This window comes from Thunnus maccoyii, chromosome 22 (genome assembly GCF_910596095.1).
Source record: "Thunnus maccoyii chromosome 22, fThuMac1.1, whole genome shotgun sequence".
In the NCBI taxonomy this organism is placed as follows: Eukaryota; Metazoa; Chordata; class Actinopteri; order Scombriformes; family Scombridae; genus Thunnus; species Thunnus maccoyii.
This window is the reverse complement of record NC_056554.1, coordinates 21,723,573-21,867,751: the sequence shown is the minus strand read 5'-3', so window position 1 is coordinate 21,867,751 and position 144,179 is coordinate 21,723,573. Positions and strand designations below refer to the sequence as shown.

The window sequence follows — 144,179 nt, the reverse complement described above, 5'->3', positions numbered from 1 at the left end:
GTGATGTTGATACAGAATGACAAAGTCCACAGAGTTAGCAGGTCGCAGTAGATGGTTGAGTCAACAAAACAAGTGACCTTCATGGTTAAATAATATGCAACCATGAAGATGAAGGTCTTCTAACTGTAACAAAGTGGTAATTTTAACCCAGCTCATGATCTTTCCCTGAACCTAACCAGGTAGTTTAGTGGTTAAACTTGACCAAACCTTAATAGAACAGAGCCATTGTTAATGTTATTAGTAACACCTGTGCTTTTCCTACTATCACAATTTTAACCCATCATGGAAATAACACAGGTTGAGTCATACATTGCTTGGGTTTTTTGCACTTGCACAAATATCCACCAACAACCCTGTCTCCTAGAAATTAAGTTTCTATGCTATTAATTTGCCACAGCAGGAAGGAATGTAATATCATGAACTTTTGCCTCATAACATGTTTGGCAAGACAAATTATTGGTATATAAACTTAATTTCTAGAGTTACCCCTAAACTACCAGGTTGGATGTGAGGAGAATGATGCACAGAGAGAGCAGGCAGGTGTTCTGACCTACATGACACTCATTCATTTGAATATGCAACAGTATTTGTTGACATTGATTATTCAAATCCTGTCTGATGTCCATTTAAATAAAGAGTTCAACTGAAGTATAGCCAAGGCTTCTTGTATTGATTAGACTTCTCAGTTTCAATGTGATGTCTATGATTCTTGTAATTTTAGTGTGTTGGGTTCTTTTTTTTGTTTTTTTATGATACTTTTAACTTATGCAAAGCATCTTTGGGTACCTTGAAAAGTGCTACATAAATAAAATGTATTATTATAATCATTATCATTATTAAGTAAAGATTAATGATGATGTTTAATTATATTTTTTCAGGACAGTCAAGATGACTGACACGTTTTTTCTGTTTCTTTTCATTCTAAAACACTTTGTAGTCTCTGGTTTTGATAAGTGATAAATAAATAAATGACATTATTATTGCAATAAAAAAAAAATCTTAATGGTGATCATGGCACAGATTGTTCCCAAATTTAATGCATTTAAGGACTGGACAAAAGTCTGGTTTCAGATTGTTCAGGTATGAAAATAACTATGAAAATAAGTGACACACTCAGACAGACAGGTGTTCTGGTATCAGTGATATTTTTGATTTGAATAAGCACCAGTTTTAAGTTACAGCTCATTTAAATCTTTTCAAACATCCACTTTAATGGACAAATGTGAGGGATAGTTGAGAGTCTGTACATTTCTAAACAATCTAATTCAGTGTAGAATTAATTCAAATGAAACTTGGTTGATTTTCCCACAGTGTATATATTTCATGAAGACTGTCTGCAGTGGTGAAACTTCTAGAAATCTCTCTTTTTGCATTATTTCTGAAGTGCAGTCTGCCTGATGAAAACCATGTTTCTCCAAAATGTCAATTTTTGAGGAAAACTGCCCTGTATTAAACTTGGTGACAATAAAAACTGCAATTGTGTACTGTGTTTTCCTTGTGCTTGCCCTCTGATGGCAGGAAAGTTATACAATATAGTAAAGTATAAACATAACATTAATGTCATTTATGTTCACTAATCAATTATCAAGTATAATTAAAGCTGCAAGCAGCGTTGAACGGGCCCTCACGCCGCCGCGCATGTCGGGCCATGGCACAGTCGAAGGGCTTCTGTCATGGGCATGTAGACGTGTTCAGGCCAGACGTCTTATCAAACTTGTAAAGTTCGGTGCAGACTGGAGCATGTACAATAAAGTTATAGCAATTTCCTCTGTCATGGCGAAACATCAAATCTCAACGGTGAGAGGATGAGAATTTTTTGCAGGGTGAGACATGTCTGTCTTGCTCACACCTGTGTCATCAAAAGACACGCACGCACTCATCCACCAGGATTTACATATAGCTATATGTTTGACACGCCAGTTCACACTCCAGACACACAGTGGACAGAAGACCAGAGAGATCGGAAATAAACACCACTGATAAGGTGAGTGTATTTTAATGACTTTATGATAAATTTAATATTTTTAGTGACTAAACACTCTTATTATGACAGTGATCTTTATTACCATTTAAAAGACTTATATTCTTGAAAAACGTTAGAAGTTAAAAAGGTTTTTGAAAGTAATTTCATATATAAAGGCAGGATGTTGTCCAAGGTGACTCCCAAGTGATTTCAGTTAAAAGTGTAGTGTTTGTATGGCATTTGTAAGGTTTTGTAGGTGTTTATGCTCATATTCTGTACTGTGTGTCTCTTTACTGGATAAATATTATCATCTCATGTTTCATGTTTTCTAGCATCATTTTTTCATATAAGAAAATAACAAATCATCAGTGCAATTTTCATCAATAAAACTACCTTACATTATCTTAAGTGATGCGACTCAAATGTTAATGTATGTAATGTTATGTATTTTATTTAACAAATATAGCTGCAGCTCTCCCATTTCCTTTGTGGGTAGTGTTTCATAATGCAGATTCTTAAATTTCAAACTAATTTTGTGGAAATTTTCTGAGTAATCTGCAGATATTTAACAGTTAATTTTACAACATTTTACAGACAGGGTGCTGCAACTTGGTACAAATTATAAGAGAAAAACTGAAAAAAGTGTTAAGTAGGTTAGTTGGCCTAATCATTGTATCAATGCGCAATCATTATATTTGGGCACATACGTAGTTTCAAAACTTCTCAATGATTAGACTCTTATTATTTAACTGACAGAAAATATTCAGTCTTCAGTGCGTAGTTTTGTGTGTCAAACTACATTCTAGCATTTTAGATTGGTTCTTATTAAACAATTTAAAAAATAATGAGTAGATTTCCTATATACTACTAAATTACATAACCCTCTCAAAGAAATGTCCTAAGAATTAACAGTTACTGCAGCTTATTTTAGGAAATTATTGAGAAAATGTCAGTATATCATTTGACACACAAAGCTACACACTGATAAACCAAACACTGTAAAATCCAGTAAACTGAAGGATGTACGCATTTTCTGTCAGTTGGAATAAAAAATTCTAAAGAAATTAGAATTTTTGCAAATTAACAACTACATATGAACCAAAATATATTACAACTAAACCAATTTAACACTTCATTCTTTTTTTTTCTTATGATTTGTACTAAATTGTACCACCCTCTCTTTAAAATGTCCTAAAAGTTAACCATTAAATACCTTCAAACTACTCAAAAAATGTCCAGAAATTTTGTATGTAATTAAAGGACCTGTAAGATAAAACGTTTTTGTGCCCCTTTGTGTAATATATTATGTGAGGATTGTGTATATCAATAGTACATAAAACCGGTTTAGACTTAGTTTGTAGTATGGATTTGGGACATGGCTTTAGCAATTCTTAGTCACAACAAGTCAGTAATTCCTCGTCTTGTTGATCTAATTTTGATTTTGTTTTCTTTCTCTCTTTTTCACTCTATCCCTTCCCCTTGGCTGTAGTCATGTCAGTCAACTCCACTAATTCCTCTCATCCTGCTCATCCTCGTCCTTCATCCCTCAGCCTCTATAATCTCCTATGCAAATGCTTCAACTCCACAGCTGGCTCTTTAAATAACACCACCTTCATGATCACCACCATCCTTTTCCTCCTCCCTCTCTGCATCTTTGTCCTCTACCTGGGTCACCAGCAATGGCGGAAACAGCGCTCCGGTGCAGCAATAAGCCACTCAGACCTCTTCACCTACCACATGGTCATCAATGAGCTGATGAATATTTTAGGGTCCATCCTGTCCTGTTGTGCTGTCTTCACTGATATCCCTGAAATGATGATGCCAGGTCTCTACCTTTTCAATATCAACATATCTGGACACATGTTCTTTCACATCCTGACCTGCATGGAGCGCTATCTGGCTGTTGTTCACCCCGTCACCTACCTGGGCCTGAGGAAGGCACGTGGGATCAGAATCAGAAACATCACCATTGGCTGTGTTTGGCTGCTGTGCTTTGTAACAACAGGTTTAATGTTCATAGAAGACAGCGTGTCCATCGGCATCCTCTTTTTTTGTATCACAGTCTTTGCTTTAATTATCATCTGTTTTTGCAGCTTTTCAGTTCTCTGCATTCTGATTCGTCCAGGGCCAGGGGAAGGGGGTGGGTCCAGACAGCAGGTTCACCAGTCAAAACTAAGGGCATTCTATACCATCACGGCCATACTAGGAGTGTTGTTGTTGAGGTTTGGGCAGACTGTACTCACCACTGCATTGTATAACTCACCACAACTTGGAGAGACTGGGATATGTGCTGTATGGTTGTCTACACCCTGGTTCTCTCTGCCCAGCAGTCTGGTGTTACCTCTGCTGTTTCTACACAGAGCAGGAAAACTACCATGTTGTAAGAACAACACTGAACCAGGACAAGGATCACAGTAGATTAAAGTATCTAAAAGATCAGAGAACAGTTACTGACTAAAAATACTGAGTAAAACTCTGGATTGTGCTTGGTGACATTGGGAGCCAATAATTTGACCCATTAAAGTTGTTTTTTGTGGCATTGAAAGTTCAGCAAGTGTCAAGTAAAAGAAAAGTGTTTTATGATTTTGGAGAGCTATTTGTGGGTGCACAAATAGCCAAAGAAATCAACAAAAATAGCCCTTTTCACTTGCGTTTGCGATTAGAAGTTGTCAGAGCAGGTGGGACTACTAGGTCATATCAAAATGCACAAAATTTGGAAACAGGAAATTACCATAAAAATGCAAGCTCAGAAAAATAGACTACATTGCAGCTGTGTCTACATTAGCAATGGCTATGCTTCAGCACTTTAAAAAATGGCCCTGTAAAAAAATCTTTTTCCTGGGATTTTGACATATCATGTTAGGAAAAGCAGCTTACATAAGGAAATGACCGATGGCCGAATTCCATATAAGTGCTTCAGTTTCAGGATCCTGGTTTTGCAACAAAGTCCTCTGGCCGCTGTGGGAGTTATGATTATGACTGATGTCAGAAAGGAGCAAGAAAGAAAGTCATGTGATGATAATACAAAATGACGAAGTCCGCAGAGCTAGCAGGTCGCAGTAGATCGTTGGGTCAAAACACATCAAAGTATAACATGGAAGATTGCTGTTTGTTTCCCGTTTCCTACAAACAGTCACTGGTTTCTTTGAGCCACAACTATTATGGTTCTGTAGCCATAAAGCAGCTATAATCAATATTTTTCAAATGTCACTGTGTAATGTGTTGTAATGAAATATAGTCAAGCCTTTGTGTATCTATTAGACTTCTCAATTTCAATGTGATGCCTATGAAGTAATGATTAATGATGATGTTTTATTACATTTTATTTGGACTATACAGGATCATTTGTAAATGTTGCACATCATGTATCTTTGCTGTTTAGGTGTACTTTAAATATCTTGTACAAAGTAGAACGATAAAAACATTTTAAAAAAAATTTAACTTCTTTGCTCTTAAAATGTATTCATCTGGATGTCTTGTCCTTGTTTAAACTGGAAGTTGTATTTTGGGATGGCAGGTTGGTGCTTGTTTGGTGTTTTTAGGGCTAGAAGACACTGGATCCCTACTCTGTTGTGCAGCTGACCCTGCATGCGCTCAAGAACATTTGCCTACTGCAATTAACAGTATAATATGGCATTATGTATTTTGCAACATGCAAAAAACTCTCATTTCCCTTTCACTTACATGTAAAGTCAGTTGATGGCCTGGTGACTGATTACATTTCAGTTTCAGAGGAGTTACTCTCCTCCAACCAACCAGAGCCTGAGCTCCTTAGACAGGAAGCTACTGACTGAGATGACCTGAGACAAAAAATTGTCTCTGCTGAGACAGGTTTTGAACTGTTTTTAAGAATATATACCTAAAGCCATCCGATTTCCAAATCTTTTTAAATTTCTTATGACATGTTCTAATTTGATTCCTGTATTTTGTCAACTGTACACACAACATTTCTTTTGGCAATACAAAATTTCTATACAAAACTATTATTTTTGTTGATTAAAACATGGCAAGTTGGTTTGATATGCCAAAAACCACAAATTAATACTACAAGATTATGTTTGTGCCGTGTAGTCTACTTCACATCCAAGATGCCTTTAAATGCACATCACAGACAGCACCAGTGAAAATGAATTATTTTGTTGTAATCTGAATTACAACCAACACCATTTGTTTTGGGACACCACACGTACAAATATGCTGCAGAGTATGTCACGTCAGCCGGCTGGCATGAGCTGTGTGTTTTCTCTCATGAAAGGCCTCTAAGACATTGAAAATCTCAAACATCAGTGGAACAAAATCTAAAAATAACATCTGTGCCAAAACATCCTTAGTTATAGATAAAATAACTATTTAACACTCAAAACCTCAGTTTATCTTCTACATGAGAAGTGTGTGGGTGTGATTTGATCAGATTTAATTGCGTCTCTTTGGCAACACAAGTAACCCAATAACTGTCATGAGCTCTGGATTTGATTCTCGTATTGTTCAGTTCTGGTTAGTTTGTGGAAATACCTTTTTCCAACACGATCCTGTCAACTCTAAACCATGAGAAGAACAGGGATTGCAAGTTGTTTTGTTTTAAGGGGTCACTGCCAAGAAAGGTTTGGAACCACTAACTTAGATCTAGATGATTGAGAAAAGTTAATTGAGGGCCTTTAAAGGGGACATATGCACATTTTCAGATTTATTTTGAAATTCTGGGGTTCTACTGGAATATCTGTGTATGATTATTATCTGGCTATTTTATACTGGCTATTTATGCAGCCCCTCAGTTCAGCCTCTGTCTGAAACAGGCCGTTTTAGCTCCTGTCTCTCTAAGGCCCCCCTCCAGGAGAGCCCACACTGTTCTGATTGGTTAGCTCCCGGAAGCTTATCCTCTATAGTCACAATTTGGTTGGTAAGGTTTTTATCTAATATTAAGTAAAGCATGTTCATACAAGTTAATTGCTTTAGCAAACGAGTCAAGATGATGGCAAACTGCAGCCTTAAAGGTCAATAAAAATACAAAAATTACAGATTGTGACTTGATGAATGTCTGATTTACAAATTTGACTACTCACTGAGTGGTAATATACTGTACATGTTAGTATGTAAGTGTAGATAAAACTGTAAATAAAACTGATGTCATTATATCCAACATTCTCAGAAATGTTTGTCAGTTCATCCCAAAATCCCAAAGTCCAATTTATCACAACCAATAACAGCTCTGCTGAGCACTAATTGACTTTTCTAAATTTGCCTTTTGTCACACTCATAAATACAGTTCACTAATCTTGTTTACGTAGTGTTGTTTTTTTTTTTTTTGTTATTGCTGTTTGAACGACCAATATCAGACGATTACTGAAACATAAAGTGTCAGGATTAACAAAATTAGCAATATTAACAAGACAGTCAAGATGACTGATATATTTTGCTGTTTCTTTTCATTTTAAAGCTCTTTGTAATCTCTGGTTCTGATAAGTGATACATAAATAAATGACATTATTATTGCAGGGAAAAAACAAATTCTTAATGGTTATCAGGGGCCAAATTGCTCCCAAATTTAACATATTTAAAGACTGAACATAAGTCTGGTTTACAGACTGTTCAGGTATGAAAATAACAAGTAACACACTCAGACAGACAGGTGCTCTGGTCTTAGTGATATTTTTGATGACAATAAAAACTGTAATTGTGTACTGTGTTTTCCTTGTGCTTGCCCTCTGTTGGCAGAAAAGTATATATATACATAACATTAATGCCATTTATGTTCACTAATCAATCAATTATCCAGTATAATAATATATAAAATGCCTAAAAAATGAAGAAACTGGCAAATTGTCAGGATAATGACCCTTAGATGTATTTATATGTATGTCTTTGTGTGTGTAGTCTATGTGTATATTAATCACACATGTTTGCAATGTATGCACACATGACAAATACATTTTTGATTACAGTGAGGCGTCCTTATTGAGCCCCCAATAGTTCCTGTTTTGAAACCTGTCAGTGCCAAATTTAAAGGAGGAAAGTGATATAAAATGAAAAGCAATGCAAAGTGAAAAGAGCGCTGTTTACTGGTTATATAACATGCAAAAACAGAAATCATTAATCAAAAACATCCCTACAAATCATTCAAAAGGCACGCACATACTCATTCGCCAGGATTTACATATGTTTGACATGCCAGTTCTTACTCTAGACACACAGTGGACAGAAGATCAGAGAGATCAGAAATAAACACCATTGATAAGGTGAGTCTATTTTAATGATAGATTTAATATTTTAGTGACTAAACACTCTTCTTATGACAGTGAACTTTAGTCTATCTGTTTTTCAGTTGTTTTATTGTTTAAAATAAGTTTGAAAGACTTCTACTCTTGAAAAATGTTAGCAGGTAAAAAGGCTTTGGAAAGTAATTTCATGTGTAAAGGCAAAACTGTTGTCCAGGGGGACTCCCAAGTGATTTCAGTTAAAAATATAGTGTTTGTATAGTATTTGTCAGGTTTTGTAGGTGTTTTTATTACTCATATTCTGTACTGTGTGTCTCTTTACTGGAGAAATGTTATAATCTCATGCATTCATGTTTTCTAGCATTTGCAGATATTTAACAGTTAATTTTATGGCATTTTACAGACAGGGTGCAGACAAGTAAGCTTTTAAGGTATTAAGCTTATATAATTTGGTACAAATTATAATAAAAAAACAGAAAAAAGTGTTAAGTAGGTTAGTTGGTAAGTGCCCAAACAATGTTCTTCATGATTAGACTCATTATTTAATAAAAAACTATTTAACTGACAGAAAATGTTCACTTTTCAGTGTATAGTTTTGTGTGTCAAACTACATACAAACAATTTAGGTTGTTTCTTAAAAACTCTATATTAAGCACATTTCCTATATACTACCAAATGACATAACCCTCTCAAAGAAATGTCCTAAGAACTAACAGTTACTGCAGCTAATTTTAGGAAATTATTGAGAAAACCTAATATGTTAATATATCGTTTGACACACAAAACTGCACACTGTAATAAACCACACACTGTAAAATACATTAGACTGGGGGATGTGAGGGTTTTCTGTCAGTTGGAGTAAAAAATTCAAAATAAATTAGAATTTTTGCAAATTAACAACTATGTATGAACCCAAATATATTACAACTTAACACTTTATTCTGTTTTTCCTTATAATTTGTGCTAAATTGCACCACCCTCTCTTTAAAATGTGATAAAAGTTAAAGTCACAAAATTTCCAGGAAATTGGTATATGCTTAAAGGATCTGTAACATAAAGCATTTTTGTGCCCCTTCTTGTGCAATATATCATGGGAGGATTGTGTACATCAAATATGTTTATTGAGTCAGCATAGTAACTTTATTTTGTCACTTTTTTCAGTATGAACACACTACAGACTCAAAACCAGTGTAGAATTAGTTTGTAGTATGGATTTGGGACATGGCTTTAGCAATTCTTAGTCATAATAAGTCACTATTTCCTCTTGTCTTATTGATTTAGTTTTGTTATATTTGTCTCTTTTTCACTCTATCCCTGCCCCTTGCCCATAGTCATGTCAGTCAACTCCTCTAATTCCTCTATTCTTCCTCATCCTGCTCCTTTATCCCTCAACTTCGATAATCTCCTGCTCAAGTGCCTCAGGTCCACAGCTGGCTCTTTCAGCATCATCGCCTTCACTATCATCAGCATCCTCTTTGTCCTCCCTCTCTGCATCCTCGTCCTCTACCTGGGTCACCAGAGATGGAGGCAACAGCGCTCCAGCACAGCAATTAGCCACTCAGACCTCTTCACCTACCACATGGTCATCACCGAGCTGATGAATATCTTAGGGTTCACCCTGTCCTGTTGTGCTGTCCTCACTGATATCCCAGAAATGATGATGGCAGATTTCTATATTTACCACATCAGCCTAAATGCACAGATGTCCTTTCACATCCTGACCTGTGTGGAACGTTACCTGGCTGTTGTTCATCCCGTCACCTACCTGGGCCTGAGGAAGGAACGTGGGATCAGAATTAGAAATATCACCATTGGCTGTGTTTGGCTGCTGAGCTTTGCAGCAACAGGTTTGATGTTCATAGAAGACACAATTCCCAAAACCATCATCTCTTTTTGTATCGCAGCCCTCACTTTAATTATCATCTGTTTTTGCAGCTTTTCAGTTCTCTGCGTTCTGATTCGTCCAGGGCCAGGGGAAGGGGGTGGGGACCGGTCCAGACAGCAGGTTCACCAGTCAAAGCTAAGGGCTTTCTATACCATCATGGCCATACTGGGAGTGCTGTTGTTGAGGTTTGGGCTTGATTTACTCACCACTGTCCTGTTCACCTCACTGGAGGAGACTAGGATGTGTGCTCTATGGTTGTCTACACCCTGGTTCTCTCTGCCCAGCCGTCTGGTGTTACCTGTGCTGTTTCTACACAGAGCAGGAAAACTACCATGTTGTAAGAGCAACACTGACTCAGGACAAGGATCACAGTAGATTAAAGTATCTTAAAGTTCAGAGAACAATTACTGATGAAAATTACTGAGTAAAACTGTGGATTGTGTTTGGTGACATTGGGAGCCAATAATTTGACCCATTAAAGTTGTTTTTTGTGGTGTTGAAAGTTCAGCAAGTGTCAAGTAAAAGAAAAGTGTTTTATGATTTTGGAGAGCTATTTGTGGGTGCACAAATAGCCAAAGAAATCGACAAAAATAGCCCTTTTCACTTGCATTTGCAATTAGAAATTGTCGGAGCAGGCAGGAATGCTAGGTCATATCAAAATGCACCAAATTTGGAAACAGGAAATTACAAGTGCAAGTTCAAAAAAATAGACTACATTGCACCTGCATCTGCACTAGCAATGGCTTTGCTTCAGCATTTTAAAAGATGGCCCTGTAAGAAGGCACTTTTCCTGGGATTTTGAAATATCATGTTAGGAAAGGCAGCTTACATAAGGAAATGACCGATGGCTGAATTCCATATAGCTGCTTCAGTTTCAGGATCCTGGTTTTGCAACAAAGTCCTCTGGCTGCTGTGGGAGTTATGATTATGACTGATGTCAGTCAGGAGCAAGAAAGAAAGTCATGTGATGTTAATATAGACTGACAAAGTCCGCAGAGCTAGCAGGTTGCGGTAGATGGTTGGGTCAAAAAACATCACAGCCTTTTGGGCTCGGTCCCTAATAAAGAGTGAATATTGGACTTACATTCAAAAGATGGACAGAAACACAACTCCCAATGAATGATGATGTTGCTCTGGCACTCACAGTACTTAAGCTTAAGGAAATATTTCAGTCTTGTTTAAATATCAAAAAGGACAGTGTGTGATTTGAAGTATGAGGCAGGATATGTTTATTAACCAAAAGCCCAAAATCAGACAGGAGCCTCAATCAAAGCCTATGTTAGACAAACATAATCCATCCAGAACTTACATTTACCTCAGAACATATTTGTAATTATTGTTATATAAACTTAATTTCTAGAGTTGCCACCAAATTACCAAGTTGGAGGTGATGAGAATGATTTACAGAGAGAGCAGGCAGGTGTTCTGACCTACAGAACACACATTGAATATGCAACAGTCTTTGTTGACATTGATTATTCAAATCCTGTCTGGTGTTCATTTAAGTGGAGAGTTCAAATGAAGTGTAGTCAAGGCTTTGTGTATCGATTAGACTTCTGAATTTCAATGTGATGATTCCTGTAATTTTAATGTGTTTAGTGAGTTGTTTTTGAAGTTTTTTGTTGTTGTTTTTTATGATCCTTTTAACTCATGCAAAGCATCTTTGGGTGCCTTGAAAAATACTCCATAAACAAAATGTCTTTATTAAGTAATGATAAATGATGATGTTAAATACATTTTTTCAAGACTATGCAGGATCATTTGTAAATGTTGGACATCGTGTATCTTTGCTGTTTAAGTGTGCTTTAAATAACTTTTTGTCTAAAGTAGAAACATTAAAACATAAAAAAGATGATTTTCTACGCTTCATATGATCAGTTTTTAACTTTTTGGTCCTTAAAATGTCTTCATCTGCATGTCTTGTCCTTGTTTAAACTGGATGTTGTATTTTGGGATGGTAGAGTGGTGCTTGTTTGGTGTTTTGGGGGCTTGAAGACGCTGGATCCCTACTTTGTCATGCAGCTGTGCTTGAGAACATTTGCCTACTGCAATTAACAGTATAATATAGCTTTATGTATTTTGCATGTAAACATGCAAAAAACTCTCACCTCTCTTTCACTTACATATAAATACACAAGACCATACATAAACACACACAAACACCTGCATTTATTTTAACAAAAACAGTCAAGATGACTGACATATTTTGCTTTTTCTTTTTGTTGCAAAGCACTTTGTAATCTCTGGTTTTGATAAGTGATACATAAATAAATGACATTATTATTACAGGGAAAAAACAAATTCTTAATGGTTATCAGGGGCCAAATTGTTCTCAAATTTAACATATTAAAAGACTGAACAGAAGTCTGGTTTCAGATTGTTCAGGTATGAAAATAACTATGACAATACGTGACACACTAGGACAGACAGGCGTTCTGGTATCAGTGATATTTTTGATTTGAATAAGCACCAGTTTTAAGTTTCAGCTCATTTAAATCCTTTCATACATCCACTTTAATGGACAGATGTGAGGGATAGTTGAGAGTCTGTACATTTCTAAACAACAAAATTCAATGTAGAAATGATTCAAATGAAACTTGGTTGATTTTCCCACAGTGTATATCTTTCATTAAGACTGTCGGCACTGGTAAAACTTCTAGAAATCTCTCATCTTGCATGATTTCTGAAGTGCAGCCTGTCTGATGAAAACCATGTTTCTCCAAGATGTCAATTTTTGAGGAAAACTGCCCTGTATTAAATTTGGTGACGATAAAAACTGTAATTGTGTACTGTGTTTTCCTTGTGCTTGCCCTCTGTTGACAGAAAAGTTAAAAAAATAGAGTATATACATAACATTAATGTCATTTATGCTCACTAATCAATCAATTATCCAGTATAATAATATATAAAATGCCTAAAAAATGGACAAACTGGCAAATTGTCAGGATAATGACCCTTAGATGTGTTTGTGTGTATGTGTTTGTATGTGTAGTCTATGCATATATTAATCACACATGTTTGCAATGTATGCACACATGACAAATACATTTTTGATTACAGTGATGCGTCCGTATTGAGGCCCCAATAGTTCCTGTTTTGAAACCTGTCAGTGCCAAATTTAAAGGAGGAAAGTGATATAAAATGAAAAGCAATGCAAAGTGAAAAGAGTAATGTTTACTGATTATACAACATGCAAAAACAGGTATGAACAATCAAAAACACTCCCACAAATAATTCAAAAGACATGCACACTCTCATCCACCAGGATTTACATATAGCTATATGTTTGACACGCCAGTTCACACTCCAGACACAGTGGACAGAAGATCAGAGAGATCAGAAATAAACACGATTGATAAGGTGAGTCTATTTTAATGACTTTACGATAAATGTGATATTTTTAGTGACTAAACACTCTTGTCATGACAGTGAACTTTTTTCTGTTTTTCAGTTGTTTTATTGTTTAAAATATGGTTTAAAAGACTTATATTCTTGAAAAATTTTAGAGGTTAAAAAGGCTTTGGAAAGTAATTTCATGTGTAAAGGCAAAACAGTTGTCCAGGGGGACTCCCAAATCATTTCAGATAAAAATATAGTGTTTGTTTGTATTTTTCAGGTTTTGTAGGTGTTTTTACTACTTATATTCTGTACTGCATGTCTCTTTACTGGAGAAATGTTATCTGATGCATTCATGTTTTCTAGCATTTTCCGAGTAATTTGCAGATATTTAAAAGTTAATTTTATGACATCTTACAGACAGGGTGCAGGCAATTAACCTTTTCAGACCATAATGTTTTACAAACAATTTGGTACAAATTATAATTTTAAAAAAATTAAGGTTAAGTAGGTTAATTGGTAAGTGCCAAATCAAGGTTCTTCAGTTTTCAGTGTGTAGTTTTGTGTGTCAAACTACATACAAGCATTTTAGGTTGCTTCCTAAAAACTCTATATTAAGCACATTTTCTATATACTACCAAATTACATAACCCTCTCAAAGAAATGTCCAAAGAATTAACAGTTACTGCAGCTAATTTTAGGAAATTATTGATATAACCTAATATGTTAATACATCGTTTGACACACAGGACTACACAATGTAATAAAACACACACTGTAAAATCCATTAAACTGGAAGATTTAAGGGTTTTGTCAGTTAGAGTAAAAAATTCTAAACAAATTAGAATTTTTGCAAATTAACAATTGCATCTGAACCCAAAGATATTATAACTAAACCAACTTAACACGTTACTCTGTTTTTCCCTATAATTTGTACTAAACTGAACCACCTTTTCTGTAAAATGTCCTAAAAGTTAAGTGTTAAATACCTGCAAATTACTCACAAAATTTCTGGGAAATTTGTATGTAATTTAAGGACCAGTAGGATAAACTTTTTTTGTGCCCCTTTTGGTGAAATTTACTATGAGAGGATTGCGTACATCAATGGTACACATGAAAATCTGAGTTTTTTTAGTCAGCATAGTAACTTTATTTTGTCACTTTTTTCAGTATGAACACACTACAGACTCAAAACCAGTGTAGAATTAGTTTGTAGAGTGGATTTGGGACATGGCTTTAGCAATTCTTAGTCACAATAAGTCACTATTTCTTCTTGTCATATTGATTTACTTTTGATTTTGTTATCTCTCTCTCTTTTTCACTCTATTCCTTCCCCTTGGCCGTAGTCATGTCAGTCAACTCCTCTAATTCCTCTATTCTTCCTCATCCTGCTCCTTTATCCCTCAACTTCCATAATCTCCTGCTCAAGTGCCTCAGGTCCACAGCTGGCTCTTTCACCATCATCGCCTTCACTATCATCAGCATCCTCTTCGTCCTCCCTCTCTGTATCCTCGTCCTCTACCTGGGTCACCAGCGATGGAGGCAACAGCGCTCCGGCGCAGCGATTAGCCACTCGGACCTCTTCACCTACCACATGGTCATCACCGAGCTGATGAATATCTTAGGGTCCATCCTGTCCTGTTGTGCTGTCTTCACTGATCTCCCAGAAATTATGATGGCAAATGTCTTTATTTACTTTATCAACGTACGTGCACAGATGTCCTTTCACATCCTGACCTGCATTGAACGCTACCTGGCTGTTGTTCATCCCGTCACCTACCTGGGCCTGAAGAAGGCGCGTGGGATCAGAATCAGAAATATCACCATTGGCTGTGTTTGGCTGCTGTGTTTTGCAGCAACAGGTTTGATGTTCATAGAAGACAAAATACTCGACTCCATCATCTCTTTTTGTATCACAGCCCTCAGTTTAATTATCATCTGTTTTTGCAGCCTTTCGGTTCTCTATGTTCTGATTCGTCCAGGGCCAGGGGAAGGGGGTGGGTCCAGACAGCAGGTTCACCAGTCAAAGCTAAGGGCTTTCTATACCATCATGGCCATACTGGGAGTGCTGTTGTTGAGGTTTGGCCACAATATACTCACCACTGTCCTGTTCACCTCACTGGAGGAGACTAGGAGGTGTGCTTTATGGTTGTCTACATTCTGGTTCTCTCTGCCCAGCAGTCTGGTGTTACCTGTGCTGTTTCTACACAGAGCAGGAAAACTACCATGTTGTAAGAGCAACACTGACTCAGGACAAGGATCACAGTAGATTAAAGTATCTTAAAGTTCAGAGAACAATTACTGATGAAAATTACTGAGTAAAACTGTGGATTGTGTTTGGTGACATTGGGAGCCAATAATTTGACCCATTAAAGTTGTTTTTTGTGGTGTTGAAAGTTCAGCAAGTGTCAAGTAAAAGAAAAGTGTTTTATGATTTTGGAGAGCTATTTGTGGGTGCACAAATAGCCAAAGAAATCGACAAAAATAGCCCTTTGCAATTAGAAATTGTCGGAGCAGGCAGGAATGCTAGGTCATATCAAAATGCACCAAATTTGGAAACAGGAAATTACAAGTGCAAGTTCAAAAAAATAGACTACATTGCACCTGCATCTGCACTAGCAATGGCTTTGCTTCAGCATTTTAAAAGATGGCCCTGTAAGAAGGCACTTTTCCTGGGATTTTGAAATATCATGTTAGGAAAGGCAGCTTACATAAGGAAATGACCGATGGCTGAATTCCATATAGCTGCTTCAGTTTCAGGATCCTGGTTTTGCAACAAAGTCCTCTGGCTGCTGTGGGAGTTATGATTATGACTGATGTCAGTCAGGAGCAAGAAAGAAAGTCATGTGATGTTAATATAGACTAACAAAGTCCGCAGAGCTAGCAGGTTGCGGTAGATGGTTGGGTCAAAAAACATCACAGCCTTTTGGGCTCGGTCCCTAATAAAGAGTGAATATTGGACTTACATTCAAAAGATGGACAGAAACACGACTCCCAATGAATGATGATGTTGCTCTGGCACTCACAGTACTTAAGCTTAAGGAAATATTTCAGTCTTGTTTAAATATCAAAAAGGACAGTGTGTGATTTGAAGTATGAGGCAGGATATGTTTATTAACCAAAAGCCCAAAATCAGACAGGAACCTCAATCAAAGCCTGTGTTAGACAAACATAATCCATCCAGAACTTACATTTACCTCAGAACATATTTGTAATTATTGTTATATAAACTTAATTTCTAGAGTTGCCACCAAATTACCAAGTTGGAGGTGATGAGAATGATTTACAGAGAGAGCAGGCAGGTGTTCTGACCTACAGAACACACATTGAATATGCAACAGTCTTTGTTGACATTGATTATTCAAATCTTGTCTGGTGTTCATGTAAGTGGAGAGTTCAAATGAAGTGTAGTCAAGGCTTTGTGTATCGATTAGACTTCTGAATTTCAATGTGATGATTCCTGTAATTTTAATGTGTTTAGTGAGTTGTTTTTGAAGTTTTTTGTTGTTGTTTTTTATGATCCTTTTAACTCATGCAAAGCATCTTTGGGTGCCTTGAAAAATACTCCATAAACAAAATGTCTTTATTAAGTAATGATAAATGATGTTAAATACATTTTTTCAAGACTATGCAGGATCATTTGTAAATGTTGGACATCGTGTATCTTTGCTGTTTAAGTGTGCTTTAAATAACTTTTTGTCTAAAGTAGAAACATTAAAACATAAAAAAGATGATTTTCTACGCTTCATATGATCAGTTTTTAACTTTTTGGTCCTTAAAATGTCTTCATCTGCATGTCTTGTCCTTGTTTAAACTGGATGTTGTATTTTGGGATGGTAGAGTGGTGCTTGCTTGGTGTTTTTGGGGCTTGAAGACGCTGGATCCCTACTTTGTCATGCAGCTGTGCTTGAGAACATTTGCCTACTGCAATTAACAGTATAATATAGCTTTATGTATTTTGCATGTAAACATGCAAAAAACTCTCACCTCTCTTTCACTTACATATAAATACACAAGACCATACATAAACACACACAAACACCTGCATTTATTTTAACAAAAACAGTCAAGGTGACTGACATATTTTGCTGTTTCTTTTTGTTGCAAAGCACTTTGTAATCTCTGGTTTTGATAAGTGATACATAAATAAATGACATTATTATTACAGGGAAAAAACAAATTCTTAATGGTTATCAGGGGCCAAATTGTTCTCAAATTTAACATATTAAAAGACTGAACAGAAGTCTGGTTTCAGATTGTTCAGGTATGAAAATAACTATGAAAATACGTGACACACTCAGACAGACAGGCGTTCTGGTATCAGTGATATTTTTGATTTGAATAAGCACAAGTTTTAAGTTTCAGCTCATTTAAATCCTTTCATACATCCACTTTAATGGACAGATGTGAGGGATAGTTGAGAGTCTGTACATTTCTAAACAACAAAATTCAATGTAGAAATGATTCAAATGAAACTTGGTTGATTTTCCCACAGTGTATATCTTTCATTAAGACTGTCGGCACTGGTAAAACTTCTAGAAATCTCTCATCTTGCATGATTTCTGAAGTGCAGCCTGTCTGATGAAAACCATGTTTCTCCAAGATGTCAATTTTTGAGGAAAACTGCCCTGTATTAAATTTGGTGACGATAAAAACTGTAATTGTGTATTGTGTTTTCCTTGTGCTTGCCCTCTGTTGGCAGAAAAGTTAAAAAAATAGAGTATATACATAACATTAATGTCATTTATGCTCACTAATCAATCAATTATCCAGTATAATAATATATAAAATGCCTAAAAAATGGACAAACTGGCAAATTGTCAGGATAATGACCCTTAGATGTGTTTGTGTGTATGTGTTTGTATGTGTAGTCTATGCATATATTAATCACACATGTCTGCAATGTCTGCACACATGACAAATACATTTTTGATTACAGTGATGCGTCCTTATTGAGGCCCCAATAGTTCCTGTTTTGAAACCTGTCAGTGCCAAATTTAAAGGAGGAAAGTGATATAAAATGAAAAGCAATGCAAAGTGAAAAGAGTAATGTTTACTGATTATACAACATGCAAAAACAGAAATCATCAATCAAAGACATACCCACAAATCATTCAAAAGGCACGTACATACTCATCCACCAGGATTTACATACAGCTATATGTTTGACACGCCAGTTCACACTCCCGACACACAGTGGACAGAAGATCAGAGAGATCGGAAATAAACACCATTGATAAGGTGAGTCTATTTTAATGACTTTATGATAAATGTGATATTTTTAGTGACTAAACACTCTTGTCATGACAGTGAACTTTTTTCTGTTTTTCAGTTGTTTTATTGTTTAAAATATGGTTTAAAAGACTTATATTCTTGAAAAATTTTAGAGGTTAAAAAGGCTTTTGAAAGTAATTTCATGTGTAAAGGCAAAACAGTTGTCTAAGGGGACTCCCAAATCATTTCAGATAAAAATATAGTGTTTGTTTGTATTTTTCAGGTTTTGTAGGTGTTTTTACTACTTATATTCTGTACTGCATGTCTCTTTACTGGAGAAATATTATCTGATGCATTCATGTTTTCTAGCATTTTCCGAGTAATTTGCAGATATTTAAAAGTTAATTTTATGACATTTTACAGACAGGGTGCAGGCAATTAACCTTTTCAGACCATAATGTTTTACAAACAATTTGGTACAAATTATATTTTTAAAAAAATTAAGGTTAAGTAGGTTAATTGGTAAGTGCCAAATCAAGGTTCTTCAGTTTTCAGTGTGTAGTTTTGTGTGTCAAACTACATACAAGCATTTTAGGTTGCTTCCTAAAAACTCTATATTAAGCACATTTTCTATATACTACCAAATTACATAACCCTCTCAAAGAAATATCCAAAGAATTAACAGTTACTGCAGCTAATTTTAGGAAATTATTGATATAACCTAATATGTTAATACATCGTTTGACACACAGGACTACACAATGTAATAAAACACACACTGTAAAATCCATTAAACTGGAAGATTTAAGGGTTTTGTCAGTTAGAGTAAAAAATTCTAAACAAATTAGAATTTTTGCAAATTAACAATTGCATCTGAACCCAAAGATATTATAACTAAACCAACTTAACACGTTACTCTGTTTTTCCCTATAATTTGTACTAAACTGAACCACCTTTTCTGTAAAATGTCCTAAAAGTTAAGTGTTAAATACCTGCAAATTACTCACAAAATTTCTGGGAAATTTGTATGTAATTAAAGGACCAGTAGGATAAACTTTTTTTGTGCCCCTTTTGGTGAAATTTACTATGAGAGGATTGCGTACATCAATGGTACACATGAAAATCTGAGTTTTTTTAGTCAGCATAGTAACTTTATTTTGTCACTTTTTTCAGTATGAACACACTACAGACTCAAAACCAGTGTAGAATTAGTTTGTAGAGTGGATTTGGGACATGGCTTTAGCAATTCTTAGTCACAATAAGTCACTATTTCTTCTTGTCATATTGATTTACTTTTGATTTTGTTATCTCTCTCTCTTTTTCACTCTATTCCTTCCCCTTGGCCGAAGTCATGTCAGTCAACTCCTCTAATTCCTCTCTTCATCCTCATCCTGGTCCGTCATCCATCAACTTCCATACTCTCCTGCTCAAGTGCTTCAGGTACACAGCTGGCTCTATCAGCATCATCACCTTCACCATCACCAGCATCCTCTTCGTCCTCCCTCTCTGCATCCTCGTCCTCTACCTGGGTCAACAGCGATGGAGGCAACAGCGCTCCGGCGCAGCGATTAGCCACTCAGACCTCTTCACCTACCACATGGTCATCACCGAGCTGACAAATATCTTAGGGTCCATCCTGACCTGTTGTGCTGTCTTCACTGATCTCCCAGAAATTATGATGGTAAATGTCTATATTTACTTCATCAACGTATGTGCACAGATATCCTTTCACATCCTGACCTGCGTTGAACGTTACCTGGCTGTTGTTCACCCCGTCACCTACCTGGGCCTGAGGAAGGCGCGTGGAATCAGAATCAGAAATATCACCATTGGCTGTGTTTGGCTGCTGTGTTTTGCAGCAACAGGTTTGATGTTCATAGAAGACAAAAAACTCAACTCCATCATCTCTTTTTGTATCATAGCCCTCAGTTTAATTATCATCTGTTTTTGTAGCCTTTCAATTCTCTATGTTCTAATTCGTCCAGGGCCAGCAGAAGGGGGTGGGTCCAGACAGCAGGTTCACCAGTCAAAGCTAAGGGCTTTCTATACCATCATGGCCATACTAGGAGTGCTGTTGTTGAGGTTTGGGCTTGATTTACTCACCACTGTCCTGCTCACCTCACTGGAGGAGACTGGGAGGTGTGCTTTATGGTTGTCTGCACCATGGTTCTCTCTGCCCAGCAGTCTGGTGTTACCTGTGCTGTTTCTACACAGAGCAGGAAAACTACCATGTTGTAAGAGCAACACTGAATCAGGACAAAGACCACAATAGATTAAAGTATCTCAAAAGATCAGAGAACAGTTAGTTATTGGGAGCCAATAATCTAACCCCTCAAAGTTGTTTTTTGTGGCACTGAAAGTTCAGCTAGTGTCAAGTAAAAGAAAAGTGTTTTATAATTTATGAGAGCTTTTAATTTGCATTTGTGATTAGAAATTTTCAAAACAGGTGGGAATGCTAGATCAAGTCAAAATGCACCATATTTAGAAACAGAAAATTACCATTAATGTGTGAGTCCAGAAAAATAGACTACATTGCAGCAGACCGTTCAGAGACTGTTCAGAGAACAGTTACTGACTAAAACTATGGAGTAAAAGCCTGGATTGTGTTCAGTGACATTGGAGTGATTTGAATGTTTTTTGTGGCAGTGAAAGTTCAGCTGGTGTCAAGTAAAAGAAAAGTGTTCTACGATTTGTGAGAAGCATTTGTGGGCACATTAGCCAAAGAAATTCACAAAAATAGCCCTTTCCACTTGCATGTGCGATTAGAAGTTGTAAAAACAGGCAGAAATTCTAGGTCAAGTCGAAATGCACCATATGGACACAGAAAATTACCATAAAAGTGTGAGTTCAGAAAAAAAGACTACATTGCAGCAGACTTTTTTCCTGTGATTTTGACATGTCACATTAGGAAAAGTAAAGCTCACATAAGGAAATGAATTATGTCTGAATTCCATTTAGCTGCTTCAGTTTCAGGATCTTGGTTTTGTATTGGCCCACTAGCACACTATCAGGGAGAGACTGTCATAAGAAAAACGACAGAATCAGTCATTATAGCAAGTGCCCTAAAACAGCAAATATTTAATATTAATTATTTAATATTTAAGCAACAAAGCCCTCTAGAAGTTGTGGGAGTTATGACTATGACTAATATCAGTCGGGAGCAAAGAAGTAAGTCATGTGATATTAATATAGAATGACAAAGTCTGCAGAGCTAGCAGGTCATGATAGATGGTTTAGTCAACAAAACAAGTGACCTTCATGGTTAAATAATATGTAACCATGAAGATGAAGGTCCTGTACCTGTGACAAAGTGGTAATTTTAACCCAAACCACAATCTTTGCCTGGATTAAACCAAGTAGTTCAGTGGTTAAATCTAACCAAACCTTAATAGAACAGAGCCATTGTTAATGTTGTTAGTAACACTTGTGCTTTTCCTACTATCACAATTTTAACCCGTCATGGAAATAACACATGTTGAGTTATACATTGCTTGGTTTTTGGCACTCACACAAATATCCACCAACAACCCTGTCTCCTAGAAATTAAGTTTCTATGCCACTAATTTGCCACAGCAAGAAGAAAATGTAACGCCACATGAATTAAGTTTTTCTATCAACATAATGAGGAAACATTTTGTTTCCTCATTATGTTGCAAAATGTTCATACTGAAGCTATCAGTAAAATGGAATGAACTGTATTTTATTTGCTATTCAGTTGTAGTACATTATCCACAACCTATAGGAACTAAAACATGATTAACAGTTTTCTTTATTGTCATGTGTTGGCACTTACAGGACTAAAGCTTAAGGAAATATTGCAGTCTTGGTGAAATATCAAAAAATTCAACAGTGACTTGAGGCATGAGGCAGGATATGTTTATTAACCAAAAGCCCAAAATCAGACAGGAAACTCAATCAAAGCCTATGTTAGACAAACATAATCCATCCAGAACTTACATTTACCTCAGAACATATTTGTTATTATTGGTGTATAAACTTAATTTCTAGAGTTGCCACCAAATTACCAGTTTGGATGTGATGAGAATGATGTACAGAGAGAGCAGGCAGGTGTTCTGACCTACATAACACACATTCATTTGAATATGCAACAGTCTTTGTTGACATTGATTATTCAAATCCTGTCTGATGTTGATTTAAATGGTGTTATCAATGGTGTGATGATTCCTGTAATTTTAATGTGTTTAGTGAGTTGTTTTTGAAGTTTTTTGTTGTTGTTTTTTATGATCCTTTTAACTCATGCAAAACATCTTTGGGTACCTTGAAAAGTGCTCCATAAACAAAATGTATCATTATCACCAGTATATTTATTAAGTAATGCTTAATGATGATATTAATTACATTTTTCAGGACTATGCAGGATCATTTGTAAATGTTGAACATCGTGTATCTTTGCTGTTTAAGTGTGCTTTAAATAACTTTTTGTCTAAAGTAGAAACATTAAAACATAAAAAAGATGATTTTCTACGCTTCGTATGATCAGTTTTTAACTTTTTGGTCCTTAAAATGGTGGTGTGGTGCTTGTTTGGTGTTTTTGGGGCTAGAAGACACTGGATCCCTACTTCGTCATGCAGCTGTGCGTGAGAATATTTGCCTACTGCAATTAACAGAATAATATAGCATTATGTATTTTGCCAGCAAACATACAAAAAACTCTCATCTCTCTTTCACTTACGTATAAATACACAAGACCATACATAAACACACACAAACACCTGCATTTATTTGAACAAAAACAGTCAAGATGACTGATATATTTTGCTGTTTCTTTTTGTTGCAAAGCACTTTGTAATCTCTGGTTTTGATAAGTGATACATAAATAAATGACATTATTATTACAGGGAAAAAACAAATTCTTAATGGTTATCAGGGGCCACATTCTTCCCAAATTTAACATATTTAAAGACTGAACAGAAGTCTGGTTTCAGATTGTTCAGGTATGAAAATAACTATGAAAATAAGCGATGATTACTGGTTATACAACATGCAAAAACAGAAATCATCAATCAAAGACATCCCCACAAATCATTCAAAAGACACGCGCATACCCATCCACCAGGATTTACATACAGCTATATGTTTGACACACCAATTCACACTCCAGACACACAGTGGACAGAAGATCAGAGAGATCAGAAATAAACACCACTGATGAGGTGAGTCTATTTTAATTTTTAATTTAAAAAAATATATATTTTTAGTGACTTAACACTCTTCTTTTGACAGTGAACTTTATTCTATCTGTTTTTCAGTTGTTTTATTGTTTAAAATATGGTTTAACATACTTGTATTCTTTGAAAAATGTTAGAAGTTAAAAAGGCTTTGGAAAGTAATTTCATGTGTAAAGGCAAAACAGTTGTCCAGGGGGACTCCCAAGTGATTTCAGTTAAAAATATAGTGTTTGTATAGTATTTGTCAGGTTTTGTAGGTTTTTTATTACTCATATTCTGTACTGTATGTCTCTTTACTGGAGAAATGTTATCATCTCATGCATTCATGTTTTCTAGCATTTGCAGATATTTAACAGTTAATTTTATGACATTTTACAGACAGGGTGCAGACAATTTAGGTTTTAAGATATTAAGCTTATACAATTTGGTACAAATTATGATAAAAAAAAACAGAAAAAAGTGTTAAGCAGGTTAGTTGGTAAGTGCCCAATCAAGGTTCTTCATGATTAGACTCATTATTTAATAAAAACTATTTAACTGACAGAAAATGTTCAGTTTTCAGTGTGTAGTTTTGTGTGTCATACTACATACAAACAATTTAGGTTGTTTCTTAAAAACTCTATAATGAGCAGATTTCCTATATACTACCAAATTGCATAACCATTTCAAAGAAATGTCCAAAGAATTAACAGTTACTGCAGCTAATTTTAGGAAATTGTTGAGAAAAGCTAATATGTTAATATATCGTTCATTTGACACACAAAACAACAAACTGTAATAAACCACACACTGTAAAATACATTAGACTGGGGGATGTGAGGGTTTTATGTCAGTTGGAGTAAAAAATTCAAAATAAATTAGAATTTTTGCAAATTAACAACTATTTATGAACCCAAATATATTACAACTAAACCAACTTAACACTTTATTTGTGCTGAATTGCATCACCCTCTCTGTAAAATGTCCTAAAAGTTAACTGTTAAATACCTGCAAATTACTCACAAAATCTGTATGTAATTAAAGGACCTGTAGGATAAAACGTCTTTGTGCCCCTTTGTGCAATATATTATGGGAGTATTGTGTACATTAATAGTACACATGAAAATCTGAGTTCTTTTATTCAGCATAGTAAATTTATTTTGTCACTTTTTTTAGTATGAACACACTACAGACTTAGTTTGTAGAGTGGATTTGGGACATGGCTTTAGCAATGCTTAGTCACAATAAGTCACTATTTCCTCTTGTCTTGTTGATTTAGTTTTCATTTTGTTATCCTTCTCTCTTTAATTCCTCTCTTCATCCCCATCCTCATCCTTCATCTCTCAGCCTCCATAATATACTGCTCAAGTGCTTCAGGCTTACAGCTGGCTCTTTAAATAACACCACCTTCACTATCACCAGCATCCTCTACGTCCTCCCTCTCTGCATCCTCGTCCTCTACCTGAGTCACCAGCGATGGAAGCAACAGCGCTCTGGTGCAGCGATTAGCCACTCAGACCTCTTCACCTACCACATGGTCACCAGCCAGCTGATGAATATCTTAGGGTTCAGTTGTGCTTAGTGTTGTGCTGTCCTCACTAATCTCCCAGAGTGATGCCAGGTATCTCCCTTGAGTTAAGTTTAGGTATAGGCTCAATTATTTTTGTGTTTGTTATTATGTGTTTGTGTATGTAGTCTATGTATATATTAATCACATATGTTTGCAAAGTCTGCACACATGACAAATAATTTTTTGATTACAGTGATGTGTCCTTATTGAGACCCCAATAGTTCCTGTTTCGAACCCCGTCAGTGCCGAATTCAAAGGACAAAAAGTGATAGAAAATGAAAAGCAATGCAAAAGGAAAGAGCAATATTTGCTGCTTATACAACATGCAAAAACAAAAATAAACAATCAAAAACATCCCCACAAATAATTCAAAAGACACGCACACACTCATCCACCAGGATTTACATATAGCTATGTGTTTGATACACCAGTTCACACTCCAGACACACAGTGGACAGAAGATCAGAGACATCAGAAATTAACACCACTGATAAGGTGAGTGTATTTTGATGACTTTATAATAAATTTAATATTTTTAGTGACTAAACACTCTTCTTATGATCGTGATCTTTATCTGGTTTTCAGTTGTTTTATTGATTGAAATACGGTTTAAAAGACTTATATTCTTGAAAAATATTAGAAGTTAAAAACGTATAAAGGCAAAACCGTTGTCCAGGGGGACTCCCAAGTGATTTCTCTTAGAAAATATAGTGTTTGTATAGTATTGTTAAGGTTTTGTAGGTGTTTTTAATACTCATATTCTGTACTGTATGTCTCTTTAATGGAGAAATGTTGTCACATCATGCTTTCATGTTTTCTAGTATGATTTTATTTCTCATAGGAAAATGACAAAATTATCAATGTAATTTTCATCAATAAAACTACCTTACATTATTTTAAATGATGTGCCTCACATGTTAATTTATGTAATGCGTAAGTATTTTATTTGACTAATATAGCTGCAGCTCTCCCATTTCCGTTTCATATTGGAGATCCTTCAATTTCATACTAATTTCATGGAAATTTTCTGAGTAATTTGCAGATATTTAACAGTTAACTTTACAACATTTTACAGACAGGGTGCCGCAAATTGCCACAAATGAGAGAGACAGAAAAAAAACCCAAAAAAGGGTTAACAATTTAAGAATTAACAGTTAAAGCAGCTACTTTTAGGAAATAATTGAAAAAACAAAAATTGCACCACCCTCTCTGTAAAATGTCCTAAAAGTTAAGTGTTAAATACCTGCAAATTACTCACAAAAATTCCAGGAAATCTGTATGTAATTAAAGGACCTGTGTGATAAAGCCTCTTTGTGCCCCTTTGTGCAATATATTATGGGAGTATTGTGTACATCAATAGTACACATTTTCATATTCAGCATAGTAACTTTATTTTGTCACTTTTTTCAGTATGAACACACCACAGACTCAAAAACGGTTTAGAATAACTTTGTTTTATGGATTTGGGACATGGCTTTAGCAATGCTTAGTCACAATAAGTCACTATTTCCTCTTGTCTTGTTGATTTAGTTTTCATTTTGTTATCCTTCTCTCTTTTTCACTCTATCCCTGCCCCTTGCCCATAGTCATGTCAGTCAACTCCTCTAATTCCTCTCATCCTCCCCATCCTCATCCTTCATCTCTCAGCCTCTATAATATACTGCGCAAGTGCATCAACTCCACAGCTGGCTCTTATAGCATCACCACCTTCACCATCACCAGCATCCTCTTCCTCCTGCCTCTCTGCATCTTCATCCTCTACCTAGGTCACCAGAGATGGAGGCAACAGCGCTCCGGCACAACAATTAGCCACTCAGATCTCTTCACCTACCACATGGTCATCAGCGAGCTGATGAATATCTTAGGGCTCACCCTGACCTGTTGTGCTGTCCTCACTGATCTCCCAGAAATGATGATGCCAGGTCTCTACCTTTCCTACATCAACATATCCGCACAGATGTTCTTTCACATCCTGACCTGTGTGGAACGTTACCTGGCTGTCGTTCATCCCGTCACCTACCTGGGCCTGAGGAAGGCACATGGGATCAGAATCAGAAATATCACCATTGGCTGTGTTTGGCTGCAGTGCTTTGTAACGACAGGTGTGATATTCATAGAAGACAGCATGTCCATTGCCATCCTCTTTTTTTGTGCCATAGCCCTCACTTTAATCATCATCTGTTTTTGCAGCCTTTCAGTTCTTTGCGTTTTGATTCGTCCAGGGCCAGGGGAAGGGGACGGGTCCAGACAGCAGGTTCACCAGTCAAAGCTAAGGGCTTTTTATACCATCATGGCCATACTGGGAGTGCTGTTGTTGAGGTTTAGCCAAAATATACTCACCACTGTCTTGTTTACCTCACTGGAGGAGACTGGGAGGTGTGCTTTATGGTTGTCTACATTCTGGTTCTCTCTGCCCAGCAGTCTGGTGTTACCTCTGCTGTTTCTACACAGAGCAGGAAAGCTACCATGTTGTAAGAGCAACACTGAACCAGGACAAGGATCACAGTAGATTAAAGTATCTTAAAAGATCAGACAACAATTACTGACTAAAATTACTGAAAAAAAGCCTGGATTGTGTTTGGTGACACTGGGAGCCAATAATTTCACCCATTAAAGTTGTTTTTTGTGGCACTGAAAGTTCAGCTAGTGTCAAGTAAAAGAAAAGTGAGCTATTTGTGGGTGCATTATCCAAAGAAATCTACAAAAATAATGATTAGAAGTTGTCAGAGCAGATGAGAATGCTAGGTCATGTCAAAATGCACCAAATTTGGAAATTACCATAAAAGTGTCAGCTCAGAAAAATAGACTACATTGCAGCAGACTTTTTTTCCTAAGATTTTGACATATCGCGTTAGGAAAAGTTCAGCTTACATAAGGAAATTAATTATGTCTGAATTCCATTTAGCTGCTTCAGTTTCAGGATCCTGGTTTTGTATTGGCCCACTAGCACACTGTCAGGGAGAGAGTGTCCGAAGAAATACGACAGAATCAGTCATTTTAGCAAGTGCCCTAAAACAGCAAATATTTAATATTAATAATTCAATATTTAAGAAACAAAGCCCTCTAGAAGCGATGTGAATTATGAATATGACTAATGTCAGTCGGGAGCAAAGAAATAAGTCATGATGTTAATATGAAATGACAAAGTCTGCAGAGCTAGGAGGTCGTGGTAGATGGTTTAGTCAACAAAACAAGTGACCCTCATGGTTAAATAATATGTAACCATGAAGATGAAGGTCCTCTAACTGTAACGAAGTGGTAATTTTAACCCAAACCACAATCTTTCCTTAAACCTTACCAGGTAGTTTAGTGGTTAAACCTAACCAAACCTTAATAGAACAGAGCCATTTTTCTATCAACATAATGAGGTAACGTTTTGTTTCCTTATTATGTTGTTCAAACTGAAATTATCAGTAAAATAGAATGTATTTTATTTGCTGTTCAGTTGCAATACATTATCTACAACTTATAGCAAGTAAAACAGTTTTTTTACTGTCATGTGTTGGCACTCACAGTACTTCAGCTTAAGGAAATATTGCAGTCTTGTTTAAATATCAAAAAAGTCAACAGTGACTTGAGGCATGAGGCAGGATATGTTTATTAACCAAAAGCCCAAAATCAGACAGAAGTCTCAATCAAATTGTATGTTAGATGAACATAATCCATCCAGAACTTACATTTACCTCAGAACATATTTATTTAGAGTTACCGCCAAACTACCAGGTTAGATGTGATGAGAATGATGCACAGAGAGAGCAGGCAGGTGTTCTGACCGACATGACTCACATTGATTTGAATACACAACAGCCTTTGTTGATGTTTATTATTCAAATCCTGTCTGATAATCATTTAAATGGAGAGTTCAAATAAATTATCGTTTAGGCTTTGTGCATTGATTAGATTTCTCAGTTTCAGTGTGATGCTATGATTCTTGTGATTTTAATGTGTTGGCTTTTTTTTTGTTTTTTTGTTTTTTATGATGCTTTTAACTTATGCAAATCATCTTTGGGTACCTTGAAAAGCACTCATGTATTATTATCATCATTATCATTATTAAGTAATGATTAGGACTATGCAGGATCATTTGTAAATGTTGCACATCATGTATCTATATTTAAGTGTGCTTTAAATATCTTCCAAAATAGAACCATTAAAACATTAAAAAAGATGACTGTCTACTGTCAACTTTTTTGCACTTAAAATGTCTTCATCTAGATGTCTTGTCCTTGTTTAAACTGGAAGTTGACCAGGTCATGTGGGTTAAAAGTCTTTACTTTTCTAAAAATAAACTTGATGAAAATTAGGAAATTAATTTGTTTTACACACAAACTCATCATGTGTTTTCTGTTTACTAATTGAAATTCTTGAAAACTTGCTTAATTTTGATGACACAGGTGTGAGCAAGACAGACTTGTCTCACCCTGCAGAAAATTCTCATCCTCACACATTTGATGTTTCACCATGACAGAGGAAGTTGCTATAACTTTATTGTAAATGCTCCAGTCTGCACCAAACTCTACATGTTTGATAAGAGTCCCGGCCTGAACACGTCTAAATGACAATATTCCATCAGTGATGCAAACTGGCTGAATAGCGCCCCCTACAAAATTGCAGCAAAGCAGCCCCAGCAGCAGGCAAAATAGTGGACAAAGGAAGTGATGTTTATCTCCTTCTTGCACTGTCTGAAAACAGCCCGGGTCTGAAGACATCTACATGCCCGTGACAGAAGCCCTTCGACTGTGCCGTGGCCCGACGTGCGCAGAGGCGCGAGGGCCCGTTCAACGCTGCTTGCAGCTTTAATTAAGAGCTGATATTCTTGCACAGCGTCCAGTGACTCTGGACATGCAGGGGAAGGACGGCCAGAATCAAAAACATCTAGAAATGTTAGTGTCTTTTATAAATCACAGTAACCTGTTCTTAAGAGACATTAGATCTTATTCTGTATTTAGCATTGGTTGTCTGTTTGTTTTTGGATTCATTTTAGTATTTATTCGACTACTTAAAAGTCAGTTGACGGCCTGGTGCCTGATCACTTTTCAGTTTCAGAGGAGTTACTCTCCTCCAACCAAACAGAGCCTGAGCTCCTCAGACAGGAAGCTACTGACTGAAATGACCTGAGACAAGACTTTGTCTCTGTTAGAACAGGTTTTGTAATTGTTCCTTTAAACTGTTTTTAAGACTATATACCTAAATCCATCCAATTTCCAAATCTTTTTAAATATATTATGACATGTTCTAGTTTTGTTCCTGCACTTTGTCGACTACATGCACATTTCTTTTGGCAATACAAAATTTCTATACAAAACTATATTATTTTTGTTGATTAAAACATGGCAAGTTGGTTTGATATGCCAAAAATCACAAATTAATACTACAAGATGTTTGTACTGTGTAGTCAACTTGACATGCAGGATACCTTAAAGTGCACATCACAGACAGCACCAGTAAAAATTAATTATTTTGTTGTAATCTGAATTACAACCAACACCATTTGTTTTGGGACACCACACGTACAAATACGCTGCAGAATATGTCATGTGAGCCAGCTAGCATGAGCTGTGTGTTTTCTCTCATGAAAGGCCTCTGAGACACTGAAAACATCACTGGAACAAAATCTGAAAATAACATCTGTGCCAAAACATCCTTAGTTACAGATCAATAACTTTTTAACACTCAAAACCTCAGTTTATCTTCTACACGAGAAGTGTGTGGGTGTGATTCGATCAGATTTGATTACGTCTCCTTGGCAACACAAACCACCCAATAACTGTCATGAGTTCTGGATTTGATTCTCATATTGTTCAGTTCTGGTTGGTTTGTGAAAATACCTTTTTTCAACAAGATCCCATCACCTTTAAACCATGAGAAGAACACAGTAAATTACTGAAGAAGTTGAATTCTTCAGGACTGTAAGAATAATTTAAATAAAACAAGGAAAAATAATCAGTCTTTGGTTGAACTAGTCACAACCCGATGATTAGGGATTGCAAGTTGTTTTGTTTTATGGAGTCACTGCCAAGAAAGTTTAGGAACCACTTACCTAGATCTAGATGATTGAGAAAAGTTAATTGTGGGCCTTTAAAGGGGATACATCATGCAGATTTTCAGGTTTATATTTAAATTCTGGGGCTGTACTGGAATATCTTTGCATGACTTGCAGCTCAAAAAGAACTCCTTATTTATCTTCTACTGGTCCTTTATGCAGCCCCTCAGTTCAGCCTCTGTCTGAAATAGGCCGTTTTAGCTCCTGTCTCTTTAAGGCCCCCCTCCAGAGGAGCCCACTCTGTTCTGATTGGTTAGCTGCCAGAAGATGCTCCTCGGCAGACATCCTCCAGCTCCAAGGCTGCATAAACTAACAGCAGTTGTCGGATTTCACTTCTTTTTAACATTCTTTACTCGAAATATAAACTTCCTATGTGGACAACAACCCGTAGAACATCCTTAGCAACAACAGCTATGGAAGGGATGACCACTTGTGGGCATGTGCGAACAATCTGATATCAGTTTCGATGAGGAAGAAGAGGTAACTTTGCAAATGAAGTGTTCAGTGCAGGCTGAAGCCCTGGCTTTTGACTTGAAGGTGAGATTTTTTCCATATGTTCACCTCAAGTTTTGGAACTTTTATCATGTTTAATATCTGACATCATAACAGTATAAAAATGACAGAAAATCACAAGAAAGCATGTTATGTCCCCTTTAAAGGAATACTTTACCAACTGTAGTATATAAGAAAAATAGAGTGGCATTTTTTTGTTCAGAATAATAAAATAATATTTTTGTCAATTTGTCAGTTTAACTTGTCACTCTTTCTTTCACTTTTATCTCTCGTCTTTCTGTTTTCATCCCCTCTCTCCAGTAACATCTTCCTCAGACTCTAATTTAACCAGACCTGTCAGCAAACAGCTCCCCCTCCTCCTCCTCCTCCTCCTCCGATCAGTCACTCCATCTTCCTCCCCCCTCCTCCTTCAACTGATCTACTAATGCCTCAACTCCATGGTCGGCTCTCACATCTTGACCACTTTTTCCTGCTCCTACATCCTCTTCCTCCTCCCTCTCTCCATCTACATCTTGTACCTGGGTCACCAACAATGGTAGAAACGGTGCACCATATCTGCAGCAGCAATGACGGGCATTTTGGACCTATCAGCATAGACATAGAAGGGTATTTTCTGTACCAGGTACTACAATACAAATGTTTTTGCTTCAATGGGTTAAATTTAAAGGAACATAACCATGTACACAGGTGTTCTGAGCTGATTTGAATAAGTGCCTGAGTTAGTTTGACTCTTGTCAGATAAAATGATGAGTTGTTATGGAAATGATTTGCTTGACATAAACTTAAAAAGCCTAGTACCGTGAAACTGTCCAACAGCTGAATGCTTTTTGATACATAAATCTGTCTTGAGTGTTTTGGAGGTTGGAGATGTTGTCCACCCTGCTGGAGTGTCCTTGAGCATGACACTGCATCATTACTGTAGCTGCATGTCCTGCAACTGAACCTGAACTCTGAAAATTTGCCTTCTAAATTATGACAAAATAAGTACCTCGTAGTTTTTTCAACATGCAAAAAAGCCCACAGTCCTTATCCCACCTGTTTTTCACACAAACACCATCATCACACACACACACACACACACACACACACATACGGGTTAATATTTGGGCCAGAAAGTGGTGTTCATCAGTCAGTGATTCTGGAGACACAGAGAGAGGAAGACCTGAAACACACACTCCTGACAGGGTAAGCCTCCTTTAATGATAATTGACATTTTTAGTTATTTAATGGTCTCATCCACATACCGCAAAAACAATGGAATTTTATTTTCTTATTTATTTATTTATTGCATTTTTCAGTTTCCTTGGGCACTAACAATAAAAAATATGGTGTTTTCCTTCAGTTGACCTCCCAGTTTTTAATTATGAGCCTCTACTGAACAGCAGAGATATCCATTTATGACAACAGTACACTTTCAATGATTTTTCTCAGCTAAAATGAAATAAAAGACATTTGGCCTAAGATTCGGAGAGCCAGATAAACTGTGGCTTTCACGCTCTCTGCAGTTTGTTATTATCGTCCAGTCTGAGTGTGTGGAGAAAATGTGGAGAAAACCTTGACACACTGGAGGTAGAAGCTCGCTGTACCTTTCCTGTCTGCCTGCATGCATCTTGTCATGTGCAGCATTATATTACTCCCCATCTCTGCAACATAGAGTTCCAGGCTGTTACATGAATGATCAACAACACCACTGCAACAGACAGTGTTTTCCTGTTCAGCTGTTCAGTGGAAAGATCATTGCAAAAAGAGAGACTTTGGCACTGAACTAAATTGACTAATTTGGACAACTGAACCTTGATAATAGCTTCAAATGAACTTTTAAATACATTTTTGTAGGGAGGACTGTGGAGGACTATGGATTTTGTCCACCATCATTCACATTGAAATGCATTATGAAAGGATCTCTTAATGGTCAGTATGAACAGGAGGAATGATTACAACAAGAAAAACACATCAATGTTCATTTGGGCATCTAAATGTTGTTTTAAGGCAGAAGAGTAGTGAACCTAACCTGTAATACTTTAGATAGATTATGTGATTTTTAACTAATAATTAGACATTATATTTTGTTACTGTTCTCAAAGTTATTTAATTCCCTTTGTATTTCCCTCTCTTGTGTCCCTTTTCTCCTTCTTCGTCCTCATCTCCTCCTCTTCAAATGAACTATAAATACATTTTTGCACAGAAGGAGGACTGTGGAATTTGTCCTCCATCACTTACACTGAAATGCATTATGAAAGGATCTCTTAAATGATTTAATTCCCTTTGTTTTTTCCCTCTCTTGTGTCCCTTTTCTCCTTCTTCATCCTCATCTCCTCTTCTTCAGGCTCATGGAAATGTCCACCAACTCCTCTCCATCCTCAAATGTCTCCCTCCCTCCTCCTCCTCCTCACCACTCTTCCCCCAACTCCACCCATAACACCCCTTTCAACAGCTGCTTCAGCTCCACACCCGGTTCCTCCATCTTCACCGCCTTCACCGTCACCAACATCCTCCTCCTCCTCCCACTCTCCATCTCTGTCCTCGTCCTGGGTTTCCGGCGCTGGCAGAAGCAGCGCAGCAGTGCATTGGTGAATCCCACAGACGTCTACACTTACCACATGGTCACCTTGGAGATGATTGCCATCTGTGGGTCTGTTTCCTGCTGCTGTGGCAATTTTACTAAACACTGGAAGATGATCACAGTTGGGTGTAACCTATTCGCCATCATCTCATGTGTTAAAATGTTTTTTCATGTTCTCACCTGTGTCGAGCGCTACCTGGCTGTTGTTCACCCCATTACCTACCTGCACCTGGGTAAGACAGGCGGGGCCATGATCAGAAACGTCAGTATCATATGTGTTTGGCTATTATGCTCTGGATTGTTGGCTTTAAGACTCCTAATCAACAAGAATTTCAACATAATCCTGTTCTTCTGCAGTCTGGTTTTCTCCATAATTGTCATCTCTTTCTGTAGCCTCTCTGTTCTCCGCGTTCTGATTCATCCAGGGCCAGGAGACGGAGGCAAGACCAAGGGAAAGGTTGACAAATCAAAGCAGAGAGCGTTCTACACCATCACCGCCATATTGGCAGTGCTGCTGTTGAGGTTTGGGGGGACTTTGGTTTGCCAGTCTCTGGCTTTATCGTCTGTGTTGGCCCCCAACATTGGCTGCGTGGTGCAGATGTCAGGAATCTGGTTCTGTTTGCCCACCAGTTATGTGCTGCCACTGCTGTTTCTACACAGAGAAGGAAAACTACTGTGTTTCAAATACAACACTGAATCTGAATGAGGATCATTAATTAGCACAGAGTCATTTTATCATTGAAAATAGTGCATAAGAGTCACCCTGGTGTCTATTATTCAGCCTGAGACCATTTCTCTCTTCACTTATTTTCTGTCATCTCTTCTCCAGAATAAAAGAGCAGAAAAAAATAAAAATATTGCTTCATGCATCCTCAGAATAACATATAGATATAGATATTTTTGTGTCTTTTATTTGCATGTGAAACCTTGCTGTGGCCTATTGTTCCTACAAACAACACAAATACCTGTCGGAATTACATCATATTCTTATCATCACCATATAGGGAACCCATACTATTATATCTTGAATAACAATTCAATATGCAAAGACAAACAACTCCAAAAAAAACAATTAAAGCCTGTGTAAATATAATATCAGAGATGGACACTTTATCAAATGGAAAACTGAATGAGGTACTGTTGCTGTTTTGCCTGATGAGCACCATGTAAATGTATTTAAATAAAACCATTCAAACCACTTTGCACAGTTGTTTAATCATGATTATTTATTATGTTTATATGCTTTTTACAGGAAACTGATGCCCAGGATATAAACTTAAATTCATTAATATCCTACATCCTCTTCTTCCTCCCTCTCTCCATCTACATCTTGTACCTGGGTCACCGATGATGGCGGAAACAGCGCTCCATATCTGCAGCGGCGACGACGGGTAATTTAGACCTCTTCACCTACAACATCGTTGCCATGGGAGGGGGAGGGAGGTTCGTGTGTGTTCGTGTGTGTGTATGTGTGAGAAAAGAATTAAGAAAGTCTACAGCAACAAGCAGTACTCCAGTGTTGTAGAGGACAGATTAGATTCACGCCTTAAGAGTTCCCCCCTTTTGAATCTTTAAGATTGTCAAAATTCATAACCCATGCTCCACTGTTCCAATGTAAATACTCCAGATGTCTTGTGCATCAATTTATACACATTTCCCCAAAATTCTGCTCAAAATATTTGGACACTTTTGGATCTCTATTTAAAATAAAGTTCTGTGGTTTTGAAAAATGTTTGGCTGTAAAAATAAAATATCAACAAACACAAATGTTTTTGCTTCAATGGGTTAAATTTAAAAGAACAAAACCATGTAGACAGGTGTTCTGAGTTGATTTGAATAGATGCCTGAGTTAGTTTGACTGTCAGATAAAATGATGAAGTGTTATGGAAATGATTTGCTTGACATAAACTTAAAAAGCCTAGTATCAGAAACTCTGATGCTGTCCATCTGATCCTGAACTCTGAAAATTTGCCTTCTAAATTATGACAAAATAAATAACTCATAGTTTTTCAACATGCAAAAAAAACCCACAGCTCTGCTCCCACCTGTTCTTTATACACAAACATCATCACGTACACACACTCACACAGTTTAATATTTGGGCTAGAAAGTGGTGTTCATCAGTCAGTGATTCTGCAGTCACAGAGAGAAGACCTGAAGCAAATACTCCTGACAGGGTGAGCCTCCTTTAATGATATTGTCACATTTATAGTTTTTTAATGGTCTCATTCACATACTGTAAAAACAATGTATTTATTTATTTATTGCATTTTTTTCAGTTTCTTTGGACACTAAAAATAAAAATGTGTTATTTTCTTCAGCTGACATCCCAGTTTTTAATTATGAGATTCTTCTGAACAGTAGAGATGTCCGTTTATATGACAACAGTACACTTTCAAGAATCCGCATGAATTTTTTTCAATTAAATGAAATAAAAGACATTTGGCCTAAACACAACCGATATTTCATAGAGATTCAGAGAGCCACATAAACTGTGGCTTTCACGCTCTCTGCAGTTTATTATTATCGTCCAATCTGAGTGTGTGGAGAAAATGTGGAGAAAACTTTGACACACGGGAGGCAGAAGCTCGCTGTACCTTTCCTATCTGCCTGCGTGCATCTTGTCATGTGTAGAGTTATATAACTCCCCATATAACTCCAATGCCTTACCTAAAGACGTAAGAGAAGCGGTCTCCATTGAAAGCTTTAAATGACACTTAAAAACATATCTTTTTAACCTAGCCCTTCTATAGTATGACTTTTACACCATATCATATACTAAAACATGTTAATCCATTTTAAGGCATTTGTATTCTTATTCATGAAAAATGTCTTTTACTGAAGATTTTTAGCTGTGTCTCCCCTGTTTTAATGTAATGCACTATCTCTCATTTTTCTTGTTTGCCTCCTTTTATTTTCCTGTTAATGTTCTCAATTATTTATTTATTTATCTATTTTGGGGGGGGGGGGGGGTTTGTGTGTGTGTGTGTGGAGGGGGGGGGGGGGGTTATTATCTTTTTAATGTGAAGCACTTTGAGCTGCATTTTGTATGAAAGATGCTATACAAATAAAGTTTATTATGATCATTATCTCTCTGACGAAGAGTTCCAGGCTGTTACATGAGTGATCAACAACACCACTGCAACAGACAATGTTTTCCTGTTTACTTGTTCAGTGGAAGGATCATAACAAAAAGAGAGACTTTGGCACCAAAAAAAGATCTTGACTTTATTTGACTGATTTGCACGACTGAAGCTTCAAATGAACTATAAATACATTTTTGCACAGAAGGAGGACTGTTGACTTTGTCCTCCATCACTTACACTGAAATGCATTATGAAAGGATCTCTTAAATGATTTAATTCCCTTTGTTTTTTCCCTCTCTTGTGTCCCTTTTCTCCTTCTTCGTCCTCATCTCCTCTTCTTCAGGCTCATGGAAATGTCCACCAACTCCTCTCCATCCTCAAATGTCTCCCTCCCTCCTCCTCCTCACCACTCTTCCCCCAACTGCTTCAGCTCCACGCCCGGTTCCTCCATCTTCACCGCCTTCACCGTCACTAACATCCTCCTCCTCCTCCCACTCTCCATCTCCGTCCTCGTCCTGGGTTTCCGGCGCTGGCGGAAGCAGCACAGCAGCGCGGCGGTGAATCCCACGGACGTCTACACTTACCACATGGTCGCCTTGGAGATGATTGCCATCTGTGGGTCTATTTCCTGCTGCTGTGGCAATTTTACTAAACACTTGAAGATGACCACAGTTGGGTGTAACCTATTTGCCATCATCTCATGTGTTAAAATGTTTTTTCATGTTCTCACCTGTGTCGAGCGCTACCTGGCTGTTGTTCACCCCATCACCTACCTGCAGCTGGGTAAGACAGGCGGGGCCATGATCAGAAACATCAGCAGCATGTGTGTTTGGCTATTATGCTCTGGATTGTTGACTTTAAGACTCCTAATCAACAAGAATTTCAACATAATCCTGTTCTTCTGCAATCTGGTCATCTCCTTAATCGTCATCTCTTTCTGTAGCCTCTCTGTTCTCCGCGTTCTGATTCGTCCAGGGCCAGGAGACGGAGGCAAGACCAGGGGAAAGGTTGACAAATCAAAGCAGAGAGCGTTCTACACCATCACCGCCATATTGGCAGTGCTGCTGATGAGGTTTATGGGGAATATTGTTTGCCAGTCTCTGGCTTTCTCATCTGTGTTGGCCCCCAACATTGGCTGCGTGGTGCAGATGTCAGGAATCTGGTTCTGTTTGCCCACCAGTTATGTGCTGCCACTGCTGTTTCTACACAAAGAAGGAAAACTACTGTGTTTCAAATACAACACTGAATCTGAATGAGGATCATTAATTAGCACAGAGTCATTTTATCATTGAAAATAATGCATAGTCACCCTGGTGTCTATTATTCAGCCTGACACCGTTTCTCTCTTCACTTATTTCTGTCATCTCTTCTCCAGAATAAAAGAGCAGAAAAAAATAAAGATATTGCTTCATGCATCCTATGAAAAATATATAGATATAGATATTTTTGTGTCTTTTATTTGCATTTGAAACCTTGCTGTGGCCTATTGTTCCTACAAACAACACAAATACTTGTAGAAACAGCATCTTATCATCATGCATCATAATCAACGTTTCTGAGCTCATACTAAACATGAAAACAACAAAGGACTTCAAAAAAAAAACAATTAAAGCCTGTGTAAATCTAAAATCAGAGATGGACACTTTATCAAATAGAAAACTGAATGAGGTACTGCTGCTGTTTTGCCTGATGAGCACCATGTAAATGTATTTCAATAAAACCATTCAAACCACTTTGCACAGTTGTTTAATCATGATTATTTATTTTGCAAATGTTTATATGCTTTTTGAACAATTTCAGTGTTCTACATGAATGGATGTATTAGTCTACACAATCCACAGCAGAAAAACACAGTTTCGTTGTGCAAGCGCCAAATGCAGGTAGATTTTCCATTTGGTGAGTAAATATACCAAAATAGTCATGTGTTGCAGACAGAGACTCAGGCTGTAGTATAACTTGGAGTTTTTTTATTTGTGCACTTTACAACCACAACAAAGCATGATATGTAGCTTTTAGTCCACCAGCATATTTTTGCTGTTATTAAAACCCACTAGCTTTGTGCTAACTACTGCAACTGGAGGAAGTTCCTCTTCTTCTACTACTTCTGCTTCAAAATTCTCACCTTACTCAAAGGCACAACCTGGTGGCAGAAGTCACTGTCCACACACAGTAATACTGCATAAAATACAAAATTATGAACACTATATCCTGGAAAACAAGTTAGATCAGATTATTTATTTTTGTTTACTTAGTTAATTAATTGAAAGTTCATCTATAAAAAAAAAACAACAACAAAAAACAAGGTATGAACCGAACCATGGATTTGGAGAATCGTTATACCTCTAATCAATAGTGGTATTTATGAATCCTAACCATAGCCATCCCTAGTGTTAGAGACTAACTAACATGCTGTTTTCTCATGACATGGCTTGCCATTGTACCCCTTTCTCTCGTGTTTTAAGTGCTTCTTTCATGGTGACTTGTGACTTAATTGACTTGTCTTGCTTGACGTTTAGCACTGACTTGACTCTTACTTTCTTATTGCTTACTTGAGTCTAAACACAGTGACTTAGGACTTGCTTGAGCCTTTAAGGTTAAGACTTGAGACTTGATTGTGACTTGCACATGTGTAACTCCCACTTCTGATATTTGTGAACATGAACTACTTTCTCCCAAAGCCACAAACCAGAGACGTGAGACTCAAATTTCTGATGCCATCTGTAATAAAGTCTGGAGCTGCTTCATAGACAATGAATGTGAAACTAATTTTGTAGTAATTTTTAAATACCCAAGCAAGCTTTATCCTATAGCGACCTTTCATATCTGAAAAAGAAAATGTACCTGTATAATAGGGTTGGGCAATGTCTACAGAATTGGCATATTGAAACATTGTGATGGACAATGATATCGGGTGGGATAAATTACTGCATTTTGCTGTCATTTATAGTTGCACTAAGTTTCTCTCCTCTCCTCTGTTTTACCGCGGGCAGGGCTGAGCGATCCTTGCATGTGTGAGAGTGTGTCCTCTGAGCGGAGCACAGGAGAGACAGTGAACCACGTGAAGTACTCGAGTTGACGACATCTACAGTCGTTGCATTACTGTAAGTGCAGTAAAAGCTCAGTGAGTAAAAAGCCAATAAAGGTAATTTAATCCACGCAAAAGATGGACAGACATTGGGGGGGCTTTTAAATCACGATGATACGATGGTGGAGGCTCAGTGGTTGATGACTGTCAGCCATTGGCGATGGACGATGGCATTGCCCATCAGCCCAACCCTACCGTATACTCAGAACATCCCCCTGGGTGTTCTCAGTGTCATCTATAACATCTTTCTCAATTCATTGTTTTTGGAAAAGCTCCAGACGTTAACAGATGACATCACAAATTTGAATTTTAGCGAAATAATTTTTGGATGTAGGAGAGATTTGTTCATGTTCACTAACATTTTGAACCATCTTAGAGCATGGGAATAACATGTATGAATTTCTAAATTGGCCGTAGTTTCCCTTTTGCTATAATGCAACATGCAAGACATTGTACTTATAAAATGTGCAAAACTGTTTTTGCTTTCATTGATGTCTGTTGAAGTAATCTGAATGAGAAAAAAATTAATACATTCTAGTAAAGTATTCTGTTTGAGCTCTTATTGGGTCGATCAGCTCCAGACCCACATTATAATTCAATATGGCTGTTTATTGGTTCACTGTAAAAATAGTGAATTACTTTGTAAAGCAAGCAGTAAAAGGTAATTTTATGATACATTATTAAACATCTTGAAAGCTCATACACTTCAAATGGGGATCTGCATTGAATGGATTGTAAAATGACAGTAGAAAAATGTTTATAAAGATTCAGTGTAAAAGAAGTTGATATAATGGTACTTTTACATAGACCCTCTGGTTTTTGTACATTCAGATGACAGAACATAACTGGTGAAAGGTGTGGCTCACTGATGTGTTTTTAATAGTTTTGGGGCAACAACGAAGCTCTAACACAGAGGAATAAGATATATCAGGCTTTGAATACTTGTTAGTTTTGGTGTTTTCATGGGATTTGTTGACAATAAGAAAAATAAAGAATATCACCAGACTTGTATCGGTGCAGCAGTGAAATACTTTCACACATTTCCCCAACCTGGAGATCAACATTTGTGTGTATAAATAATTGACAAGCAATATTTTTCATAAGCACAGTGTAGTTTACTTCCTACCTGAGCGTAAAATGTGTCAAAACTAACAATGTGCGTGTATTTCTGCTTAGTCATCGCTCTCAGATGTCTCGTATACCATCTTATCTCAGATAACAGTGATCGTATCTCAACACCACCATTTGTTTTGCTCTCCAGATTTTAGATGAACCTGTGAGATGAGAACTGCAGTCAGACATCATTCTGAAGTTAGTGAGCAGCGTGAGGGTGAAAGTCACAACCACAGCGACCCCTGCTGGAACAACCTGATCATTTATTGACACCTGAAGGGAAGTTTTTGTTTTTAGTGGCCTGGCTGAGCTAAAACCACAGGATCAGCTGCTTCCTGTCATTTCTAATTTCATGAAATCTTCCACAGCAGTTTTATTTTTTGTAATTAGTTTTGAATCCAAATCACTTGTCATCAAGATTCAGTTTGGATCTTCATTGGGCAACACATGTCAACAAAAAATTATAGATTTGTGAACAGAAACTGTCGCTTTGTTGACTTTGTTGCACCCTTTTGTATATATTATAATGATTTGAATATTATAATATCATGCGTGATTACACTTTTGATTCTTTTGTGATCATTTTATTCAAAATCTAGATCAAACTTTTAGTTCTAAATGTGCTCTGCTTAAAAGTGTGATGATCAGCAGGCATCTGAAGTGCCTGTTTGAATCCTCCTCGGATTGTTTGAAAAAGTCTGCTTGAGGGTAGAAAATTAATAAATCACATTACTTCACAGATTTCCAATTAACTAGCCATGATTAGTACTACTCTCACTGTGAAACCAATTATCAGCGTTATCTCGGTATGTGTACAGAGACTTTGTATTTTCAGTAAAAAGCCTGTGTAGCATGGAGTTTTAAAGACATGGACATTTACCTGGCAGGGAATAATGCTATTGAGTTGCATTATGGGAAATGAAGTCCAGTTTTGGGGGCTTTGATTTTAACTTATTCTTTTTAGATTCATCTCTCTGGGGTTCCCCAACTTTAGGAAAAAGCAATACTAAATTGTTGGGAGTTCTCTTTTTGTTTTAGTATTTTTTTATCTACCTGGTGGCCATCAAGACACACCAGCCATCAAAAACCTGAACTGTAAAATCCTTGTGACTGTATGAATGTAAAAAAAAAGTTCCTGCAGAAGAACCAAAAATCGTTTTTTTTTTCTGATTAACCAACAACTGTCTTCACTATTTTTTGCTGCTTTTGCCTTTAAATTGTTATTGCTGCATTGTTTAAATTGTTGCCTTGTGTTGCTATTTGCCAAAATAATCAAATGCTCACACGATGACACACTGAAAAAAAAAAAAAAAAGAGAAAAGGACCCGGTGAAGTTTAAAAGACATCTGTTTTACTTCCAGTTGAACGAGCCAATGCAGCATGTCAATAGGAATAATACACAGGTCACGGTTTCAAGATAGTAACAATAAATAAAACATCAGTCAGTTGTAAACTTGTTCATCATGAAGCCACATGATATTAAACTCTTTGTTGGTTTGTTCGCAGGGCATGAAACTAACTTTCAGCCAACCAGTCAAACATGAGAGAGAATACTTTCACACCAAAGTGCGCTTTGTGTGCAAAATATGAAAACTTGAACTTAATCGTTAAAAACACTTTTAAACTCCATAGCCCTCCAACATTTTAGTTTTATCTGTTTGATATTTACAATAGTATTTCACATAGCTGCATGTTTTTTGTTGGATTGGTTCTACTATAATTGTCTAAGTTCTCCTTTAAATTATAAAAATACAACTTTGTGTCAATTACAGGCCAATAAAACACAAGGAGAAGGAAGTGGAAGTGGTTGCACCTCCTTCTGTTTGCTTACAAAGATCAATAAAGGTCATATATTACTAATAACTGAGGTAAATTAATTGCCATACTAGCTAATAGAACTGAATGTGTAATGTTCAAGTGTTTGGCTGGTGGCGAAGTGTTAATTTCAGGCCCTTTTGTTTGTACACACATTCCTTCCCGCTGTCAAGTAGAACAGCAAATGGGGTGCGCTTGTTTTGTTTCAGTTCACAGCTGGGCGAAAGCCACTTTTGTTGGATTTTAACTGACGGAGAGATAATTGCACCGACGTGGATGACGAAACAAGCGCACCCTGTTGATCAACATTGATACATATAAAAACAAAAACAAAACAAATCAACTGCATCTTTCAACAGAGTCAAACAAGCAAGCCAGTACCCTGATAGTTAACATACACCTGGACAAAAAAAACATTTACAGTTTGAAATGTTTTTAGATGTTGGACAAAACTGAGGTGCGCTTGATTTAATAGGTAAGACTCAGAAAGATGTAAGCTAAGCAGATTTGACCCCAACATTGCTGTTTAATTTAAGTCGAACCAATCTTGGCTAAAAATTTACAGTGAGACAAATTACAAGACTAAATCTGGTGCACCTGATGATTTTTTTTTTACATATATTCAAAAAAACATTTCAAACCTTGTTTAATTTTACCCAGATTGCGATAGAAAACAAACAACAACAACAACAAAAATGCTCTGAGTTTCAGTAACCATCCCTTCATGAGAATTGCACATCATCAATATAAAATATGTAAATTTCTATGTACAGCTAACAAAAGCCAAACCTGGGTGAGGATGTATCAGAAGTGTAACTGCCTGTCAACAAGTGTGTGGAGAGCGGTTGCCAGTGGTTACGAGAAACAGACGTGAAAACAGCCGTCTGCAGTCAAATTTAAACACTATAAAAACCATCAGAAATAAGGCATCTTCTTGCTTGGAGGACGGTTGCTTCCATCATTGGGTTTGATTATTAGTCATGTCAAAGTAAACCTGCATTCACACCATGCCGCAAAATGATTTACAGATAACCAATAACCCATTTATTGGTCAATTAAACAGAGGACGTAACCTCTGATCACTGCTAAACAAAGTCAATCAGGTAGCTTAACTTCCTGGTATCCCTGCTGATTTTTATTACCTACAAAGTGCAACATGCTCCAGCTAAGAAGAAAACAACTGAAGGTAAACTGAAGGGTTTTTTTCTGAGCCTGAGCTTGGTGGCAAAATAATGAGTCTAGATATCATTTGAGATTTTGGTAGTAACTTTTGATAGGTTACATGTTTGTTTTTTTTCCTGGTGGTAAAGGCCAGATTACAGTTCAGAGACATAATATTCTGAATTTCTTTGGGTGGTCTGAGTGAAAGGAAGAAACTCAAACTACCATTTGAAAGTGGGGAGAAAAATTCAACATTCTATTAGTATTATCTGACTGAATTCAAGCAAACTCTGAAATTGTTGCTCTCTTCGTTAAAAAATTAGTTCAACATTTTGAGAAATACACTTATTCACAGTCTTGGCGGGAGTTAGATGAGAAGATTGATACCACTCACTGTAAGTAGGAAGCGTGCAGCCAGCAGCCACTTAGCTTAGCATTAAGACTGAAAACAGCGGAAAACAGCTAGCCTAGCTCTAGCTCTAGCTAACCTACTAGCACCTCTAAAGCTCACTAATTAACACGTGTTGTTTGTTTAATTTATATAAAAGTGTAAAAATGTTAATATACCTTTAACAGGATGGTGTTTGGGGTTATGTACCAGATTATTTCTTGGCCGGGACCAACAACTTCCTGTCTTTGCTAGCTGTCTGGAAACTGGTTCCCCATGTTTCCAATCTTTATCCTAAGCTAAGCTAACAGACATGAGGGTGGCACGTTCTCATCTAACTCAGCAAGAAAGCGAGTACATGTATTTCCCAAACGTATTGCTTGAATGCAAAACGGGGGAACCTAGCGAGCCATGCCGAACAGATAACCACGACGCCATGACCCTCCAGGCTTTGTGGGATGTGCATAAAAGCACCAGTAGTCATTTCCAAAAATGTTCTGTCTACATACTGTATAAAAAACCCTGTAACACAGCACCACCAGAGCCTGATGTACTAAACACAAGAGTGTAATATCAGCCAAGTTGCTCACAGTGTGAATGCAGGGTTACAAACCCTTTGACAAGGCTGCATGCATCTCAACACCACTGCTAACATCTCTCCCAGTGTTCAGTTACTTTGTTAAGAGCCTTGAGGATAAACTTAATTATAAAGTTTTAATGTCAAACATGTTTTAAAATAGATAGCAAATCATTATCAGTAATTATCAGTAATGTAATTTTCTTGAAACATGTGAGAGTTCAGTAAAAAAAGGCAGATCACCACGTGATTTAAAATTACGTCACATGATTCAAGAAAAGGGCTCTTTAGAGGAAACAAGTGACATCCTCTCTCCTAACTGGCAGTTGTTCTCGTATTTAAGAATGAGATTGGAGGACCATCATGTTGACTTTGTTGAAGTCGTAGTGTTCCTCGTGTTCAGCCCAGGTCAGACACAGAATTCAGAATATCTATCTAAACACGTACATATACAAACAGTGACGGGTGAAGTTGCCTTTGTGTTTGCAGTTTCTCTGCCACAGTTTAAATTCATGTCACAGATGAAAAAAGCGTTTACGGTTTCATCTGTGGGGCGAACATGCTGCTGCTGGATTTAATGCCGCAAGAAAGATGCAGATAAATTCAAATGCTGCTCAATATTTTCATCTTTACAACTTCATTTAGTGCTAATTAATGTAGAAAAGTAGACTTTTTACAGTTCACCATTTCTAAAAACCACTCTGGTGACTCAGTCTTGACTTGAGGTGTTGCTGTACCTGTATTGATACAAGCAAAGATGCAACTAATGATTATTTTCATTATCATGCAATATGTCAATTAATTTTTTCAAATAATCACTTTATTGTTTAGTCTATGAACTGTCTTAAATATATGAAAACTGTCCTTTGTCCAGCTTCCTGGAGGCCTCTGTCTTTAACCCTTTCATGCATAGTGGTCACTACAGTGGACAGCTATTCATCAATCAGCCAACACAAATTTCTCAAAACCAAGATGGCCGCCTGCCGGCCGGAAATACTCGTCAGCTGAGGAATATCTTGCCAATCCTTCGATAGTAATAGACCCTTGCAAGTAAATAAAATTTCGTAACATCAAGTAACAACTAAGGAGTAATTGATTTTATGTTGGGAGAAAATGACAATTAATCATCTGTCCACTAAGTTGGACAAACTCCTTGAAAAATGTGTGTTTGAAAAAAACAAAGTTCAAATATTTTGTTTCATGCCTAAAAAAATCCTGACTGAGGATATCATAATTCACGCATGAAAGGGTTAAATTTCTTATTTTGCCAAACCAAAATCCATTTTAAATGATTCAAAACAGCAAAAAGCAGCAATTGTGCATATTTAAAATGATGGAATCAGTGAATGTTTGGCCTGTTTGCTTAATAAATAACAAAGAACTAATTTATTATCAAAATTATTGTCAATTAATTTTCTGTCATCTACTAATTGATTAATCGTCTCATAGTTTAAACACTGAATACAAGTTTTTTTTCTTCTTCAAAGGTGGTTTCTATGTTAGCACTAACGCCGGATTTACACTTGACACAAGGGTTTAATGGCACCACCAAGGGTGTCCATCTTGTTTAATTGCTGTATATGAGACCATTCTATGTCGTCGCCATGTTTACATTGTTTAATTCACTACAGAGCAGAGGGTTTTGTAACGGAGATGTCTTTGCTGAACGTGCCTGCTGAAACTTGTAGGAGAAAACACAGGCAGCCAAAGCTGACCGATCATAGTTCTTGTGGTCTCCACATGGTATCGGCAGAGCTGCTGAGGAGGCTACATGCGTAGCGACTGAAGCTATGCCGTAACCCCTAGATGCACAGCTATAGAACCAGCTTAACCCTCCATCAGCACTGGTTCAACTGAAGGAAAGTAAAACGTGAGGTAGGGACATCACTACGGGAGGCGAGGATAAGCTAATACTGGTGTAACCACACCTCCAGCTTTGACACTGAAGGTCTGGAGGTAATTGTGTCAGGAAATGTGTGATAAAGAAGCCAATCGGAGCAAAAGGCAGCTCTTACTGACTCTCTGGATTCTCACATGAGCCTTTGAGAACTTATAGATGTGCTAGCTTCTATATTAGCTACAACAGTGTCGAACTGTAAATCTGAGGTAATATATAAACATATGAAATGAAAGTTTGGGTGAAATTAGCTGTAGGTTTAGATTAAACCTCACAGTCACATAGTTTAGTTTCACTAAACACCAGCTATTTTATAACTGTTCCTACGGGAAGTAAAATGTTGCCTGAGCTGTGACCAAAGACACCGACGTCGTCACCAATGTCTATCGAACTGTTGTTTTAATACATGGAGGCGAGATTACACTTCAAAAACGTTTGAACAATCGTCAAGAAAGCAGCGAATCTAAACCCAGATCACTGTAGAGAGGCAACTTCACCCTTCACATAAAAATACACAGTTATTGGTAGAGTTAACTCCACTGAATAGTTAGAAACAATAAATAAGTTAAGAGTCATCCCTTCACTGAGATATAGCAGAATACTGAGTGTTGTACTCTGTGTGTATGTGTGTGTATGTGTGTGTTGGGGTGATCTGATGAGGAATGAATGACAAAATATTATTTTCATCTCGTTAGGATGACGGTAAACAATATTTGTCCTTTTTCCAGCACCCTCATTGCTTTATATCTCAAATCACACCCTGTTTGAATATGTGTGTACGTGTGTGTGTGTGTGTGTGTAGTAGTTGTGTAAATCTGTAAGTGTTACACAGTTTAGTTTAGTAGCACGTCAAACCTTTTTTGTACTTCAAAATATAACCACAGGAATGAGGAAAAAAAACACAAAACAAAACACAAAAAAAGAGGAATCTCTTTACAGACATTCTCCATTTCCTGTTTTCTTATGAATCCCAAGGCAGCGCATCCAAATCCCAACATACAGTATCTTATATTATTAGTTTTTGGAATATTAATTCACAGGATGTTATGGAGGACAAGTAGTTAGTTTGTTTTAAAACATAAAAAAAAAGAAAATGTTAGTGAATTGTACAAATGTAATTTCATGATATTGTTTAAAAAAGTGTGATTTTGGATATCAAATAGTGTTGGTGTCGTGGTAAAATTGATATCTTGAGCTCGAGTGGTCGATTTAAGAATAAAAATAAATTGATGATAGAAAAATACATTGACCTACAGTGTATTTTGGTGTTTGGTTTGAGGTTTTGGATTTTCATTAACAATCAGAACTCATTAGAGATGCATAAATACTCTGTTTGACCAAAAGTATGTGGACGTTCGGTCTGTTATTAGTGGTTTGAGCTTGGTTACTTAAGTTCAAGTGATGGGAAATCTTAATGCTACAGCATACAATAATATTTTAGACAAAAGTGTGCTTCCAGCTTTGTGTCAACTGTTTGTATTCATCTCTTTCCTGCTTCAACATGTTAATGCCCCTACACACAAAGCCAGATACATAAAGAAATGTTTTTGTAAGGTGTGGAGGTACAGCTACAACATCTTTTGACAAGCTTTCCCAGAAGAGTTATGTTACTGTTATCGCAGCAGATTCATGCCTGTGGTTTTAGAATCACATGTTCGACCATCATATGTCGGTGTAATGTTTGGTTGTCCACATACTTTTGGCCATGTAGTGTCTGAGATTATTTTTTAAGTCAATGTTTGCACTATAAATAATCAATTACCTCAAGAAAATTAAAGCTTGACTTGTTTTTGCTCCTCAAAAATGTATAATATGGATGGGAAAACATCAGATTTTGGTATCAGCCTTAAAAAAAACAAACATATCAGAGCATTTCTAGTAATTATTTAAAGCTCGACTTGGACATTAACCAGGATCCTAAAAGAAAAAGATGTAACAGAATTTGATTCTGTGGAGGAAAAAATATCATAATCTTCAAACATAATTCATTAACAAATTTTAGGGCAACGTTTGTTTTCACAGTTCAACAACCGCGAGGCCAGTTTGGATCAGTTTTCATTCAGGGGTTGAAGGTTTAAAAAAAAAAAAAAAACACATGATGAAACAGGAAGTTGACCCCAGGCCGCTGCCCTTTTACCTCCTTTACATACAGAAACTCAGTTTAGAGAAACTTATGAGAGAACGTTTGTGTGCTAAAACATCCGTTAGCAAGAATACTGGCAAGAAGTCGACTCCCTCGAACACACAAACGTACAAAAATACACTGAGGTTAGACTGATAAGTGGGTCGATCAAACTGACTCTAAACGAGGAGTATTTTTCAAACTGATCATGCAAAGATATTTCAAAAATTCATAAATAGTCAAATTTATCAGCAGCTTTAGTGAAAAGCCGTCCTCATTGGCCTTGCAAAACCCGCATCTGTCAAACCTCGGTGTCCACAGGGCGTCAAAACTTCCACATGTGTCAAAATAATCAAAGAAAGCCGGTAGTTAGACTACAGCTCGGGACAAAACGGGGACCGTCAGTGCTTTTCCTTCACGACAGGAAATATATTTTCATGAGTGTAGGGTTTGAGGCTGAACTTTTTTTAGGTCCTGGGGAGAAAACCTCCCCCTACACACACTCATTATTCAATCATTCATCCATCCATCCATCCATCTAATACACACATACACTCATTCATGTTCATTCATCCCATCTCGGCCTTCGTCCTCCTTCCTCCTCATCTCTCAGGTCCAAAGATAAGACATCGTAGTTAGGCAGAAAATTCAAATACGCACAAAAAAAAAAAAAAAAAAAAAACCTTTCTCGTCATCCTTTCCTCGCTTCGTCTCGCTCTCACAGGTCAAAAGGTCAGACGTCGTAGTCGGGCAGGGCGGAGTAGGTGATGCCGCCGACCGACGGAGGGTTGGAGTGGAGAGGAAGTAGCCAGCAAAAGACCGAACCTGGAGAGAGAGAGAGAGATTAACGCTAAAACGATTCGTCGACTCAGTTGAATGACATTTAAAAGATGTTCATGACGAACGCAAACGCACCTCTTCCGAACACCTCCCGCAGCAACGCCAGCTTTGGCTTGCGGGTGTGCGTTGGGTGGTGAGGCAGCTGCGAGGACGAGGAGGACGATGAAGAACCTTTGTCCTTTATCATCAGCCTGTTCCTCATCTGTTCAATCGGAGTCTCGTCTGTGATTATGGAGACCAACTAGTAGGGACGGAAAGAGAAACTATATTTAAGATTTTTGTCTTTTTTAAAGCCAAATGTACCCTTAAAATTCTCCTGTTGTATCTATTATAAGAGTGATGTTGAGTATCCCTGCACTTATTTTTCCCAGAAGGCCTTTTGACAAACCTCCATAAACAGTCTTAAGCTTTAAGGTTTCTGTGATTCTTTCACTCTGTACAATTATCGAATGTTGACAAAAAATGGCGACAAAAACTGATGTCTTTGATGAGTTCATGATGATGTTTGACCATCTAACTTTACTGGTGATTATGGAGTTATCTAGAGGTGATGTCAGGTGTAGGAAGGCAACTAACCATTACTTTCATTATTGATTATTTTCTAAATTAATCGATTAGTCATTTGGGTCAGAAAATGGTGAGAAATGTTGATCGCCTTTTCCCAAAATGACGTCCTCAAATGTCTTATTTTGACAACCCAAAGATATTCAGTTTACCGTCACAGATCTGAACGTGTCTTTGTTTACCTGATCGTAGAAGATGACCATGACAAACACGCCAAACAACACCGACTCCACCAGGAGGATGATGTAGTGAGCACTGAGAGAGAGAAAGTAATAAAATAATATAACACCTAGTTGAAAAAACACCACAATAGAGCCACACCGTCAATCTGAAAATCCCTGTGTTCACTCTGCGGACGACTCACACTATCAGGTGCTTGCTGGGCGTCTCTTCTCCTTCTTCCTTTTCTGCATCGCCTTCTCTCTCGTTCCTTATCCGCCACACCCAGGCCGACACCACCAGCACCATGGAGTACAGACTGGCCATACCTGCCAATGTTAAAGGCCAAAGAATATAAAATACTGTATTTAAAAAGGTAGCACACAGGTTTGTGTTTAGAGTCTGCGTCCCCCCAGGCCGATTTAAAATTGTGAATATTGAGGGGTTTTTGTCTGTATGTCCACTGGTTTTCCACACAGAGAAAGTATCTGTATATAAATGTATAAAGGAGAGTTATTATATAAGAGTATTATTATTCTTTGTTCTTTGTCTTACTTTGATTTGGGGGATAATCGTGCCGCGTTCACGTCATATTGAAGTTTTCGTAATTACGAGATTCTTGACTTGTGAAAAGCATCCACACCAACTTCCAAGTCATAATTACGACTGAGAAACTCAGACTTTTCTCGCAAGTCGCAACCATGAGAATCTGTCCCATCTTTACTATCGATCCCATATACTCTCAGTTTTGGAACTACAGTTCCCATAATGCTTTGGGGGGATGTAAATAGGAAGTACAACGTTGCCATGAATTCAGTGAGTTAGCTGTGGACGACAACTTGAGATCTTTTTTTCTCTAGTCTGTATTTGTTAACATTTTTGAACAGGCAACTTTAAAAACATGCCAAATTAGCTATTATCACTTCCTGTTTGAAATTTAATGATGGACGTAGAGACGACTATCGCTGGACTACTTTGATACTGAAGAAAACGTAAAAACATGATGATTCTCAGGCAAGTTCTGGAGATACAGGGAGTGTCTTTTTTCTATGATTTCTACACAGATTTATGGATGTTAATTCACAAAGCACATCGGAGACGATGATATCTTATTCGGGAAGTTTAAGTCACACTGAATCTAAAAATATATATATCATGTCTGTGCATTAAGATTTGACTCTGTGACCTCAGAGTTTAAAAACATCTGCTCTAAATCTTAGTCGTAGAAGCAGCTGACCACTACAAACAGTGTTATTTTATCATGACAGCTGATTCTGCATTACTATCAGTAGTAATCATTGTGATTTGGTGGTGAATCTACTAGTAATCATGATATTAGCAGCAGCAGAAACAGTAGCAGTAATTGTTATGGTTGGTGGTGATACACTGTAGTTTCAGGTGGTTTGACTCATGTATGATGTGATGTAGTATTTGCACTCACCTGTGTAGAAAAGAAACTGGATGAAATACTTCTGGTTTAACTCTCCAACACAGTTATTGATCCTTAAAAAAAACACACACACAGAAACACAAATTAGACAATAACCTGAGGATGAGGACGGTGACAAAGAGGAGAGAAGAGTTTGAGAGACAGACGCTGGTGAGATCTCACCAGGGACAGTGATGGTCCATGCGGCGGATACACCTCTGGCAGACGCGGCAGTGATGCGCTCTGGGAGGTCTGTAGGTTTCGCAGCGACTGCACACCGTCCAACCCTCACAGCCCTGCAGGCAGCAGGACAGCAGGTAAGAAGAGTCACCAATAACACACCTGAGAGCCATTTAACAACAAATATCCCGACATCTGACTTCCAGACATCATAGAGACTGTGTAGAACATCATCAGACTTACTGTTTTTATACAAGTTGACATGTTTTTATGATGCAAGACACAGTTATACTTATCAAACTATATATTGCATTAAAATAGCTGCAGCTTAGTGCATTAAACAGCGTGCAAGAGTTGTGTTCGTCTCATAAGTTGTGCTTAGAAGCAAAGCAAAATTGATCTTCTGTCTTATGATGTTGGATTATTTGAGTTTTATGTTGTTCCATCGTTTTTCTTTAACTTTTTTTATATTTTCCAAAGTTAAGTCATCAAAATGACTGTTTGTCCTTCCAACAGTCCAAAGATATTCAGCTTAAAACAGAGAAAAGCAAAGAAATCATCACATTTGAGAGGCAGGAACCTGTGAATAATTATTTATATTGAACATAATAAGTGGATATATTATGAATTCAAAGACTTATTGTTATTATTGTTTTATTAATCTACTAATTATTTCAACACCACTAAAAATAGGGATGCACGATATTGGATTTTTTGCCGATATCCAATATGCCGATATTTCCAACTCATTGTGGCCGATTACCGATGTTGATACCGATATCTGCACCTTTTATACATGCAAGCTTAGATTGTACTAAATATGATCAAGAAAGACAATATATGAAGGAAGAACTTAGGAAGCCTTAAATGAACCTGCCAAGTTGGTGGAGCAGTAGAGTTTTCATTGAGTTTATCAGACAGACAGGATTAATGTGTTGGATTAAATATCTGGTCCACACTCCGGAGCAGAAGGTGGCGGTAATGCATCTAAGACACTGGTTGCCAACCGCCGTTATAAACCAAAAAGAAGAAGATTTTTTTTCCAAACAGAGTGATACATCCTGTCAGCTGAGGTGTTTCCTATCTGTGCAGCCGAACATAGCAGCTCGGGGCTCCAGTTGGATCCACACAGAGAGCCGGGGCTAACGTTAGCTGAGAGGCTAGCGGAGCGATAGCCGCAGCATGACCGGAGGGAAGCACAGCCAGCTAGCCTCCCAGCTAGCCTCCCAGCTAGCCTCCCAGCTAGCCTCCCAGCTAACACCGGGACCGTCAGGGTGAAACAGTCCGTGGAGGGAAGCACAGTCAGGCAGCGGAGGAGATGGCAACAATCGGCCTCTCATAATCAGCAGAAAATGTTCCTTTCGGGCCGATACCGATATTTCATTTTAGAGCTTATATCGGCCGATACTGATGACGTGCAGATAATATCATGCATCCCCGACTAAAAACACTACGCTGGTTACCAAAAAGCTCTCTTTGAATTTGAACTCATTCACTTATTTAGTGCACAAATAAGAGTTTGTGTTTAAAACCACAGAAGGAAAACACAGGATGAGGACATAAACTTATTGATAACTGATATTTTTCCACTGCACAAAGTTAGACATCAAAAACAGACAAAGTTTCCCGTTTTCCAGCTGAGTTGTTGAGTGGAGTCATATGTCATTTCCCAACACTGGACACAGTTCTCACACTGTACTACAGACATCTGTCATTAAGCTCATGTGTTCATAATAACAGGCCACACAGCAGACATGAGTACAGCTGTTAAGATGTAAATACAGAGTGAACCTGAGATAAATACACAGTTGTTAATAATATAGTTACTATCACAGAGAGGCCACATTCTCCCTAATACTCCCTCTCTATTATTAGCATCTTTTTTTAGCTCCGTACATAATTATTATTATTATTAGCGAGTTTGTGAGAAGAGAAAAATAGCAATTGTCATGATTCCAGAGAGGAAAACACACACCTCCAACCTGCGGAGCTCCAGTGGATGTAGTACTTTGAGGTCCGATAAAGTTTTTCTGAATATTTTAGCTGTTTTGACACATTTTGGACATATTTTGGACAATAAACACTTGGCTCAGCAGTGAAATTAAGAGCTACATTTTGTGTAATCAGTGAGAAAAAGGTTTTAGATATAAAGAAGAGCAACAAAAAAAAAAAACAGGATGTGAACTTTAATCGCGACTCACCCGCTCGTTCATCCGAGACGACTGGGAGCGAAGGTCTGAGAAGTCTATGGCTGTATCGGGAAGAGGCACCATACCTGAACAACAACAACAACAACAACAACAACAACACACACAAACACGTGAAACACACAGGATGAATCAAATATATAATAATAAATAAGAATAAAAAAGTTACTGACCGGGGTCTGAGAAGACGGCTTTGGAGTGGCAGGCCAGCAGCAGCAGCAGAATCAGGTTGAACACTGATCCATGTAGAGTACACCACACACTGTCAGACAGGTAGAGAAGAAAAACATGTTTATTATCCCAAAAAAACAACAATTAAAAGCTACACATATTCCTTAGTTAGAATTAATAAACACAACACCGTCAATCTTTACTTACATGATGATAAACTGTAAACTATGAGACCTTCTTTTGGAAATCAAACATTTTTTTTTAGCTTAAAACCGTCATTCTTGTCTTGTTATTTTTCTACGAACTGTTTCTGTATCATATTAAATCAATAAAGCTGTAACGATTAATCAACCCGTCAATCAAAAGAAAATTAAATCGCCAACTATTTTGATAATTAAATAGTTTTTGAAGTATTTTTTTTTAAGCTAAAACACAAAACATTTTATGACTCTCGGTTCTCCGTCTTACATTAAATTGAATATTTTAGGGTTTTGGACTGTTTGACGGACAAATCGAGATATTTAACGATGATACTGAGATGTGATCTGATGTTTTATAGACTTAACGATTAATCGTTTAATTGAGAAAATGATTTGCAGATTAGAAGATAATGAAAATATTTCATAATCATTATTTGCAGCCTTAAATATCACTGTTTAAATTACATCTATCAGTAATAGCTGTATAGTAAGGTATGTCTCCATTAGCTCTTTATGAGTTGGAACCAGTATAAGCTACTGGTTACTGATTCTGAACATTATTTCTCATTATAGCAATAACATGAAGGTTCTGAGATCCTGGAAGTTCTTAGACACAGAAATGAAAGACTTTTATTGATTTGGTGACGTTATTATGGCTCAATAAACACATATTTAGAGCTGCGACGATTATCTGGCAACTATTTTCATAATCGAGTAATCCTTTTAGTCATTTTTTAAGCAAAATTCCCAAAGATTTGATGGTTTCAGCCTCTCACATGTGAGGAGTTGAGGCTTTTCTTTGTCATACTTGACAGTAAACTGAATATCTTTGGGTTTTGGACTGTTGGTCGTATAAAACAAGACATTTGAAGACGTCGTCAATGACAAGTTATACACACATTCTTGTACATTTTATAGACAGAATCATTAATTGAGAAAATAATCACCAGATGAATCAATAATGAAAGTAATCATTAGTTGCAGTCTTACACATACATCTTGTGTTCATATTAGCACTGCAACAATCATTTTCTTTATCAATTATTCTGTTGATTATTTCTGTCAATTAACCAATTAATTTTTTAAAATAACATCAAAACCATCACAATTTCCCAGAACGTACGGTGACATCCAATCAAGAATCCAAAACCCAGAATATTCATTCCTTATGTTGATTACAAATAGGGCTGAAATGATTATTGCTATTATCAATTAATCTGCTGATATTTTTTTTGATTAATCAATTAATCAGAAACATTATAACTTCCCACAGTCCAAGGTGACGTCTTCAAATATCTTTTACAGTCCAACCAACAGTCCAAAACCCCAAAATATTCAGTTTACTGTCATGTACGACCAAAAAAAAGCATCAAACTTCAGATCTGAGAGGCAGAAACCAGAGAAGTTTTGGCATTTATGCTTAAAAAAGTGACAAACAGTTATACAATTGTCAAAAATAGTTGCAGATTAATTTTTTGTCAATTGACTAATCAATTAATCGACTAATCGTTGCAGCTTTAATTACAGTGGTATAAAACACAAAAACAGCTGATCCTCACATTTCAGAGGCTGTAGCCAGCAAATGTTTGACAATGTTCTACATCAGTGACTTAAACAGTTAATTGATTATTAATAAACTATAATAATAAATACCATGGCAGAGCAAAACAAGCTAATAACAAGCTAAAAAGAAAGAGAACCTTTAGTAAGATTAGTGAGAAAAACTAGCAATAACATATATATATACATTAAATACAAAAAAGTCACATGAAGTGTTTTCTATCTCTGATGTCATCTGTGTTTAATCTGTAAATGTATCAGTGACAAACAAACAGCTGACTGAGTGTTTTGGTGCGGATCAACAGCCTCAGCTAGTAAACAAACAACAACAACAACAACATAAACACACGTCCTGTTGCACCATCTCGGTACATAACTGCCACAAACATATAGAGAAGATATCTAAGTGTATGTTTCTGTCAGAGAAACACGTTTTTCTTTTTTTAATCGGAGCAGAGGAGGAAACAGCGTCAGGATGCTGCTGTCAGATGAATGGAGACAGCGGAGAGCTGCTGACGCCATGTCGGTTTTTTTTAACGGTTTAAACGATATAAAAACACAAAGTACCGACCTGTCCGAGTAGGCGGGGATGAGGACATACTGTATGACCACGTAGTCCGCGTAAAACACGCTGAAATAAGTTAAAATCAGACAGATAACGCCGCAGGGGTCCCGCCTACAGCGTAAGGAAGCCATCTTCTGCCGGGCTCCGCCCCCCCTATCCCCCGCTTCCGGGTGACGTCACTTGACAAACCTGACGTTGCCTTCCAGGACCGTCGGAAAAAAAATACATTCATTTTTAAAGGGCCAGTTCACCCAAATTAAAATAATAATTTTTAAAAAATTACAACATCAATGACTATTTCCAGGATAATCAAAATAATCTTGCCCAATCTGTTTTTTTATAATAATAATAGTAATAATCCCCCCAAAACATTTTTAAAACCATGACATTTGTTCAGTTTTGTTTTGAAAGTATAGTATTTCTAGCAGAATCTTCAAAGACTCTTCTAAACATCTGGATAAAAAAAGAAAATTGCTGCACAATAAATAAAAGTTCATTAAGATGGTGGCGAGGAATGACATATCTCCTTGCTCATTTTATTCAGAAAGAAAAAGGAAAAAAAAAAACAAGGCAAATATTAAATAATTTGAAATAATATTAATATAAACAAACAGGTTTCAAAATATTGTTTTTATTGTGCAGCAGTTGTCCAAATAGTTCAACGATTCTTTGAGGATTCTGGAAAGAGTTTTAAAAATAGCTAAAAACAAGTGGTAAATATTGTTAAATTTTCAAATATTATCAGGGATGTATTTTTCAGAAAAATGTTTGTTTAGCTCTGTGACTCAGTTGATGATAATACACAAGAAGCACAAAGTGGAGCTATAATCCACAGGTCTTGATGAGAAGATTTTACAATATCTTCTCTGAGATCTTTGAAAATAATAATATTTAGTCTAGTACTTCCTTATTACATGCTATTTATAGTTTGTTTTGTTTTGTTTTGTTTTGGTTTACCCATGTCCTCACCAAAGCTAATTGTTTGTATGATACATGTATGTTGTTTTATGACAGAACATAATACAACCAAATAAACCCCTATTAACATTTAATTTAATAATTTTTTTAAATATTTTTTCTTTTTATTCATTTTTTTTTACTCAGCAACACTGAAATTTTATACTTTTGGGCTTCTAATAACAAGAAAAAGTTATTAGAAGCCCAAAACGCTTTGAAAAAAAAATCTACTTTATTGACAGGTGACTCTAACAATGATGTAAAAGTGCTTTTCATTGGCATGTCATTTCCAGTATGTCAAAAAAAATGTAGTTAGAGAAAGTATGACATAAAGAATAATCTCTTTATAAATGTACAAAAGTACAAAACCTGGATATCCAATTTTACGAGCTGCATGTGAAGGTGACATGAGCCACAAATATGTTTTCATTTGACTTTCAAATTCTCTTCTTCCTTTTTGGCTTCTTCTACCAAATACATTGAGTACATGTAGCCTTTATGATATAGAATAGCTAGATGATATAGAAAATGCAATTTGTGAAGAAATCACATGTGAATGCTGAAAGCTGAATAGTATTGAAATTCTACCAAGACTAACATTGCCTTCAGGTGGGATTGAACCTACAACCTCATATATGTAAGACACCAATGCTATGCACTGAGCTAAGATCAGTTTTCATATTTAGACTTTTAATTGCACAAAAAAAGGGGTTGCAGCTCTGACATTCTTATAATATTAAAGTGCACTGGAGTCACATTGCATGGTTTTTCTAGCACAAAGTATGCAGCAGTTGAAAAGGTCCCAAAAAAAACATACAGAATGTGGAATAAGAAGTTGTGGAATAATAAAGAGTGAGAAGAACAACTGAGGAAAAATCTCTCTCTTCACTGTACCTGATCACATGACACGCTGATGAGGTCTGAAAACTGCAGCATTGACCTGTTTACTGTCATAAAATACTAAAGAAACCAGAGAATATTCACATCTGAGAAGGTGGAATCAGGGAATTTGGGACTTTCCTTCTTAAAAAAATGACTCAAAACGATGAATCTGTTATTGAAATGGCAATTAATCCACTAACCATTGCAGCTCTTTGATCTACAGTGAATCATTTTCAGTAGACTATTAGACTACTGGAAGGAAAAACAAAAGAAACAAAAACAAAGCAAAAAAGGAAAAAACAAAGCAAAAAAAGGAAAAGGAAAAAACAAAAGAGTAAAGACAAAACAAAGGAAAACAAAGGAAAAAGAAAGGCAAAAAACTACAAAGAAAAAACAAAGCAGAAAAGAAAAAGAATAGAATAGAAAAAAGAGGAATAGAAGAATAGATGCTGATTCATTTTCCTACAATCAACGTAGCATTTCAGCTCCGTGTGAAATCTGCCTTTCCTGTTTTCAGCCCGATGTTGGGAATGTGCGTCAGTGTGAAATGCCATTGTATTCATATTTATGTGCATTACAACTGAAAATTTGACATCTTGTGAATCGTTCAGGCGATTAGTTGTGATTCTATTGATTAGGTTTCCATCTGTGTTTGAGTTTAGCACAACAAAACCTTTTGAGTAGACTTCCCCCAGGCTGTAAGTTGTGTACAATTAAATTCACTGAGTTAAGGATGAGGAATTTACCTTTATTAAGCATCGTTGAATCAATTTAATTTTATATATAATGTATATAAAGATTAAAAAGTGCAAGTATTATATTTAAGTTTAGATAGATTAAACATTTTTAAAGTCTGAGTACTTACAGGTCTTACTGCTGGTTTGTTGTCCCCATAATGGCCTTTTTCTTTCCTTTTTTGCACATTCATTAAGCCATAAGATGATCTGCAGTGTATGTAAGTGTGTTTAACATGTATGCAGGTTAAGAAGTAGCCTCTGTATGTGCACCAACCTATTTCTTTATTTTTCACATCTCTCATTATTCATTCTGTATATATTATATTTATACTAATCCATTTTACCAGTGGCTATTTGATCTTATGTTTGCCCTTTAATCTACTGGTATTATTGTAATTACATGTATAAAAATTCAATAAAATTGTAAAAAAAAAAAAAAAAAAAAATTAAGTTAACTAAACATATTTTTTTCATTTCACATGTACTTCATAAAATTATTACAGTTAATTTCCTTAAGTGATCAGTTGAGACAAAAGTTTTGAGTATTTTGAACTTATTTGGTTTTACAGTGCACATGACGCTGCCACTAACCAAATTAAGACACTCATTTGCGTAAGCGAGATGGATGAGATAGGAGGACAATAATTCGCTCTCTGCAGGATAAAGCGCACTGTTAGAGGGAGGTGGAATCTCAGATGAGATGTCACAGCCTATTAGAAGGCTCATGCTTCATCGTTTTTTCATACGACACACTGCTGTAATAACTTTAACGTGTTCGGAGCTTTATGATAAAAAAAAATTCTGACTGATAAAATTGTAAAATGAAAGTTAGGAGATAGTTCAGAGCACTTTCTACAACTGAATGTTGTAGTAATTGTGTCTCTATGTACCCACAACATCAAATAACATAATAATAATTGCATTGGACAACAATATCACATGCTATTGATGCTGTTTGTTGCTTCAACAAAAGGCGAAACACACACAGACAGTGGAGGGAGACGTATTCAGATCCTTTACTTAAGTAAAAGTACCAATACAACAATGTAAAAATACTTCATTACAAGTAAAAGTCCTGCATGAAAGAATCTACTTAAGTAAAAGTACATAAGTATTAGGAGTAAAATGTACCTAAAGTATTAAAGTGGAAGTATTTGTTTTGTCTCTCTGACTTATGTATTATTATATACTGTATGACATCATTAGATTATTAATACTGATGCATCAGTGTTAGAGCAGCATGTTACTATTCAAATATTTGAACTACTTTATATACAGTTAGCTTGTTTAGTCCAGTGGTTCCCAACCTAGGGGTCGGGCCCCTCCAAAGGGTCAGCAGATAAATCTGAGGGGTCGCGAGATGATTAATGGGAGAGGAAAGAAGAAGTTTTCAGTTTTTTGGACTTTTTCTCTAATCTTTGATTTTTGCTGAAATATTGGATCATTTGAACATTTATTGAAATGAAAGCTTGTGAGAAGTTTAGAGGGAAAAATCACTATTTGGTGGAGCTGTTAACAACTCATAGACATCTGAAATGTGACCCCGACTACACACTGCTTTTTGTAAGACGTCAAAAGCCAAAAAGGTTGGAAACCACTGGTTTCATCTTTAACAATGTGTTGTATTTTAAAAGCTTGGTATATTATCTATTGTGTCAAATCTTCACCTGAAAAATAACTAAAGCTGTCAAATAAATGTAGTGGAGTAGAAAGTACAATATTTCCCTCTGAAATGTAATGGAGTGGAAGTATAAAGTAGCATTAAATGATAACACTTCAGTAAAGTACAAGCACCTCAAAACTGTACTTAAGTACCATACTTAAGTAAATGTACTTGGTTAATTTCAACCTCTGCATACAAAACACATTACAAATTGATTTGCGTAAAACTAAACCACAGATTTGTACATTATTAGAGGCAGCAGGATCATCTGTGAATGAACACATGTGTGCACAGTGTTTGAACATAGTAAATACAGTAGAAAGAAGGAAGCAGACAGTGTTACAGTCACAGCGGAAGGTGGCAGTAGACATCCTCATGCATGAAGCTGACATGTCGCTCCTCCCTTGCAGTGGGCAGTAACCAGCTCGTCATCCTCCTCGTTTGCTCAACACTTTTTTTTTTTTTTCTTTTTTTTTTTGCTGCAGACTCTCACAGCAGGACGTGTGTGTGTGTGTGTGTGTGTTTTGTAGTTTGTTCATTTCTTTTCAGCAGCTGCTGTCTGCAAACAAACCGCCTTTTCTATCGGATACATTTCTCCATTTCTTACATTTACTACCTGCTTTTTTTGAAGGGGGGGAAGTTTTGTTGTTTTTTTTTTCCCCCTTGTTGTTGTTGTTGTTCTTGTGGAGGTGAAGCTCAAAGAGGAATTAAAAGAAAGCTAGACTCAAAGAAGAAGAAGAAGAAAACAGACAAACCTGGAGGAGGAAAAGGGCGTTCATACTTCGAAGTAACCATGGAAGTTCCTGGTATGCAGGTAAGTGTAAAGGTGGACGCGGTGGTGACTGTTTGACGCTTTGTTTGGTGTTTTTTAAGCGTCCATACGAGCAAACTAAACCAGTTTATCAACAGTGGAGGCGGCATCGTCCAACAACAGGCCATTTTCTATATATTTTAATCACATTAGCCGGTGTTTATGTGATCTAAAAAACATCCAGGAACACTTAATTCAATGATCCGCCTTCGGTCTCCGCACCCAGTTTGAAGAAAAGTCTGTGTAACGTTGCTAAAGCAGCGTAAACATGTCACAATAAAGTGACTTTAGTGTCCCTGTGGTGCTCTGTATTGAGTTTATAGTGAAATTATGACACATAATATTATTAAAATGCTCCTTCAGTGTCTTGTAACGTGTGTCTTTGCTTCTCCGTATTGAGTTAATAGTGACATTATGTTGTTAAAATCTTTTAATATATCTTTATATTATTTCTATAGAGACTTATAATGAAACTTTGGTACTCTTAACTAAGTTTACACACATCTTATGGTGTTTATATCTCATAGGATGTCCCTACAATCATCCTATTGGCTTATAATGTGACTTTGGTACTCCATATTGAGTTAACATGGTGCTTACGTCTCTCAATATGTTCTTATAATATTCCTGTAGAGTCTTAATATGAAACTTTGATACTCTAAACTGAGTTATTATGGCGTTTATTCTGCATAGGATGTCCCTGTAATACTCCTGTTGGCTTCTAATGTGACTTTGGTACTCCATATTGAGTTAGTAGTGATCATATGGTGTTAAAATATTCTTATAGTGACTTATAAAGTGGCTTTGCTATTCTAAATTGAATTTGTAGTGACCTCAGTGGAGTTTATATTTGTCGTGATATCCCTTTAAGATACTTATAATGACTTCTATTGTGATGCTGGTGCTCTTTATTGAGTTTATTGTGGCCGTAGGCATTTAAATCTCTCATGATGTCACTATAATATGACTTTTGTACTCTGTAGTTGATGTGGTGTTTATTTATCTCAAGACGTCCTAAAAATATTCCAATAGTGACTTATAAGGAGACTTTGGTGCTCTAATTTGAATTTATGATGACCTGATGGAGTTTATATCTCTTATGATTTCCCTTTAGTATACATGTAATGACTTCTATTGTGATAGTGCTACTCATCAATGAGTTTATTGTGGCCTTACCTGTTTAAATCTCCCATGATGTCACTATAATGTGACTTTGGTACTCTATACTGAGTTTAAATAACCTTGCAGTCACCTTTTAGCACTTTGGGGTGCTTATAATATCCCTAAAACTGCCTTTTCTGTGTGACTTTTTGTGTCATTTGAATATTCATGTAACAGCATATTCCCCTCAATGACTCAGTGTGTCTGTTAATTCATATGAAACATATTATTAGCTCAGTGTCGTTATCTGCTTTATGATGTGGGCTATAATAGGACTATACACACAGGGACCAATGTGTGTCTGCAATATATGTTACCATAATAGTGTCATAGAGACACTATTATGGTAACATATATTGTTTAGGGCTACAAGTAAGGATCATCTTCATTTTTCAGTTAACCGTTTGGTCTATTAAACATTAGAAAATAGTGAAAACCACAGAGTCCAAGAGAGATGTCTTATTTTGTCCAACAACTAATCCAAAAACTCTAGATATTTAGTTTATAATTATATAAAACAGAGAAAAGCAGCAAATCCTCACATTGGAGAAGCTGGAACCATAATAGTTTAGTAATTTTTGATCAGAAAATGACTCAAATTATTAATTTATAATGAAAAAAGTTGCAATCTACCATTTGTTCCAGCTCTAGTATTGTGTCTGTGTCGCTTGATAGTGGCTTTACATTGTTTTAATGTCTTTTATTCTGTTCCAAACACCTGATTTAACACCATTTATATGATAACCCATAAAATATATTATAGGATTGTATTTGTCATGGATTATTGAAGGTAAACCAGTAGATAAACTGTGTCACTGCCACTTGAAAAGGTGTGTAAGGTGAGTAATAAGCCTCCATTCTGCCTCCTGTTTGTCCGGCTCTCAGGTGTGTCTACCTGTGGGACCTGTAGGCTGCCTGGCTGTCAGCTCGCTCGCTCGTTCGCTTGTTCGCTCTGCCTGCTCTCCCGTCCCCAGGTGGGCGGGGGCGGAAGTGGTGTCACGAGCTGTTTAAGACAACACGCACCTGACACACGGCAGCAGCGGCTCCAACACAACGGCTGACAGGAATATGTGTCGTAGCTGCCAAGAAGATTGATGATGCGTAGTGGGATGTTGTTGTGTAACGCAGACGCAATTTGATTTATGGATTGACAGAAGTTTTATATTTGAGATGATTTTTCCAGCAAAAATATCAATCATTTAAAACATTAGTTGTTAGTTTAGTTGTTTTTTTTGTAGTTTGAACAATTTATTGGTGATTGTTCATTGGAGCATAAGCAAACAAACAATGACAGACAGGAATGTTGATGTACAAATCACCCGACGGTTTCAACAATAAACAAATCTCTTCTGTCTAACCGCCACATAAACTTACAAGAAAAAAATAATAGAATAAATAAATAACAAATGAAGAGAAGTTAAAGATAATTTAAAAATATATTTTAGTTTTTTCATTCAGTTATAAATCAAATAGATATTTTCAACTATTTGTCTGTTGGTCTAAATATTCTCTGGTAACTTAAAGCTGCAATGATTACTCAATCCATTAGTCAAAAAATTACCAACTATTTTGATAATCAATGAAGTGTTTTGTGTCATTGTTTATTAAAATATACTCAGCTTCTCTCGTTTTAGCTTCTTAAACGTGAATATTTTCTGGTTTCTTTAGTCGTCTATGATAGTAAGATGAATATCTTTGAGTTGTAGACTGTTGGTCGGGTCAAAACAAGACATTTTAGGTTTCATCTTGGGCTTTAGGAAACAGTGATTGACATTTTTCACCATTTTATAGACTGACTAATCGATTAATCGAGAAAATAATCCACACATTAATTGATAATGAAAATAATCGTTACTTGCAACATCAACAATAAATCAAATGATGACGTGTAAAGTGAGAGCGATTGCTTCGGTCAGCTTTATGCAGCGTTTTAGCATCTTTCAGCTCATTGTTTTGGTTTTTATAACCCACAACTTTACAGCAACAGGCAGCTGTTTCATTGAAAAGGCTTTAAACACCCACTGTACACTACCTGTCCTGCATAAAAAGGCTATAAAACAGTTAGCTGTAGACTAGCTGGTGAACATAGCAGAGCATTTAGCAGCTAAAGAGCCAGATATTTCCCTCAAGAGCTGGTGGAGACCAAAAACAGAGCTAAAAGAGAGTGAATTTTGGACTTAAATTCATCAGGTGGATGTGTAATAAGCAACTGATTACTAATACATTTGCCCTTCCAGCATCTCAACTGCAAGTATTTGCAGCTTTTTTGGTCTTATATGATGGCAAATTTGGTTTCAGACTGTTGGTCCAACAATACAAAGAGATTTGATGGCATCACTTTTTTGTTTTCTGCTATTTACCCTTAACTAATGAAAATAATTGTTTCAGCTCTAGATTTTTTTAAAAATCTGTACACTAATCAGTCAATCTAACACAGTCTGTTAGATTATAAAATAATTGCAGCCTTAGTGCTGTTAATGCCTTAATGAAAACCCTTATGCTCTTTCAAGTTACCGTCCAGTTACATAACGTCTGCCTAGTTGTATTAATTTGTGCATCTGGAGACAGAAGAGCTCTGTGGACTCCAGGACGTCACAGTTACACACACACGTACCTTTAGACCTCTGAACCGCCTCAGTTTTTCCTTCCTCATATCAATGGATGTGCTGTTGTGAAATCCCAGCACTTAGAAAATCTTTCCTAAAGCTCAACCAGCAGCAGACAGCTGATGTTTTTGTGGGTTAGCAGCTTATCACGGACACTTTATACTGGTTTTCACACCCTGTTAGCAAAAAAAAAAAAAAAAAAAATACATAAAGCAGATAATTAAGCTTCAAGTATTTTCGGAATAGAACCGCTATTACGTAAGTTCGACAGCTGACTCCATTATTTACAATGCTTTTACAGTCTGTTTCGAATAATAAGTTAATTGTTCAGCTGTAACATTTGCTGCCTCGGGCACATGTCTTTGTATCAACTCTTTCAGGGATTCCCACAGCGTATTATAGCGGAGGAGGAGGCGGCCGGCCTAGCCTGAAATACAGACTACTTTCACTTATGTCAGAAGAATTTAACACACTTCAGTGATCAGTGTCGTTATTGTTTAGTTGTTCAGTTGTCCTCTAGTGACTAATTTGATCCTGAGAGAGCAGCATGTCTGAGAGAGGTCTGTTGACGCCCAGAAGCATCCTGAACAACATAATAAGAAAATACAGGCAGATAAATACAGCGTCACACACTGCTAGTGGGTCACAAGTGATGACTAAGAGCGATTATTTTTAGTATGAGTCTGTACATTGTTTTTTTTAGGAAAATTAGACAGAGGCTGAACTGAGGGGCTGCACAAAGGGTCAGTACAAGATAAATAAGGAGTTTTTTGGGACTGTAAATCATGCAAAAATTCCAGTAAAGCCTCAGAATATAAATATAGAGCTGGAAAGATCTTCAGAAAGTAGATATACACAAACTTTTACAAAGAGAAAAATGAAACGTCAACACTTCAACTCAGTATCTTTGACATTGAACATTCGTGGAGCTGTGCAGTAACTTTCAGAACGGCAACACCCACTTTCAGGAGCACCCATTTCACACCGTGATTGGCCAGCTGTGCAGTGGTGAGAAAGGAGGAAGGGTTTGAGCTTCTCTCTCAAGCTTTCTTTCTTTCTTTCTTTCTTTTTTTTTTTTACATTCTTGACACAAACATTTCAGTCACTTTCAGGAGAGACTGCCTAAAAATATGCCTTGTTATACCCCATATTTAAACCATAGTTTCTCAAAAAGTAGGATTTGCCCTTTGTTTTTAATTGATTTATATGATGTTAAATTAATATCTTTGGTTTTTGGCTATGTGGTCATAAATATAAGCCGTTTTACTTCATACAGAACTGTCATTTCAGAGATATTTGATTTATTTTTAGTTTTCTTTATCTACAACAACACAAACGCTGTTTAGAAGCAACGAAACAAAAATGCGATGTTTTTATCAATGATAATGAAACTGAACTTTGCTTCTTGTCGTTGTGAAACTCAATCAGCTGCTCCTTTGTGTCTCTCGATTAAAATCCGTGTCAGCGTCGTTAACAACTGATATGATGCCGATTTTATACGGTTTTTTTTATTGTTTAATTGATGGATGACGTACTGGTTGTTTTTAAGGGAAATCCTTTGAGTGATTCACACGTTTATAACGACACCTTATCAAATGATTGTTAGTTTGGCGCTATGTCAGGTTTATTATTTCCTCTCTGACGAAGACAACAACATCAAGACAAAGACCATTAAAGCCTTGTCATATTTGTCTCTGTCCAAGTCAAGACGTTCAATGGCATTTCATGAGTGGAAAGCTAAAAAAAATAACTTTAATACAGCAGAGAATCTTGATTTTAAACTTCACTTCCTTAAGCGTCAGTGCTGAAGTGCTAAAAGCTGCAATTCTTGATGTACAAAAACAGAAAATAAGACTTCCTGTTTTTCTTGTCAACTTAAAGTTCTTCAGGAGATCAGCTCTTTAAGTTTCAGCTGAACTTGCCTGCACACTTGTGCTGTGAACCTTCCTGCCGTGAATCACTCTGATGATGTGAACAGGTACGGGACACAGTTTAGCGGAGTGGAAACCATCTGCAGGCGTGCCGACAGAGAGGTGGCCCTGTTCAAACACCAGGGAGTGTCCTTCTTCTTCTGCTCTCTGTAATTTTTCTATGGCTGCACCTTTTTCAGAGAGCCAGTTCTCACAGTCAGGCCTCCCGTCCTGATATAATCACAGCCTCCTCCAGACTGAAACTTAAAAGAGACGCTTCGCTTGCATGTGTGTATCTGGGCGAGATTATTAATTAGCTGCAACCACCAACCAACCACTCTTCAGTTTTAGCTGTGGTTGGTGAGTCAGTTTTTCTGTGGTGTGAATCATAGCAGAACACTGGTTTTGTTTACATATGTTTTATTGTTTATTTAAGAGGGAAGATGTATGAGGTTATTTTCAGGTCTATAGGGGATTGTTGTCTTTTTGTCAAACCCTCAGATCATAACAGGAACCTAAAATATCCAAAGAAAACTGTGAGCTGAATATTTCATGTTTATAAAGATGAACCTACAGAGAATTATCAGTGACTCTGTGGCTCCCCTCGGCGTTACAGAGCTTTGTAGCTCATTGTGTAGCTGTTTTGGTTCTCATAGCGACTTTGGAAACCACTTGGCAAGTTTTCCAGATTAGGGTGGCAGAGTATTTTTGAGAACTGACCAAAATGTATCTGTTGTATCACGTATAAAAATCTTAAACATCAGCATTGACTCAGTCAGATTCTTAATCTGTTTACTTGGTACTTTTTTAGTACTAAGATAGTTCCTGTTATATTTCTCATTTCAGCATGTGTTTTCTAGCATATTAGAAATAGTTGCATTGTAATGGTTGGCATATACTGTACTGTACTGTGTATCTCTCTTTAATGTTTTATTTATTTAGGTTAGGGTTATGGTTAGGGTTACCTAGGGGTTAACCCTAACCCCTTTTATCATTATTTTTCCACTCACTCACTTAATTTTCTAAATAACTGAATTTACTAATAAATTACATGCAGTACAAGTGATCCAAAGTTTGCAGGATTTCTTGGTTCCTTCACTGTCCAATTTTTTGATGTGAGTCATAATCCTCCCTCCAAATAAGGAAGTAATGAATAAAAATAAGATCATGTCGAAATGATAATCATAAAAAAACGTACCAATGACACACAAGACAGTTACATACAGTATATTGTAACGGTGAGTGTACAAAGTGTACAATTAAAATACAACAACAACAACCATTATCACCATTGTTACGACAGTCATCATTATCAATTGACGCAATTACTTGGCATAAAGCCTCAGGGTGTATTTACATTTTAACCGCTGTGTGTAAACATGTAAGTAGCCAATCAGGTGTGTTTTGTATGTAAAGGTAAATTAAGGTGTTGAAAGATTTTTTTTGGAATTGGTACAGAAACTCAGGTATTAGCGCTAGTAACGATAAAATATTGCGGCTATGTTTGAGGAGTTTATCTTTTTAAAAATCAACCAGTTTTAATGTCCTTCAGTGTGTTTGGAAAACTTGTTGGATGACTCAACAAATCATGTTTTTTGAGTTTAGTTTAAAAGAAACAGGAAATATACGAAAGCGTGGTGAGATTTTCACATGATGCGTCTCTGCAAAGGTCATTTTTGAGAATGCTGGGTTTGTACTTCCTCCTCCAGCAGCTGTGACCTTTGACCTATAATACATAGACACTCATACAGCTTTTTTGTTTGGATATTTGGACACCACTTGTTAGTAAAAACATGGATCTCTCGCTCTCTCTCTCTCTCTCTCACTCTGCTTCTCACTTAGTCCCTCACACACACTGTTTCCATAGCCTTGTCCAAGTTTTCCTGGGCCGCTGAATGTTTGCATGTTTGACGGACCAGGCAGAGTTCACCGACCTCTAAAACCCAGCTCTGCCTCTCTCTTTGTTCTTTCTATCTACGCAGCTTTGACCTCAATCCACCTCTTATCACCAGTGTTACCCTTATCACCATTTAACCTACAGTACAGCTGTAAAACTCAGGTGTGCGTCCATTTACTGCTGTTAATTCTTGTTCCTCCTCTGTAATATTTAAATCTTCTGTCTTTGTTTAAGCTTAGTCTAACGTCATATAAAATGTGCTGTAACGTATGTTGGGAACATTGATGACACTATACACAGAGTACACAGACTTGACAAAGATTTTGCTTGTGGCTTGAAATTGTTCAGGAAAGTTACTGGATGGAAAATTTGACCTACCTTCTGAAAGTTAAAAAAGGTATTTTTTTACAGAAAGTGTGACTATTTATATAAGTCGAGTTGCCAAAGAAGTAACCTGAACGTTTAAAGGGGACGGATCATGCACATGTCCAGGTCTATATTTTTAATCTTGGGCTCTACTAGAATATCTTTGCATGATTATCAGTTCAAAAAAAGTGACGTGGCTGAATCCAAATGGAAGAGGTCATGTTTTCTGTCTGCCAGCACAGATGAAATCTAAGTTTACCACAGCATCTCCGCCACCTGATGCTGATTTCCCCACCTTTGCTACAATTAGGGTACACAACTGTAGACAAAATTCACGGTTCGGTATGTACCTCGGTTTTGTGGTCACAATTCTGTACGATTTTGGTACAGCAGGGAAAAAAAGAGAGGTAGAAAATCACATTTTAGTCTTTTATTTTGGAAAATGCTAACATCCAACAATAGCTCATTGAGCGAAACTGTTGCTCAGGCAGTTTATTTGTGCTTCAGTGGAAACTATTTCTCAAACATTTTAGTAGGCTTCAGTGGAAAAAGAAAGCAACCTTTCTGTTTCCTGCAAGGAGTCAGGACACCTGCTGATAGCTGTTGTATGCTCATTTTATGGTCTAACTGTAAATAAAGTTGTTGAAACTAGCTCCACCTCCAGCAGCTACAACAGTATCATGCTGCTCTAACGCTGATGCTTCACTATTAATAATCTAATGATGTCATATATAATAATATATCAGTCAGAGGGACCAAACCACTACTTTAACTGCAATACTTTAACTACATTTTTCTCTCTCAGAACTGGTTCTTACGACATGCCGTCTGATCACGTCAGAAATCAAATGTTTTGATCGTTGTTCTGAACGGCTTCAAGTGAGAAGCCGACCATCATGGAGAGGTGAGAGTGGGACAGCGAGAAATTGTGTCATTTCACTATGGAGATAACGGAGCATATATTAATAATAGTGTTGCACTCCGCCAATGTTACGGGTCTCTCGTTTGTCAATCTGACGGCAGCGACACTACAGGGTAACCAGGCTACCTTGGCTAAGCCAGCTAGCGTACAACCATTAGCATGCTATAGCTAAGTGATGCACTGCCAAAACGTACTCTAGAATTATTGTTCTGCACTTTGGACTAAGTGGATTATTAAACTATTTTGACAGTAATTGTTTGGGTCACTCTTTGCACGACTGCACGCACCGAACCATAACATCCATACCGTGACGGTTCGGGATGAATACACGTACCATTACACCCCTATCCATTATGTACTAAGCAGCACACTGGCATGGCTCAGACTCTTCATCCAGTTGGATTAACTATCCAACAATTTGTTCAGGTTAATGGATGTACAGTGAAGAAACTCCAAAAAAGCTTTCTCAGTGAGTTCTCAGCTTCACACATGATTTGTATTTAAGTAATGATTTTCCAGTGGACTTCCTTAAAGGCAGCGGCATTAGAACTGGGACTTTTGTGGCCAAACTGCCAAGGATTTATCAGAATGAGCAACATAATCAAAGCACACTCTTGACATTGTGGCTTTGGTTAAACATTAACATGAAACACCTTTTTAAAATCTAGAAAGTCGGTTTATTTGCATTCATGTAATTTTCCTTGAATGGCTGTAACTGATAAGCTAAAATTAAAATTCCCAGACTGCGTGTTCCCAGACAGTTTTTTAAACATTATTTAACCTACAGTGAAGCATTAACTGAAACTGTTTTTTAACAGTGAGAGATGACGGTCTTGTGTTACGTTTCTGTGTAGAAATACAGAATTTATCTATGTCAACAAAACAGCTCACATGGTCTGTAATGGTTAAGCCAGCATTGAATATTTAACTTCCTTCTTTCAGGTCAAAGTATAACCTCTCAAGTTTATATAATCTCTCTTCCAAGTACAGTCTGTTGTGTTTACTTATTTCATGTTTATGTGTTTTGGTGTTTATGCTGTTAACTCCAAAAACTCTCAAGAATTTCAACCACTGAAGGATTTAGAATCATTTTTGGAGAAAAAGTGCTTCTCTTGAGTTATCCTGGGAACTTAGATAAAAGATTTTTGCTCTACAAATATGCAGTGTGATGTGAGTCAGATGAGTCTGGTTGTGACATTTTGAATAAGCTGAAGTTTATTTAGGTGTTGTTGGGGAAGGCATGAGAAGAGTGTATTGCACTAATCTAACCGGGATGAAATGAATGTATGAATTACTGTTATGAAGTTCCTGACAGATAAAAAGACCTGATTTTTTTAAAAATTTTCTGAGTTGGATAAAACATGATTGGACAACAGAATTAATATGCTGGTTGAAGTTGAGGTAGTTATCAAAGATAATACCGAGGTTTATGCAAGAGCTAGTAATGTGTGATGAGAGGGGACCAAGATGGGAGGAAATGAAATTCTGTGATGAGTCTGGACCTATAATAATAATCTAGGATTTTAACTGTAGTTTAACTGTAGAAAGTTTGACACCATCCAGTTATTGTCGGTAGTGCACGTGTGGAGGTTGTTTAATTGATTGGTGTCATTCTGTCAAAGGAGAGATATAACAGTGTATCATTGGCATAGAAATGGTAACTAACACTGTGTTTCGTAATAATATGACCAAGTGGTAGCATGTAAATGGAAAATAGTACGGGGCTGAGAACAAATCCCTGTAGAACTCCATATTTTAGCGGCACTGAAGCTGATTGATAACTCCCAGTTTCCACACAGAACAACCTCTCTGAAGGATAAGAATTGAACCAATCTAAAACCAAACCTGAAGTGCCCATTCAATTTTTAAAACGTTCAATTAAAGTATTATGATCAACAGTGTCAAAAGCCACAGACGGATCCAACAGGAGTAAAACAGTATGTTGACCACAGTCAGCTGCTAAGATCTTTTAAAACCCTAAGGAGTACAGTTTCTTGACCTGCCCTAAAACCCGACTGAAATTTCTCAAAGAGACCATTACCATTCATGAAGGAAATGATATGTTCTGCTGACCTTTGCAAGGAAGGGCAGTTTTGAGATTGGCCGGAAATGTACTGGGTCTAGCGTGTTTTTTTAAGGAGAGGTTGTACTACTGCTGATTTAAAACAACCAGGAAGAAGGTCAGATGAAAGTGAGGAGTTATATAATAATAAGTTGATAAATCCACCAGAAATGGACAAGTTATGACAAGGGTTTCTTTAAGGAAATCTGTAGGAATGATATCAAGAGAGCAGGTGCAGTTCTTCATTTTGGTAACAGTCTCAGTTACATGTTCAGTTGTTAGTTTATCAAAGGAAGTTAAGGTACAGTTGGTGCAAGGAAGAGAGGGTTCAGTGACAGTCTGGCAAACAAATGAAATATTGTTTCTAATGTTTTTGATTTTGTCAGAGAAAAAAGATGGAAACTGTTCACATTTATCAACAGATGGCTCAACAGCAGGGAGTGGACTTGATGTGTGACTTACAACGTTAAAGAGGAACTTGGGGTTTGATCTATGTTTATTAATGAGGTCATTATAATATTTCTCTCTGGCTGTTTTCACTGATTGATTAAAGGTCTTCATTAAACCTCTCAAAGTCTCCAAGTCTACAGGCTGTCTAGAACTCGTCCATCTTTATTCAGTCCTACGCCATAACTGCTTTAGAGATCTGACCTCATTGGTTAGCCAGCGCTGAGGTGTGGTTTTGGGTTTTCTAGCTCTTAAGGGAGCCACAATGTCCAGAATATTTGCACATGTTGAACTGCAAATAGTAGTTGCATCATTGATAGTCATTGAAGAGTCAAAGCTGAAGTCGAATTTAAAAACTGTGACTGTGTTATGGACATAAGTATTAAAATCTTTCCTTGGATGACAAACGCACACACATAAAGAGGAAATAAAAGGAAATCATAAGTAGATTTTTTTTTTAGTGGCTGTGCTCCTTTAATGTAGGGACTAAGTATTGATATTGCATCATTTTGAGATTTGTACTTTTGTGATACATTATAAAAACACAAATCACAATACTGCGCCATTATGTCTACAGCACTGAGTATGAAAATGTGTCCAAAAGACGGCACAGAATGCTTTGCTGTGTAATGTTTTGGTATCTTATTCTTTGCAAATCTACTGCTTGACTTGAGTCATAATTTCCATACTTTTTAATGTTACTATATTTAGACAGAATTTCAGTTTTAGTTGGTTTTATGTCCTTTCATATTACAATTATGGCTGCAACTAATAATTCTTTTGATTTTTTGCTTAATTTGTTGTTTATTTTTTTGATTAAAGAGTTAAATGTTTAGTCCATAATTAGTGATAAATGACTTAAACTTTTAAATCTATCGTCATAATTGTTGGCAGCAAATTTTCTGTCAATGATTAATTGTTTCAGCCGTAGTTATGAAACAGACGGAAACAAGACAATAGCAAGTTGTGTTTGCTACTAATAAACATTACGTGAACAAAAATAGTGAACCATAAAGTCAAGATGTTCAAGGCCACGCACACCCTCGCAGGTCATTTAAATAACTGCGTCTGACTGGACCTCTGCTGTGGTTGACAAGGCGGAGCTGTGCTGGCAATAGCCTGACGTCACCAGATTATGTGGGCTAATAGGAATGATAAAGATGTTCAGTAAGCTGTAGTGTCATTAAGAGTTGTAAAAAAGCTGTCAGGAGATAATAAGTGATATCTAACATATAAGCAATATGTCAAACACACACACACACACTGTTCTGAGAGGAGGTTTGTCTCAAGTTTCCTTTTCAAGTGGAAATTTTAACCAAATTTCCAGAAAATGGGTGAAAGAAAATGAGAATTATTAAACTGCGTGTTTCCACTGACAACTGTCATGTGGATATTAAGAGTTTGGTGCATCGGAATCAACAGCTGGTAGCGTTGATTTTCCAGTGTGATACCATTAATCGATCGCAGAAGAAGAGGGCGAGACGAGGTGACCATAATTAAAGAGCGGCAGTCGAACCTCAAAGGGTGGAAAACGTGATGAAAATATGACAACGTTATTTATATGGAACATTATTTGTCTCTTTTCTTGATACACCAACTTTTCAACTTCAGCAAAACGTTATTTTTATTTATTTTTTGTTCAATATTTTGATTTTTCAATGAATTTTCTAGCGTTTCTCCTCAGAGTTTTTTTTTGTTGTTTTGCTGTAGGATCATTTAGTCTCTCGCTACATGTTTTAAATACACGTGTACTGTGATAATGTCTTATTTTAGTGAAAGTTATTGATATACTGGCACCAGATATTGCTGGTTTTGGCTAAATAGATCAATGAATCAATTACTTTATTTATATCCCAAAGGTGCAGTTGTTTGTGCAGCAGTTTAACACAGGAAGACAACACAAAGCACATGAACACAACATATATATGAAAATTAAATAAATATAAAGGAAAGCAGAGTATAGTTACAATACATATATAAATAATGTAAAGTTATGAGGTGTCTAGGATTTTGGTTTGAGTGCAGATTATAGATTTTAACTGTAGCTGTACTTCGCCGTTTCTTTGTAGTTTTTATTTGAGTTCAGTGGTAAATTTAATATTACTGTTTAGCCTCCTGTTCGTTTATAGCATTTAATTAGCATCATGTTGCTCTCTGTGTGTTTAAAAAGGTCCAGACTCTCTGAACTGTTGTACTCTGATCTCAGCTGTCTATAAAACCTTGTGAAAGCAAATTTTATAGTATTTTAAAACATTTTTTCTTCAGTTGCACATCATGACAAGTTGTTTTTTTATTGTTATGTGTAGTCATACCAGCGTTGTCATGTCAAGCTTCTGTATTATTGTGTTGTTGCTCTGTGATTCCCCTACATTTCATCTCTGTATTCTCTTCATTGTGTCTCTGATCTTTACTTGTTCTAATCTGTTTTCTCTTGGTTTCACTGCACCAAGCTGAAAGTATCATTAGACAGTAACCACTGTATTTGCTGACAGGGTGTGGCAACATTGTGGGCACACTGTGTGTGTGTGTGTGTGTGTGTGTGTGTGTACTTGTGCGTATGTGTGTGTGTGTTGTGACTGTTTCCTTTTTTAGCCCAGAGTGGAAACTCAACCAGCATCATAGGGATGTCGTACGCTCCTGTTAGTGTGCTTGTTAAATGTTCTCCAAACAATTCATGGAGTTCATGAACAAAATGTGAGTGTCATCGTCTGTCTGTGTCTGTTTGTTTTTGTGTGTTAGTGTGTGTGTGCGTGTGTTACTCTGACTTGCATAACAAGTGCTTGTTGAGGCCATGATGGCATTACGTTAAACACTGAAACTCTCTCTACAGTTGACGCTGACAGGGAGGGGAGCTGCTAAACAGATGTGTGTTTGTGTGTGTCAGACGGGTGACGTTAGATCCGAGGACGTCTATTATTAGCTCGTAATTTTGTGTTTGCAACTGAAGTTGTGATGATTATCTAACTTAGTTGGTTGTTGCTAGAGCTGGAATGATTAATTGATTAGTTGCTAACTATTAAATCACCAACTATTTTGATTATTGATTAATTATTTTGAGTCATTTTTTTAAAGAAGAAAATTTCCAAATTCTCTGATTCCTTCTATGATAGTAAACTGAATATCTTTAGGTTGTGGACGTTTGACATCTTGGACTTTGGGAAACAGTAATCAACATTTTTAATCATTTTATTACATCTAATGAACCAACAAGCTTATAGATTAATTGAGAGAATAACCGCCAGATTAATCAGTAATGAAAATAATCATTAGTTGCCGCCCTGGTTGTCGCCAGTCGTCCCAGGTCTCTCTTTTTCAAATCAGCTGCTATACCTCATATTATTTTCTATATTTTGAAAATGATGCTCATGACATTAAAAGGTGTTCTGTTTGTTTTATACTCCAGTACATTTACACTAGCCTACTGGTCAAAAGTCTTAGAACACCCCAAATTTTCCAGTTTTTTATTGAAATGTAAGCAGTTCTATCCAGTGAATAACCTTAAATGGTATTTCAAAGTTATAAAAAGACATTTTCCATGTAGTAATAAGTAACAACTCATAGCTTTTCTTCAGCAATGGAAGTAAATGAAGCCTTGAAAACTGAACAGGTGTCCAACTTACTTCCAAACCATCTGTTTGTGTAAAAGCACGGAGGAGGAAGTGTGATGGTCTGGGGCTCTTTTGTTGGATCCAGAGTGACTGGCAACCAGGACCAAAAGGGCCATGCCAGTATCCTGTAGTCTAGTTGATCAGGGTTTCATCCTTCAGCAAGTTTATGATCCAAAACATACCAGATACTACCTTTTTTAGAAAAAAAGAACAAGATGGTAGGCTTCACATCATGACAAGGCCATGATAAGGTCGTCAAGCTGGTTTGGGATCAACTGAACACTGTTGCAGCTCTAATGTAAGCCAACTAGCTTGCTAACGAAGCTGACAGTTCGTGTGGTCGTGAGCTTGAGGAGCATTTTTTTGTTCCCTCTTCAGATACTCTTTATAGAATTAAATAATGAACAATCTTGAGAACAAAATGCCAGAGGTTGTAAACGTCACAGCACAGAGAAAATACAAGAAGCTTTGAGAGCTATAGTGTTAGCTGTTAGCTGTTAGCTGTTAGCTGTTAGCTCACCAACTACAGTAATTCACCAACTTTCCCTGCAGGTAGCTCCTGCGTCACCAAGTTTCTATCGCTATTTTGTGAAAAAGTGCAGATGTTATGCCACTTTCTTGTGTTATCAGGCCTTAATTTCTGCTGCTTGGCTCTCAAGGAGTGCAATGTGATCGTCTTTTGGTCTTTTTTGGTTCATGACAAGGAACTTTACTTCAAAAACTAACTTTAACTTTTCCATGAAATTGGTCCCTCATGATTTCAAGGACTTATTCACTTTTCTCTGGTGCTACTACAAGACTAAAATTTCCACTTGCACAGAAGAAACTTGACATTTACTGAACACATTCATGCTCCCCAGAGGAAGAACCCATTTGATTTTAATGATCCTAGTGGCCTCTTCTCTGGTGCCAAATACTTAAAACCACCAGTAGTCACTTTTTAGATGTCAATAAAATGCTTATTTTTGTGGTCAGCCTGAATGTGACATATTAATTTAATAGCACAAAACGGAAAATATTACTTTTATGAACTCTTCAAGGTGGTTTATTCCCGTAAAGCCGCTGCCTTTTGAGTTTTACAGCCACCGCAGCAACAGTTACAGTGTCGAGTTTAGGAAATGAATGTAAGTCAGTGGAAAGCCCGCAGAGATAAGTGTGTGTATGTGCGTGTGTGGTCAGGCAGCTGTGTGTGTTCAGTTCCTGTTATCTTTAACTGTCATGCTTGTTTCCTTCTGCGTTTTATGGCTTTTTTCGAGCGTGTGTGTGTGTGTGTGTGTGCGACGTGACTCTGTGGTGACAACATGGCTGTGTTGCAAAGTCTCGCGAGTGAGGAAATAAGAGTCGAACTCTCACTGGGAATGTGATGGAAACATAGTTTGTTGCTTTTGTTAAGCTTTTGTGGAGATCCTTTCAATGCAGTAATTCAGGTTTTACCCAAATTTCTACTGTTATTTTTGTAGAGTGTGATTTTTAGGTTACTGATAGGTTAAATAATCAAGTCTATTCAATTCAATACAACTTTATTTATCAACAGATACACACACAGTTGATAGATAGAGAAAAATCATGTAAATCTGAAAGCTAAAAGCAATATGAGGCTATAAGCTTAAACAACTGTATATGTAGAATACACAAAGTAATGAAAAGCTCAGTTCATATGTTTTATATATTACTTTTTAGACTTTTATTATTGTATGAATTTGAACACTGTTTCTTCTTGTCTCCTCTTCTCAGAGTTCTCAGATTGATCCGGAGGAGTTGTTCACCAAATTGGATCGGATTGGTAAAGGATCCTTTGGAGAGGTGAGTGTTTGTAGATAATCTGTAGATTTTTACTGCATTGAGAAACTGATTTTTGATCTTTTTTGTCCCAATTTTGCCCAGTTTTTTGACTCTTTTCTAATCTTTTCCCCCCCAGGTGTTTAAAGGTATCGATAATCGTACTCAGAGCGTCGTCGCCATCAAGACCATCGATCTGGAGGAGGCTGAGGACGAGATCGAGGACATCCAGCAGGAGATCACAGTTCTGAGTCAGTGCGACAGTCCGTATATCACCAAGTACTACGGCTCTTATCTGAAGGTAAGACAGGTCGAGAGAAATTTACTGGATTGCTTAACGGCACAAAAACAGGAAGAGGGGGTTGTTCTTCCAGGGAAAACTGGGCTAAAATGTTTACTTTCTGGTGACAGATGAAGGTTTTTATCCTGTTCGGGGAGGGTAGATTGGAAGGAAATGGGCTCATGGGAAATGTAGTGAATAATTTGGAGAAGCGCTAACAGAGATAGATGTTGATTGTCTCCACATCCTCTCATTTGTTTGTTTTCATTTCATCAAAGTTAACAGGGTTTTTTAAGGTTACTCATCATTTATAGCACATATAAATCAAGTCTTAAAGGAAACAGACTTAAAAGATATTTTTCTTTCAGACTTAAATGACTTATTCTTTCTCTTTCAGGGCAGTAAACTATGGATCATCATGGAGTATCTTGGTGGAGGATCTGCGCTCGACTTGGTGAGTGTTAAAGCAGTTTTTAACCATATTTATTGCTAAGAGTGAAATCTAGGATAACTTGTTTGGTGGCTACTACTGTAAGGAAAATTCATCTCACAGTTTAGTATGTTTCATTTGAAATAAGGCTTGATCATTGTGGTACATTTTGTGGAGTTTATTCATGGTATATTTTTATTTTAATCAAAAGAAATAAACAGAAATCAAAAATCTGGGTTCACTATATAGTTGTGAGGGAAGTTGTGGTTCTATAAAGCACAAATTTAAAAGCTGTTATGAATTAAATGTAAAGAATAACACGAGTAATCTTATACCACCGTTACAGTACCCTCAGTTCATTCTTGCCTCATTTTCTCTGTTGAGTCTTGTCTTGAAGGCGTGTTTGAGTTCTTATGTAACACCTCGGGCATATCAATCGAGTGTTTTATACAGTATGTGTGTCATCATCTGGCGTGTCTGTGTGTGTGTGTGTGCAGCTGCGGGCAGGTCCGTTTGACGAATCTCAGATTGCCACCATGCTGAAGGAGATCCTGAAGGGGCTCGATTACCTGCACTCTGAGAAGAAGATCCACAGAGACATCAAAGGTACAAATGGGATTAAACAGTACAGGGTGCCTGATACCTGCTGGTTAGATTGTGTGATTTAGCACGGCACTTGCTTAAAATTGGGGGATTTGTAAGATCCATTTTTAACAAAGGATAGTCAAAAGTGCTGCAGCAGAACCCTGACTTTTATTCCCTTGTGTGGGTCAAACTCTAAAAACACTACACATCCCACAATGCAACTCAGTAGTATCCTTCATGAGACCCTCCCTGACTGGTAAATGCCCACATCCTCTAGTTTATAAGGCAGGTTTTATGTTAAAGGTTTATAGTTTCCAAAACCAAAGCACCACTTGGTGAAGGCACTTTTGTAAATTTCCTAAGACTTGACACTGACAGACGCTGTTATGAAAGACTGAGTAATACTTCCTGTGACTAATAAATAGAGCTGCAAACATTAGGGCGATTAATTGATTAGTCAGGCGAAAGAAATTAATGTGAAACCAGGGATGCAACTTTATTTTCATTATCGATTTAACCTGTCAATTATTTTCATCATGAATCGTTTAGTTCTTTGGTCAGAAAATGGTGAAAAATGTTGATCATTGCTCCCCAAAACCCGAGATGACGTCCTCAAATGTCTTATTTTATCCCGACCAACAGTCCACAACAGAAAGACATTCAGTTTACTATCATAGAAATCAGAAAATTTTCACATTTGATAAGCTGGAACCACTGAAATTGGACATTTTTTGGCAACTAATTGATTAATCGACTAATTGTTGCAGCTCTATCCGCTACTATCTTGATAATGGATTAATCATTTCAAGTAAAAATGCCAAACATTTGATCTCAAATGTGACAATTTGCTGTTTTTCTTCGTCACATACAACAGCAAACTGAATATTTTGACCTTTTACACAGAAAACAGACATTTTTTACAGAAAATAAGAAGATATTCTGCTGCTTTAAATTCCCGCATTTAAAGCAGCTACTATGTGAAGAATTTATGACTTTGACGCCTCCTGGTGGTAGAATGAAAAAGACATCGTGGCAGACCGCAGATTTTACCCAGGACACAGGCAATAAATGAGCTTAAAGTAGCACAGACTGCACCAGTTTTCAACAGGATGTTTTATAATGTCTTACGCCATCAGAATAGCTTGAAAGATGCTTTAATTGCATAAAAAAAATCTACACATAGGGGCTTTAAAGTCTTCAGTTTCCACCTGTAGAAAGTTCATATGCTTTATTTGCTTGAAGCGCATGACATGTCTTTAAAAATAAAGAAATGAGCACATGAATCAATAGTGATAACAATTATTTCCTTTTAGCTGCCAACGTCTTGCTGTCGGAGCACGGTCAGGTGAAGCTGGCGGACTTCGGGGTGGCCGGTCAGCTTACGGACACGCAGATCAAGCGGGAAACCTTTGTGGGAACGCCATTCTGGATGGCTCCTGAAGTCATCCAGCAGTCTGCCTACGACTCTAAGGTCAGATACCTGTGTGATTTTACTCCATTCAGACCTTCATTTAACACTTTCATTCCTTTAAATTGCAACTAAATAGCTTTTAAGTGTGTTAGCGGTTTTGCCTTCAGCTCTTAGAAACATTGACCGTTTGCTAAACCCCTCATTCAAAACATTAATTGTCCAATCTTAGCTTAGCAACCGTAACTAGGCATGACAGGCCTGTCAGGCTTTGGATTTGGAGGGTCATGTGTTGTTTTTTTTTGTTTTTTTGTTTTTTAATCCCCTTTCTAAAACCAAAAAAAAGGGCATGCTTGCAAGATTAATTAAACTATGTGTTCAGCTGCTAAAAGTATCCCGCTAAAGTTAGCATACCTTGCTAACTAAGTACAGACCGTAGTAATCCGGCACTATTACCAAAGTCGAGATATACAAACTTATGCAGAATTACAGATATTGTTAGAAAAGCCGGTGTAAAACTGCTCCCGGATGTTTCTAACCTCTAAAATCTGAGTTTAGGGTTAACGTTAGCTTCTCTGTTTCAGATTTGGGGAAAGTTTACCTGAGATTTCGTAGCCAAAACTTATAGATTCGTGCTCATCTTTAAATCTCTTTGTCATGTAAATGTTAAAACATAACATTTGAACAAGGTTATGTCAAAAAGAACTAAGTCTGGTATTAATATTGTTTTTATCGTCTAATAACAAAGCTAACAAGCTTTTAAACTGTGTATTTGCAGTGCTGGATTAGAAAGGTTGACAGGCATAGCAACAGTAACTAAGAGCTCAGGGCTTAATTCATTCATATGTAGTTTTTTTTATAACTTAATTGTTATTGTCTTTATTTCCAAGTTTAAAACAACTGGGCAGAGTTTCATCAATTAGAGAAAAACCTCCAAAAATGGACGGTATTTGTTATGTACACATATATTTTAGGCTTGTTAGGCAGAAGTGTTAAATATCTTGTTGACTTTGCTAAGTTAAAGCGTTCATCGTTCTCTTTGTGCCTCAAACACACACTAGTAGTAAAATATAGACCTTGTTTTGTCATTCATTAGATTGTCAGTGGTTTGGTGTATGTGAATATCTCATTTCTCAGATGTATTGATTGTTAAAAGTTCATCTGGGTCAAACGTACAGTTTATGGCTGTGGGATTCCTCTGTTGCTTCTACACTGTGCGCCGTATTTGCATATCGTCATAGCGACCAAAGCCATGTGGATTTGTTGTTGTCTCGCTTTGAGTTCGTTTGCATTATTTCCACAGTGATTTTATTTGCATCTAATAGAAACATCTCTTACATCCTGTTGTCTGGACTGTAAATGAGAAAAGTCTGAATGAATCCGGGTGATATTTTTTTTTTGGCTGTTTGATGTTTTCTGTAACTAATTATAAAGCTGCAATGATCAACTGATTAATCAATTAGTCAAGTGTCAAATTTAATAAGCAACTATTTTGATAATTGATTAATCGTTTTGAGTAATTTTTTTAAGAAAATAACTCAAAATTTTCTGGTTCCAGCTTGTCAAATGTGATTATTTTCATCTGAAGCTTTTGGGAAACAATGATGGACATTTTTCAACATTTTCTGACATCATATAAACCAAACGACTAATCCAATAATCGAGAAAATAATCAGATTAGACTGATTAATTGTTAATGGAAATAATAGTTAGCTCCAGCTCTGTTTAAATACTTAACTCAGTACAGAGCTGCAACAATTAGTCTTGGAGAAAATTAATCTGCAACTATTTTGATAATAAATTTATTATTTCAGTTACTTTTCAATCTAAAAGACAAACATTCTTTGCTTTCAGCTCCTTAAATGTGAGTATTTGCTGCTTTTCTTTGTCATATAGGACAATAATATAAATATTGGTCATAAAAAACAAGGAATCTGAAGACGTCACCTTGGTTTCTGGTAAATGATAAAGGGCAATTTTCAATATTAATTAATATATTAAGTGATTAATCCAGTAAATAAACGTCAGACGAATTGATAATGGAAATAACTGCAGCTCCGCCTCAGTGCATCATATCTTTATATCGATAGAGAAAAAACACTGGATGCTAAATCAAGTCATGTAACTTTAAACGAACCGTTTTCCTCAAAGATGATGTAAAGAGTGTCCAGTTGTTGTAATTTAAAGGGGGATTCCGTCTAATCTTTTCCCTCTGTTAGCATGTTTGACGTCAAGCAGAAATGCCTATTAGCCAAACAGCTGCACCTGCTGCCAGCAAACACACACACACACACACACACACACACACACACACACACACACACACACACACAACTAAAAGACTTATCGTTGGATGTGATACCCGCTAACAAAGTCAACAAAATGACTTTTATGAAATTACATAATAAGGTGACGACTGCTGACCGGCATCATTCTTTGTTTGTTTCAATACATGTCTGAGAAATGTGTGTGTGTGTGTGTGTGTGTGTGTGTGTGTGTGTGTGTGTGTGTGGGGTGTGGTGTGGTGTGTTGGCAGATCCATAAGGGTGTGTATACTTTAACTCTTAACGTGGGTTGATTCATATTGGGGTGTGTTTGTGTCCTCTAATCAGATATAGTGTAGTCAATGTGTGTGTTCTGTGATGTTAAATGTTACTTTTGTCCTCAAATGCCCGCAAGGCTCGAGTCTAAACGTGAGTGTGTGTGTGTGTGTGTGTGTGTGTGTGTGTGTGTGTGTGTGTGTGTGTGTCTTTGCTGTTCCCATATGTGTAATCATAATTTATTAGTCACTTTTTGGGCGTCAGAGATGAAAATTGGAGGCTTATTACGTAACGGAGAAAGAAAAAAAAAGAAGATTAAAGTTTCACTGGAAACAGAACGATAAAAATAAATATCTTGAGAAACGTTTGTGTGTTTTTAACCAGAACAGAAGCTTTTATCCAAAATATGGTTTATTTTTACAAATTTTTGATTAATGTTTTACTTTTTTGTATTAACTGATTGTGGATTTACTTCATCAAAAGTAAGAGGCAGCAAGAAAAGTATTAAAATCATGAGATGTTTTGATCATTAAAACTCATTAAAACAATAATGAAAGCAGCATGTCGTAGGGAGGTGGATTCGCCTTTGTCTTGTCAGCTTTTTCTTTTAATTTGACGAAGATGTTTTTTCAGTCTTCTGTGGAGGGGGAAGGAAGACAACGTCTGACTTGTTGAAACACCAAAGACAGTTTGCAGACGCCGCTCGGTTACGTAAATGACAGACGTAACCTGAGCAGTTAGAACAAGCTCACAAATAAGGACTGCCATTGTGTGTGTGTGTGTGTGTGTGTGTGTGTGTGTGTGTGTGTGTGTGTGTGTGTGTGTGTGTGTGTGTGTGTGTGTGTGTGTGTGTGTGTGGTTTGTTTCTGACTCCTGATCTCAAAGCTAATTTGTAGATCAGGTCATAAAATGTCATGTACAATTTGTACTATTCATATGGGGACCTTGTAGACTGAACAAAGCAGTAATTTGACTTAAAGTGACAGTAACTGACTGAACTCTACTGTAACTTTAGCCAAAATAAAACAGGTGGGTTCAAATATTTATCTCAGAGGATATTTTGGGAAAACTGGAGATGCAGTTTGGTGTTTTTAAGAAACTGCAACAGTGACCAAAACCACACCAGAACTAAATCTTAAAGGAATAGTTTGACATTTTGGGAAATACTTATCTGTGTATTTAAAAACAAAGATTAGCTTAGCATAAAGACTAGAAACAAGGGGCTACAGCTAGCTTAGCACTTCCTATAGTGCAGTAACAAAATCCACCTACCAGCAGCAACGTCTAAAGCTCACTAATCAACATATTATAGACATTTTTTAAAGCAGAAATGTCAAATATTTGCCTGTCGAAGCTTTTGGATGTCATGCATGACTGTACTGTTGAACGGACCAAACATGACATTTTGAAGATGTCAACAAAGGCTGTAAGAAATTAAAATGGGCATTTTTCATTATTATCTGTCAATTTGTAGACAAAATTGACACATTTTCAGTTAATCGATGATAAAAACAATCGTTAGTTGCAGCCTTAGTTTAATTTGTACAAAAAAAAAGTGAAAAAAACAACCATTTGTGGTCTTAAAGGGCGTTGTGTTTATGTTTATGGTTATGTGACTGTTTCATGGACATTTTTAGAGAGCCAGCTGTTTCCCCCTGGTTCCAGTCTTTATGCTAAGCTAAGCTAACCATCTCCTGGCTGCAATTAAGGCCAAACTATTCCTTTAGACTCGCAACTCTGTAAAATGCTCCTTTAAATGTATAAAGACGAATATTTCTGCACATTGATTGCTTGGACCAAACTATTCTTTTAGCTAAAGCAACAATAAAAGGACACTGTTGAAAATCTGTGGATTCTGCCTTCAGTTTTTGTCTGTGTGACGTTTTCATGCACGATGGTTTGATCTATCACATTAAATTTTTTTTCGTAGGATACATTCGGGTCACCATGAAGACATGTGGTGTGTGTGTACGTGCGTGTTTTATCTATGTGTGTCCACAAGCTGCCATATGGTCAATGTGTAACAGTAATAGAGTTGAGGAGTTAACAGTCAAATGGTGACCGAGCATCCTGTAATGTGACCCTGAGCAGCTCCGTTACGACTGTATTGTGTGTGTGTGTGTGTGTGTGTGTGTGTGTGTGTGTGTGTGTGTGTGTGTGTGTGTGTCTGTGTGTGTCTGTGTGTGTCTGTGTGTGTGTGTGTGTGTGCGCGTTCTTGCCCAGACTGACATATGGTTAGTGGGTGTCACAGCCGTCAGGCAAACAAAAAGTCAACTCTCATCCAAACTACCTGACTGTTTCTGACTGTTTGCATTCGTGTACAAATAGCTGCGTTACTTCTGTTCCTGACGTGTTCGGACACAATAAGTCAATCAACAAAGTATTAATTAATCAAGTGTAAATACCATATTGACATATTCTGGGTCCAACTTCTTAAATGAAAGTTTTATATCAGTGTAAAGTTAAAATCTTTGGGGTTTAGACTTGAAAACAAGATATTTGAAGATGCCGCCTGATCATTTTTCACTGTTTTCCAACATTTTCTTTATGGCAAAAATAACATATTTATTCATAATAGTAAAATAATCATTTTCTGCCTTAAAAAAAGGTAACTTTGGGTTAAAAAACTGGCCACTTTCTCTCTGTTTTGAGCAATGGTTTGCAGGAGTTGCAGGCTTCTAAAAATGCATCTGTTGGTGAAAAACTGTATTGGATATTTGATACTTTCACAAGAAGCTGCCAAAATCCTGTTCAAACCCTCCTGTCACAACAGATCCGCACACAGCGACTGCAGATCCAGTTTGGAAGTAGAGCTTGCAACAACAGTTTGGTTAATCAATTAGTCGATTGAGAGAAAAGTTACTATTTTGATAATCAGTTACTCGTTATGAATCGTTTAGGAAAAATACAGCAGTTTACTGGTTTTAGCTTCTCAGTTGTGAATGTTTTATGGTTACTTTAATATCTGTTGGACTGTTGATTGAATTGAGGACGTCATTTTGTAAACAGTGGTGGACATTTTCCACCATTTCTTGACCTTTTTAACAGAAATAATGATAGTTGCAGCCCTAGTTAAAAGTAAAACTGCCATACAAACAGCCCAGTAGCATGGTTAGCATTTAGCATCATGTAGACAGTGTAACTGTGTGTTCTTGAATTAAATCTCCACCCAAAAATGTTTCTGTAGTTTTTAACAGTTGTCAGTAAATGTTTGTAGTTTGGTTTTGTTTCCTCAGAAACGGCATCTGCGGTCAGTTTGGATTTACAGTGATTAGCTAGCTTGATAAGTTCTGGCATCGTGTACTTTCACAGTAGTTAAAAGGAACAAGGGAACATAAACCATGAGGAAAGATTATAAAGTTTAATTGCTAACTGTCTGTACTAACAGGTGCAAATGTCCAATCTTGTACGCAAATGTATGTAGGTCGGTGCCAAATGTAACTTTACACCAGAGTGTGTTTAATTCTGACTCTGTGTGTGTGTGTGTGTTTTTGGGACCTTTTCCAGTATAAACACAGACCAGTAGTCTTCATGGGGACCAAAGCCTGGTCCTAAAGAGGCAAAACGCTTGGTTTAGGCTGTCCACAATGAATGGAAGTCAATGCAATATCCATAACAAGGATAGCTGCGTAATCTTGTATGTATGTTTGTGTGTGTCTCTCCAGGCTGATATTTGGTCGCTGGGCATCACCGCCATCGAGCTCGCCAAAGGGGAACCTCCGAATTCAGACATGCATCCGATGCGAGTTCTGTTCCACATCCCCAAGTCTCCTCCTCCGACGCTGACGGGAGATTTCTCCAAGAGCTTCAAAGAGTTCACCGAGGCCTGCCTCAACAAGGACCCCGCCTTCGTAAGACACATATTCAATCTTAAATTTCTAAATTTGCTCTAATGAACCATTATTTTTCACTTTATTGTATTTTTGCTGCTGGATAGAGGCCCCACAAATGGTATTTATATGCTTTTATTGCTATTTAAATAGTTAAAAATCAATCATGTGAGACTTCCTGCCAAGGAAAGTAACTAAGTACATTTGCTCAAGCACTGCAAGCATCTCTAATTTACAAGAGTATTTCCATTTTATGCTACTTTATACTTATATCACACTACATGTCAGAGGGAAATATTGTACTTTTTACTACATTTATCTGACTACTGTAATTAGCAGTTACTTTTGAGAGTAAGATTTTACATAAAAAACATATGATGATCTTAGAAAATACAGCACATTGTTACATTAATTAAACCAGTGATTCAACAACACAACAAAGCAGAGTCTAGTCAGGGCTGCTTGTCATGTTTCAGATGTTCCCCTCTAAACTTCTCACATGGTTTCATTTAAACAACCGTTTGAGGCTCAAAGACCTCAAATTATCCAATATTTCACAAAACAGCAACAATTTGAGACCCCTCAGATTTATCTTATGACCCTTTGGAGGCGACTCAACCGCTGGATTTAACCACCTCAATGTATATAAAGACGTTCAAACTAGCTCCACCTCCAGCAGCTACACAGTGATACACCAATATTAACAAAAAATAATGTAATAATACATATAATAAAACTCACAGGGACATTTTGCTGCAGCATGCTTACCTTTACTTTTCATACTTTAAGTACAAATTACTACTTGATAATTTTACTTAAGTATGATTTTTTGTACTTTTCTATTATCAAACAGTCTTCTTAGTGACATTATTGACTTATTTTGACTTTTCAAATCGATATTTTTTAAATTTTTCCCAAGTTTTTACTTTGTTTTTTCATGTTAGTCACCCTGATAAGCACATGGTTAACTCGTGTTGAGGTAGTCATTTTTTCATTCATGTAATTTTATATCGTTTTGGTTGGGTTTTGAGTCAGATAAGTGTTTTTGATGTCATTCATTTTAAGCCAGCTCTCCTTTACTGTGTGTGTTTGTGGTTGCATCTTGCTGCCCCCTGGTGGACAAACTGCTTCTCTCCCTCTTTCAGCCTTTTCTGTTCTGTCAATTTCTCTTTCTTTCTGTAAGATACTGTTTTAAGATGAGTAAAATTTCCAAACTTGGCAAATGATTCACTTTTTCTGCACTTTGGGAGGCAACTCTTTCTATTATTTTATTAATCTGTTTCTCTTTCTGAACCTCAATGAAGCTGCTACTTATAAAAGAGTCGACCAAAGACAGTAAACGTTCTGTCTCTGCTCTCTTTCTCTGCAGCGTCCCACAGCCAAGGAGCTGCTCAAACACAAGTTCATCGTCAAACACTGTAAGAAGACGTCCTACCTCAGCGAGTTGATTGACAGGTACAGGAGATGGAAGGAGGAGGGGCACAGCGACAGCAGCTCCGACGACTCTGACAGGTAATTTCATTAATGTTGTTCTCGTAATAACTTTGCTTGTTTTAAGAGATGTAACATCTCTACACTCCTATTAAAACAGGAAAACACTGCTGTTGAATGTCTGAACACACACATATGTTCACCGTGCAGTGATTAGTGAGTAATATAAGCTGTTTTTGTGTGTGTTTGTGTCAAGTGAGTCCAGTAACAAGGAGAACAGCGATTCTCCTGAGTGGTCCTTCACCACCGTCCGTAAGAAGAAGACGGAGGGCAGGAAGGTCCTCCACGGGACGGTCAGTACCATCTATGTGTGTGTGTCTCGAGACAGCTTGTGGAGAGGAGAAATGCTTGTAACGTTGACAAAATGGTCGGATCTTGTTCAGTAATTCCTTTGTTTGAACATTAGTGTAAAGCTGCAGTCAGATGATGCGGCCAGAAGCAGGAGGGGACAGGAAATAGCGTGGGTAGGGTTGAAGAACGGCTATAACAACAACAGGGCACAACGACACTGTCATGTCTTCACTGTCATTATCCTCCGTCACTGTCATTACATTCACTGCAGCCAGGCAGCACCTCTTCCTCTCTGTTGTTTGTATTATTTAATCGCCTTACGGTCTCAAACCGGCAGGACAGCGGAGCTCCTCGCAATTTCACATGTCGAGGTTCATTTAAGAAGCGATTGTGTCTCGTAAGTTTCACATAACCATGAACAGGAAGTGAAATCTGTTCTGACTGTGTCATAACAGAAGCAGAAACTACCTGTTGTTTTCATTATTGGACAAAAAAAGGTTTTATTGTTGTTTTCAGAACAACAACATCTGCGTCAGTGTTCAGTTGAGGAGGTCAGACTCACTTATCCAAGTTTCTTTGTTTTTCTTAAACTGACATTTACATTTTAAATGTAAGTAGATTTTTGTCCTACTTCTATTTATGTCTCTTACTTGCTTCAAATATTTTCTTTTTCAGAATAACCAGAACTATTTGAAAATGAAAGAAATAATTGATGAGACTAGTTGAAGAGTCTAAGAAATTACTACATTTGTATTATTCCAAAATGCATTTTATTGCAGTAACACAACTGATTAGTGAAATCTGTGAAGTTTGTGGTGAAACTTACATTAACACTGAGCTTTATCAGCCTCATAATCAATAAATAATACAGATGAACATAAATGGACTCAAAGGAAATTTTACTGAAACTATTCCACTGACCTTTTTAACATTATAAAGGTCAGTTTAGGAAAAGTTTTGGGATGTCTTTGAAAATAACTTAAAGTAAAATTATGATCAATTTAAGACTTTATTTTAAAAAAAATCCCAAAAAATCTAAAAATTCTGTGAAACTTTTAGAATGGTAGATATCTCGTTGTACAATTTTGTTTGTGCTTTTTAGTGATATAGAACTGCAATAATTAAATCCCCCACCTTGTTTTTCCTCTTTTCATCCTCCATATCTTCCTCTTCCTCTTCTTTATCTTTTGCAGGGTCAGGATCAGCTGAGTAAGTCCGCCAGTCTGACCACAGTCATCTCTCCTGTCTTCACTGAGGTTAGTACACAAAGTCATGCAAGTATAAAAGATCAAATGATACGCATAGCAGAAACCACATGTGCTCAGCAAAAACAAAAGAGATATCCTTAACAACTCTGCAAAATATGATCAGCAGTTTGCTTGGACCAGCAGTTTAGAGTTAAATTGTGAGATGGTTACATTTGAATAGTCGCTTCTTTTTGGTCTTTTTTTTTTTTAAGGACAATGAACAAGGCTGTAGAAAGAATTTTAGAAATATATATATACATATATACATTGTCTGTATTAATTTGACTTTAAAAAATGTTTGCTTCAAATTTGATCTCCCTACATGATTGTATTATAGATTTATTTTGAGGGAAAATATGAACTAATTCATGTTTTCAGCCTAAAAATCATCATATTTAAAGGATGAGACCATCTGCGTTCTTTCCTGGGTTGTTCAAATGTAAACACCCAAAAAGCTGTGACGCGATTTAGAGCGCTGATGACCTTCCTGGTACTTCAACCAAAATTTTAATTTTCGGTTTTGAATACATATGGAATACTACTGGGAAGCTACAGAAATACATGAAAACCACAAAAAAACAAAAAAACAAAAAAAATTGGTCCGTCCTTCAAGAAATTTGACTCCAAAATATTTGAATCAGGATAGAAAAAGCTCAGCATGTGTAATTTGTGTGTAAATGCAGAATATAAACTCCTCCACAGGTTATTAAAACCCCTAAATTACTGAAAACATCTGTCCTCAATAACACACCGAGACAAAAGTCATGATCTTCCTACAGAATTGCTCGTTCTCTGCAAAAACAGAGGTTGCGGATGGCAGAAATATTATATTGTCTTCTTCTTCTTCTGTAGTTGAAGCAGCAGCACAAGGAGCACTCTGAGCAGCGATTGGCCATCGAGGAGCTGGAACGTAACATCCGATTGGCTGAAGACGTCTGTCCAGGCATCACGGACAGGATGGTCACACACATCATTGCCAGGTACCAGAAGTACGTTTGTCATTTTCTAAATTATCTTCTTGTATTTTGCTTTCTTTTGTTCAGAATTAATATCTTGCTGTTGTTTTCTTGAGCTTCTTTAGGTTCCTTTTATTTTTCTGTAATTCTTCACCGTCTTTTGTCTTGATTTCTTTCTCTCTCAGTCTTAGTGTGTGTTCAGAAACTAAGATGTCTATGTCCTCCTACATCAGATCATTTGTTTACCAAATGTCTTCCTTCTCTCCCTCTCCTGATTTCCGTCACTCGCCCCCAGATTCACGACCAACTGAGGAGTGGATAAATCGAAAAAGGAAGTGCGTGGAATGAAGAGAGACTGTGTCTCCGTACGGTGACGCTGCTGGACGATTGGAAACGGAGGAGATTTGCTGTGCGATGTCTCCTCGCTGTACACACACCTGACACGCATACACACATATATACATACGTACACACACACATACACACACACACTACTAATGTAATATATACACTATATATATTATATATATATATATATATATATATATAATATATATATATATAATCACTGCTGCTGGTTGAAGAACTTTTTCTCCCTAAATTGGATTCGAATAACAGCTGCATTTTTGGTCTGAAGGTTTGAAAATACAATCAAAACAATTCATTTCTCCTGTTTAGAGACACGAACTTCTCTAAAAATGTAATCAAGTCTTGAGTTTTGAATATGTTTAAAATAAAGCAGGCCATTTTTGTCAGACAGTTTTCTAATATTTCTAAACCATCTAAATTACTTTTAATGTGCCTTAATTCTTTGTAATTATCAACAAGAAGATGTCACTTTTTCATGGTGACGTCATGTTTTTGTTAAAACCGTACACAGAAAAATATAAAGAAGAGGGCTCTCGTCCATCAGCAGTGCTATGTTTCGTGTCATGACTTGCCTGAACTTTGTAGATGTCTATATGTTTGTTCAGTAGCACTTGAGACAGATAATATGCCAATATTGCATTTGTTTTGTTGTCTTCAGTAATGCTTTAAAATTACAGTTCCCTGATACCGGAATTCAGTCAAGGTTGGGTCTACCCATCAAAGTGTACTACATAAAGGTTTCAGCTTTCAGGGTTAAATTTTGTAATTGTCACTCTGATTTTAGTAATGGAAATTAGAAAAGGTATAAATATTTATAATCCACCACTGAAACAATTTTGAGAGGAAACTCAAGTTACTTTTTTGAACATTTTACTAATTTGGGAATTTTAGAAATGTTTTTTATTTCCGGAGATTCCCATTGAACAGTTAACAGTTGGAAACAAATCAGCCGGTTAGCTAAGTGGCTGTTAGCTGTTTAACGGACACACATGGTATCTTCTCATCTAACTCTTTGCCAGAAAGCGTCTTTCTCAAAATGTCTAACTTTTACCTTAAAGGTCCACTGTGTAGAATTTAGTGACATCTAGCAGAACAGACTTGGAATGGAATATAATACTCATAAGTATGTTTTAATTAGTGTATAATCACCTGAAAATAAGAATTGTTGTCTTTTCATTACCCTAGAATGAGCCCTTTAAATCTACTTAAACAGCAGGTCTTCTTCCACAGAGCCTGCCATGTTGCCCCGCCATATCTCTACAGTAGCCCAGAATGGACAAACCAAACACGGGCTCTAGAGAGGCCACTTTAGGTGCTCCTACACGCTTGGAAAGGGAGGGTGAGGGGAGGGGTATTCAAGTTGGTTGCAATCAGCAACCTCACCACCAGATGCCACTAAATCCTACACACTGCACCTTTAAGAGTAAAGACCCATTTTTTGACTACTTTTTGGGAGCAACTAGGCTCTGGCTACTCAACAAGTAGCTTGCTAACCAGTTATCTTACTATCTAGTTGTTGTTGTAGCTGTCCCCAAAGTAGCTAGCTTAATTTACTCCATGTTGTATGTCTGAAATCCTCAAATTTATTTAAATAATGCTAGTTATGTTAAAGTTTCCCCACCTTGAGTGTTCCAAACAGCTGCCATTTTAATAAAATCAATGTCTGTGTTTGCTAAGACATTAGCATCAAACTTTTTGGTCGAATGAAATGGTAGTAATGGAGAAATTTTGACAATGACATAAGTCTGGAGGTAATTTAAGTATTGGCTATGGGTGACGAGATTTGATTGTTTTCTGGGAAGTGTGTAGTTCAGAAAGTATCTGGTGGAAATATAATTTCAGTGATGGCAATTGAACAAAATGAAAATGTTCCTGTAAGCAAGGTACAAGCACACAAAGGTCTTCCACTTGCTCATGAAAAGTCTGTTTTTTAATACACATTCAGTTTGGGAAAACATTAAGAACTCTCAACTTATTGTTGAGTTGGGACATCAAAAAGTAGCACAGATTGTTTTCATGTGCATAAAGGGAACTGTGATTAAAAGTATTACTGACAGTTTGTACCAAAGACACTATAAAAGTTGGTCATTGTATATTTTTGTCTTTTTATATTACCATAAGGGATACGACAATGCTTGTTTGGGGGAGGGAAGGGGAGGAGGGGGGGTGTAAAATGAAAGATGTAAGATTTTGAAGAAATGTACTCGTTTCTTTTTTCTTTTTTTGTAGCGGGACGTAGAGTTTTATGAATAAATATTTAAGTTTGATTGAGAAATTTGTGGTGTTTCTCTTACTCCATTATTTTGCTGAAAGGAAAATGATCAGGAGTAACAATCGGTATCAGTACACATGTACAAAGTTTGGAGGTCAAAAACTGTTTTTGAAATTGAAATTTGGAGGTATATTGTGAGTAATTTTTGAGAATCTGTACTTATATTTAGATTTCAGTTACTTTTATTATAACTGTATATATCATTTAATTGCTTGGGTGAAATCACCCATTATATAATAGTATGCAATTGTAAGTAATGTAATAAATTATTCTGAATGTACCAGACCCCTCTCAGACCACAGTCATCTTCCTGTGTATAATCCTTTATTGACAAATCTTTTATAAACCAAAAAGGTCTTTTAAATTCACATTTTTCAACAGATTTCACAAGAACCATTTATTTTCAGAAACATTACCCAACTACATTACCCAAAAAGTTATCCAATAAGTTGTCCAAATCTATAAACGCATCACACACAAGACTTTGTATCAAAGTCATACAAATTTTCTTTTATGTGGCAGTGAAGTGACTTTCCCCATTCTCATTACATGGCCAAATGGGGCTTAGTAATTAAAGGAAAGCTATGGTTTATTGTTTTTTTATCTTTGTAGCATCAGTCATTGGTTCTATTGGTTATGATGTACACACCAACATTGTGACAAAATCCTTAGCATTGCTAAAAATGGGTCCAACAGTGCCAGAAACCCAACTGGTAAGATAGATGATCAATAATTTGTCGACAACTTGTAAACGTAGTTTATTTAGAGGTAAAACTGAGAGTGACCACACCCGTCATGTCATTAATAATCCCTCATTGCTAAAGGAAAAGAGTGTTGAAATTGAACCAGCACACCAGTCTATAATCTGTGTGTTCGGTTAAGTACTAAGTTTGGCTAACCTGACGTTTGTTGCCCTGTCTGACCAATTTTTAGTAATACTGAACAATCATTTTGGTCAGTACAATGCTGTGGAACTGATGGCTGGATTTACAGAAATAAAACACAAGTTGTAACAGACCTTAGTTTTCCTTTACCTTGGCTTTTAGGAGGCTGTATGTCATCTTACATTTTTGTTTGGGACATTGCTTCACAAGGCAGGTATCTTGGACTACAAGTCAACCAGTTGTTTATTCCAACCAACAGACAGCTTTAATCCATACTGCCAGGCTTCTAATGTCACTAAAAGTTTAATTTCCTCTTGGTGTAGCAATGGCAACCTCTATTGTTACATTTTGGTACAGCTTGTTTGACCTTGGATAATAGCAGATATCATTTTACAAGTATTAATTGTAAGTTTGTACCCGTAATATGACTACTAATTGACAGTCAGTATTAGTTTTCTTTTGCTAAAACAAGGTGAAAACTATTCAATTCATCTGCCCGTACACCTTAAAACAATACACTTCTTATACACACGAAACCATCACATTTATCACAATTGTCTTGTGTTATCTGCAGTCTGTGGTGGATGTGTTTGTTTTGAGCGAACCTGCCAGTTTTTAATGTGATCTTTATATGAACCTGTTTCATGTGTAAAATGTTTTCTTTCCCTACAGTGTGACCTCAGTAACCTTCGAAGCACCTTTCATCTCCTTTTCTTCTTCCTCTTTCTTTAGCTCTTCATCCCTCATTGTCTTCCCCTTCACTCCTGCCTCCTCCTCCTCCTCCTCCCCCTCTTCCTCCTCATCCAGCTGGAGGCTCCCAGAGGAAAACCTCATCCTGGCTAGTCCTGTGGACCGTACCACTTTCCCTAGCGGGGGTGGCGGGCAGTAATATGGGTAGAAAACCTCTGGGTCCGAATCGCTGTAGTTACCCGTAGTGCCGCTGATCATGCATAGCGAAGTGGGGCGATCAGGCAGAGGGGAGGAGTTTAGCGGGAGGTAGGTGGGTCTGGAGGGGCGTGTCAGATGGGGGTAGTAACCTAGGGGTCGGAACTCAGAGGCCGGGTTAAAGGCGGGGTTAGAACTCCTTGAGAGGTGAAACTTAACATCTGGTTGGCTGGCCACTCGGCGAGGCAGGCCCGGAAGAAAGCTGGAGTCGTCGCTGTAATGCCCCGCCTCAGTACGTCCAACGCCCAAGAACCTCGCACTGTTGCTTCCTGACTGGTAAACCCTAGTCAAACCCAGTCCGCCTGAGGGGCGAAGGTTCCTCCTGATTGGCGAGACAGATGGCGAATCTTGGCTTAGTGGGTAAAAAGATGGCCGAGGTAGGCCATCCATCGTCACATAATCTTGTCGTCTTGACTGTGGGAAACGCTCCAGTGAAGAAACAGCAACGTAGTCTGATAAGTAGGGGTGTCGGTTGAGCGGTGAGGAACCGGCAAATGGGAATGTTGGAAGGATGGGGTGGTACTGGTAGGCAGGGCTGTTTGGGTAGAGAAGAACCAGCTGCTGCGCTGCATCTGGGTGTGGCTGTGGGTTTGGCCGGCGCCGTGAACGGTTGCCATAGACACCAGCTAGGCGTTGAGCTTGGCGTTGCGCCCCAATTCGTCCCCCTTTCATGTCCTCCATCACAGATGTAGAAGCAGATCTTATCTTGGGTGAGGGGGTTAATGGGTGGAAAGATGGCGAGAGGGGAGTGACTTGGGAGAGAGGGCGGGACTTCTGGGCAACCTCAACAGATGAATAGCTTCGTTTAGCCCCTCCTCCCTCGATTTCAATGTTGTCTAATCCCCGGTGATGCGGGTCCAGCTCGTCCTGACTGTGGACCGCCAAGGCACGACTCGACCGAGGGAACGGGTGGGAGTGCTCATACAGCTGAAAAAGTAAAACACACAAATTCAAAGTGTCAGTTCTTTTCTCTCTCTGTATGCGAAACTGTTTAAACTGCTCTCTGTAAATAGTAGTTTTTATTACTTGTTTGGAGACATCGGTGAGGAGATCTGGGGAAGATCGACACTGTCTGGGATCGTAGTCTGACTGACAGTAAGTCCTGGGTGGGGAGAAAGGTGGGAAAATAGAGACAATGACACACCTTCAATAACAAAAAAGTAAACTGTAAAATTCAACAGCATGAACAACAGCTAGGACTATTTGGTGGATCAGTGTGGAGTTAACACCCTTTATGGTGGTATTTAGCATCATAATCAGTGTGTGTACTTTGATCGAAAGGTTTGATATGTTTGACTTGTGTTGATGAATTTGCTCTCACCTCTCAAAGTGCAAAGGCTTCTTCTCCCGGGATCCCATGCACTCCAGTAGCTGCTTCTGTGTCCGTCCACTGTCACACATTAAATTAACAAAACATTGAAAATCATCGGTGGCCATATTTGTTATGGTTTTACAGAAACAGCATAGCCTCCAACTAAAAGCAAATCTATAAAGTTCTCATCATCTCAAGAACAATCAAACCTCTTAATCATCTCAAGATTTTACTCAAGACTGAAGGATGGTTAAAGGAAACCATCAGTCATGTTTGGTCTTTAGTGTTGACTTGAGAGCAGCCCTTTTTCATTGCCATTATCGATTAATCTGTCATTTATTTTCTCAATTAATTGATTAGTTGTTCAGTTTATAAAATGTCGGAAAATAGTGAGAAACGTTGATCACTGTTTTCCAAACCCGCAACCTAAAATGTCTTGTTTTGACTTGACCAATAGTCCACAGTCTAAAGATATTCAGTTTACTATCACAAAGAACTAAAGAAACCGGAAAATATTTACATTTAAAGAAGCTGGAACATGAGAATTTTCAATTATTTCCCTAAAAAATGACTCAAAACGACCAATCGTCCAAATCCTCCTCAGCTTTACCTTTGTATAGTTTTATCAAATTTGGGTAGTTAGTTCAGACTGAGCACTAACTAATTTTAACGATTGCAAAATTGCATACACAGTTAATGGAAAAACATAAACAAATCCAAAAAGATTGTTTAAACAACAAAAAAATCTAGATGCATAAGTTTTTGGTGAGAATGTACCTGTAAATCACAGCACTGTGTGTGTGTGTATTTGTGTGTTTTACCTGTATCTGAAGCTGGAGCCCTTGCAGGACAGCAGTGTTTTGTGCATTGTCTTCGGCTCCTCAGCCAGTCTGAAGAAAGCGTGGTACTCTACACACGTCTTCCAGAACGACTTACACACATCTCGACTGGCCATGCAGAACTCCAGTGTGTCCTTACACGATGGCTGGATGGACATTACACAACAAGTAGATTAATAAATATTCCAAGGAGTTTACAACAATCACAGAAGATTAGGCCAAGTGAGAACCTCACCCCAACTTTGTCATGTAGCTTGATGAGGAAGTGTTTGCGTTTGAAGCTCAACTTGCGGATTTTCGCCCAGCTGAAAGTGTTGATCTTGGTGTTTCCCTGGACCACACAGACAAAAAACATGTCCTTCAGTCCTAATATGAGGCTAAAATTGAACATATTATCCTAGAAAACAGTCACTCTCTAGAAAAAACAGGGAATGTTTAACCTAACCTCTAACCAAACATCCTGTTAGATACAATTTCACAGGTCCCTCAATCTTAAACCTGCTTTAATTGATTCTGGCCACTTAGGGGCAGCAGAACAAACTGTAAACTCAATGTTGATGTATTGTTGCCTCAGAAAATTGCCTTTTTACCCATGTCTCACATGTTCTTCGCTCTTTAGCAGCTACATTCTCCACATTCAAGTCACCGATGTTGTCTGTCTGATGTTTGGTGCTGGACATGTAGAGCACAGTGGCTTTATCAGAGCTTTTTTCACTGGAAACTGTGCTGATGAGAGCAGTTAGAGTGAATCAAAACAACAAAGTTGTGGGCTTTAAAACCAAAACAATGAGCTGAAAGATGCTAAAAAATCTTTGTAGAGCTGATGGGAATTGCAGATGTAGGTAATAATTCTCTTTCATCTGTACGACCCCTTTCACATTAGACATAAAACACACTAAAATATTGATTGGAACAAGTAGGTCATTAGCTTTGGTCATTAGCTTCATCTGATTAATAACTGAAATGTTGGAAAGGTCAGACACCGAATTCTTTAGAATTCATCATCTGGGTAATAAATGTCTGTATAAAATTTCCAGGCAATCCATTTGATTTGCAGAGATTTTTTACATTTTACTCTGTACCAAAGTGATTGAATGACTACAGCCATGCAGTTTGTGTAATTAAGAACAGCTGCTAGACTGTATTCCAGCAAGACCTTTTCATTTCCAGCCCCGTGGAAGGTTAATCCTTGTGTATGTGAAAATGTTAATGTCCTTATTTATGTGTTTGTTCTAGACCATAAACCATATACCTGAAAGACCAGTACTCCAGAGTGTGTGACAGACAGATTGATCCTCATCCCCTCCCCGTCGTGGGCTGGGTGAGGCCTGATGCCGTACATGTCCAGCTTCCTCGCCACCTCCAGCAGGTGGATGTCTGAGTCTGCTGGAGACACACCTCTACAGAGACAAAGAGAGGATCAAAGGACCAAACATATCCCTAATCTGACTTTACACCAATCCTACAAACATTTAATTTTTTTTGTGTGTACCTGTGTTTCTTGTGGAATTTGATGATTTTATGGTCAAGATATTCCTGGTTGGGGACATACTGCTTCATCTCCAGATGGTGACAATCCAGCTCCTCGTCATAGTCCCCTAGCTCTGCTGTAACACACACACACACACACACACACACACACATAAAAAAAAACAACCTGATAAAACAATGTTTAAATAAACTGACTCTGTACAATCCCAAGATGCATTTTGTTGTGGCAAAATCACCACTTTATATGTAGTGAATGTAAAGCGATTTTTGCCTCAGAAATTGACTAGAATCGTTGAAGATAATTAAATTTGCACTTCATGAATAGCTTACATACTACACACTAGAGCTGCAACTAACAGTTATTATCACTATCCGTTAATCTGCCAATTATCTTCTTAATTTAATCGATGAATTATTTTGTCTATAAAATGTCTGAAAATAGCAAAAATGCCTGATATAATTTCCAAAGTCCCAGAAGAACAGTCCAAAACCCAAATATATTCAGTTTACTAACTACAAATATTGGGCATTTTTACCTAAGAAATAAAACAATTTGATTCAAAATAGTTGCCAATTAATTTTCTGTCGATCCACTAATTGATTAACTCATCTAATCATTGCAGCTCTATTATACACTTTAATAAATGATAATTATGACTTTGTATAGGTGAATTTAGGGATTAGTTTAGTGATTTACCTCTTGATGACGAATATGAAAGTGTTGATCATTTAGAAATGACATGTAGATTTTAACAGCGTGTTGTATTTTTATGCTTACACTGCAGTATGTGAGACACCAGCAGGGCGGCGCTGTTGTCATTACATGTCAGACTCCCGTTAGACAAGTCCTGCTTTATCTGTAAGGCAAAAAGATACCTACACACACACACACACACACACACAGTAAGATGATTTATGGTTACAGATGTGCCTTGTTGCTACGACTACTGCAGACAACCACTAGAGGGGAAATAATCGGGTCAACAGTGTTTAAAGTTTTGTAATTCAGTCTGTATGCAGTTTTCTTTTTTCATCATATCAGAGCTGGATGACAATGAAACACATACAAACATGCAGACTGGTACCTGGTGAGGCCTCTCTTAAGTTGTCCAGGGTCTGGTGGGAAGAACTTGACTATAAACCTGAAGAACAGATCATTGGAGTCTAACAGAGGAAGAAAAAGAAATGAGAGATCACAGACACAGAAAGAAGAGGACAAGGGACAGAGGGTGAAATAAGTTGAGAGATAAAAGATAAGATGGAAAGGAAAAGCACCAAGTATAAGTAATCCTCTGAAGTTCGATGAAAAGAGCATGTAGCGAAAAACCAGAGCAACCAAGTCACAGCCAATTATATTTCTAAACTTCTCTGATCTCTTACTGGTATGATTTAGGTCTAGGGAACAATATTTCTGCTTGGCAAGCACAAAATGGACAAAGTAAAACTTCCCAAGTCTCTACAACTGTAATAAGACGACTGGGATAAACATCTCGAGGATAATGCTTGAAGAAAAGGCTGCACTCACTATGAATTTATACTCCAAAAGAGATGTTTGTATAAAAGGTTCATAGTGCAACACAGCTAATAAGCTATGATAACTTCTTTGATTTTGGACATTCTGGCTTCATCACCAATGGTGCAAATTTGCATGTCAACGTTCACCAATGTTGACATTGAAATGAAAAATTTGTGCAGTTTTAATTGATGGATTGTGTTGCATTAAGCTTTACAAAGAGACACTTAGAGGGATCTTCTTGGTACAATTCTTGGTAAGTTGATGGCTGATTAGTGTTAGCTAGTTAGCGTTAGCGTACATCAGACAGTTGGTTTAATGGAGGAAGAATAGCTACTAACATATGTGCAAAATTAATCTATCCTGTAAACTCGCATGCAGCCCTTCAGGCAATTCTAGTTATCTACCTTGCAGTCATGCTAAATAATTGCGATTTAACATGTTTTTCATTCAATTATGACACAGTAAATGCATAAATAAAAAGGAAATATAAATAATGTGTATTGTATTTCACTTTATTGCTTGTCTTGTTTTCATTCAGGCATTTAAAATCTTCCATATAAATTGGCCTTAAACATTAGAATAACTGTCCAGATCAACTTCTGAAGGGATTTGTTTGGTGTCATATTGAACGTGAACCAGCTGTTTCAGTTAGTGCTAATTAGGAATTGCTGATTTAAACACACACCTGCTGGTAATCAAGCAATTAAGTGAGCCCATATAAGCAAGCAACATGTAAAAAGTGTTGTTTTTTCATTTCCCTTTTATTTAAACTTTTAAAAGACATTATTCTGTTTGCTGAACTATTATCCATACATCTTTCTGATCATTTAATTATTGTTTGTTGAGTTTCCTATTTTAAATGTAATAAGACATCCAGTATGACTTACATTTAATCTGTTTTGTCAGCGGCTTCAGTAGCTCCAACCACACCTGCAAAAAAAAAAACAACAACAAAAAGAACAATTTGGTATTCTATGTGCCTGTACATCTGAAAAAAATGAAAATATTCTGTTTGATTTTGTGTTTCTTACATAGTTGCCACTGTGGTGTCTAAACTCCAGTCCAAAGTATTCTTTCTCCAGCAGTTTCAGATGACCACAAACTTTGTTGAAGAAGTCACAACCTAAAACCTTTTGCTGATAGAGAGAGAGAGAGAATTAAAGAGGGAGTGAGTGAGAAGGATTATTGGATTTTTTAATGAAGACACTTAAAACTGGTGTCCAGGGACACTTGGCTCAGACTGTGTTACGGCTCAATTTCTCTGTTACTTAGTTCACAAGAACTTTATATAATGCTGTAGTCAATATTATAGGTCACATGAACTGGATGCCCATCGTTTCTGAATGAAAACTAAAAATAAACTCCTCCAGTCCATTTTTTTACCTGTTTTGTTAGACGCTTAGATAAACACATGTTGGCTCACTATTTTAGAATCATCTTCCAATCAAGACTTTGTTGTGAATAAGCAAGAAATTATATCATAGCACAAAAAATCCCATGCAGATCTGGAGTCTATAGAGCCTGACTGATCCTTTAACATTTCATGTCCTGCCATCATCAGTTCAAAATGTATTTGTCCAATATTTTGGTTTATGAACAAATACAAAACTAAAGGCATTCCCATCAGCCTCACCGGCCTCAGTGCTAGGATTGTCACTGAGAGCATGGTAGTGTGCTGACATTAGCATTTAACTCAAAACACCAACGTACAGCCTTACAGAGGCGTTAGCATGACTGTCTTAGTCTTGCTTGAACATAAACAAACTTTTTTGATAAAAGTCTCCTAAATTTGGTTTCTAAAGTTTTGTGACGATGTACTTCAGCAGAACATTTGTCTGTCATTGGTCTTTGGTGGACAAACTAATGAACTAATGAAAACTTAAACACTTAAAACTTAAATTTCTGAAATTTGAAATTATTTATCGGTTGATGAATGTGGCGATACCAATATATCTGTTATAACCAGAAACACTAGTATTAGTCAAACTCAATAAACAAGTTAATGTCTACGGGAATGAAGTTGAAATATTCCTCCTGCACTCAGACTTTTTTCAATTTTAAAAGAAATAAAAGGTTTTTAGAACTCAACTATAGACTGAAATGATTTGATGAGATGGATATTTATTCTCCAACTTCATTCAGATTTTGTCAATTCAGGTTCTTGTTTCTTCCATTACTCTATTTATTTAATCATGTTTACTGGCCAGAGTGTAATAAAACAAGGGATCACAGAGGACGGAGGACATTTACAAACACCTGGAGTTTATTTCTCTGGTAAGAGTTCATCAGATGGTGATTTATAGCTAATGAGAGATAAAGAGAAGCTCTGAAGTTAAAGGGAGTATCTGCTCTGACTCATACAGTAATTCTATTCTATTCTATTCTATTCTACCATCCTGTCCTATTATATTATTCCTTCTTTCTCTTTCTTGCTTTCCTCCTCTCTTCTCTACTCTCTCTACCTCATTGCCCTTTCTTCATTCTTTTAATTTTACCATATCTTTACCTCCACTTTTGTCCTTTACACTGTTACACACTGTAAAAGTTACATTTCCTTAACTTTGAGGGGGATTTTTCGTCTCTTTATTATTATCTTTTAAACAGTGAGCTCTATTAAATCATGTTCAGTGTTGTCATACTATGCCAGAGCCCTCTTTTTAAAAATATTTGAGAAATATATTGTATATATAATTACTAAATTCCTCTTTGTCCCCTCTCTCTTCCTACATCTCCCTCATTCTCTCCTTCCTCCCATCCCTCTTTTTATCCATCTCCCTTTCTCCTTCTCTCTCTCTTTCTGTCTCTCGTCTCTTTAATTACCGAGATGGTGTTTGAGCATTGTTCCCTCACTGCAGCGTTACCAGGTTTTTTTTTAGTGTTTGCTGTCTGCTAGCTGGTGTTTAGCGCTCCGACGGGGGTCACTGGACGTCCCTCATTAACTCGTCATGAGAGAGAGAGGGAGGAAGAGGAGGGACAGAGCAGCTGGAACCGATTATAAAGAGAACACAGGCATAACCGATGATTACGGGAACAACAGAGCAGTTAGTTTAAATGGAGCGGAATTCAACTTTAATGTCCAATCTGCTGACGGGAAAATGTATCTGTGGAATATGTGATAGGAAACAACGGTGAAATATAACTTGTCTCAAACAAGACAGAGTTGTAAAATTCCTTTAACTACATCTATAATGTTAAAGTTACAGCAACAGTGTAGATGTTGCTTTCTGGTGACACTGAGTTTAAGAATCCAGTACCATTGTGTGTAGCTAAAGACTTTATCGTACTGTAGACTTAATTAATTCTGTTTTTGCTCATTTAAATAAATGTACTTCACTTTAAAGCTGCACTAATCAATAATATTTATATTAAAAATGGATTAAATTAATATGTACAGTGTATATAATGTGCAAAGGGGTCACATACATGATTCTGTGTTTTTTAGCTCATTGTTTTCATTTTTCAAGCCCTCAAACTCTGCTGTCATCAATCATGTTTCGAGCTGTTTTCAGCACCAAACCTGACAGGGACAACGTTAGCGACTAGCTGGTGAAGAAAGTGGACCATGCAGCAGTTAAAGCAAGAAGAGATAACACTTATTTTTCTCTTACAAATGAAAAGTTGAGTAAATAAGCAATAAAAAAACCTGCTTGCTCAGATTTTGCTGCTCTAGCTTCACCTGGTCTGGTGTGACTAGTAGCATATGGTGGCTAATGTTATCTAACGTTAGCAAAGTTTATAGAGTTGCTGTGTGCTACTGTTGCACTTTACCATTATCCTGTAATTGCCACTCTTGTGGCCACTGTTCAGCAAAAGTTATACAGGTTAGCATTAAAAGAGCCAGATGTCTCCCTCAGGAGTTGGTGGAGACCAAAACAGAGCTAAAAGAAGAGTGAATGTTGATTCAGCAGGTGGACAGAAATACGACTGAATTAATGTTAAACATGCAGTGCAGAACTTTTACATCACAGTCTTTCACAGTATATGAGGAGTTTTTAAATCTCATGTTGGGTGCGACATTCCCCCACCTGCTTTTAATCATGCAGCTCTTCTAGACTAAATGTTATCTGGATCAAATTCTTAATTGTCTTCATGCCTTTTATTTCTTATATAAATCAATTTAAATAACCAAGTTGTTGAAAGGCGCTGTACATGTAAACTTTTGTAAATGCCAATTTTGTGATTTGGGGCTATATACATAAAATTTACTTGACTTTCCATAAAATACACTTGAATATATGTTTTACTCGGGTCTTTCCATCCCCTCCATTATTTGCTCTGAGTGTCTATACATCAACCCCCATTACATCATTCCATCTTCTCTCTTTCTCCACGTCTTGTCTGATCATTAATTGGGGTTTCACCCTGAAGGTTAGAAAATCAGGGTCAGAGGAGCAAACATGCACTGTAGCAACTTGAAACCTATTTTTATAATTATGTGGGTTTTCTCTATAACACACACACATGTTTTACCTCCCCTGTTTACCAAATACACTATATTTATCACCGGGTGGGAAGGATTTATTTTTGACCACTTGCATCCTCTTTCTCTCTTGTATTGTTTCTATATTTCTTCCTTCGTCTCTCTCTCTCTCTCCTCCTCCTTCTCTTCTAAAGATGCTGCTAATGTCCTGGAGGCTGCTGGGACAACCGACAGAAAAAGCATGGGCATTGAAAATGGAGCTACTTTACAAACACAATACTGCAACCCTCACACACACACACACATATACACACTGAGACATTGAGTCTCTTTTTAGATTGCCTTGCAGGCAACGTCATCATGTTGAAAACGCAGCTCGTCACTCTGCTTTTCTGTAGCTGATAGCAGAGCACATGGCAGTTCATACTGTAGATATCAGAGAGTTTACATCCAGCTGTTAACTCACCACACAGCTGGCAAATATCACTAACAGTTTGGATAAAATAATATGACAATATTTAGTATTTGTCTGTTTCGTTCAAACTATATTAAGATATTTAATTAAAATTTCATCATTACTTCCAATCACAGTGAATCTTTCACTTGTCTTCCCTTGTTAGGAAGATATGAAATTGGATTGATCTCAGTCCTGTTGATTTTTGGGGAATCTCCACTTTTACACTGTTTAGCCAGGACAAGTTCTGATATTGATGACTTTTCTGTCAGAAAATTACACCTGAACGATAAAATGATAAATACAGAGTGTAACAGAAGTACAGAAGTTTGTTGTGAGTTGTTGTGGTTGCTTCTCCTTAATTTGACTGAACAGAAAAAAGTGTGACAAAAGTCCAGGCACCAGCTGTTAAGACTTTAAACTTAAAAGTTATGTTTTTAATAAATGGAAATTTACACGTTGTTAATTAAAATGGGCACTGCACAAACTGTTCTTACATTTATTAGTTGAACTAATATTTTCACTCTGTAATTGCCAGTTTTAACTTTTATCTAGACGTTAGCTTGAGATAACTGACAAAACTAACGTTAGCTTGCTAATATATGACCCGTTAAAAGAGTAAAAGAGGTAATTATGGCCAACATATTTGACCTGTTACTTCATTAAAATCTGTTTAATAATATAAACTGGGAAGATTTTAAATTACATATCACAAAAACAACACAATTAGAAAATTACCAGGTAACTGCCAGGTATAACTTATAGCTAGCCGTTAGCTTGAGGTAACTGACAAAACTAACGTTAGCTTGCTCATACATGACCTGTTAAAAGTGAAGAATAAAAAAGATATGGGATATGGTGAACACATCACTTGATTAAAATGCTGTTTAATAATCATGTAAACTGGGAAGATTTTAAATTTTCAAGTGTTTTTGATAACATCATCAGGCTAAATTACTAAATAGCGCCTGCTAGGTTAGCATAATCTCTGTTTACCTTTCATTCCTAACTGCGTGAATTCTATCACTCATAAAACATATTTCTGTATGTATGCATACATGAATAAAAACAAAGTCATACCTCCATTTATAAAGTATTGTCAGTTAAGTAAGTAAGTTATATTTTTTGGCTCCTAAACCTGTTATTTTCAGCCGTTATGTTACAGCTTGTGATGCTACAGTGACTCCAGTTTACATAGTTGATTGCTTTTGATTAGATGTTTCCAGCTGAGTTAAACATTACTAAAGTCTTCACAAGCTAAGTCATGCAAGACAAGAGAAGTAAAGACTTTAAGCGCTTATTTAGTGAACGATTTACAAATAGCTGGTGGACTAAGATCACTTGTCCATCCATCCGTTTTTATATCCAGAGCCACAGCCTGTCATAGTATAATTAAACGTGTAGAGGCTTCTACCATATGTTCACCCATCTCTCTCTTTCTCACTATCTTCCATGGTTTGAGAAGCACAAATTCAAGTCCTTCGTGCTGTGAGACAGCAGTAATTAGCACTTAAATATCACCTGACGGATACATCATCTTAGAGGTGTGAGTCAGTGATTGATGCTTAAATCCACGGACAGTTTGACACAACCATGTGGCTCTCACCAAGGCATTAAACCCAGAGCTACTCAGTGTTTTTGTCTTACTTACATTTTGGTTCAAGCTTAGTTTGAAAATCATGGACTGTGGCTGAGATGGAAAGAGTTCATAAAAGGCAACTTTCAGTAAGGAGAAAATGACCAAAATATAACATAAATTTTCCAAGACAGCACCAGCTGAAGTTTATCACTCTTTATATAATAAATATATAATAAATATAGCCTTCTAGCTCACACAAAAGTGACATGATTTGCTTATATTTTGCATCAATTTTACAGTTGTGACACTTGGAAATTTAATATTAAAATTGAAATTATAACCAGTCACCAACTAGACTTAAGTTTAACTTTAAATTCTGGCAAAGCTACTTTTGTCACATGTTTAAATTACTTCAACATACAAGAATTTTCCAAAAATAATGCCTACATGTTTGCAACATGTCACTTATAATCCTCAGTGCTCCATGTTGGCATAATGTCTAGATTATATTATATTATAGATTATAATAATTGCCATGTGGACACATAACATTTTTAGTGTTTAGTGGAAATATTGCCCCAGTCAAGGTTTTAAAATATGGATTTGAGCATGAACAGGGTGTGAAAACAACGTGAGATATGTTTGATAAACTATGAATATATATATTTGTGTTGTTAATAAGAAATATGAGTGATATATAGTTAAATAATTTAAATATAAACAAGGATTTTAGCAGAAAGGAGTTTGTTTTTCCCCCTTTTGTTAATAAACTTACCTCCACCTCGAACGTGCGCTCGCTGTCATCCAGAAAGATCACGCGCAGCCGGAGCTTCGTCTCCTTGGAGACCCGGGACTTGATCGGGAGGCTCCCGAGTCTCCGGGTCCGCCGGTGATGGTCCCCCATCTATCTCTCTGTCTCTCTCAGAAGATATAATGACAGCAGTAGTGATCCATCACATCCATCATCCTGAAAATACAAATTCCCAAGACGCAGAAGGCGCTCTTCCTCCTCCTCATCATCATCATCACCACACCGCCACCGTCACCATCATCATCCTCTCTGCTCCTCTGCTCCTCCGGGGATCTGTCGTTGCCGCTGGAGCGCGCGCTGTCCAGATGCGTAATGGCACGCTGACGTTGTTTCCAGACGGTGAACACGAGCGGACCAGTAATACAGCTTCTCTACTGTAATACTGCTACAGTGTTACTCAAGTACACGTCATAATACCACACTGCAGAAATACTCTATTACAAGATAAACTATACTTTGGTGAAAGTATCATAAATGTATTTAAAAGTATCAAAAGTAAAGGACTCATTGGGCATCAGAATGGCCCATTATTTTATTGTTATTATTGATACATTAACATGTAAGCAGCATTTTAAAGTGTTAGCTAGTTGAAGTGGAGCTGATTTTAACTCCTACTGACATTTTATTCTACATTTATATTCATATTTACATTTATTCACTTTTTGTCCAAAGTGAAGTAGCCACAGTACATCATTGTATTTTTTATGTATCGATTAAATGTATCAGTGTATTAAAAATGTTGTATTTTTATAAGGTGATCATACTTTTTATGTCCTCATCTGCAGTACAGTACTTAAAGTACAGTACTTGAGTAAATATAGTTAAATAGTTAAATTACTTTCTAACACTGTTATAATATACTAAATTGTAGTATACTGTATTATATTATGTAGTATAATATTATATTATACTGTACTATACTGTATTGTACTATACTATACTGTACTATACTGTACTGTACTATGCTGTATTGTACTATACTATACTATACTATACTATACTATACTATACTATACTGTATTGTACTACACTGCACTGTACTGCACTATACTGCACTATACTGTACTATACTGTACTGTATTGTACTATACTATACTATACTGTATTGTACTACACTGAACTGTACTGCACTATACTGTACTATATTGTACTATACTATACTGTACTGTACTATACTATACTGTACTGTATCGTACTGTACTATACTGTACTGTATTGTACTATACTGTACTGTATTATACTATACTATACCATACTGTACTGCACTGTACTGTACTATACTATACTATACTGTACTGCACTGTACTGTACTATACTGTACTGCACTGTACTGTACTGTACTATACTGCATTGTACTGTACTATACTATACTATACTGTACTGCACTGTACTGTACTATACTGTACTATACTGTATTGTACTTTACTATATTAAATTACATTATACTACATTATATATTATACTGTACTATACTGTACTGCAGTCTTCTTGTATGCTTTGCACAGTGGGGAAACATTTCACTACCAGAAATTATAAGAATAAAAAATATATTTATTATGTATAAATATAATGATAACATTGTTATCATTATATATAATATATATTAATATATATTAAAGAGCTTAACGTGTGTCAGTGTTAATGAGGCTTTTACATTATGTTCTTACTTTAGAATCAGTATTGACATTTTTCATAAAGTTTGGTGTTTCTTGCATCAACTAAACTGAAATTTTATATGAACAGGCATGTTGGAGTCTATACACTCAATATTTGATGCCATCGTGTGTGTGTGTGTGTGTGTGTGTGTGTGTGTGTGTGTGTGTGTGTGTGTGTGTGTCCTCTATGGGAATAATATAAATTTCACGGTGGCTGGACACTTTTAGAGAAGTGACCTGTCCTAAAGTAGGCTAGTAGTACAATGCTTCCTCTAGCCTCCAGCACGGACTGAGCACTTACTGTGTGTGTGTGTGTGTGTGTGTGTGTGTGTGTGTGTGTGTGTGTGTGTAAAAGACGGACACACAAACTGGGATGACACACATGTAAAATGTTGGTCAAGGCACTGCCACATTTTCTGTTTTCTTTCACATCTTGACTGACACACACACTCACACACACACACTTACGATAACATTATAACATTTATATGACATTTTAATGACATGATTTCATCCAGAAAGCTTTTCTGCATCTCTAAAATCCACTTTAGCTCATTTTCAACTGAGTTCAGTTGAGCTCAGTTAACTCTAATTTTGATTTTACAGTTATTTTTCTTGGCACTCTAATTTGCAACTGCGTCCAGCATTTAATCATTTCTATTCCAACAACTATATCACTTTTTGACATTTCTTTTGTCGCGTTTACCTTAATGCCAAATTAAAGCGCATGTCAAGAACCACCAGTACACAGTTTGAGTGGTAAAGAAGGAACAGTGGTGATTAATGCTTTAAAGTGGAATTAAATACATTTCCTAGACAGTTATATCATTAGGCAATTGATTTTCAATCATTTTGCTTAACAAAAAAAATGCACCTACTAGTGATACTGTAGACTGTATTGCATATTAAAATCAATCTAATCTGTGAAACTCTTAATTACTGTAATCTACACTGTATTTTGATCCAGTTTCTTGACTCCTACGTTTGCTCTTTAAATGGGACATATTACACTTTTTTTGGCTTTCTGTTATTTTTATACTGTTATGATGTCAGATATCTATGTTAAACATGGTCTGTATCCTGGAGGTTTAATCAACACGCTTCATAATGTGTTTGTAACTAACACAATGAATTTACGCGTAATTAAAAGTTAAAGTAATTCTTAGGTAATTTACATTACATTTATATTCGCAAATTCAGATTGCTAAATTGATCTGAGATTTAATTAAACTCTATTATGGTTTGTTGTTTTTCATTTTTTTAGGGATCTTCACCCAACATTAACAGTTTTTAAGTTGTAAATAGTCAAGGTAAGTTCAGCTCATGGAAATACTTGGAGGGAAGAAATTTAGAGAAAACTATGACCATTTTTTAAAGTGGACATATACTTTTTGTGATTTTCTGTTATTTTTATACTGTTATGATGTCAGATGTTTATGTTAAACATGGTCAAAGTGCCAAAACTTGAGGTTAAAGTATGTAGAAATGCTCCCTGCGAGTCAAAATCCAGGGCTTCAGTCTGCTCTGAACGCCTCGTTTGCAGCCCTCCGTTCTTACGCCTTTGTCGCTAAGTGTTGTTTGCGTCGTCCGCCCTCGTATTTCGGATCGGATGTACTTGAGAAGATGACATTTCAAGTAAAGAACAAGAAAAAAAGTCATGAAATCCTACTATTATAGTTTGTTTCATGTTTTGTTGACGTTGCCAGCAGAAGTCTTCTTCCTGAAGCCGACCAATCAGAACAGAGTGGGCTCATCAGGAGGCGGGCCTTAAAGAGACAGGAGCTAAAACGGCCTGTTTCATACAGAGGCTGAACTGAGGGGCTGCATAAGGAGCCATTATAAGATAAATAAGGAGTTTTTTGAACTGTAAATCATGCAAAGATATTCCAGTAGAGCCCCAGAATATAAATACAGACCTGGAAATGTGCAGAATATGTCCCTTTAATCTAGAGCTGTGGTGTGATATTTGTTTTTTAGTATCACACTCAGACCACTAGATGGAGATAAAGACCTGAGGATAAAACATGGCAGCTGATAGAAGAGGCTCAGTAACACACACACACACTTGTCCAGTAAACATGAGTAGTTGTTTTGATACTGTAATATGAACCTGCCTCTCTCCTTCGCTACTCACCATCTGCCACACACCCACACACCCACACACACACACACACTTTTCATTGCATTTTTCCATCCTTTGTCTCCAATCCCCTCCTTCTGCCCTCCTCACTTTCTCTCTCACACACACCTAACCTGCCTGACACAGTAGCATCTGGCGTCTTTATGCTGCTGCCTCCCTCCTGAGACTCACACACACACACACACACACACACACGCTGACAGCTTTCCCTCATATAATTTTTCCAGTGCAGCAGTGTGTCGTCCTCTAACTCTGCAGGTTCAAATTGTACCTGCAGTTCAATGTGACTCACTAGCAGCACTATGAAGGACTGATAGAAAAACACTGTAAAAAATACTCAACACGTGTAAACAAACCGCTGCTTTTGAAAGAATTTGCTAATTCATGATAGTAAATTACCGAAAATCGATTGATCTTCATCATATAGTTCAGTATGTGTTGTGTGTCAAATCTGCACCTCAAAATAAAATAGCAGAAAAAGGAAAAAAAGGAACCAAATGTTTATTTCTGCTTGTTTTTGGAGGTTACAGAAAGCTTAAATTTATTTTTTTGCTCATGAATCAAGACGTGAAAGAGGGAAATTTAAGCTAAATTTGGTTTTAAGATGAAAACACAGACTGATAGGTTGGTTATGGTAAAGCTTTGAAGCTCAATAACCTCAACATTGGCTCATATTTGATTATTTAAAGTATAATTTAAAGAATATTTATTCATCTTTAGTGTCTTTAGGTGAAAGCGTGTGCATGTAAATATATATAACTTGTGTGGGTGTGTTATTTTCTATGAGAACTTCTGTATTTGTCTATATAACAAAATCAAAATTAACTGCAAACAAAGAATAAAAAAATAACACTCAAGTTTTATTATCTCTGACTTAAATCAACAGTTTCCTTAAAGATCAACACACCAGAATTTAGCTTTCGTGCAAAGCGACGAAGAACAATTCAAACCACGGTAGAAAGAGGAGAAACCTGCGAGAAAAGCCACAAGCTACAAGTAACACACAAGGTTTTTCAGAGACATAAACAGGGTAAGTGCACTCAAGTCAGTCAGATAAGGCCTGATCTTACTGATGTTATAAAGTGCGACATGACTGAGTGACAGAAAGCAGACTTTAGTGGACAGAGCGACACAGAAATACAGATTTTTCATGTTCTGCTCACATAAAACTCAATAAAAATGTACACAAAAGGGTCTTTTTTTAATGCAGGATGTGGTGGTTTTAAACTTTCTTCAAGTTTAAAAGCCAGAAGGCGACGTGGCGTTCTTGTACACACACACACATATATATACATATATATATATATATATATATGTATATATATATATATATACGTGAACATTTGCTTCTCCTCTCATCCACTTGCACTGAAAAAAACACCAGCGGAGCAAATACTGAGCATCATCTCCGGATGTGAAGCTGTGTCACTTGGTCAGTCAGATGTGGTGAACTCTGACCTGTGAATCTGGATGAAATGCTGATACTAACATCTGTTTAACTCTTAAGGAAAATCCAACATGGAAGAATCTTTAATCCGTCTGGCGTTTTGTACCAAAAAAAAAAAAAAGCAAAGAAGGAGATGCAGCGTGACGATCGAGGGGACAGGAGGTGGAAAAAGAAAAGAGATCTGGTCACAAGCGTTTGCTCTGATTTTTAACAACCAGAAACCTTCTTCTCCATCTCTATCTCACACACACACACACACACACACACACACACACACACACACACACACACATGCACGGTGATTGTGATGGAGGATTCACTGGAAAAAGCTGGACAGAACAGAGCAGGACAGGTGCAAACCATTAAACACTGTATGGAAAGTCAAATAGCAGCAGCGAGTGTGTGTGTGTGTGTGTGTGTGTGTGTGTGTGTGTGTGTGTGTGTGTGTGTGTGTGTGTGTGTGAAGGAGATCGAGAGAGACATTTAGACAATCACAGGAAACCATTTAAAGTCACCACCAACTTATTACCTGAGTCTTTCTGTCCCCTGAGTCAGTAAACTCCACCCACCTGCTCCGCCCTGCTGCTCAAAACAAACACCACGTCTCAATGTTTTTGATATTTTTTACCTTCATCTTCAATATTCAGAATCAAACACCAGTGAGGAGAGAACAGCTGTTTACACCTGGACTGTGTCACTTGAAACTTTAAATTTCTGGGTTTTTTTTTTCTTTTTGGACTGATTAACGTAGCTGCAGAGATTGTTTGGAGGAAAAATATGGAATCACAGAAGCTGAATAAAGACGTATTCTTTGTCCTGTCTCATTCATCATAATCTTTGTAAAGGATCCTGTCACATAGATCTTTCAGACAGAAAGACGTTTTGATGGAAATGTCAGTCTAGTTGTCATTTTTTGGGACTGGATTGCAGAGACCAAAGCTGGACTGTAAATACAAAAATACAAAAACAGAAGTGAAAAACCCACTTGTACGGTAAATTTATACAGTATTTTTTATTTTCTGTGGCCACTAAAGTAGCTTTGCTACTATGAACAGCTGCGCCGTCTCACTTGAGTTGTTTTACATTCAGAAAGTAGGAAAACTTTCTAAAAGACCACATTCAGCACACCTGAAGACGCACGTAAGGATCCGTAAAGGACGCAGTTTGCTCTAACGTCACGTAAAAATCCCGAAATATCGTAAAAAAAAAAGTTGTCATTGAAAAGTACTTGGATAAAAGCAAAAAGTGCAACGGAAACAGCCGTCATATGTGGAGCGATCAGGAGAATTAATACATAAAACAAACATTTCCATCATGTTTTCTACACGTTTCCACTGTTTGAGGCTCTTTTAATGATCTTCTTGCGTCTTCTTCTTCTTCTTCTTCTGTGGTTTAATCGCCACCGACTCCACCAATCAAATCCAAATATTCACATAACAGTGAATATGCATGGAAAAAGCATGAAACGTACCCAAAAACAACTGCTGTAACAATTAGAATTAATCAAGTTGTAGCTGATCAATAGATAATTAGTCAACTACACGTTTTAATTTCATCAGTTAACGAAGCAAAAATGCCTCAAATATGAAGATTTTCTGTGTTTTCCGTCATTCTACATTAAACATCTTTGGGTTTTATGCTGTTAACAGACTTCTGAAGACGTCACGTCGCCTTCTGAGATCTTCTGACGGACATTTATGACTATTTTAAACTAAACAATTAACCAATTTATTGAAAAAAAACTCATCCGCAGCTGTAAAAACTACAACACGTCCGCTCCGCTAACACGAAACAGTGAATCAATGAACTTTCTTTTCAAAAAATGTTTACAAAAAAAAAAAAAAGAAAGAAAAAAGTTGAAGTTGTGATTGCATCTCTTTCCCCCTCACGAGTGATGGATGACCTTCGGCGTCTGGATCGTTTCCTGCGCCGAGCGAGAAGCAGGCCTCGAGAAACTCTGAATCTCTGATTGTGTCACATTCGTTGTCGCAGCGAGCGAGCGAGTCAGAATGAACATTTAAGGCATGGAAAAGGTAAAAAAAAAAAAAAAAAAAAAGGAATAAAATAGAAATCAGGAAGCAGCGCAGTGTTTCCTGTCTGTTAATGGGAGATAATGGAGGTCTGATTGTAATGTGCAGCAGCTCAGAGCTGATGTGGGAAAACTCAGAGAGCTGATGACAGAGATCCTATCTGCTGGGAAACACAGCTGCTCACGCTGCTTCTCTCTCTCTGCTTTCCCTCTATCGTTCCTGCTTTCTCTCTATCGTTCCTTCTTTCTCTCTATCATTCCTGCTTTCCCTCTATCATTCCTGCTTTCTCTCTGCTTTCCCTCTATCGTTCCTGCTTTCTCTCTATCATTCCTTCTGTTCCCTCTATCATTCCTTCTTTCCCTCTATCATTCCTTCTTTCCCTCTATCATTCCTTCTTTCTCTCTGCTTTCCCTCTATCATTCCTTCTTTCTCTCTATCATTCCTGCCTTCTCTCTATCATTCCTTCTTTCCCTCTATCATTCCTTCTTTCTCTCTGCTTTCCCTCTATCATTCCTTCTGTTCCCTCTATCATTCCCTCTTTCCCTCTATCATTCCTGCTTTCTCTCTATCGTTCCTGCTTTCTCTCTATCATTCCTTCTGTTCTCTCTATCATTCCTGCCTTCTCTCTATCATTCCTTCTTTCCCTCTATCATTCCTTCTTTCTCTCTGCTTTCCCTCTATCATTCCTTCTTTCTCTCTATCATTCCTGCCTTCTCTCTATCATTCCTTCTTTCCCTCTATCATTCCTGCTTTCTCTCTGCTTTCCCTCTATCGTTCCTGCTTTCTCTCTATCATTCCTTCTGTTCCCTCTATCATTCCTTCTTTCCCTCTATCATTCCTTCTTTCTCTCTATCATTCCTGCCTTCTCTCTATCATTCCTTCTTTCCCTCTATCATTCCTTCTTTCTCTCTATCATTCCTTCTTTCTCTCTGCTTTCCCTCTATCATTCCTTCTTTCTCTCTATCATTCCTGCCTTCTCTCTATCATTCCTTCTTTCCCTCTATCATTCCTTCTTTCCCTCTATCATTCCTTCTTTCTCTCTATCATTCCTGCCTTCTCTCTATCATTCCTTCTTTCCCTCTATCATTCCTTCTTTCCCTCTATCATTCCTTCTTTCTCTCTGCTTTCCCTCTATCATTCCTTCTGTTCCCTCTATCATTCCCTCTTTCCCTCTATCATTCCTGCTTTCCCTCTATCATTCCTTCTGTTCTCTCTATCATTCCTGCCTTCTCTCTATCATTCCTTCTTTCCCTCTATCATTCCTTCTTTCTCTCTGCTTTCCCTCTATCATTCCTTCTGTTCCCTCTATCATTCCCTCTTTCCCTCTATCATTCCTGCTTTCTCTCTATCATTCCTGCCTTCTCTCTATCATTCCTGCTTTCTCTCTATCATTCCGTCTTTCCCTCTATCATTCCTGCTTTCTCTCTATCATTCCGTCTTTCCCTCTATCATTCCTTCTTTCAATCTATCATTCCTTCTTTCATTCTTTCTTTTCTTTTTTCTTTCTATCATTCCTTCTTTCTTTCAATCTATCATTCTGTCTTTTCTTTCTTTCTATTTTTTCTTTTATCAGTATTACTTTCTTTCTGTTTTCTTTCTATCTCCTTTCTCTCTATCCTTTTTTCTTTTTATTCTATCATTCTTTCTCTCTACCTTTCTTTCTTTCTATTTTTTCTTTCTATCAGTATTACTTTCAATCTTTCCGATGTTCTTTCTCATTTCTTTATTTATCATTCTTTCTTTCCAGCGTTCTTTTCATTGTTCTATCATTTTCTTTCTATCTTTCCATTATATCTGTCATTCTTTCTCTGCTTTTCTTTCCATCATTTCTTCTTTCTTTCTATCTGTCATTCTTTCTATTTTTTCTTTTTATCAGTATTACTTTCTATCTTTCCGATGTTCTTTCTCATTTCTTTATTATTTATCATTCTTTCTAGTGTTCTTTCATTCAACTTTTTCTTTCTCTCTTTTCTTTCTATCCTTTCTTTTTATTGTTTTCTATCATTTTTCTTTCTATCTTCCATTCTACTTGTCATTCTTTCTTTCTACTTTTCTTTCTTTATCTCTTTTTTCTATCTGTCTTTCTTTCTATTTTTTCTTTCTATCCTTCTATCTTTCCATTGTTATTTTCTCTTTTTGCTATCTTTCTTTTCTCTTTCTACATTTTCTGTCTTCTTTTCTTTTTGTTTTTCTCTATCACCTTCATTGCTCTTGATCTTTGTCTCTTCTCTCTATCCCTTTCTTCACTCCCTCCATCCTCCTCTTCCTGCTCTTCCCTCTCCTGCCATCTTTCCATTTTTCCATCCTTCCTTTGCTCTCCTCTCATATATTGTTTTACTGTATTTCTTGTCTTCCTACATTCTGTCATTTTTTTGTCCTGTCTTCATGTTATTCATCTTTCATTTCATCTTTCTTTGTTCCTCCTTTCTTTCTCTTTTCCTTTCTTTCTGCCTTCATTCGTTCTCAATCTTTGCCTTTTTCTCCTCCTTTCTCTCTCTTTCTTCGTCATTCGTCATTCCCTTCAGCTTCTCCTCTTTCAAATACTGTAATACTCTCCTCTCCATCCTTCCTTCTTTCCTTTACATATTCTCTTCTTTTTTATGTCTCCTCCATCTTCCTCCTCCTCTTCTCTCTCGTTCCTTCTTCTACCGCTCCATCCCTCCATCCCTCCGTCCCTGCAGTCGTACTGAGGGATGCAGAGAAGCCTCGATGGTTAATTACCTGCTTCAATTACATCCATTTACAGCGCGACTCTATTTCACACCTCGCCGTCAGCCTCGAGAGGCTCACACACACACACACACACACACACACACACGCACACACGCACACACACACACGCACGCACACACGCACACACACACACACACACACATGCAGTAAAAAGAAAGAGAGAAATGGAGAGCACATAAGGTCATGTGTTCACTTTTCATTTGACGTCTCTTTTTAGTATCTTTTGAGTTTTTTTCTTTCACACTCGCTCCCACCAACAGATGTAGTGTAACTATTGATCAACCCCTAAACCCCGCCCCCTTTCCCCTCAATGCTCCAATCACAGCCAAGCAATAACTCGGTCGACATCCAACGACTTTCCTGGAGCGTGGACGAGCCTCAGTGGTCCAAGTTTTCATCTAAATTTAGACCAAATTTTAACAGGATTTCCAGAATAGTGAAAAGGAAACGTGAATCAATGCGTATTTCCATCCGTTTGGAGTTGGCTCATCAAGATAAACAGCTGCTGGTGCGACTTTTCCTGTCGGGGCCAATAAGCCATTTCAGAAGGAGCAGGTGCAACGATTTTCTCATAATTTAAAAGATCGCCAGTCAAACCTCAAACTGGGAAAAATAACATAGAAAACATGATAAATAGATATATAAATATATATATATGGACATTTCTGTTTGTTTCATGTATAACTTTGAGGAGCATTAACGTGTCCTCACTGACGTTTTTTTGTGTGTGTAATATTTTGAGTTTTTTTCAAATTTTTGCTGTTTCTGCTTTTTTTATGCGCAATTTGAAATTATTTGGGTCTTTGATGATCCTACTAACACACAAGCTGTGAAACAAGACCACCCAGTCAGTTTGCTTTGTGCTGGCTTGCTCTGTATTCATGTGATTCAACAAGCCGTTCAGATTTGATGCCCCTTCTTACATCACAAGGGGCAAAGCTAAGCTAAGTCTAAGCTAAGCTAAGGGAGCCACTGTTTTCTGACAGTCTGCCGAGTCGAACAGTCCTGCGTCGCTGCTGCTTCTGTCTTCTGGAGGAATAAACACCCGATTCCGCTCTGATCCGGAGCAGTTTACCAGCTGGAGGACTTTTGAAATTAAGTGGATTTATCTTCAATCTTGCTCCTCGACCTAGCCGGAGTTACCACCAACACTGCTGTCAGCAGTAATAAACAATTTAAATGAGTTTACATAATTTTAAAGTTACACAGTATGTAGATATCTATGTGTATAAACAATAACGTCACTGTTGTATTCATGCCTTTAGATTGCGTTATTTTGAGCAGCTTATCGTAGCTCCGATTGATCCGAACTCCATTAAAAAAACAAACATTTTACCAGTTGTTTGCTTGTCCTCTTGCACACAGACCCGATAAAAGGATGAATTCAAGCTTTTTACAAATCGACATCATGATGCAGTTATTTCGGCATCCTTTTGATCTGTTTATTGCAATGAAATCACAGTAAAATCTAAGTTTATTTACACTCGAACCAGCCGTTCTGAACCGCGGCTGTTTAGACAGGATGAGAAAGCAGCTGTGGTTCTTGATCCTTGTGGTATTTTGACCAAAGCATGTCAGATACATTTTATTAAGACCCCAGGGAAGTGTGTTAACTTGTGGAAAAAAGGGTAAAATATGGCCCCCTTTAAAAAGAAAGTTTCTCTTGTGTATTATAAATAAATTATATGTTAAGCAATCAACCCTGTTTTACCCAGTTTCCCTTCTCCCTCTCTACATTTGTCCTGGTGTAGAACGTAGTGTTTTTTTTAGTTTATTTATTAGTGCAAGTAAGACACACACAAAAATATCATAATGCAACAAAGGAGTAGAAAAGCATGTCAGCAAATAGGGAAATAAACCTCCAATAACATCTAAATTGATATTCTATATATTCTAAACAGATACACTGTGCAGTTTGCAGCCTGCAATCTGAAACTCTACCCATGAAAGTTCAGTACTTTCGCTCGAGGCAGGGTAACGTCTAAATTAAAGCTGTGTGTCCACGTTGCTTTGTTCGCCTGTTTCCATCCACTTTACAGGCTTCGCATTGAGTTTTGTGTCCAAACACAGAAAGCCGAATGTGTGGCCTCGTGAAAAGCAGAAAGAAAAAAGGAAAGGAAAAGAGGAGGAGGAGGTGAAAAGAAAAAAAAAGAGAGGAAAGAGAACATAAATGAAGGCACTTGATCTCACACACACACACACACACACACACATGCACACACACACAAAGTCCTCTTTTATCTTGTGCAACAGGCAGGGTTAGGAAATGAGACGAGTGGTTTTTGTCTGAGAGGGCAAAGCAGAAAAAGGGATTTGTCTCCAAATGCAGCTGTAGCAACAGGCTCCCCGTGTGAGTGTGTGTGTGTGTGTGTGTGTGTGTGTGTGTGTCGCTAAATGAGATATTGAAACAGAGACATCCTTGCGTCTGTTCTTGACTGATGAGAGCTGAAAATAGGATTTGTCTTTGAAACAGAAGAGGACAGCTGTAAGCCAGTTAAGACGACTGAAGAGCCCATTTCACACTGAGGAGATGGAAGTCAGTGTGAAACGTTTTTTTTTTTTTTTTTTTTTTTTTTTTTTTTTTTGAAGGGGTTTCGCTTTTTGACAACAACAGAGATTAAAAGGTACAGATTTCTTCACCGCCGATAGCAGCGATTCTCAAAAACCCTCCAGAGCGGATGAAGTGTGAAAACGTGGGTCTCATATGTGATAAACGCTGTTGTATGAATGTCAAACCTTCACAGACGCACTGTAGCTGAGCCTCTAACGCTCACTATGTATGTCAATATAGCTGCTGAAATTACTATTCTATACTGAAACGTTAAAGATCAACCAATGAAAACACCTCTACTGTGAGATCAACTGTGCTAAAATACAAATAAGCGAGGAGTCAGTAACGCCCAATTTAGTTGAGAAGAGATTTGATTGATTTTCTACCATATTGAGAACTTCTGAAACAATCCGGAGAGGATAAAGCCTGATTTCACAGATAAATACTGTTTTCAAGAGGATGTCTCACAGCTCTTAAAGCTATAATATGTTAACTATTCAACAGTAAAATGTCCAAAAACCACTAGACCTATGTTATATATTTTGTTCCAAATGTTTCCAACAATTTTCAAACCCAGAGAAATCCATAATTTTAATCAAGGTAATGGTTCGTTTCATTTGGTTTCCTGTCAATGGCGTCATACCCCATCTACCAAAGAGTCAACGTGCTCAAGATAATATGTCAGCGTTGTGGTTGTCCACCAGAAACTCTGTCATAAATTGACTTTTATTCAGCTTTAAAACACATTTTTACAATGAACTTGCTAGATCTTGGTCGGCTAACTATATTTTTTAACCAGATGCAGGATTTTAGCCATCGGACGTGTGGATCTGAAGTTATCAGAGAAAACAAGCTGAGCAACAGTAAAATGTCCAAAAACAAAATATATCAACCTATGTGATATATTTTGTTGAGTTGTATACTTACATTATCCCAGATGTTTCCAACAGTTTTCAAACCCAGAGAAATGGTCCGTTTCATTTGGTCACCTGTCAATGGCGTCATAACCCTTCTACCAAAGAGTATACGCGCACAAAAATAAAAATAAAATATTTAGATCTTGGTCATCTTTAAGTATATCTTTTAACCAGATGACTTTTAGTTATCAACATCTGGATCTCTAGCTATTAGAGAAACGAGCTGAGCAAACGTTAGCAGTAGCTGGACTCACACAGAGCACTCTCATACATCTTCTATCTGCCGAATGTTGTTGGACAAACACTGATTTTTAACGTGAAATTGCTTTATTCTTTGTTTTTACCTGTTTTAATCACCGGGTCCGTTTGTTCTGGAGAGGAGGAGACCTCTGTTGTTGTTTAACAATGAAGACAACAACTCCCATGATCCCACGCTACTTCACGACATCATCAAACTCCGTCTTTGTTATTGTTTTGATTGAGAGACATCAATGCACATTTTGTCCTGTCAGACACACGATGGGTGGACAGAACCTCATTTGTCAAGTTAGGGGAGTTTTTCCTTAATCAAACTGAGGGTCTAAGCATAGAGAATATCATATGCTGTGATTTTGATCTATTAAATAATAAATAATATTTTTTGTCCTTTAGTAGCACTATGGAGTAGATTGTCGATGGTTCGTGCACACATGAGGATGAACATGTTCCTGCCAACGTATTCACGCTATTCCAATGACCTACAGGTGGCGATAACGCACCAAGAAATGCAGCAAAGTTCCAACAAAGGGAGTGAAGAAGAAAACTGCAAGCTAGCAAACGTGGATGTAAACAACGTCGAATTCAAACTTTTAAAGGTGCAGTTTGTAGCATATAGAGGCATCTAGCAAAACAGACTTGGCAGAAATGGAATATAATATTCATTAAGTATGTTTTAATTAGCGGATAATCACCTGAAAATAAGAATCATTGTGTTTTCGTTACCTTAGAATGAGCCCTTTATATCTAGATAGGGAGCCGGTCCTCTTCTACGGAGCCTGCCATGTTGCACCGCCAGGAGCCCAGAATGGACAAACCAAACACTGGCTCTAGAGAGGACCTTTGCACCAAACTCACCACTAGATGCCACTAAATCTTACACATTGTTCCTTTAAGATCAATCAGCTTTGCTATTTTTTTATAAAGGAAATGCCATTAACATGTTTGTTAGACCTCAAGGATACATGCAATGAGTTTTGGTGAGTAACACTGACTGTAAACATTACTGTAGTAATGTTAAAAAGAGCCAAAGCAGCACCACTTTTGGTCAGTTTAGTATCACTACTTCCCTTTCAAACAACCTGCAACAGTTTTCAGCAAGAAAACATTTACAGGCAGCAGCAGAAAGGACAGAAAATGACATTAATTTAAAAGGTTGAATCTTTTTCTTTTTTTGAGGGCAGAAAACAGGATTTGCCTTTGAGACAGCGGAGAGCAGTCATAAGCCAGTTAGGAGTTTAGAGCAGCCTATTTCACACTGAGAAAATAGAGCTGCATTCAAGACCGAATGTGAAGATAAAAAAAAAAATCCCTAATTACAGCTGCATAACACTTAAATTAATTCACATATTGCGTCTGAGATTATTCTCCTTTTCTGGTACATAAGCGGCTCTCAAGGCTGACAAGAAAAGACACCAAAGACTAATCTGTGGACGAGTCATAAGCCAGTTAGAAGAATCAAATGGACGATTTCACACTGAGAAAATGGGACTTCTTCGAGACGTTTAGCTTTCACGTGCAGTAATGTCAGATTTCACACAAACCGCTGAACTGTGAAGCATGTTGGCACTTGTTGGCACATTAAAAAAACATGTAAAACTGTACATGCATGCAATGATTCTCTCACACTTTAGCTATTGCTTTAAAACGTTGGTACCAAACTGAGGTTCACTTTATTAACAAATACTCAAGGTTCTTTACAACAAACCCAATTATTACCATCATATCACTCAGAGACATCATTTATTTAGTATGGAACATTTAATGCAGTGCATTTATATTTAATATTCTGCATGGATCCTTTAAGTATAACGCTCTTACGAGTATTGTAGTGTTTCCAAAGCAGTGGCAGCTGGTGAAATTTGTTTTTGGGAGCTGCAGTTTAATTTTTGGGAGGGGGGGTTAACAAACTAGTAATGTCAGTAATGCAGGAACACAAGATGTAATGTACAGTAATCGTAAAAAGCCACTTGACAGGTGTGCTATAACTATGTATCACCAGCAGGGTGCACTGAAGCACGACTGCTTAGCTCAGCAAAAATGGACAATTTAATGCTGTTAAAGTAGCAATAAGGTGAATTTGAATTCTCTGTGGGTTTATTATCAATAATATTACAATGTGAACACCATCAATAATCACCCAATACATAATACACTGTTTTTGGACTATATTATTATATTATGTGTTAACAATACTGACTAGATATTAATGCCTCGCAAAGTGCAGATAGGAGCTTTTGCACTCGGTGCAAGTTGGAAGAGGTTCTACAAAACAATGCGCTAAAGGGCGCGATTATCTTGCAGACAGACTGAATATGAACAGGCGTCCTTGTTCTCATCATCCAAAGTGAAATCCACCAATCAGGAAATTCTGCAGATAGGAGGTTTTGCACTTTGGCCATCGATGTATTATGTACTGAGTATCCTTAACAAATAGCATTCTGGAAGAAAACAACAAGTTTTTTATTAGTTTTCTCAAAAAAGTGCATTTTTCAGATAGGAGGTTTTGCTCTTCGGCCATCGATATTGGGATGCAGATGAGCAAATTTAACACTTGCCAACAACTAGAGAATGAATTGAAGTCAGACCTGGATTAGCACCATTTGGCCATAGACCTCCTTCAAGACCTTCCTGTGTTTTATGTTCTTGCTCCCACCTCAGACACATCTGACCAATGAGTGAAGTGAACTTTCCTTCATGGCTTGTAATGCTGCATTTTGGCTCAGTTGGATTTCTCTCTCTCTGTGAAAAGACACCAAACCAAGAGGAAAACAAGTTCACCAACTCATCAACTGATTCAGACCAGAGCAAACAAACTATAGATGAGAAAACATCTAAACACACAGTAACACTCACATTTAAATAACACGTCTTTAAAATGATCTGACTTGACCTCAAATTTATATGGTTAAAAAATCCTGGATTGGAGCTTTAAGTGTGTGTGTGTGTGTATGTGTGTGTGTGTGTGTGTGTGAAGGATGGTGTTAAAAGGATTGGAGTAGATCTCATTATTACAGTGGAAGGGTTTAATCATAGTTTTTTAGATGGTGTTTTCCACTTGGTTAGCTCTCTGTCTCTCTCATCTCACAAATTAGACGTTAGCTAAAAGACACCGCCGCTCTTAATGCACTCGTCTTCACTCTGATCTGTTCATTCTCTCAGCTCTTTTACGCTTCACTCTGTCCCTTTTTCCATTACTTTTTCTTGTATCTTGCGTTTGTTTATTCTGTCTTCATCTCACTTTCTGTCTTTGTTTCTACTGTTTTCCTTCTTCTTCTTTTCCTCCAGGACCTTTGCCATGCCTTTCTTTCTCTCTTTTTTTTTAATTTGCATTTTATTTCTCTTGAAATTGTCTTAAATGACACCATCTTGCTCTCCGTGAAGCTAAGTATTGGTATGTTTTGTATTTGTAAGCAAAGTATTTAACTTGAAGGTCCCTTATTTTACACTTTTATGGTGTTTTATCTGAAGTCTATAGATATTTTTGTGGTTTTAAGTACCAAAAACCATCTGAATATAGTCTCACACTTACTTCAAACAGTCTTACATCCTCTCTTAAGCTTCTCTCTGGACCTCTACCAAGAACAGGCTGTTTTATGTCTGCTCAATGCTTTAATGCCCTCAATGCCCCCAGTGCTCTTCTGATTGGCTGAATGTTTTTTGAGTGACGCACGCCCTTGGCCAACCACAGGTAACGTATTGTAGCCTAGCCTGTAGCTAGGTAAAACCAGGGCTCGGGGTAAAACCCGCTGGTAAATTATCCAACCTTTGGAAGGCTGTGCAATGACAAATTTGCTTCGTGACATCCAATAACTGCGCAGTGTTTCCTCCGCTGTCTGTCGCTCCTCTGCTCCGCTCCGTGTGTGTGTGTGTGTGTGTGTGTGTGTGTGTGCGTGGAGGGGCTAAGCTCCGCCCTCGGGAGAAACACAGAGAGGAGAGGAGCAGCACTAGCACGACTGTAAATTACAGCGAAACGCAGTAGAGACTCACACTGAGCTGAAATGAAACGAGTGCACATTAATGAGGTAAATAACATAAATACATATTTTGTTTCTCTCAGGAGGGTTAGGGCATATATTTGTGACATCACAACCTTGCAGAAATCCAAACAGCTTGTTTAAAGGAACAGTTTCGAAATACAGGCTGTGTGTATTTCTGTGGACTGAGCGTTTTGATACTTTCACAGTATTTTAAAGAGCACCTTGACCTGCCTTATAATCACAAATAGAAATGGAAATCTCCCTTTCTACAATACAAGACTTTTAAGTATTTGTTTTTGTGCTCGCGTTTTTGCTGCTTTTCATTTTTATCACAATTATTTAGTGTATTCCTAAACATTCATTATGCCACAAATGTATTTAAATAGACAACACTTCGATCCCAGTCGAACTTTTGTCAGCACATAATGTTTAAACTAAGGGATGTGACCGAATACAAATACGCTATTCGGCAAAGCACAAATAGTGGGTTTTTTTTTCGAATATTTGTTTCATACAAATATTTTAAAAATTATTTGTTTTTCGGGAGGAAAAAAAAACATGTTAAATACCAGCGCACAGGTCGGTTACATCTCTATCTCAGTGTCTCTCCTCTGCTCCGCTGTGACGTCTATCAGCAGGTCTCAACGAGGGGAGTCACATCCACCTGCTACATGACGCACATTTCCTTATTTGGACGTAACTTTCGGAGTTGGAGGGAACACTTCATGAACATTTCTTGTAATTTTCTAAAATTAAAAGCGTAATAAAAACAAAAACAAAAACAGGATTTTTAAACCTCTTTCCACTTTTATTTGAATACAAATACAAATAATTTTGCTGCTTCAACAAATAGAGATACAAATACAAATACTCTGCACATCCCTAGTTTAAACATGGATACCAACCATACTCATACATAGGCAGAGAGGCTTTACCCAAGGTGATGAGCAGAGGAATAAGATACAGTGGATACACATACAATACATGGAAGTAAATCAGTTCTTCAGCCATGTCCTTTCAATGGAATAAAAGGTTTGATTTGTTTATTATTATTTATACACTTAGAGCTGGAAGTAATGTCTACAAAACACATGAAGAGGTGATTTTCTCCTCTTCTTCTTTCTCCCGTCTGTAGTTTTCTGCTGCTGATCCCGCCTTCCTCTCCTTCATTCGCTCTCTCTGTCCGTCTCGCTCTGTCACTTCTCTGCACGGCAGCAGCTGTGTGTGTGTGTGTGTGTGTGTGTGTGTGTGTGTGTGTGTGTGTGTGTGAAAGAGTATCTGCTGGCCTGCACACGGAGACACAGGTGTGTGTGTGTGTGTGTCATTTTCCATCAGGATTGTTTTGGGATAAAAGAGGTGTGTGTGTGTGTGTGTGTGTGTGTGTGTGTGGAGACAGACTGTGATGACATCCTTCGTTAAAACTGATTCAGGATCAGTTTGAGAGACTTGGTTATGGAAAGTTCCTTCCCTACGACCCTGAAATTTTTTTTGTTCTATTCATTTATTTCTAATTATTCCTTCCGTCCTTTCTTTCTTCACCTTCACATCTTTTCCTCTATGCTTGATTGGTCAACTTCTTTATTTTCAGTTTCTGCTTTCTTTCTTTATTTCACTTTTTAACCTTTATTTCCTTCCTACAATTTTCCTCTCTCTTCTTCTGCTTCCCTCACTTCCTTTCTCTCTTCTTCTCTCCTTTCTTACGTATCGTATTTGTGTCAGTTGGTGCAACCCACCGGTGTTTCCAGTCAAAGAAATTCCCCACCGATCTTTCCCTCTATCCATGTCTAATCATTTATACACTCTTTCCAGGACGTTGATGGTTAGATTGGAGAAAAAACAGGAGTGTGAGGAGGTGGAATATATGAGCTGTGTAACTGGCGGCTCTTTAGAGAAAAACATTCCTTCTTTCAGTGTTTTTTTTTTTTTTGTTGAAAAAGCAAGTTTTAAATGTCTGTTTTACACTCATCATCATGTCACATCTGGGTTCATCCTGTAACCTCTATAGCTGACGTTTCACGTTTTAAAAACTGCTCTGTGTGGCACTTTAGTGTCAATAAAGTTCTTTCGGTGGCGTTACATTTGCATTCTCACATACAGCTCCTCCAGGTGACACCTAGATAAGTTCAAGGTTGCAGTGCATGTGTGAAGGAGATCAGAAGATGTTTATATTTTTGTACTGACGAATGATGTTCTGCTCATAGAAGCATCGGATCAACGCTTATATATATGTGTCGTTCTGGAGAGTTAGTTACAAGTGACATATTTTGCCTTTTTTAATTTGGAGGACTTGTTGAACCATTCACATCCTTTCCTACATCTATTAACCATTTGCAAATCTATATCGTCACGCTACTTCAGTCTTTGCTCCTCGGAGAGGACGGTTATTACACTCATGAGAATAAGAGGTCACTTTTCAGAAATGCTGCCGTTTTGGTTAAAACACCAAGATGTACAAGCAGAACATGATGAAATGGTGATTAATGCTGTTTTTAATGCTGTTAAAGAAGAAGAACAGGAGAAAACAAGACAATAAAAAAGATTTTTTGTGGCATTTTTTGCTTTTATTGCACAGTAAACAGTGAAGTTGCAAACAGGAAACAAAGGGAAGAGAGATGGTTATGTATGGTCAGTAACGATTTGACTACCAGGGCGCTCCGGGCTCCAACTTCTTAACAAACATAACTTCATGTTTAAGAGTTAACAATAATAACATTTACATAAATCAACAAAACTAGTTTATTAAAGTTGTCCATGAGCATCCATATCTGCAGTCAAGTTGGAAGTCCTGAATTTCTGACTTTCCCACCAAAATAACATCAACAAAAGGTGGATTTACTGTAATAAATATTTTAAAAGAAAAACAATAGGTTAAACTGATCAAACATAATAAGAATTGAGTGTTTTTATTAAATATCTTTGGTAATTTATTTACAACAGCATGGGGTAACAGTAATCTGACAGCCAGTCAGTAACGCTGTTGGAAATTTGATTAAAATCAGGAATACATTTTCAAAATAAGAGATTGAGATTAACTTTTAAGGTATTTAGCTTCGTTCAGCATGGTGTCACTTTCAGCTGTGTGCGTGATTATTAAAGATGCAAAGTGTAAGTGTGTGTGTGTGTGTGTGTGTGTGTGTGTCTTTTTTGTTTTACCAGGCATCTTAATGACGACGCTGCTGAATCAGCAAAACAGTTTACAGAGTGAAGAGGATGAAAGATGGAGAGAGAGAAAGAGAGGAGGAAGGAGGGAGGAGGAGGTTCGAAGGAAAGGATGAGAGGGAATAAAAGAAAAGATGGAGAGTAGATAAAGATGAGAAAAAAGATGAAAAGGTGAGAAAGGGATGAAAGAAAACATGGAAATGAATAAGAAAAGTGTGAGTTTTGCTCCTTTTAAACTAATTTTAAGGTGTTTTTTTCGCTGCAAAATCACACCTTGCATGCTCGTGTGTGCGTTTTCTTGTGTGTCCTGTACGCACAGTTGCACACACACACACACACACACACACACTCCTCCCCTCTATGTGTGTGTGTGTGTGTTTGTACCAGGCTCATGCCAGCTTGTGTGTGTGTGTGTCTGTGTGTGTAAACAATAGAGTTGATTAGGCGTTGCGTGGCAGTGACAGCGCTGAGGGGAGATGATTAATGATTCTCTGTTTAATGTGATTAGTCCATTAATACCTCCTGTGATGGCTCAGACCGGCTAACGCTGGGGAAAGGTCAGCACACACACACACACACATGCACACACACGCACACACACACACACACACACACACACACACACACTGCTGTAATGGATCATTAAGGAGGTCAAAGAAAAGAGTGCTGCTGTAGTTTCCTGTTTTAGAGTCAATAGTATTTTCAGTATAATGATTCTCTGTTTAATGTGATTTTTCCATTAATGCTGCTACACACACACACACACACCTTAAAATGATAGAACTGATGATACAGATGTGTGTATGTGCGCTATACACACTTCAAGGGTTATAAAGACTGACACCACGATAAAAAAACACACATTTTAGGATTTTTTTTAGTAAATATTTAGTAAATATTTGCAGCCGTGACAACGAGCTGAAGCCACCTGAGGTTGCAGTTCCGCTAACGGCCACAAGGTGCTGCTCTCAAATATTTCCGGCTGCATAGAGATCCATTGTCTAAGCCTGATGATGGTCTTTATCTTCCCTTTAGCCAGGCTCAGACTACTGGAGTTTTGGGCCGATTTATCCCTAATTCACCCCTCTTGACAGAAATCTGGTCCTGGATCTTGGTCTGTACCAATTACCCGGTAATTTGAGAGGTTTACAGATCCAGTCTTAAACCACCAGAACTGCTTACAGAGTCATTGCGGCCGCCCCGATAATTTCAAACATCTTTGATATTTAGGATGTAAAATCTGGTAGATTACATCACTACTTTCCAAGCAGGACCACAACAGCCAATGAGAAAGCTGATGGTGTTGCCAAGCAACGGTAAACATTCTAGCCCTTGAGGCTAACGTTAGCATACAACTGTTGACAGATATTAAAACTGACAGTTACAATCTCACCTCCAGTTCTCGCTGAAGAACAGACAACCCCGTGTTCACCGCGTCTCTCCAACCATTTCTTTTTTCACCCGGACTCGTTTAACCTTCTGCTTTTGTGGTTTTTTTCTCTCTGCAAAGCATTTTGTTTACATCTGAGATCACATGAGGTGGTGCATTGCTCCCTCTGGCACGATAATCTTAATAATATCCTGTTGTATGTGATGTGCCGTTATTTTCAAATCGTGTTGTGTGTGCATGTTTGAGATTAGGGAGAAGAACATCTGTGAAGTTTCTCCTTATGTGCAAGCGTCGGCAGAAATCACAGTGTGAGTGGGCACAGAGAAAATTAGATGGGCCTCCAAGACCAATCATACCTTATAGGTCCTGAAATGCATATGTTAACCAAAATACAGTGTGATCATGCAAACCTTATACATCATCAGAGGTAACTAATGTTACAGGCACCAAGATGAACGCCTGGCACAACCTGGAATATCCCCCCCCCCCCACACACACACACACACACACACACACACACACATACACAGCTGACAGATGCAACGGCATCATTAATCAAGCGTATGGATGGAGGTACACCAGCAACAACATGTTTAGTAACGTTAAAAAAGACACTTGAACATAGTCTGGCACGACAGCCATATAAACCACACACACACACATTATGTGTCCTGTGTGTTTTTTGCTTTATACTGTTTGTTCTTGTGCTGTTATATGTTTTAATTGTGATCAGCCTAAGGGACTGTAGATGAAAATTAGCTATAAGCTAACTCTGGTACAGCACATCAAATGGTAACATTTACGTTTAACACTGTACATGGTCCCAATAAATACATAAATAATGTAGACGCAGCAACATCAGCATAAAATCCAATTGTACACCCAACAAAACTACTACTACTAACAAAACTATACCCGATAACCAATAATATTGAAATAAGCAATAGGCCACTACAGTCTGACATTGTAAATTAGCTTCCTTTTGATGATTACAGCAGGAGACGACGGGTGTTGAACACTGAAATTATTTCATTATAGTCCAAAGCTTCAGTTAGTTCTCTTTCAAAGGAGAGCATGGACAAAGAGTTCAGTCTGTATGTCATCATTGATACTCTGATGCCAGTTTTTATCCGACTGACAGTTGAAAAGAGTCTTTCAACAGTACAGCTTGTTGCTGCTGAATTAGCACTTGGCCCTTGTTGAAGGGAAACTGGTGCAGAAGGAGGTGGTGACTGGGTTGAGAATGATGGCTGAACTGCTTCCTTCCTGCTCCTCACGATGTGTTCTTGTGACGGGTTTGTCTCACTATAGTTTTTATCTTAACTTACATTAAAAGCAGCTAGCTAGCGGACAGCAGGCGGTACACTGAGGGGAAAGAAGAGGGGCTGTTCGCAATCTGGTGTTTGGGAAATGCACTGCCACTCAAAAAATCGGACCAATCAACATCATCATATTAATGATATTGACGCTATAAAGAGCTTCACAGCCGTTTGTAATGGTCACACATAATGACTGTTCTGGCTGTTGGAGAACCTCAACGGTGCAACACAATCTGTGAAACTGCACTTCTTTCTCGTTTGTTTCACTGACAGGTGGAACAGGCGACGAATTGATATGAAAACAGCCAATTAAGGGCATCTTCATCCATTTATGGATATTTGTGGGAGTGGAAATGATTGAGGCTCATGCACCCAGCGGCCAGTTCCACAATGTCCTAGATGTGTAAAACAGAACCATGCGTATACGCCTTATAAATCTGACAAAAAGAATGCGTATGCATATTTCTGTCTTTGTGTGGACACACAGTTTTAGTCATGAATCTATGTAGAGTTTTATATATTGGGCCCCTGAAGTCTGAGCTCAGTGTTACTGTCATGAATCCCATAACTTCTTTAGTAGGAACTAATGTCAATGTCTTATGTCTAAGACAAGGTAAGAATGTAAGAAAGTGTTGAGAGATGAACTAACACATTTTGTTTGTTTCTGTTGGGATTTTCTTGGGATTTGTAGAAAAATTACAGAATAGAATGCAGAAAACTTATTATTATGAAGGGTTTTCATTTGAAATAAAATCGATAGACTTCTTGTAGAAGACATTATGGTCTCAATGGCTGACACTGATTATACAATCAGCAGAAATTGCACCCCTTTGTTTCATTAGCCTTAGCCAGACAACGTATTTTCTTATTTTATTTCTCATTATGCTTTAAGTTTGTTTCATTGGTCTTTCTAACAATTTATCAATATGTTACTGGGGTTTTCTGTTCATATTTTAAGCTAAATGTATCTACATGTATCTCTAATGTACTAAATACTAAATTCATCACTAAATGCATTAATTCATTAGCTGCATAGTGTAAAAATGTTATTTTCTTAGCAAAACAGTAAGCTCACCATCAGTTTCAGAAACAATGATTTAATGATAATTACATTTTGGGGCATGTCAGTGTGTTTAACAGTAGCTGGCAGGCTACCAGCGTTATACCATATAGAACAAAGACAAAGTAAACAAACTACTGTAGCTACAAGTCATGGACAGACATTTTGTCGCTAACAGAGATTTTGAAAAGCAACGACCAAACCAGCATCTAACAGGTCCAAAGTGACATTTGCAGGTATGTTTACATGTTGTTTAATGTGCTGCAGCTGAGCAGCTAATTAGCTATGTAGCCTGCTAGCTGACACTAGCACCGTTTTCTCTGTGAATGTTAAGCTAAACTAAAGGACAAAACGTGTGTTCATGTTTGTAAGTTAGATGAGAAGGAGACTTTAGCAGGAAAGCTAATGTGGGTTGTTGTTCAGAGTCTGTGGCTCTTGTGTTGTGTAGCAGGATGCAATCAGGCTCAGTGTGACTGTAAGGACTCCGGCTACGTTAGCACATGATGGAACGGTATTTTAATTGAAATAATGTAAAACTAGGCAGCACCATCATGAAATCAAAGAATTCAAAATATGAATTCCCCCTCAGGACAACTGATTTACAGAGCAGATATGTTGCTGTAGTAGACAAAAAAAGGCACTTTTATTTCAATTGGACGATTGGAACAAGGAGTTTTACTGCCTAAACCGAACCAGTGGTGGCAGATCAGAAAACTGACATTCCTTTGTAGCAGTTTTAGTTGTTTTGTAGTTTAGTTTGGAGGACAGTTGCTTACCTGCTGTGTGTTACATCAACTTGCAATCCTGAAATGTTGTTTGACTGTTGCCTTTGTTCAGTTCAGGCCAGTTGGAAAGTTTGTTAAAAAAGTTCACATTCTTCCATGAACGCCCAGGTGAAATTCCAGCTTTCAGTCAACCACGATGTACAAGTGTGTATTTGTGTGTGTGTGTGTGTGTGTGTGTGTGTGAGAGAGAGAGAGAGAGAGAGAGAGAGAGAGAGGGAGAATACCCCTCGAAAATCAAATGTTGTTTCTTCTGTCTGGCAGGTGAAAGGAGGAAACACTGTTGCTGTGCCAGTTTCCCTGCATGGAGATCTGTGTTTTTATCACCAAAGTCTAAGAGCCAAGAGAGAAAGAATCACCACTTGTTCAAACAAATTTGATCTGTAGATTTTATTTGCGTCAGTGCATTTTTATGTGTCTTTGCAGTTGTGTCTATGTGTTCAAATGTTAGTGTTTCTTTTTGTATTTATCACATCATTTCTGACCGATAAACTCATCAACTGTGAAGCTGATCAATAGTTAACACTGTATTGGTGTTCATATTTTAATGCAAGTTCGTGTGTGTGTGTGTGTGTGTGTGTGTTAATCTAACCAGTATAGTTAATATGTTGTTCTCATACTCTATTAGCCAGTGTTGACAGCTGATGATTGATCTTCTCATCATTTCTCCCTCCCAACACCCTGCGGTGACTGTTTGTGTGTGTGTGTGTGTAAGAAATCTGCAAGTTTGTGTGTTTAAACCTGACTTTGTGTCCATATTTATGGGGCTTTTTTTTTACTGTCTTTATTCAAGAGTGTGGTTTTTCAATTTTGAGAGTATGATTTATTGATTTCACATTCAGATTTTGTAATTTTTTCCCTCAAAAACGTCGCCCCTCGCCCTTAAATAGCTCCTGCTTCTGCTCAGACTGTACGCTTGCACTCAGATATAATGTTGCTTGCACAGATTTCCTGCTCCAGCTTCAGCCCTTGTCCTCGTACTCGAGCTGCTTATGTGCGCTTGTGAGACATCTACTCTCAGATTTCTGCTCTCTGATTTTTTGTGCAACAACCCTTTCGAAATCCCCCAACCAATAGAAGGCCATTTGTAGTGTTGACCAACAAAATGATCCCTGCCTGCCTCCTCGAGGGAGCGTTTGCTTTACTTCTTAGAGTGTCCCCATATGTTAGGTTCAAAAGAAAAGTCACTGAAATGAGCAATGTAAACAGCATTTGACGAGAAGAAAGACACTTTGAAAGACACAACCTCACAAAATGTGTCTTTAAAATGTAGTAGCTCACTGAATTAGCTTTCTACTGTCTTAATGTGTTAGCTGGTTACTTTTGTTACTGGTACTTTTCCCATTCCTAAATAATGAAATACAGAAAAAAAGAAACACATCTATTGTGTTGTTAGTTGCAACTAATGTGCTGGTGCTAGTGTTCACGTATCGCACAACACTTGAAAACCAAATATATTATCATGGATGTATTCTTGTGCCACAAATAAAACTTTAATAATTCAATTTGAAGGAAGTAAAAGCACTATTAAAATAAAAAACAGTTACAAAGGTGACATCAATTTACCCTCTAGTATGCCGACGGGAGGCCGGTGTGCTATACAGCTACTTTTGTATGGAGCTATTATAAACAAAATACATGGACACATACATCAACTGTCCTTTTATTCCAAAAGTCATACAAGAAAGCAAGGGAAGTACATTTAGGTGTGGATGAACCTGATTAAAGCGTAACTCTAAGAAGTAAAGCGAACGCCCCCTGCAAGGAGGCAGAGATCATTTCATTGGTCAACACTACGCCTGGCGTTCTGTTGGTTGGGGGATTTTAACAGGGTTGTTGCACAAGAACAGTGCAAGAACACAGTTTGAGCAGAAACAGAGCAAATCTAAGCACAAGCAGGTGCTATTTGAGTGCGAGGGCAACGTTTTTTGAGGGAAAGAATTACAAAATCTGAACGTGAGATCAATAAATCACGCTCTCAAATTGAAAGACTCACGCTTTTGAATAAAGACAGTAAAAAGGCCCCATATATGTTTGACTGAAATCATGTGCAGTGAGGTTGTGTGTGTGTTTATGCACAATATGACTCCTTTCAATGACACCAGTATTCTCTGTTAAGATTTAACTTAAATTTAATAACAAATTTAAACTTAAAAAAACATTGTATTTCAGTCAAATAGGTAATTAATGGAACAGCTGTAGTGAGGACATGAAAACATTAGAAAGTTAAAAAACGGAGTAATTTCATTTTTATGTGTGTATATTAGATTAAATGTACATACAACATGTCTGTTATTGATTGCAGACAGTTTCAGTTGTTCTTTCTGTTAAATCTTTTGTTGTTGCCTATTAGATTAGCTGCCACTCGATTGGACTTTTGTTTATGGCGTCAATATTCATTCTGTTTTCCTTCTTTTTTTTCCATTTTATGGATGTATTTCTAAGCATTTATTGTGTTCTTGTGAAATTCATTTATCTTCTTGGTTTTTGTCTTTTTGCTGCTGCCTTGACTGGCTTAAAAAAAAAAAGGGGGTAAAAGGGGAAAAAAAAATCTGTTTTAATGTGTCTGTTAAAAAAACAGACAGTTTATTAGGCTGGATGGGATGCTCTTTTCTGCAGACGTACTTGATTCCAGCTACGACAAGCATACTTTGACTTTAAAATCATACCTGCTGCAGGTTTAACCTTCCAGCCTGCTGTGTTTTATTGAGCTTACCTTCAGTGAGGCCTTGCAGGGTCTTGGGACAACCTTGGCAGCCTAACACAGCCAATAACTCACTCCAGCACTTCAACAATGCTGTTAGGACTCAATTATTTCCTACCTTTGTTGCATCCCAACCCGGACTCCTCTGCAACCTCTGCGCCTCAGAGTCGTTGCCACATGAACCCGTCCAAGTTCCCTAGCCATAAAAACGTCACTTCTTCTCGCCCTCTTTTACATTCGAGGGCTTCAAACCCCCTTCAAAGCAGATCAATCACCAAAGCCTGACTGGGAAATTAAAGCGGAAATGCCTCTCGCGGCGGCTTTTCAAGTTGGCAACCGGCAAAGTTTTTTCGGCTAACGAAGCTGTTATCTATATGAGAAAAGTTAAGCTATACATTGAAATGCATATCTGAAGCGATCACAATTTCAAAGAGTCACTGGCGCTTATCCAATCACACAGCAGTCAGTCTCTCTCCCCCCCCCCCCCCCCCCCCCCCCATCTCCTCCTCCTTCTTCCTGCCTCTCTCTCTTTCTTTTTCCATTTTTATCTATACCTCTCACACGTTCCCTCGATCCCACTCCCCTCTTCTTCTTCTTCTCTGTTTCTGCTCCTTTTTCTCAGAATTAGATCCATGTTTTGCTATCACTCTCCTTCAAATCTCTCCCTCTCTTTATCTCTGTTAAAGAGTGTTGATCCCTTCCTCGCTCTAGAAACCTCGCTTGTCGTGCACGGCAAACACACACACACACACATATTCACACACGCATTTTAATTAATACATAGATTTAAATTGCGATGCCTGTGTGGTGAAGTGATATACACCCCCGCTAGTTAAAAGTCTTTTTTATTGCTTAATCAATGTTGAAATTAATATGATTTAACTCCCGACCCCTCGTTACACATAGACACCCACAACACACACATACACACACTTACACACACACATATTCACGTACACATGTCTGCTGGGTTATTAATTATAACACTAATTAACCTACGACTAATGATTTGGCCTCTGAGTGTGTGTTAGTGTATGTGTGTGTGTGTGTGTGTGTGTGTGAGAGAGAGAGAGAGACGGAGAAATTATGTGAGCTTGCATTTAAGTGATTGTGTGTGTTCGTGTAAATATATGTTAATTTGATTCCCAGATATGATGGATTATAGGGGCTTACGATAACGACAGTGAAACTTCTCTTCAAAGCTCCCGGTTCGCTTCCGTAATTCCGTTTGGCACTCGGATCAATAAAGTTTTCCGAGTAAAATTTAAAACCCGAGCCCTCGTCCAAATGCTTCCATTCTTCCCGTGCCATTTCTCTGTCCCCGTTGATTTTTATTTTGAGGAAATGAAAACCGCAGCACCACCTGGGGACCCCGAAACCCTCGGTCCCCCCTCTCCCTCCCTCCCCTCACCGCCTCCCAACAACAACTACGGGCTTTGTTTTTGATTTAATTGACTGAAGGTATTTTTCACTCTGATTTTTTTTGTTTAATGTTCACTTCACACACTTGACTCTTTTCCCAGCTCACTCTTTTACTTGCAGTTAAGAGGTCGAGTGTTGTGCTCAAGTGCATTTCAATAGTACATTCTTCAAACGGTTTGTCATTCAAGTACTCAGCTTTTGACATTTCGGAGGTTGTGAAGTGTTTCCCAGCTTGCATTTGAACCAGAAACACTCCATCAGCTCAGATAAGGTTTTTTTTTTTTACCTGAATCACACATGCAGTACACATATGAGTTTGACTCTGAATGTGTTGTGTAGCTATTATAGTGATGAACTGATACATTAGCATTTATGTTCAACCAACAAATGGTGTGTTCCAGCTGTGCTGATAAATCACAGATGGCCTTTAAATCCAATTAAATAATAAAAACATCCTCAAAGTTTAAATCCTGTGTTCATTATTCTGTTAACTGTTGGTATCTGTCTACAGTAAAAACAAGACAAAAAGACTACAGCCATGCTAACGCTAAGGCTGTACTTAGCAGTGCTTCGAGCTAAATGCTAACGTTAGCATACTAACATACTTACAATGACAATGCATCTGAGGCTCATGAGTATTGTATTCTTAGCTGTCTGTCAATATCACTGACAAAACATGATTTCTCAGAAATAAAGTTGAAATAATTCAAACCGGTGGTCATAATATAAACCTATAGGATTGCTACATTATCAGGGAGAGTTTTTTTGTTTCTTTGTTAAGTAGCATTGAAGGGACTGTTTAAAGAAATATTTGAAATGGGAACCAGCAGCCCCTCACACTTCACAACTCTATTGTAAACTGAGGACTTTTGTCCCTTTCAGGATCCTGTAGGAATGATGACTCTGTTTTTCCAGTGAGTTGATTTGCAGGTTTTGATCTGATCTTAATCTCTGAAGTTTATTTGGCCTGTAGCAGGTTAGCCATTTAACATAGGTTACCATGGTGATCTACCATGGTTAAAAGTGAGCTTTGTGATACCAGAAAACCTGAGTTAAGCCCAAATATAGCTAACTAACACACTAATCTTGCACAATGGCACGGGCCACAGATGTTAATAATCAGTGGACAACAGCTAGGTTTAGCTAGCTAGCTAACTGACATTACCCAAACCGAAATCAAGCAAATGGAAAGCTACTAGACAGAATTGTGGGCTCACTTGTGCTGAGACAGCTAAATTGTATGTTCAGAAACCAGTGTTACACTACTGTCATCAGTTTTTTCAACAATGAGTAGTGCAAGGAATTATAATTTGAAATTTGTAATTACATTGCAGTTACTTATCCCATTAGCGCTCCATTACCACAACAGTTTGCAGGTAGACTTGATTGCCGTCTTACTGGTAGTTTGATGGAAGGTTGATATCAGTTCAGTGCGTTCAGTGGACAGACTGGTCCGGTACATGCTAGCTTAATGTGGGGGCTACAAATAAAAGAACAGAAATGCAAGTCCAGGTAGGTAACTCCAAAGTTGTCTTATTTACATGTATTGTTTTAGCTGGCTTGCTAACGTTAGTCACTGATAAGAGTTGGAGAAGTTTTAGTTGGGGACTTAATGCAGTCACTAACGTTAAGCTAGCTGTTAGCTGATAGTCCGTAAAGTCCTCCAAACTGTAGACTGGCTCTTTGTTAAACCGCAACGTCTCCTTTTCTTTTTCTACACCTGTTAAACACAGAAGATGGAACATGTGGAGGCTTTGAAGATGTTTAAAAGGCACCTTTGATGGACCTGATGGCGGAGTAACGAAACTAAGGTAACAGGTAATGTAAGTAATTATGTTTGCTGTTTAGTAATTAGCAAATTAATGGGATTATTGTTTTAAGAAGTAATATGTAATGTGTTAATAATTAAAATTTTCAAGTAACTAACACAGCACAACCAGCTTTAATATGGTGAGTTATGTCGTTTCATTCTCAGATGCAGTGGTCTTCATCTCTTGTCCTACTAGGAGTTTTGTTGCTGTAGGGTTTATCTATATAACATTTGTTTAAAGAAATATAACTTTACTGAAACGTTGCAACTCTTTCAGGTGTGCAAAAATAATTTTTCCTTTATTCCATCAATACTGAAGCTCAACCGTACTTATAACCTTTGACCTTTACAACACTGCTGTTTGCATTTGTACCACACAGTAGTGCAGCTAAATTTAAATTAAATTGATTTGCTCCTCTCACTTTGCCCTCCATCGAGTGTTCTTTCTGTCCTTCCTTTGTCCTTTCGTTCTCTACTTTTTTTTCTACGCCATTGTTCCTTCCCTCCCTACGTGTTTTCATCCTTTCTTCCGCCTCTTCTCCTTCATTTCTTTCTTTCCTCATTCCCTTTGCTCCTTGCGTCGTCTCTTCCCTTGTCTCCTCCGCCCTTCGCCTTAAGAGGAGAACTATTGATTTTACACACCTAGTTGAAATTGCGTCAAATACACCATTCACTCACCGTCTCTCTCTCTCTCCTTCTGTCTCTCTCTCTCTCTCACACACACACACACACACACACACAGCGGTGTGGTGTGACAGCCAGGCTGACAATAGGTGGCTGTCACAGTGATTGATGGCACTGATTATATGTTAATAATGAAATAAACATTAAAAAACACATTCAATAAAGCTCCCCATTAATGAACCAACCACAGTATCTATCTATCTATCTATCTATCTAGGAAGAAGGGAGGGATAAAAAGTGAGGCAGTGGGAGGAATGGTAGTCGAGCGAGTAAGATATACAGTAAATAGGATGAGAAAGGTAGAAAGAAAAAAGAGGAAGAACGCTACAACACGCTACAGAACATTTTAAATAATAGATAAATAACAGGTTAGACATGCACGCTTTCTGGCATAAAACAAATAAATAGCATTTTAACATTTAAAAACTGATGAAAACTAACACCAGAAGAAAAATCAGTAGAGTGTTAATTAAATCCTCATGCAGAATTAGTTTCCAGGTATCCATTCAAATAAATAAATAAATAAAAGATTAAAAAAAAACTGCCTTCGGCCTGTTCATTGGTGAACCTCTTCAAAGCTCTCCCTCATTGGCTAATCTGAAATTAGCCTCAGGGCGATAACAGTGCAGCAGATGGGATTTGCTAAAATTGTTTATTTTTAATACTGCATGAAAAATATAAAACTCAATAAGGTTGACCGAAGGAGCTCAGCGCAACACAAATAAAAAAACCCACATGCTAACATGCTAACAACACAATGCTAACACGGGATAATATTTATCCTGTTCACATCTTGGTTCTGTGTGTTAGCTGGTTTAAATTTTCTAACCACCACTAAGTACAGCTGAGACCGATGGGAATGTTGGTCGTTTGGGAGATATTTGGTTATAAACCAAAGTATTTTGGAGAAATTTAAATTTTGACTTGATGATGGTGCTACCACTAAAGGGATCTGTTCTAAAGTTGTCTGTTCCAACTCTCATGGCAATACATCCAAAGGTTGTTGAGACTTTTTAATTAAAACCACAAATGTCAACTCCATAGTGGTTCAAGAGGAAAAGTCAAGGGATCAGCAAATTTATTAGGATTCATCTACTAGGAACCATGAATGTCTGTTCAAAATACTGTGTTCACACATGTAGTAGATGTTGAGATATTTCACAGAATAAGGGCCTGCTAGTAGCGCTAAATGAACAGTAAGGGGGTCAAAGAGTCATTAAGATTAATCCTCATGGGACCACGAATGTACAAAATTTAATGACAATCCAGCCAATAGTTTTTGAGATATTTCAGTCTGACTAAAAAAGGTGTATTGACATTAAAAACCACTAAAACTACACTAAAAATCACTGCAAATTAAGCAAATTAAAAAACACATGAACTTATTTGACATTACATACTACGTGTCTCAAAGGAATGTGCTGCAAATACAGAAAACACATACAAATACAGAAGCACTTTAAATTTTACACAACGCAACAGAAACCACTCGTATCGCATTAAAAAAGCTTAATGGAAACACCAAAATTCAAAAAAACCCGAAAAAGAGTTTATGCACAAAATTAGTAATGGAAATGCATTTGTCGAATAAATAATCACGTAGCGAACATTTGACTCACGTGACTGATCAGCTGTTTCCGCCCTCTCTCCATTTTTCTCTCGTCAAGACAATATCACTATTTGTTTTGTTTCCAGTTGGTAACCTCTTCTTCTTCTACTCTGTTTACTGGTGGATTATTTAAGCCTATACTTTTATTCGCTTGAAACCAGTTGATGGAAACGCACCTAATTTGCATTTTCCTTTTTGCAACATTTCAAAAGTTCACTTAAAATTATCTTGCGAATCTAATGGAAACATTACTAGTGTTTAAACATTTTTAGTATTAACAGTCTGATTGCATGGTTCAGATATTATTGGTGATATTGGCCGTGTACCTATTAGCGTGAACCAGTTTTTAGCTCCACCCGGGTTCTTCTATTGTTGTCTTTTGTTGTGATTTGACACGGACAGACACTGTATGGATTTAGCTTGATTTCAACCCCAAATTGGTCGCCCCCACCTGATTTCTGCCAGATCGTTTGTTGTTTCACATGCATTTTGAGGGGGTTCACAATGCTTGATTAATTACCATAACAGCCAACAATCTGGCTGCACTTGATGGAGCAGTAATGTGCCACAATGCATCTAGTCTGCTGGAAATCCAGACAACGAAGAAGAAGAAAGTGTTCAGGGGTTCTGTGTTAATATTTAGTGTGAGCACAGATGTCGTAGGATTAGCTTGAAGTGTGAGTAAACACAGAATTAACACAGGATTAATAAAAAATACAATACAGTTTTTCCTCCTGGCTTTTGTTCTGTTGTGTTTGACTTTCGCATTTCTGCATTTGCTTGAGTTTCCTGTATTCGCAGCATGTTTCTTTATGCCATGTGTGTAAAATTCACTGTACGTATGTTGAAAGAGTTATCGGTTGTGTAACATCTGCCTCTTGCATGTTACATTAAATACATTAATTGTGCTTTAAATGGTCACTATGTCTAAAATCTTTTAATACAAAATACAAAAGTCAGTAATTTTACCTTTGTTTAATAGTTGTAAGGTGTACATATTTGTGATATTTTCATTATTTTATACTGTTATCTTATATTTAATATTTAATACTTGGCTACATAGTATCCAAGGTAACGATGCAGCTATAAAGCATCACCGGGGGAACAAGTCAGACTGGGCTTGTATCCCCCAGGTGAGTGTGTGACTATTTAATGGAAACCTGTAAATAATAATGTATAGCTGACCTG

General features: G+C 37.3%; 5 protein-coding genes across 13 annotated transcripts in view; 3 read left to right on the top strand and 2 right to left on the bottom strand.

The window, feature by feature from the left end:
• LOC121889519 overlaps positions 1–212 on the top strand; it is a 3,357-nt gene extending 3,145 nt beyond the window's left edge. Inside the window, exon 4 of the mRNA XM_042401529.1 lies at positions 1–212. This exon is cut by the window's left edge and continues 1,266 nt beyond it. The gene's annotated coding sequence lies outside the window, so the exon portion shown is untranslated.
• Positions 213–47,073: 46,861 nt separating this feature from the next.
• zgc:77880 (zf-DHHC domain-containing protein) lies at positions 47,074–57,721 on the bottom strand. Its single transcript, XM_042400491.1, has 9 exons — positions 57,593–57,721; positions 55,264–55,352; positions 55,085–55,158; positions 52,887–52,999; positions 52,716–52,777; positions 51,480–51,603; positions 51,298–51,370; positions 50,627–50,792; positions 47,074–50,536 (listed from the first exon to the last, which is right to left on the bottom strand). The coding sequence occupies exons 1-9, from the start codon at positions 57,715–57,717 to the stop codon at positions 50,445–50,447; spliced, it is 918 nt and encodes a 305-aa protein (XP_042256425.1). The 5' UTR covers positions 57,718–57,721; the 3' UTR covers positions 47,074–50,444.
• Positions 57,722–62,307: 4,586 nt separating this feature from the next.
• stk26 (serine/threonine protein kinase 26) lies at positions 62,308–92,950 on the top strand. Of its 2 annotated transcripts, none has more exons than XM_042400490.1 (12): positions 62,308–62,639; positions 79,350–79,418; positions 79,534–79,695; positions 80,072–80,128; positions 80,602–80,710; positions 82,003–82,160; positions 88,303–88,488; positions 89,837–89,979; positions 90,155–90,251; positions 91,443–91,505; positions 92,349–92,476; positions 92,748–92,950. In XM_042400490.1, exons 1-12 carry the CDS (start codon positions 62,619–62,621, stop codon positions 92,761–92,763), a joined length of 1,209 nt encoding a protein of 402 aa, XP_042256424.1. In that variant the 5' UTR covers positions 62,308–62,618; the 3' UTR covers positions 92,764–92,950. The 2 variants fall into 2 exon arrangements, with proteins under 2 accessions (XP_042256424.1, XP_042256423.1); XM_042400489.1 differs by having other exon boundaries at positions 92,349–92,485.
• Positions 92,951–94,054: 1,104 nt separating this feature from the next.
• Positions 94,055–110,151, bottom strand: LOC121888904 (FERM domain-containing protein 7). 4 transcript variants are annotated; one of them, XM_042400486.1, is made up of 12 exons: positions 109,309–110,077; positions 103,112–103,216; positions 102,968–103,010; positions 101,650–101,728; positions 101,343–101,440; positions 100,566–100,680; positions 100,326–100,473; positions 99,309–99,404; positions 99,056–99,219; positions 98,244–98,312; positions 97,949–98,024; positions 94,055–97,849 (listed from the first exon to the last, which is right to left on the bottom strand). In XM_042400486.1, the coding sequence occupies exons 1-12, from the start codon at positions 109,435–109,437 to the stop codon at positions 96,644–96,646; spliced, it is 2,328 nt and encodes a 775-aa protein (XP_042256420.1). In that variant the 5' UTR covers positions 109,438–110,077; the 3' UTR covers positions 94,055–96,643. The 4 variants fall into 4 exon arrangements, 3 of the variants coding, with proteins under 3 accessions (XP_042256420.1, XP_042256421.1, XP_042256422.1); XM_042400487.1 differs by lacking the exon at positions 109,309–110,077 and adding an exon at positions 108,606–108,723; XM_042400488.1 differs by lacking the exon at positions 109,309–110,077 and adding an exon at positions 108,035–108,523.
• Positions 110,152–138,867: 28,716 nt separating this feature from the next.
• Positions 138,868–144,179, top strand: part of dachb (dachshund b) — a 133,596-nt gene continuing 128,284 nt past the window's right edge. For 2 of the 5 annotated variants that reach the window (XM_042400659.1, XM_042400658.1), the window contains exons 1-2: positions 139,929–140,400; positions 140,622–140,699. The gene's annotated coding sequence lies outside the window, so the exon portion shown is untranslated. The other 3 variants (XM_042400662.1, XM_042400661.1, XM_042400660.1) reach the window with 3 other exon arrangements.

Coding starts and splice junctions, on each gene's coding strand:
- zgc:77880 (XM_042400491.1), bottom strand. CDS start 57,717: ATGGCTTCCTTACGCTGTAGGCGGGACCCCTGCGGCGTTATCTGTCTG. Junction 51,604..52,715: donor CCAGTTTCTTTTCTACACAG/GTGAGTGCAAAT, acceptor TAACATTGGCAG/GTATGGCCAGTCTGTACTCC. Junction 50,537..50,626: donor GCGGGAGGTGTTCGGAAGAG/GTGCGTTTGCGT, acceptor CTCTCTCTCCAG/GTTCGGTCTTTTGCTGGCTA.
- LOC121888904 (XM_042400486.1), bottom strand. CDS start 109,437: ATGGGGGACCATCACCGGCGGACCCGGAGACTCGGGAGCCTCCCGATC. Junction 101,729..102,967: donor GCTGACAAAACAGATTAAAT/GTAAGTCATACT, acceptor TTCCTCTGTTAG/ACTCCAATGATCTGTTCTTC. Junction 101,441..101,649: donor CTTAAGAGAGGCCTCACCAG/GTACCAGTCTGC, acceptor GTGTGTGTGTAG/GTATCTTTTTGCCTTACAGA.
- stk26 (XM_042400489.1), top strand. CDS start 62,619: ATGGAAGTTCCTGGTATGCAG. Junction 80,129..80,601: donor GAGGATCTGCGCTCGACTTG/GTGAGTGTTAAA, acceptor GTGTGTGTGCAG/CTGCGGGCAGGTCCGTTTGA. Junction 88,489..89,836: donor TCAACAAGGACCCCGCCTTC/GTAAGACACATA, acceptor CTTTCTCTGCAG/CGTCCCACAGCCAAGGAGCT.